Source organism: Lithobates pipiens, unplaced genomic scaffold, assembly GCF_037356315.1.
Source record: "Lithobates pipiens isolate NorthernLeopardFrog02 unplaced genomic scaffold, aLitPip1_a1.2 Scaffold_8, whole genome shotgun sequence".
Lineage (NCBI taxonomy): Eukaryota > Metazoa > Chordata > Amphibia > Anura > Ranidae > Lithobates > Lithobates pipiens.
The window spans coordinates 624,445,697-624,589,875 of record NW_027507903.1 but is presented as its reverse complement, the minus strand read 5'-3'; the positions used below and the strand labels follow the sequence as shown (position 1 = coordinate 624,589,875).

Below are 144,179 nucleotides of genomic sequence, written 5' to 3'. Positions count from 1 at the left end.
ACCCAAATACTTATTTGTGACCTGAAGCTCTAAAGCCATTGCTAAAAAAAGACCATAAATGTCAAACAGCCAATCATTTCCTCAGTCTCTCACACTGCTGGTTCTTTTCAGGTTTAGGATGGAAGTAGAAGACTCAGTAACATTGTCAGATCAATTGAGAGAACTTGAGAGAACTTAGGGCAGTCAGTTTCTGACTTTAGTTCCATTTTAAACACTCAAAAATATAAATTAGCCAACCTTAATCTGCAAAGAACAAGACAGAAATCAGATGAAAGTTGAATAATGCAATAAACAATAATTAGAATAATACGTACGGCAAGTATTTATCCTTAGTTGAAGCTAATGATTATAGAATTGCGTTGCTTTTATATGTTAGTAGATGAAATTGTAGGACGTGCTCAATGATATTGTCATGGGACTCGTTATTGTTGATATGTGTAGAAATTATTTTTAGATTTTATTTTCTTTTAGAAAAAGAATCGTTAATTATGCAATGGGATTCTAAGACATTAAAACATTAGGAAGAATATATATTGATTTATACAATTATATTTTTACAGACAATAGACATGTGCAATTCGTTTTGTTCCAAATAAATTTTTTTATGAATTTTGATCACATTCATGAAAACCTGTTTAATTAATCTAAACAAATGGAATGTAACAAATTAATAATAATAATAAATAACACTAATAAAAATAAAAAACTTTTTTTTTTAAACACAATTTTATTGTAAAGAAAGCACAAAAAAAACAGAAGAACAGACATTTCCAACAACAGGTTAAAGGTGAAACCAGCTAAATTACAGAGTAAACAGAGTGCACATTGCATATAAACATTCTTAGGATCACATATTCGTATAGGTTCATGCCATGATCCAGCTAAGTGCTTGTCAGCTCAGTAATCAGAGAGCAAAAAAAAAAGGAGAGGGGGGTCGGAAAAAGGGAGCGGTCTGGTATGATTCGCAACATAGCACTCCGGAGGTCACTGCCCCTGGGTCTAAGAAGAGGTCGGTTCGAGGGAGGGTATAGGAACAAAAAATATGGAATGTTGATTCATCCCTCATGTGGTCATGGAGCGGGCGGAGAGACCTGTTTAGTTTCTAACTTAGCGGATCGCAACAGGGGATTCCCGGGTGGAATCCCACCTGAGATGAAGAAAGGTAAGTGTTGTTGGACGCCTGTGATGATAAGGTAAAATGGTGTGCGCGTGCATTTAATCTGGAGAGTTATGTTATAAGGATAAGTCTGAGGAATAGGACCGGGGGGGAAAGAGAGAGGGAAAGAAAATAAAAAAAAAGGGGGGGGGGGGCGGGTGACAGGGAGGGACCATGTCAAGGGGTCAAGGGGGTCCCCTTACCTGTGACCCCCCTCGGAGCAGATCGGTTGGTATACAGCTTGAGTTTCTATTCGGCTCCCGGTTTCTGTAGGCACAGAGTCAGTACCCTATGTGTATGCTAGACCTTATAAATCAAAGGTCTGAGATCTATGGATCTGGGGTCTTTACTTGTACGCATCTGTGTAATCCATGGTGGTCTGAAAGTGTTTCCAACAGGCCCATTTCATACTAAATTTCGAGGGGGTATCCCTGGATATATGGATCACTTTTTCCATCTCGCCCGTTTTATTGATTCTGGTAAACCATTCCTTAATGGAGGGAAGTCTGGGCGTCCCCCAGTGCACAGGGATACAAAGTTTCGCTGAATTAAGCATATACATCGCTAGGGAGCCATGGTAGACTCGTCTCGGTAAGGGTGATAGATGGAGAAGACATTGGGACGGGGTGGGCTCTATGTTATAAGTGGTAACGTGGGTAGTAATTCTACATACTTCTCTCCAAAAGCTCTGTAGAGGGACACAGGACCACCAGATGTATATTGGCGTTCCCTTATCTTGCTGGAACCTCCAGCAGGTATCAGTGGTATCAGGAGCGAATTTGTGTAAGAGCGATGGTGTGCGGTACCATCCCGATTGAATCTTATAGCCATTTTCCTGAGTACTAACATTGAGGGAGCCTCTGTGGATGGTATGGAAAATGGAGCTCCATTGTTCGTCGATTATTGACAGGGAGAGATCTTCCTCCCAATGTTTGCATGCGATAGTGGAACCAGGACGCTCTTCGTCAAATAGCAGGTTGTGAGTGAGTGCTATTAGGTGCCTTTGAGGGGTTGACTGGGTACATAGCTTCTCAAAGGGAGGCAGTGGTCTAGAGCATTGGGAGTCTCTATTTAAAGATTTCAGATAGTATGCAATTAAAAGGTAAGTCCAAGGGGGATAGGTGGTCTGGCTAAGTTGTTCGCAAGGACTTGTGCGGGGATGAGTTTTCCTCTTTCATACAGGTGGCAGGCATTTAATCTGTCTTGTGTCCAGGTATCTGTCTTGTGTCCAGGTAGATAAAAATTCGGAAGACATGCCGGGCGGGAAGTCAGGGTTGCATTTGATCGGGGTTAGGGGGCACGGTATCGAGGAGATTTTTGTACGGGAGCAAGTCTGCATTTTAGAGTAGGGTGTAAGAGAGGGTGTAGATTGACGGAGGTGGGGATGTGGGTAGGTGGTATCCAGGGTAAAGAGGCGAGGGGTAAGGTTGAGAAGGATGCTTCTAAAGGAACCCACTCTTTACAGGGGTCACAGGCGTTCCAGTCCACGATCCTAGTTAGGTGAACCGCTCTGTAGTATTTGAGTATGTCTGGGAAGCCCAGGCCTCCCAGGTGCTTTGGACGAGAAAGAGTTTTGAGGGAAATTCTAGGTTTCCGATTCCCCCAGAGGAACCTGGAGCAGATGCCGTTATACGTTTTAAAGAAAGACTGGGGGACCTGTATGGGCACTGTTTGGAGAATATAAAGCAAACAGGGCAAGACATTCATCTTGAGAACAGCGATTCTGCCGAACCAGGAGAGTGTTTGTTTGTTCCATCTCTCGAGGTCAGCCATTAAGTTGTGTAGGATAGGGAGATGGTTTTTGGTATATAAGTCGGCTATTTTCCGTGTGATCTGGGTACCCAGGTAAGTGATAGAGTCGTTCTTCCAGCGAATTGAGAAATTTGTTTCACATTGTGTTTGGAGCGTCTCTGGGAGGGAGATGTTAAGAGCGTAAGATTTAGAAAAGTTTATTTTGAGGTTAGATATGGTCTGAAACTTTTGGAACTCCGAGAGGACGATTGGGATGGTGGTGATGGGTTCAGTAAGGAACATTAGTATGTCATCGGCGAATGCCGCATATTTGAACTCTTTGAGCGGTGTTTGGACACCCTTGATATCACTAGTTAAGGTAAGGGTCTGAAGGAGGGGTTCTAGAGTGAGGACAAATAGGATCGGGGAGAGGGGGCATCCCTGTCTTGTTCCATTCCAGATGGAGAAGGCGTCTGACAGAGTGTTGTTAACTCGCACCCTTGCTGTTGGTGTGCAGTATAGGGACATGATCATGTTGGTCATGTGGGGGCCGAGTCCTAAGTTGGTAAGTACCACTTCCATATAGTCCCACGCCACTCTGTCAAACGCCTTCTCCGCATCCAGGGATAAGAAGAAGGCCTTCTGTTTAGATTGAGTTATCAGGTGATGTATGTTGATGGATTTCAGGGTGTTGTCCCTTGCTTCGCGTCCAGGGACGAAACGTACTTGGTCGGGGGATATGAGGGTCGGGAGGAGTGGAAGGAATCTATTGGCGAGGATTTTGGCGAATATTTTAATGTCCACATTAAGATGGGAAATTGGCCTATAACTACTTGTGATTGTGGGATCCTTATCAGGTTTGGGTATAACAGTAATGTGGGCTTCTAAAATACCGCGGGGGAGGGATTTTTGAGGTGGGAGTGGAATTGAAGGCCTTTAAGAAGGGTGTTTGAAGCGTCTCTGCGAACAATTTGTAGTACGCCGAGGTCAGCCCATCTGGGCCAGGGCTCTTACCAGGTATCAGTTGTTTTATGGCTTGTAACCATTCTGAAGATGAGATTGGGGCTTCCAGGGATTGGAGGGTGTCAGAGGGGATTGTCTTGAGTGGGAGCCTGGCGAGATACGTTCGAATGTCGTGTAACCGTCTTTGGGGATCTGAAGATTGCGGGTTTGCGGAGCCGAGGTTGTAAAGGGAGGTGTAATAACGTTCTATAGCTGCATTGGTCTCAAGGACTGAACTTGCAGGGGAGTGTATATGGTGGATTGTTCGTTTAGCTCTTTTTGATCGCAGTGCTTGTGCTAAAAGATGGCCTGACTTATTTCCGTGCTCGTAGAAGAGCTTCTGGGAAAGGGTGAATCTCCTTTTTGTTTGGTATCCTAGTATATCTTGGATCTGGGTACGGGTGTTCGTTAGTTCAGCATGGGTGTCTAACGCTAGAGTTTTCTTGTGTTGTGTTTCAAGTGAACTGAGTTTCGAGAATAGGTCTGCCAGAGTGGTGGCTCTTTCTTTCTTGAGCGCGGCTGCAAGGGAAATAAACTTGCCTCTTATTACGCATTTATGTGCCTCCCATTGCGTAAGGGGGGAGACATTCGGTGTGTCATTTTCTGTGAAATAGTGGGAAAGACAGTCTCGGATTTCTGTTACTCTGGACTCGTCCGTTAGAATGCTCGCATCTAGTCTCCAGATTTTGCCCCGGTCAAGCTTTTCAGGGAAGGTGAATAGGGCTGTGATGGGGTGGTGATCAGAGATCGTCATAGGTTCAACTGAGGCCTTGGTCAGATTGTGTAGGTTCCGTTGGGAGACCATAAGGTAGTCAATGTGGGAGTATCTATTGTGGGGGGGCGGAGAAGAAGGTGAAGTCCTTGTCCTTGGAATAAAGTGTTCGCCACGTGTCATGGAGCAGTAGCTCTTGGAGGCTTTTCTTAATTTGTTTGAGAGCTCGGAATGTCAGACTGGAGGACCCAGAGGAGGTATCCAGTAAAGGATCCAAGGGGACATTGAAATCGCCACCAAGAATCAGCATCCCTTCCATAAAAGAGTTTAGTGTGTGCACCACCTTCCTGAAGAAGGGTACCTGGGAGGAGTTGGGGCTGTATATATTAGCGAATGTGATCACTCTGTTTTTGTACGTTCCTTTGATGAAGAGGAATCTCCCGTTATCATCTGCTAGGGTATCCGATAATTGGAGGTCAAAGTGTTTGGAAAGAAGTATGGAGACCCCTTTGCATTTAGAAGAAGGACATGTTGCATGAAATTCTACTGGGAAGGCGTGGTTAGACAGTTTGGGGGCAAATTTAGTGCTGAAATGGGTTTCCTGAAGGAGGATCACATCTGCCTTCAGTTTTTGCATTAGTACCAATGTTTGGTGATGTTTCTCTGGGGTGTTTAGGCCTTTGGCATTTAGAGAAACAATCTTCAAGGATAAATTCGTGGAGCTTTGTAACAGCGTTGGCATTTTGACAGGAGTAAGGGTGTCTTAGGGTGTTACCGAGAGGGGGGTCTCAGGAAAGGGGAGCACCTGTCAACCCCTCGGGCTCCCGAGAGAGGCACCAGTCGAGTCAACTCTGACTACCAGCGTACGATGCTTGGGGGTGGCGGACGAGGTTACACAAGATTTGGGAGGTCTCCGTCATGGTGAGACCTGAGGGAGCGTAAGATCGGCAGTTAGATGTGGCAGTGGGTTGAGAGCTCGTAATATAATAGCCACGCCGAGACATATATGGGGGAGGGGGAGGGTGGCAGAGCTAGCAGCATCTGATCAGTAAGGCGTGAGGGCCAGCGCTCAATATTAAGGTTGGGGACTAATAAGGAGGCAGATGGCGATGGTAGATGGAGGCAATATCCTAAGGGAGTCAAGCGCGGAAATAATCGGGGGCCCGTGAGGGTTGCATGAGGGGGATTGGTCATGCTATGGCAGGGAAAGGGGAGAAATAAGCTAGGCATACAGAGCTATGTTTAGGGGAGAGTTCTAGAGAAAAGCGCGTTAATAAAGAATAGTTATATTCTCAAGTAAGTAACTGACAGTTAACAAATTCTAAAAACAGAGGTTCAGAATGGCACAACTAAATGCTTTATTAAGTGAAACAGACACTGGAGGCACACTGGAGGCATACAAAGAAAAAAAAAGAGGAAATGCAATACCAACTACACCTGTGAGACATGTGACATATATGTAAAACACATTAAAGGTTAATGCACTATATGGAGCCGGGAGTGAGGGGGTGGCCAACTCATAGGAGTACAGTGCGTCCCAAATGGGGAGCTCGTTGTAGACTAGTGAGGTAGATCTTTAATGTTCGCTACTCCCAGTTTCCTGCTTGGGAACTCCTCACTATGGGTCTTAAATCTCCCCTCCCACCTATTGAAATCTGGTCTATTCTCCCTTCTTACAGCGTAAGTTGGGACGCCCTTCGTGGTATACATCCAGTGTGTGGTTCCCTCCCTGCACCTTTTCGACTATTACAAAAATCTCCTAGAATTACCCACGTCATTGGGGGAAGCCTTAAAGGCTGTTCAATTACCTTGAAAAGTAAATAATAAGCATTATGCATCAATACGTGCTATAATAGGGTGTCCAGTAAGGATATAAAGTGACGTTATGGCTGCAACTGGCCAATGGGGTTAGAAACTATTCTTACCATATACCTCACTCCCGACTCAGTTGTAGGCCTCGGCTCAGCACGATTCAGTCCGTGGTTTTGCAGACAAATCTAAACATCGGAAATTGGGAAAGAAGAAAAAAAAAAGAGAAAAAAAAAGGGGGGAGAAAAAGAAAAGGGAGGGGGAGAAAAGGGGAGGCAGAAGCAGAAAGTCTGGTGGATATACCGTCTGCCGGGGTAAAAGTTCCATGATCGCAGCCATCTAAGGCAAGCTGTGGGGGGTGCACTGTGGGGGGCAAGCAATTGGTGGAGGTAGTTAAGGCTGTCAAAGGCCCCATGGAACATGTTGGGGCTTCCGATAACAAGAGGCATCTCATCCGTGTCCTTGGCAAAGGTGAAGGTCCATCATTGCATTGATAGGTCGGATGGGGAGTCTTTGAGAGTCGAACTGGGGATCTCCTGATGGGTAAAAGTCTTCAGTGTGTAGTCGCCGATCGCAAGTCATCATTGGCACATACGTGTGCCCACAGGTGTAGGGGTCAAGAGGATTGTGCCAGCAGGTTGGTAGCATAACTATAGCCAGCATTCGTAACAACAGGTGCCATTCATCAAACTGAAGTGAGGGTAGGTTCTTCTTCAACTACGGCGAGGCCTGCGGTGGGCAGGTGAAGCAGTGGGGCTGCCGTTTCTTGGTGGAGTGGCATTTCTCTGTGGGGAGTGTGGGAGAGGAGGCTGTTGTGCGAGCCTACGGCGCCTCCCAATGGCATAGTTACCTGCTTCGTCCACTCCCTCCATGGAGGTTGCTCTGCGGAGAGTAGGCAATCTGAAGTCACTGTACCAATCAGGAAGGTCTTGCGGAAGGTAGGTCAAGCGCGGTGCAGAAGTGGTCAAGGTCCTCTGGGACTCTTAGATTTTCCATGCGACCTTGGTGAGAGACAGATAAGCAGAAGGGGTACTTCCAACGGTATGGAATGGCTCTATTTCGCAGAACTTCCAGCAGTGGTCGGAGTTCCCTCCTACGCTGAAGGGTTATGTTAGATAGATCTTGGAATATCTTGATGGTCACCCCTCTGTGGGTAATCTGATTTCTTTCCCTAGCTTTATGCAGAATTTCTTCCTTTAGAGGAAAGTCAACAAGGCAGCAAACTACATCCCTCGGGGGGTCGGTATCATGGCCTCTGGGGCGCAGAGCTCTGTGAATGTGCTCAAATACTATCGGGGTGTCTGGGGGCCTTTCAAGGAGATCGTTGAAAATGTTGATCACTCTCTGAGACAGGAGGCCAGGGTCTAAAGATTCTGGTATGCCTCTTACTCCCAGGTTCCATCGTCTCCCTCGATTGTCGAGGTCCTCCATGTGTCTGTTGATGTCCCTTGTATAGCATGGGACTCAGTAAGTTGATGTACTTGACAGAGGGAGGCATCATGGCGGGCCTGCACAGCTTCTATCTCATCCACCCGCAGTGTCATGGAATGGATGTCAGCTTGCAGGTCAGATATTGCAGCAGATAGGGTGTGTTTAATGTCTGCAGCAACATTGCGCAGATCGTCCAGGCTAATCGCTGGTTGTTCCCGGGTGTTTGTGTCCGGCCTGGTGCGTAGCAGGCTTCTGCTATGCGACCGCGATTCACTCGAGGCCGCGGCTCGGGAGCTGCCAGTAGGCCGAGATCTGAAGATCTGCGGGATTTGCCTATTCAGGTGGACGTCAGGCTCCGGAGGCGATCGGGGGCCAATATACGCTGACATGGTGTGGCAAACAAGGGCGCAATTCGGGGGTAAAGGGCGTACTGTCACTTGCCTGTGCTAATGTAGCCAGGTCTCATGGACGGGTGTTTAGGGATCAAGTGGCCATCTCGGAACAGCGCCAAGCCACGCCCCTTAAAAAAATTTTTATTATTAATTTGTTCCATTCTAGTTGTTTAGGATAATTATTTTGGATAATTTGTTTGGATACATTTTTATTCATTATGTTCACTAGCAACCAAATTTGAAAGGAAATTACAATACCTATAATTTAATAGTTAGTTATTGTTAGTTAGTTAGGATTTTCGTTCTTCAAATTTTCATTTTTTTTCAGATTTTCAAATTTCCAAATATATGAATTTTAAAATTTATGAAATTACGAATTTTTGAATTTACCAATTTTTGAATTGCAATCATAGCGAATGACCCGAAAAAAAAAATGTATCGAAACCAAACAAATTTTTCAGCAGTGCACATGTCTCATGCCGCGTACACATTATCGGAATTCCAGCCAGAAAAAGACAGATGAGAGCTTTTCATCGGAAAATGCGACCGTGTGTATGCTCCATCGGAGTTTAGCTGTCCGAGATTGATGTTCTCAATTTTCCAGGCGGAAAAACTTTCTATCTGTAATTCCGATCGTGTTTATGCAATTCTGACACAAAAATCACGCATGCTCAGATTCAACTACGAGACAGAAGCTATTGGCTACTGGCTAGTGAACTTCCTTTTTCTAGTCCCGTCACTGAGTTATAAACGAATAAATCGGAATTTGATGTGACCATGCGTAGGCAAGACAGCTTGAGCCAAATTCCGTCGGAAGTCCGTCGGGAAAACCATCAGAGCTTTTTCCAACGAGAATTCCGATCGTGTGTACGCGGCATAACAGACAACATTTTTAAATTGCTACTTTTTGATATTTTTATTTTTAATCACAACAGAGAATGTGTGCTCAATATCACTTACATATTATTATTATTATTATTATTATTATTATAAAGGATTTACAATGCTCAGCATAAATGAGTAGACCCTAACAGATTTGTCAGAAAACCTTTGCTTTCCTTTCAGAATCAACATTTTCTATGGGAAACTATACTATAAAATACTCCCACAAATGGAGGCCATTGATTGCAACCAAGATTTGTTAATTTGCACACACGAAAAAGTTTTTTCTCCTAACATATTCATTCAAGATCATGTTGCAAAAATGAATACACCCCAATGAAAGTCATAGGAGCAAAGCTAAATTTTCCTGTGGATGTGATATAAAAAAAAACAGTTTCTGAGGTTCGCATGGCGAGAGTTCCGACATGGCCACCTGAGCCAGAAGCTCCACTTCACCCCAGACCCACGAGCCGCACAGCCAGCGATATATCCCCTCGGACGTTCACCACTGACCTGCCTGCCTTCAGGAGAGCCTCAGAAACAACCCTGGATGTTTGGTTCCCCCCGTACGATGGGATCTCTGCCACTTTTTAACAAGGCTGGGGAGGCTGGGTGTACCAAGATGGCTGCCACCACCGCTGCAACAGCCACATGTGGCCTACACCAAAAGGACACAGGATCTCAGCCAACACCAACCCAAGGCTCCTTCACTGGCTTCCACAGAGTTCTTATTGGGTCTCACAACGGAGGAATTTACCGTGTCCCTGGCTGGGCCTTCTCTGCCCCTCCTTCATGCTAGCCCTTCCCCAGGCTTGCCAGACCAGGACCACACCACATTGTAAGCTAAACTTTTATTTAAACTCTCTGACCTTCTAGAGAGAGGACCGGCCAATACAGCAGCCCAAATAACAAGTAATATCAAATCTGACTTTGCTAACCTTGGATCCAGGATGGGGGCCATACAAAATAAACTGGATATTACAGTGTTCAGAACTAACCAGAATGCAGTGCATATACAGGTCCTACAGGATCAGTTAGACACGGCCCTCTCCAGGATTGACAACCTTGAGAACAGGTCCAGGAGATATAACTTTAGAATCTGTGGCCTCCTAGAAGCCATTACATATATCCCCCTCACTGTGCGTGACATTATCACCAAGCTGATTAATAACACACTGCCCCACCACCTGGAGCTGGAAAGGACACACAGGGCCCTGGGACCCCCCAGAAAAGATGGCACCCTGAGAGATTACATCATTAAACCTCACTTTTATGCTTTAAAGGAGGAGGTCATGCGACAATCACACACAAAGTCTAAACTACCATACCAGGGACACCAGATGCAAATTTTCTCAGAACTCTCATTTGCACCTCTAACCATCCCTTAGAAGCAGCTTTTGTAGAATGTGTTGTTGGACCGCCTCTAGAGGCAGCCGATGCTCAATGTTGGTCTTCTAATGCTGCGTGCACGCGATCGGACTATCCGCCAGATAATTCGACCGTGTATGCTTTCCGGCTGACTTTTTCTTCCCAAAAGTCCACCGGAAAAGTCAGTTCATATGTGGTTGTGTGTGGGCAAATCCGTTCGTTCGGAAAGTCTGGTGGACCTCCACCGCCGAATAGTCCGATCGTGTGTACGGGGCATAAGAAGATGTGTTTATATGTTTTGTTCCCAATCCCCTTCTTTCTCCCTCTTAACCCTCTCTTCTTCTCAAGCCAATCAACAGGTGAAGAACCATCTCAGACTCCAAACTGAGGCCATTAACCGCAACACCCCCAACTCATTCCTAAAAGGTAGAAGACGGCAAAGGGTAAGTGACGGTAGATACGATAGCTTTTTACCCCTCTGCACGATACAATAGCTTTTTACGCCTCTGTTTTAATGGCTGATACAAACAATATAGTCGCGAATCTCAGGGTGGCTTTGCACAATGTCCAGGGACTAAATTCCCCCAGGAAAAGGAGAATAGCATTTGATCACTACCGATCCCTTAAATTGGTCATAGTGTTGCTTCAAGAGGCAGTAAACCCTGATGGGTTTTACTTCCTCTTTGTTTCCCTGTAAAGGTAAAACATAATGGGCTACTATGCATCACATAGTAGCCCATTATGCATCACTTACCTGACACAGGAGCCAGTTATGTCACCGCTAGGGATGGCCGAACTATTCGCCTGGAGGTCGGTTCGCGGCAAATTTTGTGTGTTCGCGATTCGCCCGATCGGCGGACTATTGCCGCTGTTCGCCCGGCGGACTTATGTGTTTACAGTGTGAAAGAACTTTGACCCATGATGACACATCCATCATGGGGTACAGGACAGCCAATTGAGACATTTCAGCACATGGACAGGACTGGTATAGGTGTACAGTATATAGGGTTGTACACGTATAATATACTTTCTTCCAAATATAGAAAGAATATTATACTTGATTGCTGCCCTATTCTGCAGCAGTCCTTTATCAGTGTAGGGACTGAGGTACAGTCTGCAAATCACTAGCTACTAGGTCTACAAAGGTCCTTGTAAGGACTGGTATAAGTGTACAATATATAGGGTGCTGGTGCAGGGCTGTGCTGCAGATTACTGCCCTATTCTGCAGCAGTCCTTTATCAGGTCCTTGTAAGGACTGGTATAAGTGTAAAATATATAGGGTGCTGGTGCACTGCTGCTGAATGTTGCCCTATTCTGCAGCAGTCCTTTATTAGTGTAGGGACTGAGGTACAGTATGCAAATCCCTAGCTACTAGGTCCACAAAGGTCCTTGTAAGGACTGGTATAGGTGTACAATATATAGGGTGCTGGTGCAGGGCTGTGCTGCAGATTACTGCCCTATTCTGCAGCAGTCTTTATCAGTGTAGGGACTGAGGTACAGTCTGCAAATCACTAGCTACTAGATCCACAAAGGTCCTTGTAAGGACTGGTATAGGTGTACAATATATAGGGGTGTGGTGCACTGCTGCTGACTGCTGCCCTATTCTGCAGCAGTCCTTTATCAGTGTAGGGACTGAGGTACAGTCTGCAAATCACTAGCTACTAGGTCCACAAAGGTCCCTGTAAGGACTGGTATAGGTGTACAATATATAGGGTGCTGGTGCGGGGCTGTGCTGCAGATTACTGCCCTATTCTGCAGCAGTCCTTTATCAGGTCCTTGTAAGGACTGGTATAAGTGTAAAATATATAGGGTTGTGGTGCACTGCTGCTGAATGTTGCCCTATTCTGCAGCAGTCCTTTATCAGTGAAGGGACTGAGGTACAGTCTGCAAATCACTAGCTACTAGGTCCACAAAGGTCCTTGTAAGGACTAGTATAGGTATACAATATATAGGGTGCTGGTGCAGGGCTGTGCTGCAGATTACTGCCCTATTCTGCAGCAGTCCTTTATCAGTGTAGGGACTGAGGTACAGTCTGCAAATCACTAGCTACTAGGTCCACAAAAGTCCTTGTAAGGGCTGGTATAGGTGTACAATATATAGGGTGCTGGTGCAGGGCTGTGCTGCAGATTACTGCCCTATTCTGCAGAAGTCCTTTATCAGTGTAGGGACTGAGGTACAGTCTGCAAATCACTAGCTACTAGGTCCACAAATGTCCTTGTAAGGACTAGTATAGGTGTACAATATATAGGGTGCTGGTGCAGGGCTGTGCTGCAGTTTACTGCCCAATTCTGCAGCAGTCCTTTATCAGCGTAGGGACTGAGGTACAGTCTGCAAATCACTAGCTACTAGATCCACAAGGGTCCTTATAAGGACTGGTATAGGTGTACAATATATAGGGTTGTGGTGCACTGCTGCTGACTGCTGCCCTATTCTGCAGCAGACCTTTATCAGTGAAGGGACTGAGGTACAGTCTGCAAATCACTAGCTACTAGGTCCACAAAGGTCCTTGTAAGGACTAGTATATGTGTACAAGATATAGGGTGCTGGTGCAGGGCTGTGCTGCAGATTACTGCCCAATTCTGAAGCAGTCCTTTATCAGTGTAGGGACTGAGGTACAGTCTGCAAATCACTAGCTACTAGGTCCACAAAGGTCCTTGTAAGGACTGGTATAGGTATACAATATATAGGGTGCTGGTGCAGGGCTGTGCTGCAGATTACTGCCCTATTCTGCAGCAGTCCTTTATCAGTGTAGGGACTGAGGTACAGTCTGCAAATCACTAGCTACTAGGTCCACAAAAGTCCTTGTAAGGGCTGGTATAGGTGTACAATATATAGGGTGCTGGTGCAGGGCTGTGCTGCAGATTACTGCCCTATTCTGCAGCAGTCCTTTATCAGTGTAGGGACTGAGGTACAGTCTGCAAATCACTAGCTACTAGGTCCACAAAGGTCCTTGTAAGGACTGGTATAGGTGTAAAATATATAGAGTTGTGGAGCACTGCTGCTGACTGCTGCTCTATTCTGCATCAGTCCTTTATCAGTGTAAGGACTGAGGTATAGTCTGCAAATCACCAGCTACTAGGTCCACAAAGGTCCCTGTAAGGACTGGTACAGGTGTACAATATATAGGGTGCTGGTGCAGGGCTGTGCTTCAGATCACTGCCCAATTCTGAAGCAGTCCTTTATCAGTGTAGGGACTGAGGTACAGTCTGCAAATCACTAGCTACTAGATCCACAAGGGTCCTTATAAGGACTGGTATAGGTGTACAATATATAGGGTTGTGGTGCACTGCTGCTGACTGCTGCCCTATTCTGCAGCAGACCTTTATCAGTGAAGGGACTGAGGTACAGTCTGCAAATCACTAGCTACTAGGTCCACAAAGGTCCTTGTAAGGACTAGTATATGTGTACAAGATATAGGGTGCTGGTGCAGGGCTGTGCTGCAGATTACTGCCCAATTCTGAAGCAGTCCTTTATCAGTGTAGGGACTGAGGTACAGTCTGCAAATCACTAGCTACTAGGTCCACAAAGGTCCTTGTAAGGACTGGTATAGGTATACAATATATAGGGTGCTGGTGCAGGGCTGTGCTGCAGATTACTGCCCTATTCTGCAGCAGTCCTTTATCAGTGTAGGGACTGAGGTACAGTCTGCAAATCACTAGCTACTAGGTCCACAAAAGTCCTTGTAAGGGCTGGTATAGGTGTACAATATATAGGGTGCTGGTGCAGGGCTGTGCTGCAGATTACTGCCCTATTCTGCAGCAGTCCTTTATCAGTGTAGGGACTGAGGTACAGTCTGCAAATCACTAGCTACTAGGTCCACAAAGGTCCTTGTAAGGACTAGTATAGGTGTACAATATATAGGGTGCTGGTGCAGGGTTGTGCTGCAGTTTACTGCCCAATTCTGCAGCAGTCCTTTATCAGTGTAGGGACTGAGGTACAGTCTGCAAATCACTAGCTACTAGATCCACAAAGGTCCTTGTAAGGACTGGTATAGGTGTAAAATATATAGAGTTGTGGAGCACTGCTGCTGACTGCTGCTCTATTCTGCATCAGTCCTTTATCAGTGTAAGGACTGAGGTATAGTCTGCAAATCACCAGCTACTAGGTCCACAAAGGTCCCTGTAAGGACTGGTACAGGTGTACAATATATAGGGTGCTGGTGCAGGGCTGTGCTTCAGATCACTGCCCAATTCTGAAGCAGTCCTTTATCAGTGTAGGGACTGAGGTACAGTCTGCAAATCACTAGCTACTAGGTCCACAAAGGTCCTTGAAAGGATTGGTATATGTGTACAATATATAGGGTGCTGGTGCAGGACTGTGCTGCAGATTACTGCTCTATTCTGCAGTGGTCCTTTATCAGTGTAGGGACTGAGGTACAGTCTGCAAATCACTAGCTATTAGATCCCCAAAGTCCTTGTAAGGACTGGTATAGGTGTACAATATATAGGGTGCTGGTGCACTGCTGCTGACTGCTGCCCTATTCTGCAGCAGTCCTTTATCAGTGTAGGGACTGAGATACAGTCTGCAAATCACTAGCTACTAGGTCCACAAAGGTCCTTGTAAGGACTGGTATAGGTGTACAATATATAGGGTGCTGGTGCAGGGCTGTGCTGCGGATTACTGCCCTATTCTGCAGAAGTCCTTTATCAGTGTAGGGACTGAGGTACAGTCTGCAAATCACTAGCTACTAGGTCCACAAAGGTCCTTGTAAGGACTGGTACAGGTGTACAATATATAGGGTGCTGGTGCAGGGCTGTGCTGCAGATTACTGCCCAATTCTGCAGCAGTCCTTTATCAGTGTAGGGACTGAGGTACAGTCTGCAAATCACTAGCTACTAGGTCCACAAAGGTCCTTGTAAGGACTAGTATAGGTGTACAATATATAGGGTTGTGGTGCACTGCTGCTGACTGTTGCCCTATTCTGCAGCAGTCCTTTATCAGTGTAGGGACTGAGGTACAGTCTGTAAATCACTAGCTACTAGGTCCACAAAGGTCCTTGTAAGGACTGGTATAGGTGTACTATTTGGTGTGTAGTATATAGGTGTGTAATACACGTATAAAATACTTGTACATATAGAAAGCATAGTATAGTGCATTTCCACCGTGCAGCATTGTGACTGCTCAGCGTTTCTGCAGCGATACTACAAAGAGTGGCAAACGCAATAAAAAAAAGTATTATAACTGGTGTGATAGACCAGTGGCCCCCAAAAACAACAGATTGAAGCAGAGTCTTACATACCTTCTTCCACATACATACTGCACTTCTCTAGAGACTTTTATCACAGGGTCATTTAAAAAATGACAGGCAGAGGAAGAGGCAGGCCCTTCTGCAGGGGTGGTAGGGGTAGGGCAGGAGCAACAGACTTGTTCCAAAGTGGCACATTTCAGAAGGTGCATGCAATTACGTCAAAGGACGCACCAGACTTGGTTGAATGGCTCACTCAGCCTTACTCTTCTGCACCCTCCTCATCCTCTCGATCTGCACCCTCTTCTTCACTCTCTGCTTTGTGCACCCCCAAAGACACTACCACCAACAAATCCACCACCATATACCTTCCGCTTGAGTCACAGGAATTATTTTCCTATCCATATCAAGAAATTTCCGATGTGCAACCACTCTTGGCATTGGATCAGGAAGAAGATGTAGCAACAACTGCCACTCAGCAGTCTGACAACAGTACCCAGATCAGCCCAAGGAGGAGGTTGGTCCCTGCTGTTGCTGCCTACTCCGAGATCTCTAATTATAGCGATGGGGAAGGTGACATCGATGATGACGTGTCTAGTAATGCCACGTGGTTGCCCACAAGAGAGGAAGAGGAGGGAAGTTCAGAGGGAGATATGGACTAGCAGATAGGGAGGAGAAGCAGGAGGAACTTAGATTGCACAGGAGGGACAAAGCAGACTGCAAATGTATCAGGAGCGAGGCATCAACCATGTACGGTCACATCTGGCCCTCCCAGGACGCCGGCACATGGCTCTGCAATGTCAGCTTTTTTTAAACGTGTCCACTGCAGACAATAGTGTTGCCTTCTGCAATCTTTGCAGTCAAAGCATAAGTTGCGTTAAGCCCAACACTCACCTAGGGACGACCGCCTTAAGAAGGCACATGAGCTGCCATCACCAAGCCTTTTGGGAGCAATGGAACACACAAAGCCACAGTCCAGGCTCTCACCGTCCAGCCTCGTCTTCTACTTCTCCTTCTCCTCTCTCCTCACAATTGTCCTCCACTCCACCTTTCATCATGCCAAGCTCACATTTTTCTGGAAAAAGTCAGGTTTCCGTGGGCCAAATGTTCGAGCGTAAAAAACTGCGTAAAAAAATGGTTGACGGCTGGCTTGTCAGAACTGATAGCCCGCCAACTACTGCCATATAAACTGGTGGACTCGGAGGCCTTTCGAAAATTTGTGGCCATTGGAACACCACAATGGAAGGTCCCAGGAAGGAAGTATTTCTCACAGAAAGGCATCCCAGAGCTATATGGCCATGTTCAGCGGCAAGTGAATGTATCTCTGGCTCACAGTGTCGGTGCCAAGATACATCTGATCACAGACACGTGGTCTAGCAAACACGGACAGGGAACGTATATCACTTTTACTGCCATCTGGATGAACCTTCTGACAGCCGTCAAGCATGTAACCCGTGGCACCCGCGTAGATTTGGTTTTACCGCCACGGATTGCATGCAGGCCTGCCTCTTCTTCTCCTCCTCCTCCTCCTACTCCATCCTCCTCCCTCTCCTCCTCGGCTGACTCCTCCTTTTCCGCTGCTAGCATCTCTTCCGCTGCACCACCCAAGCTCCCCAGAACCTATTCAATATGTCAGGTGAGATGTTACCATGCCGTGCTGCGTCTGTTGTGCCTGGAAGCCAAGAGCCACACTGGCCCGGCACTCCTTTCAGCTTTGCATTCACAGGCAGATCAGTAGCTAACACCGCTCAATTTGACAGTTGGTAAAGTGGTGTGTGACAACGGTGCCAATCTGCTTAGCGCGTTGAAACAGGGCAAAATTACGCACATGCCATGCATGGCACACATTTTAAACTTGGTTGTGCAGCGATTCATTGTCAAATACCCTGGGGTCCAGGACATCTTGTGGCAGGTAAGGAAAATCTCGGCTCATTTCAGAAGATCTTACACGGCCATGGCTCGCCTTGCTGACATTCAGCGGTGACACAATCTGCCGGTCAGACGTCTTGTTTGCGATTGCCCGACGCAATGGAACTCAGCCTTCTATATGCTTGATAGGCTACTCCAGCAGAAACGTGCAGTTAACGTCTACCTGTATGAACTCTGCGGCACAACAGGTTCTGGAGAGCTGTTTTTTTTTAACCGCGCCAGTGGCTGCTCATGCGCGATGCATGCAGACTTCTGCGGCCATTTGATGAGATCACCAAACTGGTCAGTCGCAGCCATGGCCCCATCAGTGACATGGTACCTTAAGCCTTCTTTATGGAGCGTGCATAGCGTTTTGTCATTGATCAAGCCATGGAGGAGCAGGAGCGGGAAGATGAGGAAGTCGCAATGCTGGATGAATTCCCAGGGGGGGCTACTCTATCTGAGACAAGTCAACAACAGGAGTCTGAAGAGGAGTCAGAGGAGGATGGTGTCGGGGCGGATGAGGAGGAGCTAGAAGAGCATGCTTTAAACCTTTCTGGGATCCCTGTTGTTGTACATGGATGGGGAGAGGAGAACGAGGAGAACGACATTATCCTGGATGATGAGCAGGAGCCAGGCCACCACACCGCTTCCAGTTTAGTGCAAATGGGGGCCTTCATGCTCCAGTGTTTTAACAGGGACCCCCGTATAAAAAGCATAAGGGTCAAGGACCAGTACTTGGTGGCAACGTACTTAGACCCGCGCTACAAACACAACATGGTGGAAATGTTACCACCCTCACAGAGGGCTGTCAGAATGGAGCACTTATAGGCCTTGCTTCGAGAAATGCTGCATTCTGCTTTTGCTGGCAGAGGAGGAATTCCCACTCCCAGAGAAAGAGTTGCGGGTACCAATCCAACAGCGCCTGCAAGAAGAGGGCGTTTTGAAGATGTGTTGGTGACTTCCGATATGAGATCATTCTTTCGGCCGACCCATTGACAGGTCTCATCTGGATCCAGCATCAGGGAATGCCTAGACCGACAGGTGTCTGACTACATTGGGTTAACGGCCGATGTGGACGTTCTGAGAAGTGATGAACCCCTGGACAACTGGGTGGACAGGCTTGACCTCTGGCCAGAGCTTGTCCAATTTGCAATGAAACTGTTGGCTTGCCCCTCGTCCAGTGTCCTGTCCGAAAGGACGTTCAGTGCAGCAGGGGGATCGTGACCGATAAGCACACTCGCCTAGCTCACGACAGTGTTGAGTACCTCACATTTATAAAAAGGAATGAGGCATGGATCTCGGGGGAATTCAATACATGTGACCAGTAGACCATGTATATGCATAACTCTATAAACGATTTTAATCTAGCACACGGACCTTTTTTCTACCTTTGGCTCACTTTCTTGTACAAAAAAAGCACACCGTACTATATGCCCGTACCCTCCTGTTTGAAGAGGTTGAGTGGTGTCATATTTTTGGGTCCCGCAGCGAGTTGCTGGTATCATTGCTGGTGTCATTGCTCTATCTCGGTGCTGGTGTGGTCTTAGTGCTCTATATCATGGTGCTGGTGTCAGTGATCTTATGGTGCTGGTGCCAGTGCTCTCTATCACGGTGCTGGTGTCAGTGCTCTCTATCACGGTGCTGGTGTCAGTGCTCTCTATCACAGTGCTGGTGTCAGTGCTCTCTATCACAGTGCTGGTGTCAGTGCTCTCTCTCTATCTCGGTGCTGACGCTGGTGTCAGTGCTCTCTATCTCGGTGCTGGTGTCAGTGCTCTCTCTCTATCTTGGTGCTGGTGTCAGTGCTCTCTATCTCGGTGCTGGTGTCAGTGCTCTCAGTCTCTATCACGGTGCTGGTGTCAGTGCTCTCATGGTGCTGGTGTCAGTGCTCTCTATCACAATGCTGGTGTCAGTGCTCCCTATCACGGTGCTGGTGTCAGTGCTCTCACGGTGCTGGTGTCAGTGCTCTCAGTCTCTATCAAGGTGCTGGTGTCAGTGCTCTCTATCATGGTGCTGGTTTCAGTGCTCTCTATCACGGTGCTGGTGTCAGTGCTCTCACGGTGCTGGTGTCAGTGCTTTCAGTCTCTATCACGGTGCTGGTGTCAGTGCTCTCTATCATGGTGCTGGTATCAGTGCTCTCTATCACGGTGCTGGTGTCAGAGCTCTCTAACTCGGTGCTGGTGTCTGTGCTCTCTATCACAGTGCTGCTGTCAGTGCTCTCTATCTCGGTACTGGTGTCAGTTCTCAGTCTCTATCTCGGTGCTGGTGTCAGTGCTCTCTATCACGGTGCTGGTGTGGTGTCAGTGCTCACTATCACGGTGCTAGTGTCAGTGCTCTCTATCATGGTGCTGGTGTCAGTGCCCTCAATCACAGTGCTGGTGTCAGTGCTCTTTATCACAGTGCTGGTGTCAGTGCTCTCTATCTCGGTGCTGGTGTGGTGTCAGTGCTCTCTATCACGGTGCTGGTGTCAGTGCTCTCTATCTCGGGGCTGGTGTCAGTGCTCTCTATCACGGTGCTGGTATCAGTGCTCAGTCTCTATCGCAGTGCTGGTTTCAGACAGGGAGGGAGATAGCAGTGGAGAAGCCAATCAGCAGGCAGTGCCAGCACCATGGCTGAGGATCAGAACTGGACTGGCATCTCCGGGCCACCGCAGTGGAGCCCTGCCTAGGTGGAGGTAAGGGTCGGGCAGAGGGAGGGGCTCAAGCACAGGTTGGCACACTGGGACACTGGCACAGGACTGCGCTGCCCTGACTGTGGCACTGATCATCTCCAGCACCCACTTCATAGACTGCCCTGACCTTGCCTCTCCTCCATGGCCTTCATGAGCTCCTGAGTTGTCAAAATTTCACAGATAAAAAAAAATGCTTGTCATTGTCGATCCTAGATTCACGTAATACTTTTGCTATGTCAGTGTCCATGTTGTGGGACTATGTGTGCACAGCTAGTAAGTATTTTGTGGCTGAAAATATGACCTGGAGGTTTTTAAGGTTCACCTGATATTAAAATCAATGGGGTCCGCAAACTTTTGGCCGCGTTCACGGTTCGCATTCGCGAAACGTCCCGTCGGAAGTTCGTCCATCACTACCAATTAGAATGCCTCCTATACATACCTTTTATGTGGTATGTTTAGGAGATGAAGCTACATGGATTTCAAATCCCCAGACTAGTGAAGTGGCGACCGGATGTGTCACAGCAAGTGATCGCGGGACCAGGGGGGATGGGGAGGGGGTCCAGTGTAAGTTCACACTACAGATTTTCTGTAAAGGTGAACTTACCCTTTAAGCACATATTTTATCATTTACTACAAAGGCAAGCTCAGATAGCGGCTGAAAATTTCATCTAAAGCTTTTTTCAAGTCTCTGTTCCTCAGACTGTAAATAATTGGATTCACTAGAGGGGTGGCTACAGTGTACAGCAATGATAGGGACTTCATGATATTCCATGACTGTCCACTATGAGGTATTAAATAAACACCAACCAGAGTCCCATAATAAATACACACAACAGTCAGGTGGGAACTGCATGTTGAGAAAACTTTCTGCCTGCTCTTCATAGATGGGATTTTAAAAATGGTGATCACAATACAAATATATGACATAATAATAATAAAGAAAGGGATGACAACAAATAGAAAACTCAACAATATCACTTCAAGCTGAACAATGCTTGTGTCAGAGCAGGCGAGTTTTAGGATTGGGTCAAGATCACAGAAAAAATGATCCATAGTATTAGGACCGCAAAAGTATAACTGGGCTATTGTTAAAGTGTGAATCAATGCTATTAAAACACTTGAAACCCAACATGTGATGATCATTATGCAACAAAACTGGAAGTTCATTGCTAAGGTATAATGTAATGGTCTACAGATAGCCACATATCTGTCGTAACACATCACTGTCAGAAGAAGACACTCTGAAGTTTCTGAGATAGCAAAGAAATAATATTGAGTGATGCAATCAGAAAATGACATCATGATCTCCTTCATCAAAACGACATGGAGTGTGTTAGGAAGAATGTCAGTTGATAATAATATATCTGATATGGAGAGCTGGGTTAGGAAGAAGTACATAGGAGAATGGAGGGATTTGCTGTAGGACACCAATGTGATGATCAGGAGGTTTCCACATATCGTCAGACAATAAACGACGAAGAAAAGAAAAAGGATAAAAAATGTTATACCTTGTGGAGTATTAAATCCTAACAGGTGGATCATGGTTAAAGTGGTCACATTTTTCTCGTCCATAATCTGAAGACGAAAAAAAACGAAAACAGTATTTTTTTTAATGGGCAACAATTATTTGATTTAAATTGCAATGAATTTATTAAAGCCAAGTAATCTTACGTACACATTTCTTTTTTTCATTAATAGTAAATACAGTGATGCAATGATATATTAGATACTCAAAGTGTACTAACCCAAAGCAAAATATTAACATTTCATTTAAATAAATGCAAACAAAAAGATAAGGGCCTTTTTTAAGATATCTATGACATAAATTTACTATGTTTTGTTAAAAGAAGAAAAAATAGTACACATGTATCTAGGATTGGATTGATACATTAATATTGAATAGTTCTGAGGAAAAAAAAAGTCAAATAATTTTTTTAACCACTTCAGCCCAGGAAAATTTGGCTACTCAATGACCAGAGCATTTTTTTGCGATTCGGCACTGCGTCGCTTTAACCACTTACAGACCGGACCATTTTGCTGGTCAAAGACCAGACCACTTTTTGCGATTCGGCACTGCGTCACTTTAACTGACAATTGCGCGGTCGTGCGACGTGGCTCCCAAACAAAATTGACATCCTTTTTTTCCCACAAATAGAGCTTTCTTTTGGTGGTATTTGATCACCCCTGCTTTTTTTATTTTTTGCGCTATAAACAAAAATAGAGCGACAATTTTGAAAAAAACGCATTATTTTTTACTTTTTGTTATAATAAATATCCCCCAAAATATATAAAAAAAACTTATTTTTTTCCTTCAGTTTAGGCCGATACGTATTCTTCTACATATTTTTGGTAAAATAAAATCGCAATAAGCAATTATTGATTGGTTTGCGCAAAAGTTATAGTGTTTACAAAATAGGGATAGTTTTATGGCATTTTATTAATAATTTTTTATTATTTTTTTTTTTACTAGTAATGGCGGCGATCAGCGATTTTTATTGTGACTGCGACATTGTGGGGGACACATCGGACATTTTTGACACATTATCATTTATACAGTAATCACTACTATTTAAACGCAGTGATTCCTGTGTAAATGACACTGGCAGTGAAGGGGTTAACCGGTGGGTGGCAGTGTAGGGGTTAAGTGTTCCTAGGGGTGTGTTACTAACTGTGGGGGGGGGGGGTTGGGCTTTCATTTAGTGAACACTGATCTCTGCTCCAATCACATGGAGCAGAGATCAGCGTCACTAGTTGCTAGGCAGAATGGAGAAATGCTGTTTACACGGCATTTCCTCCATTCAGCCTTCCCGTAAGATGATCACGGGTATGCCCGCGGCGATTGAGTCCACGGGACCCGCGACCGGACTTACGGGGGTCCCGACTGGCACAGAAGGGCGACATTGAAGATTGGACGTACCTGTACGCCAATATGCCTGCCCGTGTCATTCTGCCGACATACATCGGCGTGCGCTGGTCGGGAACCGGTTAACTGACAATTGCATGGTCGTGCGACGCTGTAACCAAACAAAACTGACATCCTTTTTTTTTTACCACAAATAGAGCTTTCTTTTGGTGGTAATTGATCACCTCTGCAGTTTTTTTTTTTTGCACTATAAACAAAAGAAGACCGACAATTTTGAAAAAAAACAAAAATATCTTTTACTTTTTGCTATAATAAATATCCCACATTTTTTTTTTATCAAAAAACACATTTTTTCCTCAGTTTAGGATGATATGTATTCTTCTACATTTTTTTGGTAAAATAAAATCACAATAAGCATGTATTTATTGGTTTGCACAAAAGCTATAAATATCTACAAAATAGGGGGTAGATTTATGGCATTTTTATTATTATTATTTTTATTAGTAATGGTGGTGATCAGTGATTTTTGACAGGACTGCAATATTGCGGTGGACAAAATTGGACACTTTTGACACATTTTGGGACCATTGACAATCATACAGCGATCAGTGCTATAAAAATGCACTGATTACTGTATAAATGGCACTGGCAGGGAAGGGGTTAACACTAGGGGGCAATCAAGGGGATAATTGTGTTACCTAGTGTGTGTCCTAACTGCAGGGGGGATGGGACTGTCTAGGTGGAGAGAGAGATCGGTGTTTATACTTAGTATGAACACACGATCTGTCCCTACTCCCTAAAAGAGCTGGGATATGTGTGTGTTTACACACATACATCCGGTTTCTCTCTCTGTCATGAGCGATTTCGGGTGGCCCGCAGTCATTGCGCCCACCAGGCATTCACATCAGCTCTGCGCACACGCTGCGGGCGCACGTGCCCCTAGTGGCCAAGAGGCGAAGTGACGCATGGTAATGTCATTTCGCCCAGCAGTGCCATTCTGCTGCAGTAAAACTGCGGCGGCTGGTCAGCAAGCGGTTAAACTATGAAAGTTTATGGCGCCACATTCAATTATTTAAGCACAAAAAAAAGACAAAATAGAAAACAGACTTTTAAGGTTGCCACTATAATCCCAACAGGAAAGAAAATGGTCTCATGTTATAATAACATTTCAAAATTTATTGAATCACATTTAACCACTTCAGCCCCGGAAGAATTGACCCCCTTCCTGACCAGAGCACTTTTTGCAATTCGGCACTGCGTCGATTTAACTGACAATTGTGTGGCCGTGCGATGTGGCTTCCACACAAAATTTATGTCTATTTTTTCCCACAAACAGAGCTTTTATTTGGTGGCATTTGATCACCCCTGCGGTTTTTATTTTTTGCGCTATAAACCAAAAAAGAGCGACAATTTTGAAAAAAACACATTGTTTTTTACTTTTTGCTATAATAAATATCCCCCAAAAATATAGATTTTTTTTTCCTCAGTTTAGGCAAATACGTATTCTTCTACAAATTTTTAGTAAAAAAATCGCAATAAGTGATTATTGATTTGTATGCGCAAAAGTTATAGCGTTTACAAAATCGGGGATATTTTTATGGCATTTTTATTAATATACACATGTATATATATATATATATATATATATATATATATATATATATATATATATATATATATATATAATTTATTTATTTATTTTTTAAATGGCGGCGATCAGTGATTTTCATCATGACTGCGACATTATGGCAGATACATCAGACATTTTTGACATATTTTTTGGGACCATTGTCATTTATACAGCAATCAGTGCTATACAAATGCACTGATTCCTGTGTAAATTACACTGGCACTGAAGGGGTTAACCACTAGGTGGCAGTGTAGGGGTTAAGCGTGTCCTAGGGGAGTGTTTCTAACTGTGGGGGCATGGTTGTGTTTTGCACATCACCGATCTCTGCTCCAATCACAGGGAGCAGAAATCAGTGTCACTGTTGCTAGGCAGCACAGGGATATGGTTGTTTACTTTAGCATCTCACCATTCTTCCTCTCCGTGAGGTGATCGCAGGGATCCTTTTGAATTTGGACAATATTTGCCTATTTCAGACTGGTCCTTCCTTCGTAATGTCATAAAACAGCTGCAGTCTTCTGGATCCTGAGAGATTCCTGCTGCCTAACCCCTTAGAGATGGTGCCTGCCAGACCTTTAAGGGCTTTAGAATGCTGGGGGGTGGGGCAGGGCTTATGGTTATGACTATCATGATTGGCTGTCATAGTGGTCACAGGATCAGAAAGCTCCCAATTGCAAGCATTGAATGGAAGCTTTAATTTAGGCACTGGTAACTGTGGCGGGAGCTCGCAGGGTGGGCGCTTTCAGCACAGCTCTATCTGCGCCATTGCATGCAAATATGGGGCTGCTTGGCACGAAGGATGATAAAATCAGCAGAGTTTCCACTCATTTCAGATCCACCCCTTAGCTTTAGGGCCACTGCACTCCCAAGTGCACTTGCAGTGCAAATTGGATTTGCCTTTCGTAAATAACCCCCATTGCTGTTACAATGATCAAGCAGAGATTTTTTTTTTTTACATACTCTCCATCCGAGTAGCTCAGTGTGACCATACAGTGACACTGAGCTACTCTGATGAAAAAAGTAAAAATTAAATAGTTAACCACTTGTCGCCCGCCCTATAGGCAATTGACGGCGGCATAGTGGTTTCATAATCCTGACCGGACGTCATATGACGTGATCAGGATTATGAGCCGCTGCGCGCCCCCGGGGGCGCGCATCAAGGCAATCGTTGTTGCGGGGTGTCAGTCTGACACCCGGCAACTACGATCTCGGTAAAGAGTCTCCGACGGAGACTCTTTACCATGTGATCAGCCGTGTCCAATCACGGCTGATCACAGTGTAAATGGGAAGAGCCGGTGATCGGCTTTCCCTCACTCGCGTCTGTCAGACGCGAGTAGAGGAGAGCCGATCGGCTGCTCCTCTGACAGGGGGGGTCTGTGCTGATCGATTATCAGCACAGCCCCCCCGAGGATGCCCACACTGGACCACCAGGGATGCCACCAGACCACCAGGGAAAAGGTAATAAAGGTCATAATCCTCCCTAGACCACCAGGGATGCCAGTCAGCACAATGGGTGCCAATCAGTGCCCATAATGGATGCCAATCAGTGCCCACAATGGGCATCACTGATTGGCATGCATTATTGTTTGGCACTGATTGGCATCCATTACTATACACCGATGCCGCCTATGAGTGCCCACCTGTGCCGCCTATGAGTGCCCACCTGTGCCGCCTATGAGTGCCCACCTGTGCCGCCTATCCATGCCCACCTGTGCCGCCTATCCATGCCCACCTGTGCCCATCCGTGCCGCCCATCCGTGCCGCCCATCCGTTCCGCCCATCCGTGCCGCCCATCCATGCCAGCTATCAGTGCCAATTTGTGCCACCTATCAGTGTCCGTCCGTGTCGCCCATCCGTGTCGCCCATCCGTGTCGCCCATCAGTGCCGCCTATCAGTGCCACTTCATTGGTGCCACATTGGTGCCTATCAGTGCCGCCTTATCAGTGCCCATCAGTGTAGCCCCATCAGTGCCCATCAGTGAAGGAGAAAACGTACTTATTTACAAAGTTTTGAAACTGAAACAAAAAAAAAAACATTTTTTTTTTCAAAATTTTCGGTATTTTTTTATTTGTAGCGCAAAAAATAAAAACCGTAGAGGTGATCAAATACCACCAAAAGAAAGCTCTATTTGTGGGAAAAAAATGATAAAAATTTCATTTGGGTACAGTGTAGCATGACCGCGCAATTGTCATTCAAAATGCGACAGCGCTGAAAGCTCAAAATTGGTCTGGGCAGGAAGGTGTTTAAGTGCCCTGTATTGAAGTGGTTAAAAAAGAAATAAATAAATGTATATATATATATTTTTTTTTTATTGAATGACAATTATTATGATTAGCTTTTTTTTTTAGTTATGTATTTTTTTTAGCATACTGTCACCAGTCAGTATTCATGATCACTGCCACAACAGTATAACATTTTTTAATTATCTCAAAAATTGTGGAAAAAAAAAAAAATTACTTAAAAAAACTTGCCATGCCTCTTACTAAATACATAAGACTGTCTACTTTCTAAAAATTTGTAATTTACTGTCCTGGCATTTTAAGGCCTCGAGAAATGTGATAGGCCATCAGCACATTATAATTGATAAATTTTCAAATATACAGTATAGACAGTACTATAGTTTGTAGACTCTATAACGTTCACGCAAACCAATTAATATACACTTACTGGGATTTTTTCTTTACTAAAGGCATATAGCAGAATACATTTTAGCCTAAATGTATGAAGAAGTTTGATTTTATTGGATATGTTTTAAAAAATATTGGTCTTTTTTTTGTTTATATAGCAAAAAAATTCAAAATACAATGGTGATCAAATATCATCAAACAAAAGCTCTATTTGTATAAAAAAAAATGATATACAATTAATTTGCGCAAATGTAGCATGACATTGCCACTGCCAATTAAAATAGCGCAGTGCTGAATAGCAAAAAATGGCCTAGTCATGAACAGGATGAAACCTTCTGGAGGTCAAGTGATTACAGTCTTTTGTCAATTGGTTAAAATTTTTTTATAGAAAATACATAAAACATTATATATCTTCTGAATAACTTACTTTGAAGCCCTGGGGAATAAAATGGAGGCTGGTGCTGTTTTGTATGCCACACGATATTTACACATCCATTTATCAAACTCATATTTTCTGGAAAAAATGCTGAATTCTAATGCACACAAACAAAGAATAATACCCCCTTTTTGGTAAAATATAAAAGCTGAGGTTGTGTTGAGTAAATAAATGCCAAACATATAAAAACCCAAATTTGTGCATACCTGTGAAATGCCGACAAGCTACACAAACACTAATATTTTTTATATATGATGCTTTCACCTCTTCCTGCGGTTACATTGCCAGCAGGGCATCCATGGCGAACGTCCTTCCGTGCATGAGCTGCGGGGCACGCGTGACTCATCCTGTGATTAGCAAGTCAATGCGACTCGGCTGATCACAGATCTGAGTAAGGGACTGATCGTGGCCCCTTACCACATGATCATCTGTCAGCCAATGACAAGTGGTCATGAGATGTAAACAGAGCCGGTAATCAGCTTTTTTTTTCTCACGCTGAAAGCACGAAGAGAAAAAAAAAGCAGATTATTGTCTGGAGTGAACGGAACATCAGTGCCCACAAGCAGTGCCCACTAGTGCCACCTACCAGTTCCCATCAGTGCTGCCATTCAGTGCATCATCATCAGTGCCCCCTATCAGTGCTGCCTATCAGTGTCCTCTACCGGTGCCTATCAGTGCCCATCAGTGCCACCAATCAGTGCAGCCTCATCAGTTCCCACCAGCGCTGCCTCATCAATGCCCATCAGTGCTGCCTTATAAGTGCATATCAGTGATGTCTATCAGTGCCCATCAGTGCTTGGTCTTTTTTTTTTGTTTGTTTATAAAAAAAAAAAAAAAAACTGTCATGTACCTGGTGATAGAGCCTGATATGCAGAGGACAGCCTCTCTTACACCTCTGACTCGAGGCCCCTGGTAGAACAGACAGGTGGCGCAGGAGTGCAGAGTCGCACAAGTGCCTGGCAGGATCACTGGTGGCAGAGCTGGGCTGGAACTCCTAGCAGAGTCATTGTGGAATTGAGATACAGAGGAAGACCAGGAGCAGAGGGTAAGCTGGAAGCTTGGAACAGACTGACACTGGAACACCACAGGCTGGGAAACAGATGCTGCTACAGGAGGGACGACAGCTTCCAGAGGACTGGAGAGAAGGCAGGTACAGGCAGGCCAAGTCATACACTGGTCAGGAACCGATGCAGAGGCTAGAGCGGAGTCAAGGTACTGGCCGGATCGCCATTTGGTGCCATGAACTGTCTCAAGGTGTGCGCGCACGCTGCGGCACGCGCACACCACGGACAGGCACAGGCGCACCCGTGGAATTCTTCTTACAGGAATTGAAGGCTCAGGACATCTTCTGTAGCTACCATCTTGGTTGCTGGTATGCCCTTCCTGACAAAACCCAAGTGGTGATTAAATAAAACCAAAAGAAAGCTCTATTTGTGTGAAAAAATTATGAAAATTTCATTTGAGTACAGTGTTGTATGACCGCGCAATTGTCACAGCGCTGAAAGCTGAAAATTGACCTGGGCAGGAAGGGGGTATAAGTGCTCAGTAAGCAAGTGGTTAAAATCCTATAAGGTAATCAGTTTAGACATGGATAATGGCCCTATCATGCATGGGGGAGGCACGGATGCTTTTAAAATATGTTTTATCATTTTTATTTATTTCATTCATTTATTCAAATTCTTATTTTTTATTTTTTTTTCATTTAACTCTATTGCTATCACAAGATGGCAAACATCCCTATGTGATAGCATGAGCAGGTGACAGGTTCTTTTTATGGAGACCACCAATGTCTCCCTTGCAATCCAATTCAGCTAATCAAGCACATATCATGCTTGATTAGCTGCATCCTCAGCTACAGCAGCCAGGCAATGACAGCTCTGAAACTAGAAGTGACAAAATAATCTCTCTATGGCCTTAATAATAATAATAATAATAATAATAATAATAATAATAATAATTATTATTATTGTTCTCACTACAACATTGACAATGACACTTCACCTATGTGGTACAATGCATTTAAAGTGTGTACCTAGGGGCTAACAAGCACCCTATGGACATGGGTATGGGCATGTGTATGGGTATGCCATATTTATGCCATACCTATGGGTATGGGCATGTGACAGACCCTCTTTATGAAGACATCAGGGATTGATTAGACCCTCAGTGCCTTATTGAGGGTCTGACACTGTTTCTCCAACTACAGTAGCCAGATAATGACAGCTCTGAAACAAGAAGTGATACAATTCCTTGTCTCTTCAGGGTTCATAAATCACAAAGAATATTGGAGAACAGATATTCCATAATCTCCTCTGTATCTAACTATTCCAGCCATTGCAGCGGGGGCTCTTCAGAGGAATGGGAGAGCCCTGTAGCCACTGAGGGTGGTGGCAAGGAAAAAGGGCCATTCTCACTATCATAAAAATGATTGGGTGGCCGTAGAGCCACTCTAGTCACCTTTACTGAACAGCTGATGGCTGGCTCTAAACAAATGATACAAAACTCATGGCTGCAGCTGCATCAATGAGCTTGTATTGAGCACCTCAAGTCTACAGTGTTTTTACATGTGCTAAGGACACAAAGTTGTTAAAGTGGGTGGGGTGGTGTGGTTTGTAAGGGAAACCTTCCTGGAGAAGAGTTTTAATATGTAACTGGTAGGGATACTCTGATACTGATAGCAGTATCGGTGCCAATACCAAGCAAATGCTCCCGATTCCAAAACCGACACTTTGCTTTATACCTACAGAGTCCCAAAACTTCTCCTCCAGCCCCGTGAGCACCTCCAGCGGCCATAATTTGCTATCATTGGTGGGACCAGGACATAGATTTTGCATTTGGCCAGATATTTACTGTGAGTTCTAACACTTTTAATAAACTGCCCACATGATGGTGCTTTTCCCTTTCTACACAAACACTCACACAAGAGTAGTGGGGGAAATTGTACCTCAAAGTATCGGTACTTGGTATTGGCAAGTTCTTGACTGAAAGTATTGATTCTAGTACTGATACAAAACCGGGATCAGTGCAAACCCTAGGAACCGGTGTTATTTTAAAGCAGAGCTAACACCAGAACATACTTCAATTGCCTGTTTGTCCCCCTTTACTTTCCTCCTTAACTTCAGTAAAAGCTAAATAATGACCACTCAAATACTTATGTGTGACCTGGAGCTCTAAAGCCATGGCTAAAAGACAATAAATGTCAAACAGCCAATAATTTCCTCAGTCTCTCACACTTCTGGTTCTTTCCAGGTTTAGGATGGAAGTAGAAGACTCAGTAACATTGTCAGATCAATGGAGAGAACTTAGTGCAGTCAGTTTCTGAAATTTAGTTCCACTTTAAACACTCAAAAATGTCAATTAGCCAACCTTAATCTGCAAAGAACAAGATAAAAATCAGATGAAAATTGAATAATGCAATAAACAATAATTAGATTAATAAGTATGGCAATAAGTATTTATCCTCAGTTAAAGCTACTGATGATAGAATTGCGTTGCTTTTATATGTTAGTAGATGAAATTGTAGGACGTGCTCAATGATATTGTCATGAGACTCGTTATTGTTGATATGTGTAGAAATTATTTTTAGATCTTATTTTCTTTTAAAAAAAGAATTGTTAATAATTCAATGGGATTCTAAGACATTAAAACATTACGAAGAATATGTATTGATTTACACAATAATATTTTTACAGACAATAGACATGTGTAATTCGTTTTGTTCCAAATAAATTTTTTAATGAATTTCATTTGCATTAATGAAAACCTATTTAATGAATTTTTCCAAATATTCATAAATTCTAATATTCGCAAAGTCGTAAATTCAAAATAAATAATAACTAACTATTAAATTATGGGTATTGGAAATTCCTTTCAAATTTGGCTGTTAGTGAACGTAACAAATACAAATTTATCCAAAGTTACAAATTATATGAAATAAAAAATGCCATATCTAAACAAATGGAATGTAACAAATTAATAATAATAATACATAACACTAATAATGATAAAAACTAATTTATTATTAATTTGTTCCATTCTATTTGTTTAGGATAATTATTTTGATCATTTGTAACTGTGGATAAATTTGTATTCATTATGTTCACTAACAGCCAAATTTGAAAGGAAATTCCAATACCTATAATTTAATAGTTAGTTATTATTAACTCTCTTCTTCTCAAGCCAATCAACAGGTGAAGAACCATCTCAGACTCCAAACTACCGCCATTACCCGCAACACTCCCAACTCACTCCTAAAAGGTAGAAGACGGCAAAGGGTAAGTGACGGTAGATACGATAGCGTATACGATATCTGTTCTAATGGCTGATACAAACAATATAGTCGCAAATCTCAGGGTGGCTTTGCACAATGTCCAGGGACTAAATTCCCCCAGGAAAAGGAGAATAACATTTGACCACTAGCGATCTTGGACATAGTGTTGCTTCAAGAGGAAGTAAACCCTGATGGATTTTACTTCCTCTTTGTTTCCCTGTAAAGGTAAAGCATAATGGGCTACTATGCATCGCATAGTAGCCCATTATGTATCACTTACCTGACACAGGAGCCAGCGATGTCACTGCTGTCCCCTCTTCCATGAAGCATCCATCATTCTTCCAGGTATTGCAACTCCGGCGCTGTAATTGGTCAGAGCCGCAATGACATCACTCCTGCGAGTGCGCATGTTAGCCGCTGCTAGCGGCAGGATCGCCATTAGCAATGGCAAGCTCAGTGCGCCTGCGCGCCGCTGTCTATGGCGCATGCAATACAATCACTTTCCGATTCAATACAACCCCAAATTCCTCCACTCACACTACCCGACATTTTACCTCGCTAACGCAGCTAACAAGACAAAAGGGCTAGCAATACTATTTTCAAAGTATAGCAAATTCTCTCCTACAGAGACCCCGAGGGTAGGTTTATTCTTGTAAAGGGTACAATTAAAAGAATAGTATATTCTATCATCTATAAAGTCAATTTCTTGCGAACCCTCCTTACAACCTTAAACTTCTCTTTGGAGGGGGCTCCAACGTTGCTTTCGACCAGGGACTTGACAAGACAAAACCTCCAAGGACCAGCTAACACGGCCTATGAAGGCGAGCCATAGATTAGCTAAAATCCTCCATTCTCATGGCCTGGTAGACATTTGGAGGGAACTAAACCCTAAGAGAAGAGACTACACACACAACTCCTCCCCCTACCAGTCCTATACCAAGATCAACCACATTCTGATACCCCCAACCTCATACCCTCAACGAACAAGGCAACCATTGTAGACATGGCATGGTCGGACCACTCGATGGTCCTCCTCTTCCTGTGGAACACCCTCACCACGACGCAGGGAACACACTGGGGACTCAACAACTCGCTCCTTAGTGACCCTATAAAAGCCAAGGAAATTGCTGACTCCCTTAAGGAATATTTTTGTCTGACGTAGATATATCTCTCCGGAAATCCTTTGGGCATCCCACAAAGTCACCATCAGAGGCACAATAATCTAGACATGTGCACACTGAAATATTTTGTTTCGGAATTTAGTTTTCGTCTGAAAAATAAATTTATTTACTTACTTCTGAAATTATTTTTTATTTATTTCATTTCGTTAAAAAATGCATTCGGGCAAGAAGTACATAGACTGACTCAACAAATCACTACTTACACTCTGAAATACTCCCCTGAACAACCCTTACTGCACAGAGCGACTCCACCAAACTGCACATACCTAAAATCTTTACCCATGCACATGATTATGGCAGCAAACATGTGAATCCCCTCTAAATGGAAATCATCTGAACCACCTTTTTTAACCAGTTCCCGTCCAGTGCACTCCGATGTACGTCGGCAGAATGGCACGGGCAGGCAAATGGGCGTACCTGTACGTCCCTTTAAATTTGCCGCCCGGCAATCGGGAGCATACCCCCGTGAGTCCAGTCGTGGGATCCGGAGACTCGATCGCCGCGGGCATACCCACGATCATTTCACGGGGCGGCCGAATAAAGAAATGCCGCTGTAAACAGCATTTCTCCATTCTGCCTAGCAACTAGTGATGCTGATCTCTGCTCCATGTGATTGGTGCAGAGATCAGTGTTCACTAAATGAAAGCCCAGCCCCCAACAGTTAGTAACACACCCCTAGGAACACTTAACCCCTAAAATGCCACCCACTGGTTAACCCCTTCAATGCCAGTGTCATTTACACAGGAATCACTGCATTTATATAGCAGTGATTGCGGTATAAATGACAATGGTCCCAAAAATGTGTCAAAAATGTCTGATGTGTCCGCCATAATGTCGCAGTCACAATAAAAATCGCTGATCGCCGCCATTACTAGTAAAAAAGAAATTATTAATAAAAATGCCATAAAACTATCCCCTATTTTGTAAACGCTATAACTTTTGCGCAAACCAATCAATAATCACTTATTGCGATTTTTTTACCAAAGATATGTAGAAGAATACGTATCGGCCTAAACTGAGGGAAAAAAATTTTTAATATATTTTTGGGGGATATTTATTATAACAAAAAGTAAAAAATAATGCATATTTTTCAAAATTGTCGCTCTATTTTTGTTTATAGCCTAAAAAATAAAAACCGCAGAGGTGATCAAATACCACCAAAAGAAAGCTCTATTTCTGGGAAAAAAAGAACGTCAATTTTGTTTGGGAGCCACGTCGCATGACCACGCAATTGTCAGTTAAAGCGACGCAGTGCCGAATCGCAAAAAGTGGTCTGGTCTTTGACCAGCAAAATGGTCCGGTCTGTAAGTGGTTAAGAGATTGGTTTCATCGCATTAACAAAACCGCAGAAATGGAGGATTTAATCCACCAGGCTAGAAACACCCCTATCAAATACACTCAATTATGATCATGTTGGCTACACTTTCGTACCACAAACGATTCCAGTAATATATTCACATAATTTCGCAGTAGGAGCTGTGTTGACATACTGGAGAGTCCATGTATATGGACATACACCTTGAAGTCCATGACCCCAAGTCACTGTGTTTGACCATTGATTATTCATAGGAAAACTTTCCTACCACTCATTCAACCTCAAACCCCGCAACTAATGCTAATTCAGGCGTAAACAACAATGCTATTCTTAACATGTAGGGACTTTTGGCTAACTATCGAATTTCTTGCTAAGTTTTAATTGCATAGACTTAATGTTATCAACATGTTAAACCATACTGTACAATCTTTGTTCTCCTGAAGTACAAGGCATTTAGCGGCTGTGTCCGCAACTGTTTATTCCTATTTTGCATTTCACCTCAATAAAATGTTTACAAAAAAAAAAAATGCATTCTTCTGAAAATCTGAAATAATTAAGATAGAATTTGTCACTGAAGGCTTATGGTGTTTGTTGAATGTTCTAAGAAGATTCAACGGAGCAGCTAAACTGTACGTCGCCGCAATCGTACATTTCTGGTCGAATGTTCCGCCTACAAGCTATATTAGAATTCTATTTATTAATTATTATTACTAGTCAACCAACATTAGAATTCTTCTACAGCCTATGGGCGGAGCATTTGACCATAACTGTCCGCTCGCGGCGACTGGTTCATTGAATCTTCATGTCGAATCTTTTCTCTCTATGTCGAATAATCTTGGACTAATAGAGTTAGATTATGCACATTCAACCTTTTTAACTATTTTCTCTATAATGTTGAATCTTTTCTCTCTATGTAAAATAATCCACACACAAGGGCCCATTGACCTCTAGTTTCCTCCAGAACCTTTCCGATACCCTCCCTATCTTAGGAACACAAAGACTTAAGCCTTTTCATTGGAAGAGATAATGGAGGTTATCAAAGGCCTTAAGAAGGGTTCAGCCTCGGGGCCAGACTGACTCTCAGTACCTTACTATAAGGCCTTTGGGGACATTTTAGCCCCCCATATGGCGAAATTCTTTAATTCCAAAACACTGGGGTCCCCCTTAGATCCTCAACTTATTACTGCCTACAGTGCTCCCCAAACCCCCAAAAAATCAAGAAGAAGTTGAAAACTACAGGCCCATCTCCCTCATAAATAATGACCTGAAGATAATGTCAAAAATCCTTACCAACCGACTCGCCTCCTTCATTAATAGCTATGTCCACAAGGACCAAGTAGGATTTATTCTGGGAAGACATGGGCCAGACCAAATCAGGAGGGTGGTCGACATTGTCTCCTTTTTACAATCCTACTGGGACAAAAGCCCCAAACAAGAGGGAATGCTCCTATCCCTCAACCTACATAAGGCCTTCGACTCAGGAGCTCTATTTCTCTTCTATAGTTTTGGTGCATCCACCTTGAGCCCCTTTAAATTTATGGGAAGAATTTTTGGAAGTTTTTTCTGCAATCCTCATACTGAAGTGGTGGTGTAAAGAGAGCATCGAGAACCCCTTTGGAGTGGGAGACAACTATATATTTACATGCCTTCTGTGACCCTCTGTAGTGGGGGGTCATGAATTTTCGGTAAGCGGCAAATCTAATCATTTGGTGGTGGATCAAGCACTGTTCATCTGTGGAGGACCCTATTCACATTTGATTTATTATATAAGGACTGTTTTGACATTTGCATATAGACTTCTTAGTTTACTCACTGGGTGCCTCTACAGTTTTTTAACATACGGGGGTGTGGCTTTGTCTCATATGTTAGGGGGCAAGCAGCACTTATGGTCTAGGATTGTAGTATTTATATGTACTTATTACTTATGATTGGGTCTCTATTAATTAATGGTTAGAGGCCGGTTAAAGTCCATTATTTATTGTGACTTCATTTATTTACACATATTTTGGTCTATGTGGTATTTAGCACAGCTTATTATTTTTCTTTAGTTTTTTTCTGTAGTTATGTAATACAGTTAAGCCGCAGCTGAATTTGGTCTTTTGAGACCCATCTATATATTTTTTGGTTGGTTCACCTTAGCGCAGTTTTTCTTTTCTTTTTCCCTCATAAATAATGGCCTGAAGATAATGTCAAAAATCTTTGCCAACCGACTCGCCACCTTCATTAATCGCTATGTCCACAAGGACCAAGTAGGATTTATTCTGGGAAGACAGGGGCCAGATCAAATCAGGAGGGTGGATGACATTGTCTCCCTTTTGCAATCCAACTGGGATAAAGGCCCCAAACAAGAGGGAATGTTCCTTTCCCTCGACCTACATAAGGCATTCGACTCAATCGAATGGCCTTACATCTTCACCATTATGGAACAGTGGAGCTTCGGCAGCCGCTTCATTGGGGTCCTCCACTCCCTATACTCCACCCTGAAAGCTATGATCCGCCTACAAGGTCATTATTCAAATCCCCTCAGTATTGCTAGAGACACTAGACAGGGATGTCCTCTTCCCCCTTATTTCTTGCAGCTGCAATTGAAACACTAGCGATAGCAATAAGCTCCAACCCCAACATCCAAGGCATGACTGTGGGATGCAAATTCACAAATGCGGACTGTTCACAGATGTTATGCTGCTCTTACCTCCCCAATCACCTCCCTTCCAAACATATCCAGACTCCTGAAAGAGTTCACAGTGATCGCAGGGCTACAGGTGAACTACACTAAGTCCTACGCACTCAACATTTCCTTCAAGCCAGACACAGTAGCGACACTACAGAGCATCTTTGAATTTAGTGACTCCTTCATAGACTATTTAGGGATTAAACTCACAGCTAAAATAGAACACCTCTACTCAGCTAACTTCCCACCCACAAGCTTGAAGTCGACCTTGGAAACTGGACCAAAGGGGAACTTTCCTGGCTAGGGAGAATTAATTCTATAAAAATGACACTCTTCTCCAGACTACTTTATCTCTTCAGGGCCCTCCCGATAAACATTTGAAATTCTTCCAAAGAAAAGTCAATAAATTAATCTGGGGAGGAACAGGACACAAAATTCCCCTAAAAAAACATATTTCTGACTAGACCACAGGGGTATTGGGGCTACCTCGCTTATTTTAGTATTATCAAGCATAAAAATTAGCACAGCTTTCCACAGTGTATTCCAGACTAGAGAAACCAGACTGGATACAAATACCCTACCTTCACCTTAGACTTTCTGTTATGGGTCCCCTCCAAGGACCGACCCCCAGTTCTCTCCCCAATCCTCTCGCAATCACTAAACCTCTGGGATAAGTTGAGATCTAAACCTATGCTGATCTTGGGGTGCCGACCCTAGCTCATATCTTTAACAACCCAAATTTCATCCCAGGTCAATATATAAAAGCCCTTAAGTGGTGGTTGGACAAGAGTTTTATGGAATCGGGGACTTCACTTCCACTGGACCAATTTCCCTGAATTTTTGTGCACAACAGTTAGAGATTCCGACGTCAGAACACTTCAGTTTTCACCAGATACATGATCTTCTTCACAAAATCTGTCTGGAGAAACCCTCTCCACCCAGATTCACACCCTCCAAACATGGTGTAGGCAGACCACTGAGCAGAGGGGTGGAATCTCCATTATATATCAGTCACTTGCTCATCAATCATGTAAAACCCTATATATGGTCTCTTGGGAGAATGACTTCTCAATACATTGGGACATGGAGAGATGGCGGGCATCCTACTCTAGAACCTTTAAGGGCATTAGGAATATATCACTAATTGAATCTAACCTTAAGGTAATGACCAGATGGTACCTTACCCCTGCCAAACTGGCTAATATGTATCCAACAGCAGACCCTCGGTGCTTCCGAGGATGCCAACTTACAGGATCCATGGCCCACATCTGGTGGGAGTGCCCCAGAATAAGGTCGTTCTGGAGCAGGATTTTTTCACTGATCCAAAAAGTGATAGATCTCCAAATACCAACAACTCATCCTTCTCAATCTCCCCAAGACTTCTAAATCCAACCGCAAATTAATCCACTTAATTTTACTAGGCGCAAAGCTGACAATAACCAAAGCCTGGAAACAATCCAGGGTCTCCCTATCAGCTGCCAAACTTAAAATATCTTGGATTATGTCCCAAGAGAAATTGACTAGCATCTTACTAAACACTACAGCCCAGTTTGAAGCAACCTGGGAACCCTGGGCTCTACATATGGGCATCTCCCTTATACCAGGGGTACAGCCATAATTACTATCTGCCCTCACTGGGCCCTCCAGTCTTTTCCTGTTGATTGGATATTACTTCTATTTCCCCCTACTTCTTCACTCTAACCTTCCTCTACCCCCCTCTCCCCCTCCTCTCCCATCCCTATTATGGCCTTCTACTGTACAACAACCAGAGAGACCCTTCCGACTTAAGCGCCTTTAGTCTTTTTTACTAGAGGGCACATCCTAGTTAAGCTCCTGAAGCCTTAAACTTGGCGTTAGACTCTAGGCTAGACCATTGAAAATGTGATTCTATGAGAGCTTGGGGAGGATCCACCAGGCACAGTACGTTCCCTTTAGGGGTGACGGAGGAGCCTCCCCAGGTCCCTGGATGCTAAATCCTTCTGGCCAGAGGTTGTTACAGTGAAGAGGGATCTGACTCAGAAGCTAGTAACCCTGCCTTTCCAAAACAGTTATTATTTTTGATATGCATTTGGATTATGGATATTCTGTTTATACATATCTTCATATAATGTACAAATAAAATAAAAACAATTTGAAAGGAAAAAAAAACAGTTTCTAGGCAGGAAAGAGCTGTATAGTTGGAGCTGTTGGTGAGCATAATGTTGCGGATCGGAGGGACCTAGAAGACCCCACCCACCCAAGTGCTAGAGTTGAGAGGCTAAAAAATAGAGTTTAGGTATTGGGACTGCCAGACCCCCCGATCCTTAATATACTGTAGCGTTGAAAGACACACTCTAGCTACTTTTTTTCCTCCAAATTAGAAGTCTGGAGAGGGTTTTGATGCACACAAACCAGCGATGAGGGATCCATTGAGGGGCACTGTGAAGGATACAGAGCAATTCAAGGGAACAAACAATATTTATTAAATTGACCCTTCCAATAATTGATAAGGGGAGTTTTCACCATGCCATGCATTTAGCTTGCAGTCATTTAAACAATGCAAGCAATTTGAGTTCCAAATATTTGGGGAGGGGGGGGGTCTGGAGAGATCTGGACACCTAAATATTTAAATTTGGTTACTAAGTTCAGTGATCGGGCACATTCCGGCAACTGAGCTTGTAACTCATCCAAGGGAAGTCAAAATGGGACATTGACAGCGTCGAGACAATATCGCTCTATTTCCAGAGTTGTCTACGGGGACCTGTAGATTTAGAAATAAACAGCAAATTTTTAACACTGCAGACCTAGCAGTAATAAATCCTGATTGGTCTCTATGTATAATTTTGGAGATTACTTTTGCCAAACGCATATCCAAAACTCTAGCCAAAAGCTTAACATCTGAGGTCAGCAATAAAATGGGCCTATATGAATCAGGAAGTCGATCATCCTTGCCAGGTTTAAGTAGAAGGACAATCACTGTTCATTGAGGGCAGCAAGCATCCCTGTTCCATTGCATCATTAAAAAACATCTTCAAACAGGGTATAAGTTGGTAAGCATATCTCTTGTAAACCTCCACAGGCAGCCCATCTGCCCCTGGGAATTTCCCTGAGGGAGAGAGGGCCAATGCCCCCAGCAACTCATCGCTCATGAGAGGGGCGTTCAACATACCCCTATCAGATCTTGTTAATTTAGGTAAGTCACATGTGTTCAAAAAAGCATGGATATCATCAGTAGAAGGTGTTACCTTAGGGAAATACAAGTCCATATAAAAGTCATGGAAAGTTATACCATACACACGGTTGGACTTTCCAGCAGAAAAAGTCAGACGGAATAATTTCATCGGATATTCCGATCATGTGTGGGATTCAGCGGACTTTTTTTTCCTAAAATTTTGAGGGACCTAGAAATAGAACATGTTTTAAATCTTTTCTATCTGGAAAACCGTTCGTCTGTATGCTGTTCTGATGGACTAAAAACAAAACAAGGGCAACTACTGGCTATTGAACTTCCTTTTTCTAGTCCCGTCATATGTGTTGTACGTCACCACGTTATAAACGATCGTACTTTGGTGTGATCGCGTGTAGGCAAGTCCGTTTCAGCGGAACTCGATCGAAACTGGTTGTGTTTACGTGGCATTAAGAGTATATCAGAATATGTGCAAACTGTATCCCCAGAAGTAGTTCAAACAGCTGATACATATGAGAAACCTCTCTAGGACTTTGCCAGCATAGCCAGCATATGGATGTATTTTCACCCTCCTTGAAAAACTTTTGCTGAAGAAGGAATCTCTTATCCTCAGCTTCAGTTAACAGCAATTGCTTAACCATACTCTGTGCCTCCAATCACAGCTTCTCAGAATGTTCCTAGATGGAATCAATATAAGCAGCCTCTGCCTTCCTACCCGCCTGCAACACCAGGTTTTCCCAAGATTTGATCTTAGTTTTTATGGAGGAGATGGTAGTAATAAATTAGCCTCTCAAAAAAGCTTTCAAGATGTCCCATAACATACTAGAATCCACCGTATCCCCATTAATACTTATGAAGCTGGGCAGTGTACTGTTAATGGGGTCAGAGCCAAGGAATAGGGACAATCAAAATTGGTTATTTTTTCAGTAGGTTTTTTTTAGAGATGCCCGAGGTCATAATCTGTACCCAGAGGGGGGAGTAGTCAGAAATACCCCTTGGCTCATATTGAGTTGAAGAGACTAGTGGGACATCTCCTCGTTACAGAGGCCAAGATCTATCCTCAAGAGGACCTGTGGGTTCCTAATTCACCATACATCCCCTGGGCCCATCTCCACCAGAATAAAGAAATGCATACTGAAGATCCATAGTGCTGAGTCATTTCTTCACTTCTGTAAACTGGAATCTTTGCTTTTGGACCTCCTGTAGAAGAGTCTGGGAACAACAAAACTTTGGAGTTGTCAATCACTATGGTCGCCCACCAAGACCTTGTTTTGAATAGAATCTCGTCTCAGACTTTATAATTCAGCATTTTTAATAAAAATGGCCTAGGGGGATCTCCTGGCAGTAAGGGATGAGGAGGCACCCTGTGTGCCCTTTCCACCGAAAACATGTAAGAGAAGGTGTCCTACCCAAATATGGTACACAGCCTATTCTCAATGAAAGTGACAGGATTCTTCCCTTCAAATTTTTCAATGTGTCAGAAACTATTAAATCAGGCTGAGACAGAAGTACAGTTAAATCACACTTGTTTAATAATAAAAGTAAAAAGAATGAACGTAGTCAAAACATAGCCAAAGTTCAGTAACCAGAATGGATAGTCAGCCAAGCCATAAGTCAGGGATCAATGTAGTGGAACAGCAAGCAGGGTCTGGAGACAGTAGGGATATCAGCAAAGCAAGTCTTGCACAGGATCGTAGGAGATTTCTGTGATGTTGACCAAGGCAAAGGCAGAGATCTTCTGGACTGGATGACTTAAGTAGGCAACACTGATGAGCAGGATATCATCAACAGCTGTGTGACTGTGGAGAGATAGGAGCTGGCAATTACAGTAGCCAACAGCTGAGTGTCCAGCTAAGAGAAGGAAGGGCTTATCCCAGCCCTGACACAATGTCCCATATATTGTTTCTGTGTAGGCGGTTCTCCCTGTCGTTCAGACAGGGGCATGTTTTGGATTGTTCATAATGCACCCTGCATTGTAATGGTGGCCACTCATCCTCCAGAGTCCTCAGGCACCCCTCCAGAGCTTCCATACCATCAACCAGTTTTTGCATGGCATGCTGAATAAAGGAAATTTCAGTTTTCACCCCTTTGATCTTTGATGTAAGTTCAGTAATGGAGGATTTACACAAGGTAGCAGCTAAAAGTATGTCCCTCTGGGCGAGTTCTGGCCCATCTGGGTCAGAGGCCTGAACAACCCGTGTGGCAGGAGTAATAGCAGGGTTACTCACTGTGTCCCAATCCAGGAGGGTGACATGAAGCTCTTCCAATGGTTCTGTGTCATGTGCATCCATATGGCTATCACCGCTGTCCCTGTGGGTTTGGGCTGTGTGGGTGGGTCCTTTGCTGCAGGTTTGGTAAAGAACTTGGAGGCTGCCTACTTGTATTTCTCCTTTGCCTATCTTGTGGCAGCATCACCATCTTGGGCAGCTGGGTCCAGGGACAGCCGGGTGCCAGTGCAGCACTTAGACATGTCAGAACAGATAGATAGAGGTGTCTACATGTAGTCTGCTGTTTGAGGAGGCTCGCGGTGCCGTTTGTAGCTCAGTAGAAGGTACAGGAATTGCTCCCTCAGGATATCTTTACAGATGCTCGGCGGAGCTTGCACCCCGTGTGTTTAGCTACATCCGTTGCCAAGTCACGCCCTGCAATAAAATCCTTATTAACAAGAATCCAACTACAGGTGAGTCTAATTATTCATTAAATAGATGTCCAGCAGACAGTTGATTATAAAAGGGCATTATTTAACAAATAAACCCCTTCCTATTTAATGCTGTCAGCAATGGCATCACATGGAAGAGAAATGTCACAAGGCCTGAGAAAGAAAATAATTGCTTTACACAAGAAAAGTGAAGGTTACATAAACATCAGCAAAGCTTTACTTATCAGTCAGAATATTGTAGCAAATGTGACATAAAAATTGAACAAAGATGGAACTGCCACCATCTCACATAGACGTCCAGGTCATCCACTGTAGATAACAAAACAACAGGAGCATCTTCTGATGAGAAGGGTTAAAGAAAAATGGCATGCAAGTTCACTGCAGTTAGCTAAACAATTAGAAAGCCAAACTGGGGTGATTGTTTCCTGTGACACAATATGGTGTACACTGCATAGGAATGGCATGCATAGGTGTCGCCAATGAAGGAAGCCACCCTTAAAGCCAATACACAAAAAAGCCCACCTAGGGTTTGCCAGGGCCCATGCTAAAAAGAAGAGACTACAGAGACTCTGGAGTGGTGACACCAAGATAAATGTTTTTGGAACTGATGTCTTCAAAAGTGTATGGCATCGCAAAGGTGAGCAATACAAAGAAAAATGCATGGTGCCTACAGTGAAATGTGGTGGTGGCAATGTCCTTCTGTGGGGCTGCATGATTGCTGCTGGTGTTGGGGAGCTGCATTTCATTGATGGTATCATGAATTCACAAATATACTGCTCTATATTGAAAGGAAAGATGCATTTTCATCTAAGGCCACTTTTGCATTTTGAAAGAACAGGGTAAACATGATTCAGTGGCCAAGTATGTCTCCTGATCTGAACCCAATCGAACACCTATGGGGAATTCTGAAGAGACAAGTTGAGCATCACTCTTCAGCCAGCATCTATGCTCTAAAAGAGGTTGTTCCTGAACAATGGAAAAAGAATGATGTTGCAATATGTCACCAACTTGTTCATTCCATGCCTAGAAAAGTTGGGGATGTCCTTACAAATAATGGAAGTCATAGCCCTTGTACACACAGTCGGATATTCAGGTGAATAGGTAGGGGTACATTGTGCCCCATACTTATTCACATAGGGTTCACATATTAAAGGGGCTCCCGGATTTCAATAAGCCCCCTGCCCGCAGACCCCGACAGCCAATGGCCAGGGTTGTTGGGAAGAGGCCCTTGTCCTCATCAACATGGGGACAAGGTGCTTTGGGGTGAGGGGGGCCGCGCGGCCCCCTTCCCCAAAGCACCCCCCCATGTTGAGGGCACGCGGCCTGGTACGGCTCAGGAGGGGGGTGCTCGCTCGTCCCCACCCCTTTCCTGACCGACCGGGCTGCGTGCTCGGATAAGGGTCTGATATGGACCTGGGGGGGACCCCAACGCTGTTTTTTTGGCGTAGGGCTTCCCCTTTAAGTCCATACCAGGTGACGCGGCCAGCGACGTGTCAATCTCGCCGCCGAAGGACATTGATTTCCTTCGCTAGTCCCGGCTACCTGGAGCCACACTCAAAATGAACGGACTTTCCTCCGTGCGGGAAAGTCCGTTCATTTCAAAAGTAAGGCGGACTAGCACACACACAGCCGTATTGTCTGCTGGACTGCTAGTCCAGTAGACAGTTTTTGAGTCAAAACTACTTTCTACTTTTCCACCGGATAGTTTGATCGTGTGTACGCGGCATTATTGGCCAAAGCTTTGCCTAATCATGGTGCAGTGGATGGTTGGTTGTTAAGGAGGAGGGCCAGGAAGCTGGCTGCCATGTCCTTAACAATCAATGAGTCATCAGCTGTCAACGGGCTTCCCCACTGACAGCTGAATAAAAAAAAATTGCCAGCGGGAGTGCGCATGCGCGAAGGATCCAAGATGGCCACTAGCGCCTGATCCTCCGCACCACACCGGACCAATGGAGCTCACAGAACGGCCAGACACGAACCAGGGAGGTGACAACTCGTAGCCCCTGACTCCTGAATACCCAGGGATTCCCCCCAATGACCGCCACCGCAACCAGACGTGATCTGGGGACACAATTCGAAGCGGCTTCCCGAGCGGGGTGTACCAAGATGGCCACGGCGGCTGAAGCACACAGGCAGCCTCATGCTCACAGCATGGATCTCAACACGGAACACAGGCAAGTTCTCTCCCCGGCCATCCTGAATTACACCCCTATCCTCCATGGGAACTTCCCCCAGCTGGGAACCCCCTCGCCGGCCTCCACAGAGTCCCTGATAGGACTGACCATGGCAGACCAGGCCCTGTCTCCCACGGAGGCATTCAGGCCCTCCCCCCCGGGACCCCCCACAACAGAACAGTTCCCCCAGGAGCAAAACTTTTCCACAGCGGACCTTTTTGTAATGCTATCTATGCTGTTAGAAAGGGGTCTGGCCTCTACAGCAGCAAAAATTACCGGCGAGATCAAATCAGACCTACAAAACATTGGCCATAGAATAGAGGCAATAGAATCTAAACTGGACATTACAGCCGCAGCTGCTAATCAGAACTCTGATATGATCCATTTGATGCAGGACCAGCTGGACACAGCTTTATCGCGTATTGACGACCTTGAGAACAGGTCGAGACGATACAACTTCAGAATCAGAGGGTTGCCTGAATCAATCACGGACGTGACTGCTGTGACACAAGACCTGATCAAATCGCTATTGCCCAACATTGACCCTCAACGCCTGGAATTGGACAGAGCGCATAGAGCCCTGGGCCCCCCCAGGAAAGATGGCCTCCCCAGAGACATAATTGTCAAACCGCATCATTATGCAGTTAAAGAAGAAGTGATGAAGCAGGCCCGGTCCGCTCCCCAGGTGACATGCCAAGGCCATGCGATTCAAATCTTTGCAGATCTTGCCCCTTCAACCATTCAGCGCAGACGTGCCTTGAAACCACTATTGAGTGCTCTAATCCAGAAGGACATCAAATACAAATGGGCATTCCCCTTTGCGGTAAAGTTCTCATGCAAGAGCCAAAACTACTCCTTTGCCAACTTTCCCTCTGGAGAACAAAACCTTCTTCGCTTGAAAATTATTTCCCAAGACGCCGGAATGGATACGTCTGCTGCTCCAGCGAGGTCTGCGAAAAGACCTCCCCCAGTCAGCCCTTCTATTCCACTTTGGTCCAAACCCAAATCGAGACGCTCTGGAGACACTGGCCACACCTGAAGTTCCTTCGGAACGACCACCGCCTGCAAGATACCTGTTCGGGAATGGTCGCATAACCCGACCCACCCTCTGTTGACTCCCTCTGGATAGCTTCATCGCAGAGTTTTCCCATTTATGGAGCGGTCCTGTATCTCCTATTCTGCCACTGTTTTTTTTTTTTTTTTTTTTTTGATTGTTTAGGAGTTCAAGGTATCTTACTATGCTGACTCTGTCTGTTAGCTAAAGAAGTCTGAACACTTACGAGACTAGTTACTGTCCTGGTGCTAGCAGATCGAGAACTTTTTTTTACCTTTTTTTTATTTTTTGCATGGTTTTGTTTGTTTTTGCTACCAATTCTTGTTGCGGGGTTATTTGCTTAAATCACACTACAGTGGTTAGACTTTACAAGCATAAGTTTCTTCTTTGCCGTTTTATTAACATACTAATCTAATTTTCAGGAGCCCCTTGGTCCGGGGTGGTACACATGTGCATCTGCCTTCCCCCTGTAATTCTTCAGGCTTTCAGGGGCTAGGACCTCCGAGAGTCCTCTCTCGGAGATTATTCGATCATTTTTGGAGATTTCCATCCCCGGAGTTTCTTTCTCCCCTCCGGAGGGCGGCGCTTTTCTTGGGAGTTCTTTTTCTATTCCTTCCCCTCCCCCCCCAGTTGAAATGCTATGCGCTATCTAGACTGCCTATATTAATTTTTGCATACTTTACAGATGTTCATCCGCAAGAGATGCTTTACAGCCCGATTCCCACAGAGTCAGGGAGGTTCCTCACCGGACCCAAAAGAATTCTTCCAATGGTAAGTGAAGGTGAATGTTTACGCGATCTGACCCTCTGAAGCTGGCCTCTCATAATGTACAAGGGCTAAATTCTCCCCTTAAACGTAAGAAACTGTTCAGCCTGTATAAATCCCTTCGATTAGATATTGTATTCTTACAGGAGACGCACTTCCCAATCCGGTACAGCCCGTCCTTTCTGCACACTCACTATCCTAATTTTTTCCTCGTGAACGCCGAAAAGAAGACGAGGGGGGTCGCGGTCCTTCTTGCTAAGGACTGCGGCTTCTCTTTGGCCGCGTACACACGGGCGGACTGTATGGCCTACTTAGTTCATCGAAACACATTTCAGCGGACAGTCCGCTCGTGTGTGGGCTTCAGCGGACTTTTTCAGCGTGCAGTCTGGCGTACTAAGTATTTCGGATTTTTCAAAATTCTGTCCGTCATACTTTGGTTTCAGCGGACAATTCGCTCGTGTGTGGGCTAGTTCGACGGACTAAGAATGGCGCATGCTCAGAAAGGATTTACACGGCGGAAGGTTGCATTGCTGTGTATTGGACTTCCTATTTGTAGTCCCGTCGTACGTGCTGTACACGTCATCGCGCAAGCTTTCGATGGACTGTTTGTGCATCCGTGTGTGGTCAAGTCAGTTTATTCGAAAGTATGACGGACTGTCCGTCGGATTGTATGACGGACTAAGTAGGCCATACAGTCCGCCCGTGTGTACGCGGCCTTTGATTTCGGTCTTCAGGGACAATGAAGGCAGGTTTATTTTAGTAAAAGGCCTGGTGGAAGGACAAATGTACTCACTAGTATACTATGCCCCAAACAAAGGGCAAGACAAGTTCTTCATGAGCCTTTTCCACACCCTCAACCCCATGCTTGAAGGGAAAGTAATTTTGGGAGGGGATTCAAACGTCGCATTTGAACAGGAATTGGATAGAACTAAACCACTGGGACAACAGCTCATTCGCCCGGGCAAAGTCAGCCATAGAATTGCAAAACTGTTGCATTCTCAGGGCTTGACGGATGCATGGAGGGAACTGAATCCGACCGCCAGGGACTACACACATTTCTCAGCCCCCCATAATACTTTTGCAAGAAGAGACCACCTTCTCATACAAAGTCATTTACTTCCATCTGCTGAGCGTTCACAGATTAGAGATACTGTTCTCTCAGACCATGCGTTAGTGATGATGTACTTACGCCTCACAAACCAGTCCCCGAGCTTCAAACCCTGGAGACTCAATGAATCCCTCCTCACGGATCTTAGCAGAATCCCCATTATAGAAACAGCTCTAAAGGAATACTTTAAACTGAACACGACTAAAGATACATCTATGGAGACAGTTTGGGCGGCGTACAAGGCTTTTATTAGGGGAGAATTCATAAGGTTGGCCACACAATTGAAAAAAGAAAGAACCGCCGACATTGATAGACTAGAGAAGGAATATGCAGTTCTGAGAGCAAAACATAAGAGAAACCCTCTGAGAGAAAACATCCCCCAAATAGATAAAATAAAGTTGGAACTTAACCTGGCCCTCACAACCCGGGCAGAAAAAAGTATCAGATGGAGCGGAAGGATAAAATTGGCACTATGCTCGCCTCCAAACTGACCCCCCAGACAAAGATCTCACAATATGCCCCGTATAAGACTCCCAGGGTCAGGCCTATCATCCAATCCAGTGAAAATTCTGGAGGCCTTCCAAACCTTTTACTCGAACCTCTATTCTGCGCCCCCGTCAAACAATAAGGAGGCCATCAACTCCTTTCTAGACAAACTACCCATCCCACGTATTTCCAAAGACCACAGGGACATCCTTGAAGCCCCCTTTCTGGAAGAGGAAGTACTTGACACTATAAAGGGGTTAAAATGCAATTCAGCCCCCGGTCCAGATGGGCTACCCAACCCCTACTACAAAACATTTGCAAACACTTTAGCTCCGCACTTGGCCAAATTTTGTAACTCCAAGACAAAAGGGGATCCGCTTGACCCGCTCCTGAACTCAGCTTTTATCTCCGTGATCCCCAAACCAGACAAGAACCCGGAAATAGTGGACAATTATCGTCCGATCTCTCTTATTAATTGTGACCTTAAGATCCTAACTAAAATGCTAGAACAGACTGGCTTCCTTCATATCCCTATATGTCAATAAAAATCAAGTGGGATTCATACCTGGGAGGCAAGGGCCAGACCAAATCAGAAGGGCCCTTGATATATTTTTTTTTTAAACAATTTTTATTGAAAATAAATAGTAGGCACAAAAGTACAGACGTACAGAGAGATCCCCAACAATTGGAGGAGTAAGATGCCAACAAAATTTCAAATTAAACATGCAATGAGTTCAGTAAGGCTGTGCATGTAAACATTCCTAAACTGAAAAGACCATAAAAGTGTGAGATGTATAGGTACAGACTGCTAGATACAGGTCAACTACCAAGAGTGAGAGAGAGGGGGAGTAGAGACTGAGAGGAGCATAAGAAGGGTTTGGTATGGTCCGCAACAAGGAGTTAAAGAGATATCCGTCCCAGTGAGATAAGGGGGTCCATCTGGGGGACAGGGTCGGAGCCCAAAGCATGAGGGGATGGATCCGTTCCAGAGAGGTCTAGGGGCAAATGATAGGACAAATTAGGTAACAGATTTTCAGGTCGCTTCATGTAGTTTCCTGAAAAAGTGCCTTGGATAAAGGCTGTAGTGACAGGTTGTTGGGGGTCCGTGTCGTTGGGATGTAGTGGTATGTGTGTGTGCCTAGGTTGGAAAGGGCCCTTGATATTATTTCTATCCTACAATCTAATTGGGACGGTGGGCCTAAACAAGAGGGCATGTTCCTATCATTGGACTTAAAAAAAGCCTTCGACTCGGTTTCTTGGATCTACCTCCTGTTGCTCATGGAAAGGTGGGGATTTGGAGATAGATTCCAGAGGCTGATCAAATCCTTCTATTCCACCCCCCAAGGCAGGATTCGGCTTCAGGGCTATTATTCTGAGCCTATACAGATTGCGAGAGGGACCTGACAGGGTTGCCCTCTCTCCTCGCTGATTTTTTCCCTAGCAATCTAAACACTTGCTATCGCTCTGAGGGAAAACCAAAATATAAAAGGTGTAAACTGCGAGTCGCAAATACATAAATGTGGGTTATACGCGGATGATATCCTTTTATTCCTCACATCCCCATCACCTCCCTTCTGAATCTTCTTCACACCCTTGGAGAATTCTCTAAGATCTCTGGGTTGCTAGTAAACTATAACAAATCCCTTGCTATGAACATTTCTCTCCCTCCGCAAACAGTTGCCCAGCTGCGCCAGTCCTTTCCCTTCGAATGGAATGACACAGCCATCAAATATCTTGGGGTATACTTAACGCCTAAAATTGAATCCCTTTACAAAACCAATTATCCCCCTATGTTCTCAAAGCTATCCACAGATCAGAACACTTGGGCCAGTCACAATCTCTCACTGTTAGGGAAGATTAACTCTATCAAAATGACCCTCCTGCACAGACTTCTATACTTATTTCGTTCCCTGCCCATCCCAATCATCAGAAGTCACATAAAGTCATTTCAGAGTAAGCTACTTCAGTTCGTATGGGGCAAGAAGGGGTACAGGATACCCCAATGCATTTTATATCATCATAGGAAGAGGGGAGGACTCGGTCTTCCCAACCTCCAACACTATTTCGTTGCGGCCAGGTTATCACAGATCTCGATAATTTACTCAAAGTTTGAAAAACCGGACTGGGTAGGGATAGAGACAAGCTACTCCATGCCACACTCTAGACTTTCTAATGTGGTCTCCCCCAAAAGAGGGGCCCCCAATATTAGCGCCCACCCAATCACACTCTCTAGCCCTCTAGGACAGGACACGCAATTTGAGCTCCATCTCGTCTCCTGTTACCCCGCTAGCACACCTGTTCAATAACCCGGCTTTCTCTCCGGGACAAAATATATCAGCTTTTAAATGGTGGCTGGACAAGGGGCTGTACCAGATTGGGCATTTCTTCTCTAGGACAGGCCCCTTCCCTCTCAAACACTTCATTAAGAAACTGGATCTACCAATGATGGAGCGATTCAGATTCCATCAAATTTCTCACTTCCTACACTCCATTTGGACCGAAAAACCTCTCCCTCCTAGCTTCACAGATTATGAGATTTGGTGTGGACAGGGCCTGGAGCAGAGGGGAGGTATCTCCAGCATTTACTCTTCACTGACGCAGCCAAAATCTAAGTCTTCGATTATGGAAAAATGGGAGGAAGAATTGCAGTTTAATTGGGACCTGGGGTCCTGGCACGCGGCGGTCTTTTCATCCTACAAAGGGATCCTACACACGTCTCTTGCAGAGGCTAGTTTAAAAGTCATTCTGCGATGGTACTACACTCCAGTCAGGTTGGCCAACATATACCCCTCGGCAGACCCGCTATGCTACAGAGGCTGTCACCTCACGGGCACTCTGATCCACATATGGTGGGAGTGCCCCAGGCTACGCCCCTTTTGGAGAAAAATCTTTAAAATTATTGATGGGGTCGCCGGGTGCCATGTCCCCAGGTCCCCTACCATTGCTCTCCTTAATGAACCTATTCCCAATTCTCCAAATTTGATATTATTTGGGAACCTTGGGCCCTTCATATGGGCATCTCCCTGACTCACACCCCTTTGGGGCGATGAGCACTTGCAGTATGGTTTAGAACAATGGTTATCGAGCAGATAGCACGGTCCTTTTAACTTCTGGTTTTACTCTACTGGGTCCCTCACCCTTCCCTCTCTCTCCCTCTCCACCCCTTCTTCTTTCTTATCTCCTCTTTCCTTTCATGCATGGCCCAGATGGCCGACGGTTGACCTCAAATCAAACATAAGTTGAAGCAGACATAACAGGAGGGATCGGATGGGTGATAATAGGGGCGGGAGGGGTGGTCTCTCGGGAGCGGGGGGTTCCCTGGTTGGGTCCCTCACTCGGCACAGTATGATCCTGCGAGGGGTGTCAAGTGACCCAGGGGCCGCTGGGGTTCTTCCTCTGCCCCGCTGGCAGGGATTTACAGCTGGTACCACGTTATCTCGCCCCTACCTTAGACAGTGCTCTTATAGTATCACGGAAATCCCCTTGTGGGGTTTGATCTGCCTTTTTATGTTTTGTCAAATTCTCTTTTCCTTTTTTTTTGTTACCATGGAGTAGCCTTGACCTGGTATCTCAGCAGAAGCTCCCTTGACTGAGTACTGGCTAGGGTAGTTTTACTGGTTCTCCTGTAGCCATAGGTGGGTAGATTCAGCACAATTTTTCATAAGGTTGTATTGAGTAATTGTTTTAATATGCTTTGTATAAGTGCTGTATCAAGTCATCTGTTGGTCATGTAGGCCTATGTCATGTTCCTTTTGCTTTGTTTTGAAAATAAAATATTTTGAAAGTAAAAAAAAAATTGCCAGCAGTAAAAAAAGCTTATCGTAATCTGGAAGCCCCCAAATCCCAGTCCCCCTATGTGAATGAGTAGGGGTACATCAGGAATCTGCCGCAGAGACCACTTTTATCCGCCCGTTGAAGAAGAGGATACCGGTGTTATGGCAGCTAGCTGTTGACATAACAACGATATCCCTCTTCAAAGTACAAACATATAACGATGGTTAACCACTTGCGGACAGCCACATGCCGATGTAAGTTCTTACTTTTGAGGACGGATATCAGTGTTATGGCAGCAGCTAGCGTGAGTAGCGCCCGCATACGAAAATCTTAAAACCACACATGTGAGGTATCGCCATGATCAGTAGAGTGAGAGCAAGTGAGTGAGAGCCCTAGACCTCCTCTGTAGCGCAAAACATGCAACCTGTAGAATTTTTTTAATGTCGCCTATGGAGATTTTTAAGGGTAAAAGTGTGTTGCCATTCCACGAACGGGTGCAATTGTAAGACCACAGCGCAAATACATTGTGACAGAAAGTATTGCAACGTCAGTAATTTTATTCTCTAGGGTGTTAGAAAAAAAAAAGTATAATGTTTGGAGGTTCTAAGTAATTTTCTAGCAAAAAAAACTGTTTTTAACTTGTAAACAACACATCTAACAAAGAGGACCGTTCCTCAAGTGGTTAAAGTCTACGGGACACGAACATGAAAAATCAAAAGTGCTCATTTTAATGCAAGTTATTTGTGTTTGGGGACCCGGGTACTGCCCAGGGGACATGTATAATTGCAAAAAAATTTTTTTTAAAACAACCATTTTTTTAGGAGCAATGATCTTAATAATGCTTAAAGTGTAACAATAAAAATGAAATATTCCTTTAAATATCATGCCTGGGGAGTCCCCTTAGTCTGTCTGTAAATTGGTGCATCTGTGTAATGTGTAGAACAGTGCTGCAGCAAAAGAAGCATTTTTAAAACAACCATTTTTTCAGGAGCAATGATCTTAATAATGCTTAAAGTGTAACAATAAAAAAAAAAAAATCTTTTAAATATTGTGCCTGGGGGGTCCCCTTAGCCTGTCTGTAAATTGGTGCATCTGTGTAATGTGTAGAACAGTGCTGCAGCAAAATTAAATTTCTAAAGGAAAATATATAATTTAAACTTGCTCTTGTAATGTATTGCCGGCTCCCAGCAATATAGTTAAAAATCTAAGAAAAAATTGGCGTGGGTTCCCCCCAGTCCATACCAGGCCCTTTGGGTCTGGTATAGATTTTAAGGGGTACTCCACACCAAAATAAAAATAAAATTGGCGTGGGTTCCCTACTAAAATCCATACAGACCCTTATCCGAGCATGCAGCCTGGGGGACAGGATAGGGAGAGGGGAGCCCCCCCTCATGAACCATACCAGGCCACATGCCCTCAACATAAGGAGGTTGCTTAGGGGTCCCCCAAAGCACCTTGTCTTCATGTTGATGGGGACAAGGACCTCTTTCCGACAACCTTGGCCATTGGTTGTCTGGGTCTGCAGGTAGGGGGCTTATCAGAATCTGAAAGTCCCCTTTAACAAGGTGGGCCCCAGATCCGCCCCCCCCCCCCATGCGAATGGGTAGGGGTACATTGGACCCCTACCTATTCACCAAAAAAAGTGTGAAAATGTTAAAAATAACAGTAGACAATTTGAGACAAGTCCTTTATTAAAAAATAAATAAATAAACTGTCCCGCAATGTCCATTCATCTTCGATCACAGCATCTGATGACCAAAAGAAGTGTAAAAAAAAATAGAATTTTTGACAATTCCTTTATTAAAAAAAAAGTGTCCCGCAATGTTCATCCATATTCAATTATGTTGCCTGATGGCCCCAAAAAATAGAAAAAGAAGAATAAAAAACTCTGCCTCCATGGGAGGCCTCCAGGCGACTGCTGTCTTTTGGCTTTGACAGCTGTTATACAGGCAAGGGTGGGACCACCGGCTGATGTAACTGGATGACCACACCCCCTCTGATGTCATATGACATAAGAAGGGGACGGATCACTCGGTTACATCACCGGGTGGCCCCGCTCCTGCCTATATAACAGCTGTCACAGCAAAGAGACAGCAGTCACCAGGAGGCCTCTCATCGAGGCAGGGCTTTTTTCTTTCTATTTTTTAGGGCTGTTGGGCAGCATGATTGAAGATGGATGTACATCACAGGACATTTTATTTATTTTTTTGTTTTTTTAATAAAGGAATTGTCAAAAACTGTCTATTGTGGTTTTTACTTTTTGACATTTTTTTGGTGAATAGGTAGGGGTACAATGTACCCAATACCCATTCACATAAGGGGGGTTGGGATTTGGGGGCCTCCTTGTTAAATGGGGCTTCCAGATTACAATAAGTCCCCCGCCTGCAGACCCTGACAACCAATGGCAAGGGTTGTCGGGAAGAGGTTCTTGTTCCATCAACATGGGGGACCCCAAAGCACTCTCCCCATGTTGAGGGCAATTGGTATTGTTCAGGAGGGCACTCGCTCCCCCCCTTTCCTGGCTTGCCAGGCTGCTTGCTCAGATAAGGGTCTGGTATGAATTTTGGGGGATCCCACGGCAATTTCTTTTAAATTTTGGCGTGCAGTTCCCCTTAAAATTTATGCCAGATGCATAGGGCCTGGCATGGATTTTGGGGGGGACCCCACACTGTTTTTTTATTTTTATTTCAGCATGGAGTTCCCCTTAAAATCGATACCAGACCCAAAGGGCCAGGTATGTTATATTTTTGGGGGGGGACCCCACGCCATTTTTTTAATGCACTGTATTATATACTTTACACTGACTGCACTACATATATATATATATATATATATATATATATATATATATATATATATATATATATATATATATATATATATATACACAGTATCTCACAAAAGTGAGTACACCCCTCACGTTTTTGTAAATATTTTATTCTATCTTTTCATGTGACAACACTGAAGAAATTACACTTTGCTACAATGTAAAGTGAGTACGCCCCTTAGTATAGTGAGTACACCCCTAAGTAAAAATGTCCAAATTGGGCCCAAAGTGTCAATATTTTGTGTGGCCACCATTATTTTCCAGCACTCTTCACACAGTCCTCTTCTACTCCTCTGTGATGACAACATCATGGTGGATGTTAGAGATCTTTTGCTCCTCCACCTTCAATTTGAGGATGCCCCATAGATGCTCCATAAGGTTTAAGTCTGAAGACATGCTTGGCCAGTCCATCACCTTTACCCTCAGCTTCTTTAGCAAGGCAGTGGTCATCTTGGAGGTGTGTTAGGGATTGATATTATAGCCATAGACTGAGTATAGCCTCAAATACAAAATATACGTAATACATATAACAGTACCATCATCCCAATTGATAATTGTCAAAAATGGGAATATTAAGAATATTGGGGCAGTTGCTGAGGCTGCTCCCTTGGTATCCACACCCAAAAATGTTTGTTGAGGGGACTATTGCAGTACTAGATAGAAAATTCACAGAAGACTTTATTATAAAAAATTACAAATAATTTAATAAAGGCAAAAAAATGTAATCCATCAAAACTTCCATATTGCTAAAATCATATACACCACAGTTTAACAAACTACCGACGGGTGACCCCGTAAGGTTTCTGTTGAAGAGGGGTATAGAAACGTTTCCTTTACGGGTTTCGCGGAGAACCGCTTCTTCAGGAGGATAGTCTACAGAATAAATAAAAATATTTGCAAATAATCAAATAGCAGTGAATTCATAATGACATAACAGAATATTTACAATAATTTAAATAGTGAGGGGATCAGCTCACCCACAGAAGAGGAAGCAGTAGATCACAGGACCCATCGGTTTCCTCCCACGGCAGATGCGGGGGATTGTAAAGGACTCTTCAAATTTAAACAGATATATATGGTATGAAAGTTATAGTAAAATGAGACACTAACCTATACACACCTAAAGAGCAATATATAGGTGAAAAGAGATGAAAAATAGACTGTGTGCATAAGGGCTACAGAAAGAGCCTATGAAAAAGGGGTGCTTAATTGTGCATCCTAAGGTTTCCTAAGCATACGAAGATTACCAAAGAACCTAACCAAGTTAGGAAAAAGGGAATAAGAAATTAGGAATCTGTGGAAAAAGTGGAACCACCACAAAGAATAGAATAAAAAGGATATAAGTGAAATAAGAGTGAAAATGAAAGCCAAACATACCGTTTGGGATGTATTATCCAGTGCACACCACCCATGTTTATAGAAGGAGATCAAACAAGGCAACACCATAGTAACCAGAGAATACAAATGTAATAGTGTGCAGGGCAAGTATCGCCTACTATATATATAATACACTCACCAAAGAGAGGAACTGGTAAGCATGTATGCACAGGTTGCTGTTGTAGATGGACACCACAGGTGTATTGCAGGTTAGCACATCAGGTGATCCTGATAATTGATATGGTAGTTCATTAGCCAGGAAACAAACATGAACCTGGGCATTGATCCCCATCTGTGGGGGTACACACAGAGCAATCACTGTAAGCACATATAAAAAGGCATACAATAAGATCAGACTAGGAGACCTAGGATACTAGAGGTCCTAGTCATCGGGTACTAAAACAGCAATACACTAACCTGTATAAGCATGTCCAACAGCACAACCCGGCATGTGGAGTCCTGGAAACTGCTCAACAGCGGTCTAACACAGACCACTATCTATGCTCCCCAACCCTTCCCGCGTCAGTGCACGCTGCTAAACGGCGGCGTCTGACATCACGGGGGATCCGCTCACCGATATTATGTTGGAATACTGCCCTGCGGCCCAATCTCTGAAGGAAGGGGATCATACTCTGCTTCAGTATGTCACAATTCATGTTGGCATTCATGGTTCCCTCAATGAACTGTAGCTTCCTAGTCCTGGCAGCACTCATGCAGCCCCAGACGATGACACCCCCAGCAACATGCATGACTGTAGGCAAGACACACTTTGTACTCCTCACCTGGTTGCCGCCACACATGCTTGACACCATCTGAACCAAATACAGTACATTTATTTTAGTCTCATCAGACCACAGGGCATGGTTCCAGTATTCCATGTCCTTAGTCTACATGTCTTCAGCAAAATGTTTGCAGGCTCTCTTGTGCATCATCTTTAGAAGAGGCTTCTTTCTGGGATGACAGCCATGCTGGCAGCACTCATATGTCTATTTCCCAAAGACAACCTCTGGATATGACGCTGAGCATGTGCACTCAACTTCTTTGGTCGACCATGGCAAGTGGAACCTGTCCCACTTTATGGTCTTGGCAATTGTGCTGCAGCTCAGTTTCAGGGTTCTGGCAATCTTCTTATAGACTAGGCCATCTTTATGTAGAGCAACAATTCTTTTTTTTCAGATACCCAGAGTTCTTTGCCATGAGATGCCATGTTCAACTTCCAGTGACCAGTATGAGAGAGTGAGAGCTATAACACCAAATTTAACGCACCTGCTCCCCATTCACACCTGAGACCTTGTAACACAAACAAGTTTCATGACACCAGGGAGGGAAAATTGCTAATTGGGCCCAATTTGGACATTTTCACTTACGGGTGTACTCACTTTTGTTGCCAGCAGTTTAGACATTAATGGCCGTGTGTTGAGTTATTTTGATGTATATATATATATATATATATATATATATATATATACACTGACTACAATATATACAGTATATAGATACTAAACTGCCTGCATGCCGCTAACTAACCTGCCTAATCAACTCAAGTTCTCTCAATCTCTCCACGTTATCACACTACGTACGGCCGCCGTCTAAGCAGCCTTATATAGTGTGGGGCATGAACTTAGCCCCATGAGCCATGATTGGCCAAAGGTACCCTGCCCTTGGCCAATCATGGCTCTCACAGCAGATCATGCAGTGATTGGCCAAAGCATGCAGGTCAGGTGCATGCTTTGCAATCAGCAGCCGTCAATGCACTGCGATCTCCTAGTGCATTATGGGGCAATCCGTGGTGCTCAAATTTGCCACGAACGCCCCATATGTTTGGTTAGTTTATAAACAAATGAACACCCGATGTTCAAGTCTAACATAAGTTAGATTCAAACTTTGGGACCATCCCTAATTCCAACACTGAGGCATGAGTTAGCCCTTGTACACACGATCGGAGATTCCGACAACCAAATCCGTCGGATTTTGTCCGACGGATTTTGTCCGAAACTGTTGTATGCACACAGTCGGACGAAGTTGTCGGAAAATCCGATCGTTCAGAACGTGATGATGTTATTTCATTACGACTAGACTACGTTCAAGCTAGTAGCCAATAGCTTTGATGTAGGAATTTGATCTGAGCATGCGTGGGACTTTGTCCGATCGGAATTCTCTACACATGATCGGAGTATGTCCGATCGGAGCATTTTGTCGGAAAATATTTCCGGCAAGTTGGAAAATTTGGTCCGACGGATATTCCGACGGAAACAGTCCGATGCAGACCACACACAATCTGAATATCCGACAAAACGCTCCGATCGGACACATTCCGTCGGAATCTCAGATCGTGTGTACAAGGGCGAAAGGGGGATTGTCCTGCCTGATCTTTAAAGAAACGACTACTCTCTAGGCTCAAAAACAACTGCTCAAGGCCTGGGTAGGCCCGGAACAGTTCTTTGTCAGTTTTTTTTTATTTAACCACTTCAGCCCTGGAAGATTTTACCCCGTTCCTGACCAGAGCACTTTTTGCGATTCAACACTGCGTCGCTTTAACTGACAATTGCGCGGTCAAGCGATGTTGCACCCAAACAAAATTGGCACCCCTTTTTTCCCACAAATAGAGCTTTCTTTTGGTGGTATTTGATCGCCTCTCCAGTTTTTATTTTTTGCGCTATGAACAAAAAAAGAGCAACCATTTTGAAAAAAATGCAATATTTTTTACTTTTTGCTATAATATCTCCCAAAAATATAAAAAAAACATTTTTTTTTCCTCAGTTTAGGCCGATACGTATTCTTCTACACATTCTCATCCAACTTCATTGTGTGGCCATTTGTCTTCTTTAGGGACCTTGAGTTAAATGATTTCCTCCCAAGGCTAGAGTCATGATTCAAATATTTGTATATTGTGATCATATCCCCTCTTAATAATCTCTTCCCCAGTGAGAATAAGTTTAATGTTTTTTAACCACTTGCCGACCAGTGCACGATGATGTACGTCGACAGAATGGCACGGGCAGGCAAATGGGCGTACATGTACGTCCCTTTAAATTTGCCGCCCGCGCTGGTCGGGACCCCCGTGAGTCCGGTCGAGGGGCCCGCGGACTCGATCACCACGGGCATACCCGCGATCATCTCACGGAGTGGCTAAATGAAGAAATGCCGTTGTAAACAGCATTTCTCCATTCTGCCTAGCAACTAGTGACGCTGATCTCTGCTCCATGTGATTGGAGCAGAGATCAGTGTTCACTAAATGAAAGCCCAACCCCCCCACAGTTAGTAACACACCTCTAGGAACACTTAACCCCTACACTGCCACCCACTGGTTAACCCCTTCACTGCCAGTGTCATTTACACAGTAATCACTGCATTTATATAGCAGTGATTACTGTATAAATGACAATGGTCCCAAAAATGTGTCAAAAATGTCCGATGGGTCCCCCACAATGTCGCAGTCACAATAAAAATCGCTGATCGCCGCCATTACTAGTAAAAAAAAAAATAATAAAAAATTATTAATAAAAATGCTATAAAACTATCCCTATTTTGTAAACGCTATAACTTTTGCGCAAACCAATCAATAATCGCTTATTGTGATTTTTTTTTACCAAAAATATGTAGAAGAATACGTATCAGCCTAAACTGAGGGAAAAAAATGTTTTTTTATATATTTTTGGGGGATATTTATTATAACAAAAAGTAAAAAATAATGCGTTTTTTTCAAAATTGTCGCTCTATTTTTGTTTATAGCGCAAAAAATAAAAACCGCAGGGGTGATCAAATACCACCAAAAGAAAGCTCTATTTGTGGGAAAAAAAGGACGTCAATTTTGTTGGGGAGCCACGTCGCACGACCGCGCAATTGTCAGTTAAAGCGACGCAGTGCCGAATCGCAAAAAGTGGTCTGGTCTTTGACCAGCAAATTGGTCCGGTCTGAAAGTGGTTAACCACTTGCCGTCTGCCAATATGACAAATGACGGCTGCAAAGTGGTCTGACGCGAGTAGAGGAGAGCCCATCGGCTGCTCCTCTGACAGGGGGGGTCTGTACTGATTGATTATCAGCACAGCCTCCCCAAGGATGCCCACACTGGACCACCAGGGATGCCACCAGACCACCAGGGATGCCCAGCACCAAGTATGCCACCCTAGACCACCAGGGATGCCAGTCAGTGCCCACATTGGATGCCAATCAGTGCCCACAATGGGCATCACTGATTGGCATGCATTATTGTTTGGCACTGATTGGCATCCATCAGTACAAAACAATGCAATACAATGTCGCTTATCAGTGCCCATCCATGCCAACTATCAGTGCCCATCCATGCCAACTATCAGTGCCCATCCATGCCCATATGTGCCGCCTATCCATGCCCATCTGTGCCGCCTATCCATGCCCATTCATGCTGCCTATCCATGCCAATCCGTGCCAGCTATCAGTGCCAATTTATGCCACCTATCAGTGTCCATCCGTGTCACCCAGCAGTGCCACCTATCAGTGCCCATCAGTGCCGCCTATCAGTGCCACATATCAGTGCCTATCAATGCCACCTCATCAGTGCCACTTCATTGATGCCAGCTCATCAGTGCCCATCAGTGCAGTCCCATAAGTGCCCATCAGTGAAGGAGAAAACTTACTTATTTACAAAGTTTTTAAACTGAAACAAAAAAAGCATATTTTGTTTAAACATTTTGGTCTTTTTTTATTTGTTTAGCAAACAATAAAAACCGTCGAGGTAATAAAATACCACCAAAAGAAAGCTCTATTTGTGGGAAAAAAATGATATAAATTTCATTTGGGTACAGTGTAGCATGGCCGCGCAATTGTCATTCAAAGTGCGACAGCGCTGAAAGCTCAAAATTGGTCTGGGCAGGAAGGTGTTTAAGTGACCGGTATTGAAGTGGTTAATAATTCCTGATAAATCAGCCCCCGTATTAGTTTGTAACCCTTTTTTGAGCTATCTCCAATTCCAATTCAAGTGCATCCTTCCTGAGGACTGATGACTAGAACTTGTTGGCCAACACAGTTTTTACTCTTCTTCTTTCTTCTTGCAAAATAAAATTCATTGAAAGCTTGGGGAGACTTGGAGCACTTTACTTGGAGATTGAGTGCTTTCTAGCCTCATGACATAGTATCAAAAATCTACAGTTCTGGGCATGGGGAACCCGTGCCACCTGCTGAGGAAATACAGAGCAGACCGAGGAATTGCATGCGAACAAACCAATACTAGATAACTTAGATAACTTGAAATAGAGGTAATAGAGACAAGGGTAGAATGAGAGGCCTAAGAGGATTTGGTCTGATCTAGTCTACACCAGAGCCGATGCTGGTGGTGATAGAGTTGTTTTGCTGATGCTCCCAGGATTTGTCCTTGCCTCAACAGAGACTGACTCAAGACAAATAAACTTTGGATTACCCTTGAAGATTTTGGGAACAACCATACAGACACAGAATATTCCAACAGCTAGTACCAGACAAAAGTCTGACAGGACAGTTAACAGACATTTAGGACGTTTGCAAACGATTAACTGGAAGTAGAATGGTAGGTTGCCAGATCAGAAGAAATCCAACAACTTTCACCAGGACAGATGTACTTTATGTTAGATGAGACCTCACGGACAGAAGCAACCCAACAGCTTGCACTGGCACAGATGACTGGTAGAAAAAGGACAAGTCAAAAACAAGATAAAATGCTTAGCCCACAGCAAACAGCGCGACAGAAGATAGTTATAGATCAAATAAGCTTGTTCCAGGAGGAGGAAAATAGACACATTGCATTAAATAGAAAGAGGAGGAGTGGAAACAACAGAAAGGCAGAAAATGTGGGAATGGGAAATAACTGAGCAGAGGCATTGGGGTTGATTTACCATCGGCAAATAGGTATTCACTTTGCCAGGAAATGTTCTCCTTGCTATGGAAATTTCCTTAGCTTAGGAAAGGATGTGAAGCTCTGCTTATATCGATCATCCAAATGTAAAAGCAGAATTACCATTTTTATTATTTTCCTTGCACACAATTGAAAATTGTTTCAAATTGAATTTTCACCACATTCACTAAGCTAAGGGAAAAGTCACTTGTAAAGTGAACAACCTATTTTTCTTTATTAAATCAACCCCATTAAGTAATGATCAGTAGACATGCAAGAGGTATAAAACAGAAAACAGATAGTAAAAAGAAAGCCAGAAGAGAGGTGTAAACAGAATAGAGCAGAAGCAGCACAAAACTTTCAAACAATCTATATTTTAATCTAGTCTACAGCCAGTGCCTAATACTCATACGGTCTGCAAAGTAAACTGATGTGATTTTGACCGGACTTGGATAAGTTTGGTCTGATAGGAAAATGATTTGTATGTATTGGTACTCTGTGACAATTTAAGATACCATTTAGCCAACCAATGTCAAAGGGAAAAAAATCAATCAATCAATCATGATATTGGTCTCACGGGTCCGGCACCCATCTACATCACTACCTGACCCAACTTGGGTGCCCCTTTTCTAATATATCATTATCCTGGTGATACATTTGTTGACAAGTTAGGACTATATTTGTATAGCACTGCTCTTATTACCATGACCAGTGTGGCACTGATTGGGCTTGTGCAATTCGTTTCGTAACGAATCGAAATTCGGCCGAATTTTGCATCTTTCGGACATTCGGATGCATCCGAATGTCCGAATAAAAAAATAACAAATTACAACGAATACGAAAGAAATATAACGAATGAATTCGAATGAATTCGACATGATTCGAAATTATTTCAACCGCATTCGAAATTATGTCAACATGATTCGACATTATTTCAACTGCATTCGAAATGATTTCAACATGATTCGACATTATTTCAACCGCATTCGAAAATATTTTGTGACCCGACTTTAGGGCCATGTATCTCGGGTCACTTGGTGCTAGACACTTCAAATTTGGATATGTTGTACTGCTAGTATTATTGTGTTTGCATACCAAATTTTCTAGGGTTTCTAGCTATAAGTGACCCCGAGATATGTGGCCCCAAATTCGGGTCGCAAAATGGCATTCTCTGCTCTATTAACTAATAACATTTTGCAACCCGATTTTGGGGCCAGATATCTCGGGGTCACTTATAGCTAGAAACCTCAAATTTGGTATGCAAACACAATAATACTAGCAATATAACATATCCAAATTTGGAGTTTCTAGCACCAAGTGATCCCGAGATACATGGCCCTAAAGTCAGGTCACAAAATATTTTCGAATGTGGTTGAAATAATGTCGAATCATGTTGAAATCATTTCGAATCCGGTAGAAATATTTTCGAATTTCGTTGAAATATTTTCGAATGTGGCCGATTTTTCGAATTCGGCAGAAAACTAAACGAAATCCGAAAACGAATTTAAGGAAGTTAACGAATATAACTAAACGAAATTAATGAATTAACGAATTAAAACGAAACGAAACTAAACGAATTTTTTCCTTTTGCACATGTCTAGCACTGATTCACCCGCATTTTTTTGTTCTGTACAAAAGAGTCATGGTTGCACTTTCTGTATTTGTTGTATACCTGCCGTGCATGTTCTTGAGCTTTGAAGTTTTCGATAAAATCTTTTATGGAAAAAAATAATAATTTAATTGGGAACAGAAAGCAGCCATTGGTTTTCTACTGTCCTCAGATCTGCATTTCTCCACATTTAAGGAAGGCCAATGTGAAAATGAAGGAGCAATGTAAATAATTTCTTTCTGGTCACCATAATTGTCTACATGTAGGCTGCATAAAAATTATGTGTATAAATAATTTTTGTAACAACCCTTTTATTAAAGATGTTGAACAAAGTCTCAAATAGATTTAAGAGTCTGAAACATTAGAGTACAGTGAAAGTATGGTATCAGTATCAAGTCTTCATAAACAGGGCATAGATAAGAAAAACCTTTTTACACAAACTATTTAGACTAAGAAGAGTTAAATAAATGATTTCATCAAATTTACAGGGAATGATATACATTATATATAAAGCAAGGTCCATAAAGACATGGATGAGCGAGTTTGGGGTGGAGGAACTTGATTGGCCTGTACAGAGTCCTGATCTCAACCCGATAGAACAACTCTTTGGGGTGAATTAGAGGGTACACTGCAAGCCAGGCCTTCTCAGCCACATCAGTGCCTGATCTCACAAATGCGCTTCTGGAAGAATGGTCAAACATTCCTCCTAAACATTGTGGACAGCTTTCCCAGAAGAGTTGAAGCTGTTATAGCTGCAAAGGGTGGGTCAACTCAATATTGAACCCTACGGACTAAGACTGGGATACCATTAAAGTTCATGTGCGTGTAAAGGTAGGAATCCCAATACTTTTGATAATATAGTATAGATTAGTATAGATTAGGAGAATTACAATGATCAATCTATGATTGCAAATATTTTTAAAAACAACAATGTGGTCAGGTCTAATGAATTTCATCTTTGGTATCAAGATCTGACATCCAACTTCAATTTAAACTTACATTTTTTTTTTATTATTATTATTATTCATTGAAATGCAAGTGCAGGCAGTGGTTGAAAATTTTAGCTACAGCTTTTTTTAACTCTTTATTCCTCAGGCTGTATATAATTGGATTCATCAGTGGGGTGATCACAGTGTACAGTAATGACAAGAATTTAGTGATATCCACTGACTGTCCTCTACGGGGTACCAAATAAACACAAACTAGAGTACCATAATAAATACAAACCACAGTCAGGTGGGAGCTGCATGTTGAGAAAACTTTTTGTTTGCCGGCAATAGATGGGATATTAAAAATGGTGATTATAATATATACATATGATATAATAATTATAAAGAATGGGATGACAACAAGAACAAAATTCATTATTGTCACTTCAAGTAGAACATTAGCAGTATCAGAACAGGAGAGTTGTAGGATTGGATCAAGGTCACAGAAAAAGTGATCGACAATATCGGGACCACAAAAATGTAATTGTGATACTGTTAAAGTGGGAATCAGCACAACTAAAAGACTTAACACCCAACATGTGATAATCATCAACCAGCAGAGCTGGAGGTTCATTGATAAAGTATAATGTAATGGTCTACAGATGGCCACATATCTGTCATAACACATCACTGTCAAAAGAAGACACTCTGACATTTCTGAAACACAAAAGAAATAAAACTGGGATATGCAATCAGAAAATGATATTACGATTCCTTTTATCAAAACAGCATGGAGCATGTTAGGAAGAATGTCAGTTGCCAGTAAGATATCCGATACAGAGAGCTGGGTGAGGAAGAAGTACATGGGAGAATGGAGGGATTTGCTGTAGGACACCAATGTGATGATCAGGAGGTTTCCACATATTGTCACACAATAAATCAAAAGGAAAATAAAAAAGATCAGAAATGTTATACTGTGTGGAGTCTGAAGTCCTAATAGGTGGATCATGGTAATACGGGACACATTTTTCTCCACCATAACCTGAAGAGAGAACACAAAAAGGAAACAGCGTTGTTCAGAGGCAACATTTTGTCTTAATCATGTAATCCCTGGTAATCCTAACCTAACTAGTCATGATGCCATTTCTTACATTGTAATGCCCCAGCCTTTGAGTCTATGCCTTATAATGTTAAAATTAACAGCTCAGCTGTAATATCAATTCCAAATTTTAGACCCCAGCAGTAGCTCTACTCAAGACCCATAATATAACACTGAGCTAGCTGCTTATGTTTGAGCCTAATTACTGGATATGAAGGTTAAACATCAATCAGCTATAACATTATAATGACCCACCTAATATTGAGTAGGTCTTCCTTTTGCCATCAAAACAGCCCTGACCCAACATGGAAGACACTAGACCACAGAAGGTATACTGTGGTATTTGACACCAAGCCAAACACTGAAAGATCCTTTAAGTCCTGTAAGTTGTGAGTTGGGGCCTTAACCACTTGACCACTGGGCACTTAAACACCCTTAATAATCAGACCAATTTTCAGCTTTCGGTGCTCTCACATTTTGAATGACAATTACTCAGTCATGCAACACTGGACCTATATGAAATTTTTTTCCCTTTTTTCACACAAATGGAGCTTTCTTTTGGTGGTATTTAATCACCGCTGGGTTTTTTATTTTTTGTGCTATAAAAGATAAAATACAGAAAATTCTGTAAAAAAATGAATTTTTCTTTGATTCTGTTATAAAATTTAGCAGATTACTAATTTTTTCTTCATAAATTCTGGCCAAAATTTATACTACTACATATCTTTGGTAAAAATAAGTACAAATTGGTGGATATTATTTGGTCTTTGTGAAAGTTATAGAGTCCACAAGCTATGGTGCCAATATCTGAAAATTGATCACACCTGAAGTACTGACGGCCTATTTCAATTCTTGAGACCCTAACATGCCAGAAAAGTACAAATACCCCCCAAATGACCCCTTTTTGGAAAGAAGACATTCCAAGGTATTTAGTAAGAGGCATGATGAGTTTTTTGAAGCTGTCATTTTTTCCCACAATTCTTTGCAAAATCAAGAATTTTTTTACTTTTTTTTTTCCACAAAATTGTTATATTATCAGTTTATTTCTCACACACAGCATATGCATACCACAAATTACACCCCAAAACACATTCTGCTATTACTCCCGAGTATGGCGATACCACATGTGTGAGACTTTTACACAGTGTGACCACATACAGAGGCCCAACATGCAGGGAGCGCCATCAGGCGTTCTGGAGCACTCAGGACAATTCCGACATTTCTCTCCTACATGTAAAAATCATCATTTATTTGCTAGAAAATTACATAGAATCCCAAAACATTATATATGTTTTTTTAGCAAACACCCTGGAGAATACAATGGTGGTCATTGCAACTTTTTATCTCACACTGTATTTGCGCAGCAATTTTTTTAATGTTTTTTTTTTTAAAAAAACAGTTTTGTGCTTAAAAAAAAAAAAAAAAAAAAACACGGTAAAGTTAGCCCAATTTTTACATAATGTGAAAGATGAAGTTACGCTGAGTAAATAGATACCTAACATGTCACTCTTCAAAATTGCACACGCTCGTGAAATCGCCAAACGTCGCTACTTAAAAATCCCCAAAGGCGACGATTTAATTTTCTTTTACTGGTTATATGTTTTGAGTTACAGAGGAGGTCTAGGGCTAGAATTATTGCTCTCGCTCTAACGTTCACATCAATACCTCACATGTGTGGTTTGAACACCGTTTTCATATGTGGACGGGACTTACGTATGCGTTCGCTTCTGCATGCGAGCACATGGGGACAGGGGTACTTTAAAAAAAAAAAAAAATTATTGTTCATTTTACTTTATTTATTTTATTTTGAAATTTTTTTCCCCAAAAATAAATGTTTTGATCACTTTTATTCCTATTACAAGGAATGTAAACATCCCTTGTAATAGGAATATGGCATGACAGGTCCTCTTTACAGTGAGATATGGGGTCAATAAGACCCCACATCTCACCTCTAAGCTGGGAAGCCTGAAAAAAAAAAAGATTCTGGCTTTGATGGTATTGGCGAGTTGATAGAAGCACCGGAGGGCGGCGGGAGAGGGGGGGATGTCTATGGCTGGGTATTGCAGGGTATCACCGACTATGGCTGGGTATGGCTGGGTATCTCAGAGTATGGCTGGGTATCTCAGAGTATGGCGTTGCAGAGTATTGCATTGCAGAGCATTGCAGGGTATTGGCGGGTGTTGTAGAGCTTTGTAGAGTGTTGCAGGGTATTGGCGGGTGTTGCAGAGCATTGCAGAGTGTTGCAGGATATTGGCGGGTTTTGCAGAGCATTTCAGAGTGTTGCAGGGTATTGGCGGGTGTTCCAGAGCATTGCAGAGTGTTACAGGGCATTGGCGGGTGTTGCAGGGTATGGCAGAGTGTTGCAGGGCATTGCAGAGTGTTGCAGGGCATTGCAGAGTGTTGCAGGGTATTGGTGGGTGTTGCAGAGCATTGCAGAGTGTTGCAGGGTATTGGTGGGTGTTGCAGAGCATTTCAGAGTGTTGCAGGGTATTGCAGAGTGTTGCAGGGTATTGCAGAGCATTGCAGAGTATTGCAGAGTAATGGCAGGGTATTGCAGAGTGTTTCAGGGTATTGCAGAGTATTGAAGGGTATTGCAGAGCATTGCAGAGTAATGGCAGGGTATTGCAGAGTATTAGCTGGCATTGCAGAGTATTGCAGGGTATTGCAGAGTATTGGCAGGGAATTGAGGGGTTAATTTTCGGTGAGCAGCGATGTGGGCACTGCAGATGCAGCCCACAGCGCTGCTGACACCGATCTCTTCCCCCTCCGCTGTACCGATCGGTACAGAGAGGGAGGAGGGAGGAACCGGCGTCATAACATGACGCCGGTTTGTTTACAAGTGATCACTCGGTCATTTGACGGAGCGATCACATGGTAAACGGTCACGATGAGCGGCCGTTTACCGTGATGCGCCGGGTCCTGTGGACCTGGCGGTCACGGATGCTCTCGAGTGCGCGCCCCAGGGGGCGGGCGCGAGAGCGGAATTCTGGGAGGTCGTCATATGACGTCCTCCCAGAGTTAAACAACCGCCCTGTAGCCGTCATTCGGCTATGGGCCGGTTGTTAAGTGGTTAATGTATTAGACTTGTTTTTACAGCACATCCCATATATACTAACTATTTTATTCCTCAAACCATTCCTGAACTATTTTTGCAGTTTGGCAGGGTAGGTTATCCTGCTGAAAGGAGTCGTATCCATCAGGGAATACCAATCCCATGAAAGGGTGTACTTGGTCAGCAATAATGTTTAGGTAGCTGGTGCATGTCAAAGTAACGTCCACATGACTGGCAGGACCCAAGTTTTCCAAGTAGAACATTGCCCAAAGCATCACATCACAAGCGATGCACACAAACCCAGCTGTTCACATGATGTAAAAGGAAATGTGATTCATCAGACCAGGCCACCTTCTTTCATTGCTCCATGGTCCAGTTCTGATGCTCATTGCAGGAGTTTATGGTTGTGGACACAGGTCAGCATGGGCATCATGATCAGTCTACGACTATGCAACCCCATTCACAACCAACTGCGATGCCCATTTTTTCTGCTTTCAATACATCAACCTCATGGACACCATTTTTGCTTGCTGCCCAATATATCCCAAAGACTTTCAGATGTCATTGTCATGGTATAATCAATCTTATTCACTTTACCTGTCAGTGATCTTGATGTTTTGGCTGATCTGTGTATATCAATCAAGCAATGAAATACAATAAAATCAGTAAAGTATGCTTAATTTATTCAAGAGAAAAGGTAGACATTTTTTGCACAGGTTAACAAAAAAGACGCAATCCATTTTTCAATGGACTTTTTTTAGACCTAAAGCTAAAAACGGAATTAAGGTCCACCTGCCCCACTCCCCACTCCATGCTTCCTTTCTCCGGTCAAAGCTAAGAAGACCAACCAAATACTTACCTCTGATCTGGAGTTGCTGATTCCCTGATACAGCATGCCAAAAACCATGACCCAGGGACCAGAAATGTAAAAGGCAAATACACTGACTGGTCCTTTAAGTTTTCATGAAAAAAGACAGATCAGGCAGAGTCTGACCTCAAGGCATTTTGTGATATTAGGTCTTCTTTAACCAAACTATTATCAATCAAAAAATATTTATATAAAATTTATTCTCATGCACTTACAGTATTGTATAATTTGTTGATAATGATTTAATGCTACAAATAAAAATTCAAAGGAATTCAGTGCATCTCAAAGTGTTTGCCCTTCAGTGTTGAACTGACTAATTACATAGAATAGTGTTCCTTTATATAGAAGTAAATTAAATTACATAAAATCCCTGGGAACTGGAAGCATTTAATGATAATTTCACAGGGCTCATTATTTTTTATGTTAGGATTATATATTTAGATTTTTTTTTTCTCAAAATCATTTTGTTAACTGTTTATTGGAAATAAGTAAAATGATTTGAGAACTGTAGGAAGAATATACACTGATTTAAAGCAAGATTGTGGCCAGGCTATGGACATTCAAGTAATTGCATTACATTAACCACTTCAATACTGGGCACTTTCACCTTCTTCCTACCCAGACCAATTTTCAGCTTTCAGTGCCCCAACACTTTGAATGACAATTACTCAATAATGCAACACTGTACCCAAACAAATTTTTTATATATTTTTTTCACACAAATAGCTCTTTCTTTTGGTGGTATTTAATCACCACTTTTTTTTTTATTTATTTATTTTTGCGATATCAGTGAAAAAAGAGCGAATATTTTGGGAAAAAATACTTTTTTTTAAGTTTCTATTATAAACTTTTGAAAATAACTAATAGATTTATGCCAAAATGTATACTGCTACATATCGTTGATAAAAATAACCAAAATAAGTGTATATTATTTAGTCTGCGTGAAAGTTATTGAGTCCACAAGCTATGGTGTCAATCATTAAAATTGATCACACCTGATCACACCTGATGTAGTGAAAGCCTTTCTCAATTCTTGAGACACTAATAAGCCAGGACAGTACAAATACCCCACAAATGACACCTTTTTGGATGGTAGACACTCTGAGGTATTTAGTAAGAGGCATGGTGAGTTTTTGAAGTTGTAATTTTTTCCCACAATTCTTGGGAAAACTAAGAAATTATTTATTTATTTATTTTACGCAAAGTTGTCATAATAACAAGTTATTTCTCACACACAGGATATGCATATTTGCAATTACACCCCAAAAAACATTCTGCTACTCCTCCTGAGTATGGTTATAACACATGTGTGAGACTTTTACACAGCCTAGCCACATACAGAGACCCAATATGCAGGGAGCACCGTTAGACATTCTAAGAGCATAAATTACACATCCAATTTCCTGACTACCTATCACACGTTTGAAGGCCCTGGAGCACCATGGTAGTGAAATTACCCAAACAATGACCCCATTTAGGAAAGCAAACACCCCAATGTATAATCAGAGGCATAATGAGTCTTTTGAACATGTCATTTTTTTCCACAAGTTTTTGTAAAGAAAATGAAAATGCATTTATTTTTACACAAAGTTGTCAATTTATAACATTTTTCTAGCATGTACATAGCAAAAATTACACCCTAAAACATATTCTGCTACTCCTCCTGAGTATGATGATACCACATGTGTGAGACTTTTACACAGCCTGGCCACATACAGAGGCCCAACATGCAGGGAGCACCTTCAAGTGTTCTAGGAGCATAAATTACACATCTAATTTTCTGATAACCTATCACACTTTTGAAGGCCCTGGAGCACCATGACAGTGGAATTACCCACAAAATGACCCCCTTTTGGAAAGCAAACACCCCAACACCTGGACTGAAGGTAGGTACTCGGGTACTCTGATGGGCTGCAAATAGGTACTCGGGTATTTTGATATACTGCAGATAGGCACTCAGGTACTCTGATGGGCTGCAGATAGGTACTTGGGTATTCTGATGGGCTGGAGACAGGCACTTGTTAGGGCTGGGCTCAGACCTTCCTTCTCAGAGCAGGCTGCTCAGCTGTCGGTTAATTGCCAGCTCTAATCTTTCCACAGTGACTCACCTGGTGATGATATCCTGCTCATCAGTCCTGCTGGCTATTTAAGCTGTTCAGTCCAGATCCTCTCTGCCTTCGCCTTGGTCAACACATCCAGAGACTCTCTCCTGTGTACCTGTTGAAGACTCACTTGGCTGACATCCCTACTGGTTCCTGATCCTGCTTGCTGTTCCACTACATTGATTCTCCAGTTTCCTGATTTCCTGACCTGTCCTGAAGTACACTGATCTTTGGCTCTCTGATGTCCTGGCTTGTCTGGCTATCTGTTCCGTTTACCTAACTCTTGCTATGATTTGATTACGTTGCTCTGTTTACCTTTTTCTATTATTATTAAACAAGTGTGATTTTAACTACACTTCTGTCTCGGCTCTGATTCATGGTTTCTGACAGTACTCAGGTAGTCTAATTGGCTGGAGACGGGTACTCGGGTACTCTGATGGGCTGCAGATAGGTACTTGGATACTCTGGGCTGGAGACAGGTACCCAGGTACTCTGATGGGATGGTGACAGGTACTCAGGTACTCTGATGGGCTGGAGACAGGTACTCAGGTACTCTGATGGACCAGAGACAGGTACTCAGGTACTCCAATTGGCTGGAGACAGGTACCCGGGTACTTTTATGGGCTGCAGATAGGTACTTGGGCACTCTGGTGGGCTGAAGATAGGTACACAGGTGCTCTGGGCTGGAGACAGGTACTCTGGCACTCTGATGGGCTCCAGAGAGGTACCCGGGTACTCTGGGCTGGAGACGGGTGCTTGGGTCCTCTGGGCTGGAGGCAGGTACTCTGATATTCTTCAGATAGGTACTCAGGTACTCTGGGCTGGAAACAGGTACTCGGGTAATCTGATGGGCTGGAGACAGGTACTTTGATGGGCTGGTGACAGGTACTCAGATGGGCTGGTTCTCTTTATTTATGGGGAATCAGTGTGTTTTACTTTGCACTGTAGGCGGTAACTAGTTGTTGCCGCAATCTCCTCCTCACATAGGATTTGTGTGTGAAGAGGAGATCCCGGTAACAGCTAGTTACCGCGGGTTTGTTGACATTTGTGACCAGCTGTGATTGGACACAGCCGGTCATGTGGTAAATATCCATTTTCATTGGCTCTTTACCCTGATCAGGGATGGGCTGTGTTGCAAGGGACATTCCTCATCCCGGATGCTACTCTCCCCTGGGGGGGGGGGGGGGCGCGAGAGCAGCGAGAATGGGTGGACTACATATGACACCTGCCCCAAGGGAGGGAATGTTCCTGCCAGCGTCATTTTACAATATGACAGTAGGAAAGTGCTTAAAAAGCAGCAATTGAGATTTAAAACAACACAGGTGACCTCTGTAACTGCAGGCACTGCAAAGCAATTAACCCTTAAATTAACCTCACCACCCCACCCGTCACCTGACCCTGCCCCCTCTGACGCTAGTGAGGGAAGCCAGGGCTTCCCCCATGACGTATGGGTGTCCCCGCCCCCCTCTGATGTAACGGAAACCTGCATTACACTTGAATTTGGCACTAGCGGCCCATAACCTTCAGAATTTGGGGAACGGCCGAACAAACGATGTTCGAGTCGAACATGGGTTCGACTCGAACTTGAAGCTCATCCCTAGAGTATCCTACAAAAAAATGCTGTGGGCAGCTAAAGTGTTCAGTTCTGGCTTGATGAAAAGGTGGCAACCTTACCCAGGAGGGCAGGAAGGGGGACCACAGCGGCACTGCAATAAAAGGCCCCATGATGGGAGTAAAGGGCCCAAGGATCAATGGGAATGGCCCCGGGGTTGGCAGGAAGGGGGGACCAGGGAGGCCCTTCCTGGATTCTTGCATTGGGGCCTTGAAGATTTCTTATTTTCAGTTATAAAAGCCTACACTCTTTTGGGAAGGCTTTCCCCAAGATTTTGGAGGATGCTTGTGGGATTTTCTGTCTATTAGCTCAAAAGAGCATTTCTGAGATTAGGTATGGATGTTGGACAAAAACACCTGGCTCACAGTTAGCTTTCAGATTTATCCCAAAGGTGTTCAGTGGAGTTGAGGTCAGGGCTCTGTGCAGGCCACATGCATTTCTTTATACCAAGCACAGTTAAACATGTCTTTATGGAGCTGGCTTTAAGCACAGGAGCACATTCATGGTGGAATAGGTGGAATACTAAAGAACCTTCCCCAAACTACAATTACAAGGTTGGAAGTCTAAAATGTCTTCTAATGATGTAGCATTAAGAGTATACTTCACTGGAAACACATGCACTCATTAATTTGGCTAGGCATCTGTACTGCATAATTTGGGCCGCACATAGGGCCGGACTGGGAATAAAAAAAACAGCCCTAAAAAAAAAAAAAAAGTCATACCAGCCCTATAGCATTTTTATACCAGCCCAACAACATAACATCATTATTTTCTTGTTCATTTTTTCATGGCCGAGACACATCAAAATAGCATGTTTTTTTCATTTAGACTTTAACTCAACACATCACTCCAGGAGAGCGCCCCCCTCCCAACAGAAATGGCTGATTGAGTTATACTATCCATAGGAAGGCTAAAGTTAAGAAAAATAACTCATGTTGAAGCCGAGTAAACATGAATCTGATACAAAACAAGCTGACAATGGTCAAAATGTGTGTTCAAACCGAAGTTACAAAACTATTAATTAAAAGAAAGCTTTGGTAAATAACCACATTGTTTCAAAGGATGAAATTGCATTACTAGTCAAACCCCGATGTTGACTCAGGCTTTCCCTCAGACAATGACTGAGATGTGAAGTTAACGTTACACCAAATGACACACAGACACAAATCCCTGAACAGTCAATAATCCATATGTGCCTAAATTGTCTGACAGGAGAAATGGTTTGAACATGTAAAACAAATATACATGTTATATGATAAATATATGTGATCATAAGTAACTCAAATGCTAGATTGGATTCTAGGTCACAGATACGACCATAATGTTAATATCCACTGACCCCATGAATATACCTATCTAACCTGTGTTGTCCCAAGATAAATAGGTTTTCATAGAATATGCAGGAGTCATGCATTTATCTATATAAATGCATGCCGATATACATCCTCACTTTGAAGAGGAATATTGTTGTTATGGCAGCAGCTAGCTGCCATAACCCCCCCCCTATCCTCTTCTTCAGTGGGCGGTCCAGTTTGCGATAATAGTGTTCTCTGCGGCGAATTCACAGCGAGATAACTTTTATCGGTGGCGAGAGTGGGGCACCCCCTCCCACCGTGCTCCAGTACCCTCCGCCACTTACCGGAGCCATCGGTAGCGGCAGAGGCGATCGTAAGCTTGTCCTACCTGGGTATGGAGAAATACCATTGCAGGGCTGAAGCGATGTCAAAATTTCACTTCCGCCCAAAGATCTTAAAGGGCCATTTTATAAATTTCCTTTTCCAATTGACATTTTTTTATTTTTTTTTATTGCATTTTAGTGTAAATATGAGATCTGAGGTCTATTTGACCCCAGATCTCATATTTAAGAGGTTGTGTCATGATTTTTTCTATTACAAGGGATGTTTACATTCCTTGTAATAGGAATAAAAGTAACACTATTTTTGTTTTAAAAGAACAGTGTAAAAATAAAAAATAAAAGGTAAAATAAATAATAAAAAAAAATGTAAACGCGCCCCGTCCTGCCGAGCTCGCATGCAGAAGTGAACGCATACATGAGTAGCGCCTGAATATGAAAATGACGTTCAAACCACACACATGAGGCATTGCTGCGATCGGTAAGAGTAAGTACAATAATTCTAATCCTAGATCTCCTCTGTAACTCAAAACATGCGACCTGTAGAATTTTTTAAATGTCGCCTATAGAGATTTTTAAGGGTAAAAGTTTGTTGCGATTCTACAAGTGGGCACAATTTTGAAGCATGACATGTTGGGTATCAATTTACTCGGCGTAACATTGTCTTTCACAATATAAAAAAATTGGGCTAACATTAATGTTGTCTTATTTTTTAATTAAAAAAGGTGTATTTTTTCCAAAAAAAGTGCTCTTTTAAGTCCACTGCACAAATATGGTGTGACAGGAAGTATTGCAATGACCACCATTTTATTCTCTAGGGTGTTAGAAAAAAATGTATAATGTTTGGGATTTCTAAGTATTTTTCTAGCAATTTTTTTTTTTTTAACTTGTAACAACAAATCTCAGAAAGAGGCTGGGTCCTTAAGTGATTTAACCACTTGTCGACCATCCACTGTATTTGGAAAGCTGCAGAACGGCTCCCCTGCACAAATCACCATAGCTGTATGGCGCTTTAAGGAGAATAGGGGGTGCGCATGCCACTGGAGGGGTGGCACTTAAGAGCAGATACGCCCGCACATCAGCCGCAGTGTCCGTCAGGCAACCCATGAAAAAAACACGTAAACACACAAATCCCTTTTCTGTCAGGGGTGAGGAGACCAATCTGTTGTTCCTAATGCTTACAACAATTGGTCTCCTCCTCCAGTCAGTCCCATCCCCCCACAGTTAGAACACACATTGAGGGAACACGCTTAACCCCTTGATCGCCCCCTAGTTTTAACCCCTTCCCTGCCAGTGACAGTTATACAGTAATCAGTTGCTATTTTTAGCTCTGATCTCTGTAAAAATGTCAATGGTCCCAAAAAAGTGTCAAAAGTGTCTGATCTGTCTGCCGCAATGTCGCAGTCCCGATAAAAATTGCTGATCACCGCCATTACTAGTAAAAAAAAAATAATAATACAAATGCCATAAATATATCACCAATTTTATAGATGCTATAACTTTTGCGCAAACCAATCTATATACTCTTATTGTGATTTTTCTTTACCAAAAATATGTAGAAGAATTTTCTTTTTAATTTTGGGATATTTATTATAGCAAAAATGTTAAAAAAATATTGTGTGTTTTTTCAAAATTGTCTCTCTTCTTTTGCTTATAGCGCAAATAATAAAAACCGCAGACGTGATCAAATACCACCAAAAGCAAGCTCTATTTGCAGGGGGAAAAAGGACTTATGCCCTGTACACACGGTTGGACATTTTTCTGACGGATTTTGGTCCAAACTTGTCTTGCATACACACAGTCACACAAAGTTGTCAGAAAATCTGATCGTTCAGAATGTGGTGACGTAAACCATGTAAACCATATACGACGGGACTATAAAGAGATCAGTAGCCAATAACTTACGTCTCGTAATTTATTCTGAGCATGCATGCCACTTTGTGCGTCAGAATTGTCTACACTCGATTGGAATTTAAACAATCGGATTTTGTTGTTGGAAAATTTTAGATCCTGCTCTCAAACTTTGTGTGTTGGAAATTCCAACGGATGGAGTGGATAAAAGTGGATAAGAAATCAGTGCCACCTATCAGTGCCCATCAGTGCCGCCTATCAGTGCCACATATCAGTGCCCATCAATGCCACCTCATCAGTGCCACTTCATTGGTGTCAGCTCATCAGTGCCCATCAGTGCAGCCCCACAAGTGCCCATCAGTGAAGGAGAAAACTTACTTATTTACAAAGTTTTGAAACTGAAACAAAAAAAGCATATTTTTTTTTTTATTTTTTTTTTATTTGTTTAGCAAACAATAAAAACTGTCGAGGTAATAAAATACCACCAAAAGAAAGCTCTATTTGTGGGAAAAAAATTCTAAAAATTTCATGTGGGTACAGTGTAGCATGACCACGCAATTGTCATTCAAAGTGCGATAGCGCTGAAAGCTCAAAATTGGTCTGGGCAGGAAGGTGTTTAAGTGCCCGGTATTGAAGTGGTTAATAATTCCTGATAAATAAGGACCTCCAGCCCCCTTATTAGTTTGTAACCCTTTTTTTGAACTATCTCCAATTCCAATTCAAGCGCATCCTTCCTGAGGACTGATGACTAGAACTTGTTGGCCAATACAGTTTTTACTCTTCTTCTTTCTTCTTGCAAAATAAAATCCATTGAAAGCTTGGGGAGACTTTGAGCACTTTACTTGGAGATTGAGTGCTTTCTAGCCTCATGACATAGTGCCAAAAATCTACAGTTCTGGGCATGGGGAACCCGTGCCACCTGCTGGGGAAATACAGAGCAGACCGAGGAATTGCATGCGAACAACCCAATACTAGATAACTTAGATAACTTGAAATAGAGGTAATAGAGACAAGGGTAGAAATGAGAGGGCAAAAGCCCCGTACACACGAGAGGACTTATGTCCGACAGACTTCCGAAGGAGTTCTGCCGGAGCTCTGCCGGAGTTCCGACAGAGTTCTGACGGACTTTTCGACTGAGCGGACTTGGCCACACACAATCACGCCAAACTCTGACGGATTCGAACGTGATGACGTACGACTGGACTCGAATAAGGAAGTTCATAGCCAGTAACCAATAGCTGCCCTAGCGTCGGTTTTAGTCCGTCGGAATAGCATACACACGAGCGAATTTTTCAGAGGGACCGGGTCCGGCGGAGTTCCGTCTGAAAAATTTGAAGCATGTTCCATTTTCTAAAGTCCATCAGGCTTTTGCGAATCAAAAGTCCGTTGCAGCCCACACACGATCGAATAGTCTGACGGAATCATTCCGTCGGACTTTGGATGTTGAAAAGTCCACTCGTGTGTACGCGCCATAAGAGGATTTGGTCTGATCTAGTCTACACCAGAGCCGATGCTGGTGGTGATAGAGTTGTGCTGCTGACGCTCCCAGGATTTGTCCTTGCCTCAGCAGAGACTGACTCAAGACAAATAAACTTTGGATTACACTGGAATATTTTGGGAACAACCATACAGGCACAGAATATTCCAACAGCTAGTACCAGACAAAAGTACAACAGGACAGTTAACAGACATTTAGGACATTTGCAAACGATTAACTGGAAGTAGAATGGTAGGTTGCCAGATCAGAAGAAATCCAACAACTTTCACCAGGACAGATGTACTGTATGTCAGGTGAGACCTCACGGACAGAAGCAACCCAACAGCTTGCACTGGCACAGATGACTGGTAGAAAAATGACAAATCAACAACTTTCACCAGGACAGATGTACTGTATGTCAGGTGAGACCTCACGGACAGAAGCAACCCAACAGCTTGCACTGGCACAGATGACTGGTATAAAAATGACAAGTCAAAAACAAGATAAAATGCTTAGCCCACAGCAAACAAAGCACCAGAAGATAGTTATAGATCAAATAAGTTTGGTCCAGGAGGAGGAAAATAGACACATTGCATTAAATAGAAAGAGGAGGAGTGGAAACAACAGAAAGGTAGAAAATGTGGGAATGGGAAATAACTGAGCAGAGGCATTGGGGTTGATTTACTAAAGGCAAATAGGTATTCACTTTGCCAGGAAATGTTCTCCTTGCTATGGAAATTTCCTTAGCTTAGGAAAGGATGTGAAGCTCTGCTTATATCCATCATCCAAATGTACAAGCAGAATTAGCATTTTTATTATTTTCCTTGCACACAATTGAAAATTGTTTCAAATTGAATTTTCACCACATTCACTAAGCTAAGGGAAAAGTCACTTGTAAAGTGAACAACCTATTTTTCTTTATTAAATCAACCCCATTAAGTAATGATCAGTAGACATGCAAGAGATATAAAACAGAAAACAGATAGTAAAAAGAAAGCCAGAAGAGAGGTGTAAACAGAATAGAGCAGAGGCAGTGCAAAGCATTCAAACAATCTATATTTGAATCTAGCCTACAGCCAGTGCCTAATACTCGTACGGTCTGCAAAGTAAACTGATGTGATTTTTACCGGACTTGGCTAAGTTTGGTCTGATAGGAAAATGATTTGTATGTATTGGTACTCTGTGACAATTTAAGATACCATTTAGCCAACCAATGTCAAAGGGAAAAAAAAATTAATCACTCATGATATTGGTCTCATGGGTCCGACACCCTTCTATATCACTACCTGACCCAACTTGGATGCCCCTTTTGTAATATATCATTATCCTGTTTATACATTTGTTGACAAGTTAGGACTATATTTGTATAGCACTGCTCTTATTACCATGACCAGTGTGGCACTGATTCACCCGCATTTTTTTGTTCTGTACAAAAGAGTCAAGGTTGCACTTTCTGTATTTGTTGTATACCTGCCGTGCATGTTCTTGAGATTTGAAGTTTTCAATAAAATCTTTTATGGAAAAAAATAAATAATTTCATTGAGAACAGAAAGCAGCCATTGGTTTTCTACTGTCCTAAAATCTGCATTTCTCCACATTTAAGGAAGGCCAATGTGAAAATGAAGGAGCAATGTAAATAATTTCTTTCTGGTCACCATAATTGTCTACATGTAGGCTGCATAAAAATGATGTGCATAAATAATTTTTGTAACAACCCTTTTATTAAAGATGTTGAACAAAGTCTCAAATAGATTTAAGAGTCTGAAACATTAGAGTACAGTGGAAGTATGGTATCAGTATCAAGTCTTCATAAACAGTAGACATGTGCATTCGTTTTCGTCCGAATGCATTTTCGTCCGAATTTCAGCTATTTTCGTTTTCGTTTTGACAAACGATAACGAAAGCAGAAAATCCAAAAAACGAAAGATCCGACATAAATAAATTCTTTATTTTCGTTTTCATTGTTACAACAGTTCGATATAGAATAGGAGATTCAACATGACTCTGACAACAATCTGTGTCTATAGAACCTGTGTTCGAATGTGCCTAACCTTACCTCTATTAGTCCAAGATTATATAGAGAAAATATTCGACAGAGAAAAAAGATTTGACAGAGAGAAAAGATTCTGCAAGATACTGTCCTAAAAAGTGTTTGGGGACCCGGGTCCTGCCCCAGGGGACATGGATCAATGCAAAAAAAAGTTTTAAAAACGGCCGTTTTTTCGGGAGCAGTGATTTTAATAATGATTAAAGTGAAACAATAAAAGTGTAATATTCCTTTAAATTTCGTAGGGGGGGGTTGTCTATAGTATGCCTGTGAAGGGGCGCATGTTTCCCGTGCTTAGAATTGTCCCTGCACAAAGTGTCATTTATGCAGGAAAAAAAGTCCTTTAAAATCACTCGCAGCTATAATGAATTGTCGGCTCCGTAATACAGAGAACACTCATTGAAAGTCATTGATAAAAAAAATAAATAAATAAATAAATAAAAAAAGCGTGGGGGTCTCCCAAATTCAATTACCAGGCCCTTCAGGTCTGGTATGGATATTAAGGGGAACCCTGCCTCAAATTTAAGAAAAAATTTGACGTGGGGTTCCCCCTAAATATCCATAACCAGACCCTTCAGGTCTGGTATGGATATTAAGGGGAACCCCGCGTCAAATTTAAAAAAAAATTGACGTGGGGTTCCCCCTAAAAATCCATACCAGACCCTTTATCCGAGCACGCAACCTGGCAGGCCACAGGAAAAGAGGGGGGGACGAGAGAGCGCCCCCCCCTCCCTCCTGAACCGTACCAGGCCACATGCCCTCAACATTGGGAGGATGCTTTGGGGGTCTGTGACCCCTCAAAGCACCTTGTCCCCATGTTGATGAAGACAAGGGCCTCATCCCCACAACCCTGGCCGGTGGTTGTGGAGGTCTGCGGGCGGGGGGCTTATCAGAATCTGGAAGCCCCCTTTAACAAGGGGACCCCCAGATCCCGGCCCCCCCCCTGTTTGAAATGGTAAGGGGGTACAAAAGTACCCCTACCATTTCACAAAGAAAGTGTAAAAAATGGTTAAATAAAACAAACACACTTTTGAAAAATTCCTTTATTAACCACTTGCCGACCGCTGCACGCCGATGTACGTCGGCAGAATGGCACGGGCAGGCATAAGGGCTTACATGTACGTCCTTGCCTGCCCGCCGGTCGGGGGCCCGATCGGGCCCCCGCCCGGTGCCTGCGGCGGTCGGTATTCGTTCGGGAGCGATCCCGGATGAGGGGACGGCCATTCATTCATGGCCACCCCCTCTCGATCGCTCCCGGCGAATGAAAATGTCCGGTGACATCACTTCCTCTCCTGTAATGTAAACACAGGAGAGGAAGTGATGTATTCTCTCCTCCGTGTCGGTAGTTTTCGTTCCGGCACCGAGGAGAGAGGTTCGGTGAGTTGCACCAACACACCCCACATACAGTAGAACATGCCAGGCACACTCACACCCCCCCTTTACCCCCGATCACCCCCCAATTACCCCTGCCCCCCCAGTCACAGTGACACCAATTGCTTTTTTTTTTATTTTTTTTGCATTGGTGTCATTTGTGACTGTAGTAACTGTTAGGGCAGTTAGGGTTAGCCCCCTTTAGTTCTAATGTGCCCCCCTAACCCCCCCAATAAAGGTTTAACCCCGTGATCACCCCCCATCGCCAGTGTCACTAAGGCTGGGTTCACATTGCAGCGGTTTATGAGAACGAATGTGATTCGCACCGCACTGCAGTGCAAATCACATCCGATCTCTGTGCGATTCGAGTTCAGCCATACAGATAGTATGGCTGAATTCGTGTCGCACCCGCCGCACCCGCCGCACCCGCCGCAAATTCGCACGGGACCCTTTTTTTGGCCCGCAGCAGAATCGGATCGCATGGGTGTTCACACCATGCGATCCGAGTTTGCAGATCGCACTGCGATATGCGAACTGATCTGGGGGTGTCATTAACATTTCACTGACACTCCCAGCAGTTCGCATAGGGCAGTGTGAACTGCCGCCGGGAGGCATGCGATGCGGGAACCCGCCGCGCATTCATGGCGTTCCCGCATCGCTCCAGTGTGAACCCAGCCTAATAAGCGATAGTTTTTCTGATCGCTGTATTAGTGTCACAGGTGACGCTTGTTAGGCAGGTAGGTATTTAGGTTCGCCGCAGCTTTTTATAGCGCCAGGGACCCCCATATACTACCGTATAAAGCCCCCTGATTGCCCCCTAGTTAACCCTTTCACCAGTGATCACCATATAACTGTTACAGGTGACGCTGGTTGGTTAGTTATTTTTTTATAGTTTCAGGGCACCCGCCATTTATTACCTAATAAAGGTTTAACCCCCTGATCACCCGGCGGGTGTCATTTGTGACTGTAATAACTGTTAGGGCAGTTAGGGTTAGCCCCCTTTAGTTCTAAGGTACCCCCCTAACCCCCCCAATAAAGGTTTAACCCTGTGATCACCCCCCGTCGCCAGTGTCACTAAGGCTGGGTTCACATTGCAGCGGTTTATGAGAACGGATGTGATTCGCACCGCACTGCAGTGCAAATCACATCCGATCTCTGTGCGATTCGAGTTCAGCCATACAGATAGTATGGCTGAATTCGTGTCGCACCCGCCGCACCCGCCGCAAACTCGCACGGGACCCTTTTTTTGGTCCGCAGCAGAATCGGATCGCATGGGTGTTCACACCATGCGATCCGAGTTTGCAGATCGCACTGCGATATGCGAACTGATCTGGGGGTGTCATTAACATTTCACTGACACTCCCAGCAGTTCGCATAGGGCAGTGTGAACTGCCGCCGGGAGGCATGTGATGCGGGAACCCGCCGCGCATTCGTGGCGTTCCCGCATCGCTCCAGTGTGAACCCAGCCTAATAACCGATCGTTTTTCTGATCACTGTATTAGTGTCACAGGTGACGCTAGTTAGGCAGGTAGGTATTTAGGTTGGCCGCAGCTTTTTATAGCGCCAGGGACCCCCATATACTACCGCATAAAGCCCCCTGATTGCCCCCTAGTTAACCCTTTCACCAGTGATCACCATATAACTGTTACAGGTGACGCTGGTTGGTTAGTTATTTTTTTTATAGTTTCAGGGCACCCGCCATTTATTACCTAGTCTCACTAGTGTACCCCTAAATTTAGGGGTGTCTACTTTCCAAAATGGGGTCATTTGGGGGGGGTTTGTGCCATCTTGGCATTTTATGGCCTTCAAAACTGTAACGCCCTTAGAAAGCCTGAAGGCGGTGCTTGGTTTTCGGGGCCCCGTACGCGGCTAGGCTCCCAAAAAGTCCCACATATGTGGTATCCCCGTACTCAGGAGAAGCAGCAGAATTTATTTTGGGGTGTCATTTCACATATGCCCATGGCATGTGTGAGCAATATATCATTTAGTGACAACTTTGTGAAAAAAAAAAAAAAAAAAAGTTTGTAATTTTCCCGCAACTTGTGGCAAAATATAAAATATTCCATGGACTCAACATGCCTCTCAGCAAATAGCTTGGGGTGTCTACTTTCTAAAATGGGGTCATTTGTGGGGGTTTTGTGCCATCTTGGCATTTTATGGCCTTCAAAACTGTAATAGGTAGTGAGGAGTGAAGTCAAATATTTACGCCCTTAGAAAACCTGAAGGCGGTTCTTGGCTTTCGGGGCCCCGTACGCGGCTAGGCTCCCAAAAAGTCCCACATATGTGGTATCCCTGTACTCAGGAGAAGCAGCAGAATTTATTTTGGGGTGTCATTTCACATATGCCCATAGCATGTGTGAGCAATATATCATTTAGTGACAACTTTGTGAAAAAAAAATAAAAAAAAATTAAAGTTTGTAATTTTCCCGCAACTTGTGGCAAAATATAAAATATTCCATGGACTCAAAATGCCTCTCAGCAAATAGCTTGGGGTGTCTACTTTCTAAAATGGGGTCATTTGTGGGGGTTTTGTGCCATCTTGGCATTTTATGGCCTTCAAAACTGTAATAGGTAGTGAGGAGTGAAGTCAAATATTTACGCCCTTAGAAAACCTGAAGGCGGTTCTTGGCTTTCGGGGCCCCGTACGCGCCTAGGCTCCCAAAAAGTCCCACATATGTGGTATCCCCGTACTCAGGAGAAGCAGCAGAATTTATTTTGGGGTGTCATTTCACATATGCCCATAGCATGTGTGAGCAATATATCATTTAGTGACAACTTTGTGTAAAAAAAAAAAAAAAAAAATTTTTTTTGTCATTATTCAATCGCTTGAGGCAAAAAAATAAAATATTCAATGGGCTCAACATGCCACTTATCAATTTCCTTAGGGTGTCTACTTTCCAAAATGGGGTCATTTGGGGGGGTTTTGTACTGCCCTGCCATTTTAGCACCTCAAGAAATGAGATAGGCAGTCGTAAACTAAAAGCTGCGTAAATTCCAGAAAACGTACCTTAGTTTGTAGATGTGACAACTTTTGCGCAAACCAATAAATATACAATTATTGACTTTTTTTTTACCAAAGACATGTGGCTGAATACATTTTGGCCTAAATGTATGACTAAAATTGAGTTTATTGGATTTTTCTAATAACAAAAAGTAGAAAATATCATTTTTTTTTTAAAATTTGCGGTCTTTTTACGTTTATATCGCAAAAAATAAAAATCGCAGAGGCAATCAAATACCATCAAAAGAAAGCTCTATTTGTGGGAAGAAAAGGACGCAAATTTTGTTTGGGTACAACATTGCATGACCGCGCAATTACCAGTTAAAGCAGCGCAGTGCCAAATTGTAAAAAGACCTCTGGTCATTTACCAGCAAAATGGTCCGGTCTGAAGGTGGTTAAAAATAAAAAAATAAAAAAAAGATTCCAGCGGCGGTAATCCACTCTTGCTATCCAGCGACGGACGGTCATCTCTCCAGCGATGGCTCATCTCATCCAGCGCAGCGAATCCATCCTTCTGTCTCCGTGTAGCAGACACTGCAGGCATTCCGGCGGCTGACGTTTCTTATATACGGAGGGCGGGGCCACCCGTCACCTGACCCCGCCCCCCTCTGACGCAAGGGGAAACCCGGGGTTCCCTGTGACGTATGGGTGACCCCGCACCCCTCTGATGTAACACAGGCAGGTTTCCGTTACATCAGAGGGGGGCGGGGTCACCTATACGTCACGGGGAACCCCGGGTTTCCCCTTGCGTCAGAGGGGGGCGGGGTCAGGTGACGGGTGGCCCCGCCCTCCGTATATAAGAAACGTCAGCCGCCGGAATCCTTGCAGTGTCTCCTCCACGGAGACAGAAGAAGGATGGATCGCTGCGCTGGATGAGATGAGACATCGCTGGAGAGATGATCGTCCGTCGCTGGATAGCAAGAGTGGATTACCGCCGCTGGAATCTTTTTTTTATTTTTTTATTTTTAATAAAGGAATTTTTCAAAAGTGTGTTTGTTTTATTTAACCATTTTTTACACTTTCTTTGTGAAATGGTAGGGGTACTTTTGTACCCCCTTACCATTTCAAACAGGGGGGGGGGATCTGGGGGTCCCATTGTTAAAGGGGGCTTCCAGATTCTGATAAGCCCCCCGCCCGCAGACCTCCACAACCACCGGCCAGGGTTGTGGGGATGAGGCCCTTGTCCTCATCAACATGGGGACAAGGTGCTTTGAGGGGTCACAGACCCCCAAAGCATCCTCCCAATGTTGAGGGCATGTGGCCTGGTACGGTTCAGGAGGGAGGGGGGCCCGCTCTCTCGCCCCCCCCCCTCTTTTCCTGCGGCCTGCCAGGTTGCGTGCTCGGATAAAGGGTCTGGTATGGATTTTTAGGGGGAACCCCACGTCAATTTTTTTTTAAATTTGACGTGGGGTTCCCCTTAATATCCATACCAGACCTGAAGGGTCTGGTTATGGATATTTAGGGGGAACCCCACGTCAATTTTTTTCTTAAATTTGAGGCAGGGTTCCCCTTAATATCCATACCAGACCTGAAGGGCCTGGTAATTGAATTTGGGGGACCCCCACGCTTTTTTTTATTTATTTATTTATTTATTTTTTTATCAATGACTTTCAATGAGTGTTCTCTGTATTACGGGAGCCGACAATTCATAATAGCTGCGAGTGATTTTAAAGGACTTTTTTTCCTGCATAAATGACACTTTGTGCAGGGACAGTTCTAAGCACGGGAAACATGCGCCCCTTCACAGGCATACTATAGACAACCCCCCCCCCTACGAAATTTAAAGGAATATTACACTTTTATTGTTTCACTTTAATCATTATTAAAATCACTGCTCCCGAAAAAACGGCCGTTTTTAAAACTTTTTTTTGCATTGATCCATGTCCCCTGGGGCAGGACCCAGGTCCCCAAACACTTTTTAGGACAGTAACTTGCAAATTAGCCTTTAAAATGAGCACTTTAGATTTTGAACGTTGGAGTCCCATAGACTTTAATAGGGTTCTAAAGTATGCTATATACTAGTTCCGTCGAATCTTCTTTATACATTCGACAGACACCATAAGCCTTCAAAGACAGATTCGACCGTGATTCATGTGGATTTTCGGATGAATGCAATTTTTGAACGAAAAACGAAATAAATAAAAACGAATTTCGGGAGTAACTAAATAAATTAAGTTTTCAGACGAAAACGAAATTCCGAAACAAAATATTTTACTCTGCACATGTCTAATAAACAGGGCATAGATAAGAAAAACATTTTTACACAAACTATTTAGACTAAGAAGAGTTAAATAAATGATTTCATCAAATTTACAGGGAATGATATACATTATATATAAAGCAAGGTCCATAAAGACATGGATGAGCGAGTTTGGGGTGGAGGAACTTGATTGGCCTGTACAGAGTCCTGATCTCAACCCAATAGAACACGTTTTTGGGATGAATTAGAGCGTACCATGCGAGCCAGGCCTTCTCAGCCTGATTTCACAAATGCGCTTCTGGAAGAATGGTCAAACATTCCTCCTAAACATTGTGGACAGCTTTCCCAGAAGAGTTGAAGCTGTTATAGCTGCAAAAGGTGGGTCAACTCAATATTGAACCCTACAGACTAAGCCTGGGATGCTATTAAAGTTCATGTGCGTGTAAAGGTAGGAATCCCAATACTTTTGATAATATAGTATAGATTAGGAGAATTACAATGATCAATCTATGATTGCAAATATTTTTAAAAACAACAATGTGGAGTCAGGTCTAATGAATTTCATCTTTGGTATCAAGATCTGACATCCAACTTCAATTTAAACTTACAAATGTTTTTATTTTTTTTATTATTATTATTATTATTCATTGAAATGCAAGTGCAGGCAGTGGTTGAAAATTTTAGCTACAGCTTTTTTTAAGTCTTTATTCCTCAGGCTGTATATAATCGGATTCATCAGTGGGGTGATCACAGTGTACAGTAATGACAAGAATTTAGTGATATCCACTGACTGTCCTCTACGGGGTACCAAATAAACACAAACTAGTGTACCATAATATATACAAACCACAGTCAGGTGGGAGCTGCATGTTGAGAAAACTTTTTGTTTGCCGGTAATAGATGGGATATTAAAAATGGTGATTATAATATATACATATGATATAATAATTATAAAGAATGGGATGACAACAATAACAAAATTCATTAATGTCACTTCAAGTAGAACATTAGCAATATCAGAACAGGAGAGTTGTAGGATTGGATCAAGATCACAGAAAAAATGATTGACAATATCGGGACCACAAAAATACAATTGTGATATTGTTAAAGAGGGAATCAGCACAACTAAAAGACTTAACACCCAACATGTGATAATCATCAACCAGCAGAGCTGGAGGTTCATTGCTAAGGTATAATGTAATGGTCTACAGATGGCCACATATCTGTCATAACACATCACTGTCAGAAGAAGACACTCTGAAGATTCTGAAACACAAAAGAAATAAAACTGGGAGATGCAATCAGAAAATGATATTACGATTCCTTTTATCAAAACAGCATGGAGCATGTTAGGAAGAATGTCAGTTGCCAGTAAGATATCCGATACAGAGAGCTGGGAGAGGAAGAAGTACATGGGAGAATGGAGGGATTTGCTGTAGGACACCAATATGATGATCAGGAGGTTTCCACATATTGTCAGACAATAAATCAAAAAGAAAAGAAAAAAGATCAGAAATGTTATACTGTGTGGAGTCTGAAGTCCTAATAGGTGGATCATGGTAATACGGGACACATTTTTCTCCACCATAACCTGAAGAGAGAACACAAAAAGGAAACAGCGTTGTTCAGAGGAAACATTTTGTCTTAATCATGTAATCCCTGGTAATCCTAACCTAACTAGTCACAATGCCATTTCTTACATTGTAAAGCCCCAGCCAGCACACCTTTGAGTCTATGCCTTATAATGTTAAAATAAACAGCTCAGCTGTAATGTAAATTCCAAATTTTAGACCCCAGCAGTAGCTCTACTCAAGACCCTTAATATAACACTGAGCTATCTGCTTATGTTTGAGCCTAATTACTGGATATGAAGGTTAAACATCAATCAGCTATAACATTATAATGACCCACCTAATATTGAGTAGGTCTTCCTTTTGCCATCAAAACAGCCCTGACCCAACATGGATGCCACTAGACCACAGAAGGTATACTGTGGTATTTGACACCAAGCCAAACACTGAAAGATCCTTTAAGTCCTGTAAGTTGTGAGTTGGGGCCTTAATGCATTAGACTTGTTTTTACAGCACATCCCATAGATAATAATTATTTTATTCCTCAAACCATTCCTGAACCATTTTTGCAGTTTGGCAGGGTAGGTTATCCTGCTGAAAGGGGCCGTATCCATCAGGGAATACCAATCCCATGAAAGGGTGTACTTGGTCATTAATAATGTTTAGGTAGCTGGTGCTTGTCAAAGTAACATCCACATGATTGGCAGGACCCACGTTTTCCAAGTAGAACATTGCCCAAAGCATCACATCACATCACAAGCAATGCACACAAACCCAGTTGTTCACATGATGTCAAAGAAAATGTGATTCATCAGACCAGGCCACCTTCTTTCATTGCTCCATGATCCAGTTCTGAGGCTCATTGCAGGAGTTTATGGTTGTGGACACGGGTCAGCATGGGCATCATGATCAGTCTACGACTATGCAACCCCATACACAACCAACTGTGATGCCCATTTTTTCTGCTTTCAATACATCAACCTCATGGACACCATTTTTGCTTGTTGCCCAATATATCCCAAAGACTTTCAGATGTCATTGTCATGGGATAATCAATCTTATTCACTTTACCTGTCAGTGATCTTGATGTTTTGGCTGATCTGTGTATATCAATCAAGCAATGAAATACAATAAAATCAATAAAGTATGCTTAATTTATTCAAGAGAAAAGGTAGACATTTCTTGCACAGGTTAACAAAAAAGATGCAGTCCATTTTTCAATGGACTTTTTTTAGACCTAAAGTTGAAAACAGAATTAAGGTCCACCTGCCCCACTCCCCACTCCATGCTTCCTTTCTCCGGTCAAAGCTAAGAAGACCAACCAAATACTTACCTCTGATCTGGAGTTGCTGATTCCCTGATACAGCATGCCAAAAACCATGACCCAGGGACCAGAAATGTAAAAGGCAAATACACTGACTAGTCCTTTAAGTTTTCATGAAAAAAGACAGATCAGGCAGAGTCTGACCTCAAGGCATTTTGTGATATTAGGTCTTCTTTAACCAAACTTTTATCAATCAAAAAATATTTATATCAAATTTATTCTCATGCACTTACAGTATTGTATAATTTGTTGATAATTATTTAATGCTACAAATAAAAATTCAAAGGAATTCAGTGCATCTCAAAGTGTTTGCCCTTCAGTGTTGAACTGACTAATTACATAGAATAGTGTTCCTTTATATAGAAGTAAATGAAATTACATAAAATCCCTGGGAACTGGAAGCATTTAATGATAATTTCACAGGGCTCATTATTTTTTATGTTAGGATTATATATTTAGATTTTTTTTTTCTCAAAATCATTTTGTTAACTGTTTATTGGAAATAAGTAAACTGATTTGAGAACTGTAGGAAGAATATACACTGATTTAAAGCAAGCTTGTGGCCAGGCTATGGACATTCAAGTAATTGCATTACATTAACCACTTCAATACTGGGCACTTTCACCTTCTTCCTACCCAGACCAATTTTTAGCTTTCAGTGCCCCAACACTTTGAATGACAATTACTCAATAATGCAACACTGTACCCAAACAAATTTTTTATATATTTTTTTTCACACAAATAGCTCTTTCTTTTGGTGGTATTTAATCACCACTGTTTTTTTTATTTTATTATTTTGCGATATCAGTGAAAAAAGAGCGAATATTTTGGGAAAAAGTACTTTTTTTAAATTTCTATTATAAACTTTTGAAAACAACTAATAGATTTATGCCAAAATGTATACTGCTACATATCGTTGATAAAAATAACCAAAATACGTGTATATTATTTAGTCTGCATGAAAGTTATTGAGTCCACAAGCTATGGTGTCAATCATTAAAATTGATCACACCTGATCACACCTGATGTAGTGAAAGCCTTTCTCAATTCTTGAGACACTAATAAGCCAGGACAGTACAAATACCCCACAAATGACACCTTTTTGGATGGTAGACACTCTGAGGTATTTAGTAAGAGGCATGGTGAGTTTTTGAAGTTGTAATTTTTTCCCACAATTCTTGGGAAAACTAATGCCCCGTACACACGAGCGGACTTAAGTCCGAAGGAGTTTCCGCCGGAGTTCCGCCGGAGTTCCGACAGAGTTCCGCCGGAGTTCCGTGGAAACGGACTTGCCTACACACGATCCCACTAAAGTCCGCCCGTCTGGTACGCGGTGACGTACACCAGGTCCGACGAGACTATAAAACGGAAGTTCAATACCAAGTGCGCCACCCTTTGGGCTCCTTCTGCTAATTTCGTGTTTATCTCGTGTTAGTAGAAGTTTGGTGAGAGACGATTCGCGTTTTTCAGACTCGTATTTTTCAGAACGTTTTTCACTGCTTTTCAGTTTGTGCTTGTGAGGTTTGTATCTGTTTTTTAGTGCGTGTAGTCAGTTAGTCTCTGTATTTTGCAGTGTGATCTAACTGCGCTCGCTGACTTTCAGCTCGCTCTTCACAGGCCTTGCTGTTCTTCAGTGACGTCTGTTAAGTTCGTTCTGATAATCCGACCATTTTGAAGCCATGTTGCGTGTACGTACTCGTCGTCGAGTTCGTGCTTTGCTTGCGCTTGGTGTTGTAGTTCATTCTGCAACCCAAGAACAGTCCGTGGACGGGGTGTTGAGGAGTTCATGGACGAAGAATTGGCTGCTCCAGCGTGACCAGTTCTCGCACATGCCTTTGCTTCGTGAGATCCAGGAGAATAATCCTGATGATTTCAGGAATTATCTCCGGATGACGGACCCCGTTTTTCACCGTCTGCTGGCTTTGCTGACCCCTTATATCAGCAGGCAGGATACCTGCATGCGGCAAGCCATCACTCCGGAGCAGAGGCTCGTCGCCACGTTGCGCTACTTGGCGACAGGGAGAAGCCTTCAGGACCTCAAGTTCTCGACAGGCATCTCCCCCCAGGCTCTGGGGATCATTATCCCAGAGACCTGTTCTGCCATCATACAGGTCCTGCAGGAGGACTATATTAAGGTAAGATATATCATTTAACATCACATTTTATTGTCTTCAATGTTTGCTAATGCCTTGTATTTCTTTCCTCAATCTCTAATTACCATGATTGCAATATGCTGTGAATGTCCCCTTTGTCCTCATGCATGCTGCAATCTTTTAATGCTCCTTTTTTGTCTTTCCTGCATATTTGCCTTCATTAAACCTCACCAACATGCTATGGTAGGCCCATATCCACCTAGTCTAGTCACTTAAAATGTCTTTTGTCAGCTCCATTCTAATGCTTTATCCTAAAACAAAACATTTAAAGATTATTCCAAATGGTCTGTGTCCCCTTAACTGAATCCCCCCCCCCCTTAATAGTATCCCAAATGGTCTGTGTGTCCTTTAACTGGATCCCCCCCCACACTTAATATAATTCCAACGAGTCTGTGTGTCCTTAAATTAATGTTGAGTTATATATTGTATTTTTAACCCACTTCAACCCTGGAATGATTTTCCCCCCTTCCTGACCTTCATCACTTTTTTGGGTGATTTGGCAGTGCGTTGTTTGAATTGACAATTGTGCGTCCTTGTAACATGGCTCCTCCTAGTAAATTATCTTCATTTTATTAGCACAAATAGATTTTGTATTTGGTTGTCTTTGATCACCTCTGCTTTTTTATTTTTGGTGATTAACCACCAACAAACCCAAAATGCATTTTTCAAAATATGCATTATTTTTCACTTTTCGCTCTAATAAGAAATATAGGCACAAAAATATATCACCATGATTTTTTTGGACATCATTTGATGCCGATACGTATTCTTTTTGTAAACAAATGTGTTAAAATGAATCACAATTAAGCGTTTATTGATTGTTTTGTGCAAAAGTTCTATCGTTTCGTAAATATGGTCTATTTTGCTGGCATTTGTAAAATCTTGCCATTTTTGAAAATAGTTATGGCGTTGCTAACCGTTTTTTTTTTTTTTTTTTCTGGTGACTGCCACATTATGGCGGACACATTGGCCAATTTCCATACATTTTTGTGACCATTGTCATTAATACAGTGATCAATAGTGTAAAAAATTGTATGGATTACTGTAAAAATGTCACATGCAGTGAAGGTGTTATTAAGCACAAGGGAGCCGAGGAATGGTTTAAAGTGTGTTCTGGGTGAGTGTTTATTAACTGTCTGGGGGATGGGCTAGCAGTGACATGACCCTGATCACTGCTCCCAATGACAGGGAGCAGACGATCGGTGTCCTGTGACTAGGCAGAAGCGGGAAAGAAAGTTTGTGTTGTAATGTACAATGTTTAATGTGCAAAAGTACTTATTTTTGTTTTTTCTGCTTTGCCTCCCCAGTTTCCTTCATCGCCACAGGAATGGCAGACTGTGGCATCCCATTTTGCCACCCGTTGGGACTTTCCTAACTGCGGTGGTGCGATAGATGGGAAGCACGTCCACATTGTGCCACCTCCCCATTCGGGGTCATACTATTATAACTACAAGGGGTTTCACAGTATTGTGTTAATGGCGGTGGTGTCGGCACAGTATGAATTTCTGTATGTGGACGTGGGGAAGAATGGCCGGATGTCGGATGGAGGAGTCTTCGCCCAGACGGAGTTCTACCGCCGTATACAGACAGGTGGACTGGGATTGCCACCTGATTCTGAGAATGTGGACGAACTCCCCTTCGTGTTCATCGCTGATGAGGCTTTTGCTCTGGACAACCACATCATGAGGCCATTCCCCCAAAGAGCCCTCACCCCGGAGAGGAGGGTTTTCAACTACCGGCTGGCCAGAGCGAGAAGAGTTGTGGAAAATGTGTTTGGAATAATGGCCAGCCGGTTCCGTGTTTTTCTGACTGCTATTAACCTAGCCGAATACAAACTGAACCATGTCGTACTTACGTGCTGCATTTTGCACAATTTTTTACATAAAAACTCCACAAATTATTTATCGGCAATAATGCCTGAGGCTGGACTTGGTCCGGAATCGCTGACAGGCCTGGATACTGGCCGTACTGGCTTGGCCCCCCAAAGTGCCCGTGAAGTTCGGCAAAGATATGTCACTTATTTTAACGGTAGGGGGGCCATTGCAATGCCACAGATTATTTAATTTTTAAAAAGAGTAAAATAATAAAAGAACCTCAAATCTGAAATGTGTTTTCTTGCTTGCTTTTGGTTTGTGCTGTCTCCTATGTTATCCTAGTGCACTTGTAGTGCCAAGTGTATTTTCATTAATTCAATAAGGCCCATTGTCACTGGATACACAAAATCACTTTTCCCAAACTGGTATTGAGCATTGAAAGAATACGCCACACATTCTTGATTCTTCAAAATTTTAATTTGGCCACATTCACATGTGCCATTGAATATTTATTGATATAATTTTTTTTTGGTTAATTTAACTTTCTTTGCCAAACATTTTTTAGTTTCCTTTTTTTTATAATTTGTAAAAAATTTTTTTTTTTGGTGTTTTTTCTTTTTCTTAAAAAAATATGAAAAATGTAACAACAATCAGCCACAATCTTAAAAATTTTGGAAGTAACAATCTTTGAACTAAAACAAGGGAAATGAAGAACATGATCGATATTATGGAGAAACGGATTATATTCTCCCCAAAATATCGATCATGTTCTTCATTTCCAGCTGCATATTGTCAATCTGAGTCTTCATGAGATCCAGGCTAGTTCGCATGTCATCTAGTTCCCCATTCCAGCCCATTATCTGGCCAATCAGCCTATGTGCGCTGTCACTGGAAAATGGGGCCCTTTCCACAACCAGAACATCACCTACAATAGATGGTAAAAATTGGGTCAAAAATTATGCAGTCATACATGGATTTCAACAAGCTGGGGTGTCAGACACTCACCTGGTGGGGTGCCCATCTCCCCTACTTCCTCCACCTCTCCTTCCTCAACCTCTCCTTCCTCGACATCCTCGGGGGGGGCACTGGTGCTTGGAAATGTGTCGCTTTCCACAACCAGAACATCACCTAAAATAGATGTAAAAACATGTGTTTTGAAATATGCAGGTATACATCGATTACGTGAAGCTGTGGTGTCAGACACTCACCTGGTGGGGTGCCCATCTCCTCTCCTTCCTCCACCTCTCCTTTCTCCACATGCACATCCACGGGGGGGATGGGGCTAACCTCACATTCATGCTGGCAAGGGTGGCGGTCCCTGGGATCCTGCTTTGTGAGTCTTTTCTCCCCTATGAGAAATTAACAAACAAAAAGGTATACTTTAGCACACAGATATTTAAGGCCAGAACTAGGAAGATGAAACCTTGATTAGAAGTGTTGTACAATTGTCGGTTTATGAAGAGATGCAAAATGTGAAGACATGATAAATCAATTGACTTTGCCAAAAACTACAATAATTTGCTTTTTGTGCCAAGTTTCACACATGCCCAACCCCCCCCCCCCCAAAGTATACCAGGGAACCCCGTGTGGTTTACCCTAATAAATGTTCTCTGGTGTCCCACACTTTTGCTCATGAGTGCAGATGTGTTTTTACCCAGCTGCTGCCAAGTGTCCTCTCCTTCAATTCCACTGAATGTTCTTTTCTAGTCATTGTATTTTGAAACACAGCTAAACCACAATGTCCTAATCTTTTTTTGTGTCCTAAAAATTACACAGCCAAAAAATGCTGTTTAAAGCCTGTATCATAAACGAGGTTTGCCACGAACAATTTACGAGGGTTTGTTAAGAACGATACGATTCTTTTACTGTATCCAACATGAAAGCAGCAATTTTTTACATTGTACAAAGGTAAAGCATATGGATCTGTATGCAATAATCATAAAATAGGAACACACGACAAGTACTTACTTTTATTCAGAACTTTCTTGATCCTTTTGTATTGATCCGGCTCCCTCAATTTAAGGTCGGACCACCGTTTCCTCAATTGGTCTTTTGACCGTCGTACCCCAAAACGATTGTGCAGGGTCTTAACTACTTTGGCCATGATTCTGGCCTTGCGCAAGTTCGGATGGGTGTATGGTCCATGCTTGCCATCATAATCCTTACTTCGCAAGATTGCCACCATCTCCACCATCTCTTCAAATGCCATATTTGAGGCCTTAAATCTCCTCTTTCCGGATCGGGACGTTTGTGGCGCCGGGGATTCGTGACTACTGGAGTCGTTAATATCAAGCACCTGTTGTGTTTCCGCCATGTTTCTCCTACTGCGCACCGTAGAGAAAAGGGGGCGGGAAATATTCTTGGAAAAGAACGTCATGGGCGGGCAACGCAGGCGTAGTTCTACGCGTACGCACTGGATCTTACGCCAAAATGCACATGTCGTACGTACGTTAAGTGCGCAGAAAGGGCGGGAAAACAAGAACTTGACTAAAAGAACGTCATGGGCGGGCAACGCAGGCGTAGTTCTACGCGTACGCACTGTATACAACGACAAAATGCACATGTCGTACGTACGTTAAGTGCACAGAAAGGGCGGGAAAACAAGAACTTGACTAAAAGAACGTCATGGGCGGGCAAAGCAGGCGTAGTTCTACGCGTACGCACTGTATACCACGCCAAAATGCACATGTCGTACGTACGTTAAGTGCGCAGAAAGGGCGGGAAAAACAAGAACTTGACTAAAAGAACGTCATGGGCGGGCAACGCAGGCGTAGTTCTACGCGTACGCACTGTATACCACGCCAAAATGCACATGTCGTACGTACGTTAAGGGCGCTGAAAGGGCGGGAAAACAAGAACTTGACTAAAAGAACGTCATGGGCGGGCAACGCAGGCGTAGTTCTACGCGTACGCACTGTATACAACGACAAAATGCACATGTCGTATGTACGTTAAGTGCGCAGAAAGGGCGGGAAAACAAGAACTTGACTAAAAGAACGTCATGGGCGGGCAACGCAGGCGTAGTTCTACGCGTACGCACTGTATACCACGCCAAAATGCACATGTCTTACGTACGTTAAGTGCGCAGAAAGGGCGGGAAAAACAAGAACTTGACTAAAAGAACGTCATGGGCGGGCAAAGCAGGCGTAGTTCTACGCGTACGCACTGTATACCATGCCAAAATGCACATGTCGTACGTACGTTAAGTGCGCAGAAAGGGCGGGAAAAACAAGAACTTGACTAAAAGAACATCATGGGCGGGCAAAGCAGGCGTAGTTCTACGCGTACGCACTGTATATAACGGCAAAAATCACATGTCGTATGGTCGTTTGCGAAAATAGGAACGGAAGTTGGGAGCAAGCAAAACGAAGGTAAGTTTAAACAATTTCCCCAAATAAGTGGCAGATCCTGGAGTCTATATTGGGCTAAGATTAGGAGAGTCTGAGCTAACATTATTGTTTTTGGCTTGTGTATTGTTTTTCAGAAAAATGAATCAGAAATTCAAGGATCCGGAATTTTTAAGTCTATTTATAGACAAATATAAAGAGATGACAAATCTGTGGCAAGCCAAGCACAAGGATTATTTTAATAAACCAGTAAGGAGGGCAACACTGGAGAAATTTGTGACATTTGTGCAGACTTGGATCCCAGAGGCAGACGTGGACTTTGTGGAAAAGAAAATTCAATTATTGTGAAATATGTACCGAAAGGAGAATAGGAAAATCGAGAAATCCACAACATCAGGAGCAGCACCAGGTGCTGTGTATGTACCCAGGCTGTGGTACTTTAACAAGCTACGGTTTATTGGCGACCAGTGTAAAGCCAGGGAGTCGCTTTCAACTCTTCCCTCCACCCTTCCCTGCAGCATTCCCTCTACCTCAGCAGAGGCTGATGAGCAAGCGGAGCCTTCCATCCTGGAAGAAGCGGATGCACCCAGCTGGAGCCAGGTATTTTGTTACAAAAAATAGTGATATTCATAATATTAATGATGTTAACTAGATGTTAGAATTTTAACGCTATTATTGATGTTAAAAAAAACTAAAAATTTGGACATATCAATTTACAGTAGTGGCCACAAATGTTTGTCACCAGCAGAAACAAGAAATAGTGGTGTCATAATGATACTCTTTTATATGTATTAACAGAATTTTGAAGTCAGGAGCTGAAAAATGTTTATGATTGATGAACAAAAAACTAAAACAATATCCCTTTTTTATACACAGGATGAGCTCAGCCAGGAGGAAGGTGGGGAAAGTGGCAGGCAGGAGGAGGCTGGGCCCACTGTCAGCCAGGAGGAGGCCGTGCCCTCTGTCAGCCAGGAGGTGGCCGGGCCTAGTAGAAGCCTGACAACATCACAGGTGCCTCCCCTCCGTCTTCCAGCAAAAAGGGCCAAAAAAATGTCACTATCACAGGAGGAATCCCTGCGCCTAATTCGAGAGGCTACTAATGTCTTAAAGAGCCCCCCTGAGGCTGAAGAGGCCTATGGCTGCTACATCGCCAGCCGTCTGCAGCAATTAGAGATGGGCCAACGTCTCCAGTGTGAAAGGCTAATTTTCTTGGCGTTACAGAAGGGGCTGACTGGCGAATTAACTGCCAACAGCAATATTGTGGAGCAAGTTCCTCCTGTTCCTCCTCCTCCTCCTCCTCCTCCTCCTGCCACAAATACACCACCGGAGACACAGCCTCCCAGGAAGGCTACAGGGAAGTCTGCAGGGAAGGGTGCAGTGAAGGGTGGAGCGAAGAGAAGAAGGTGCTGACCTGGCTTCACTCTGGTCTGACCAAAAGACGCAGCCTGTTGTACCACAGCCTGGGGACATATATACCATCTGATGCTGCTCTTGATGTCTGGGATTCTGGGACCATATTCTATTTCGGAATATTTGAATTTTCTTTTCCACAGAGTTTAATGTTTGCCCTGGGGCCAAAAGGCTACACAAATGTCACAAGTTTCTCCAGTGTTGCCTTCATTTTTTTTGTTTGTTGAACCAGAATAAATGGATATTTTTGTTTGAAAATATAATTGCCTATGTGTTTTTTGGTCAAATACATTTCTAAAAGACAATGTGAAATTAACAAGGGACACTAACCTCCTTGAGGTTACAAACAAAATAAAAATGTTATTGTGGTAACTTGTCACCAGAATAAAAATAAAAAGGTTATTGTGGTAATGAAAAACACCAAAAAAAAAAAGGTTTTTGGTGTTAACTTGACAGAATAATTAAATATGGAGATCCCAAGAAAAAAAATGGTAAAGAATTCTACCAAAAATATGGAGGAAAAAAATTACTCAACACCATTTTTTTTTTTTTTTTTGGAGTAATTTTTTACTCCATATTTTTTGGGGAATTCTTTACCATTTTTTTGCTTGTGATCTCCATATTTAATTATTCTGTCAAGTTAACAACTTTTTTTTTTTTTTTTTTTTTTTTTACTTGACAGAATAATTAAATATGGAGATCCCAAGAAAAAAATGGTAAAGAATTCTACCAAAAATATGGAGGAAAAAAATTACTCCAAAAAAAATAAAAAAATTAAAATAAAAAAATATTAATGAGATGGGGCTTTAAAATAAAAACAAGATCATTCATGAGATGAGGAGAAATAAGACAGAAATGTGTTTTGTGAGAACTCTGTGAGTGAATATGAGCAGCAAAGCAACTTCGTTCTTCTAGCATTATAAATAAAGACTTCGTTCTTCTAGCATTATAAAGAAGATGCGCTACATTTAAACGAGCACAGAATTTGCAGCATGACGAATGTGCTACTTCCAATACGAACTGGAGTTTTACAAGACCGAGCACTTCCGTCTCGTACTTGCTTCAGAGCATGCGTCGTTTTAGGTCTGTCGGAACAGCATACAGACGAGCGGACTTCTACATCGGACCTGGGTCCGACGGAGTTTCGTCGGAAAAATTTGAAGCATGTTCCATATTCTAAAGTCCGTCAGACTTTGGTGAATCAAAAGTCCGTTGCAGCCCACACACGATCGGATAGTCTGACGGACTCGGTCCTTCGGACTTTGGATGTTGAAAAGTCCGCTCGTGTGTACGCGGCATAAGAAATTATTTATTTATTTATTTTACGCAAAATTGTCATAATAACAAGTTATTTCTCACACACAGGATATGCATATTTGCAATTACACCCCAAAAAACATTCTGCTACTCCTCCTGAGTATGGTTATAACACATGTGTGAGACTTTTACACAGCCTAGCCACATACAGAGACCCAATATGCAGGGAGCACCGTTAGACATTCTAGGAGCATAAATTACACATCCAATTTCCTGACTACCTATCACACGTTTGAAGGCCCTGGAGCACCATGGTAGTGAAATTACCCAAACAATGACCCCATTTAGGAAAGCAAACACCCCAATGTATAATCAGAGGCATAATGAGTCTTTTGAACATGTCATTTTTTTCCCACAAGTTTTTGTAAAGAAAATGAAAATGCATTTATTTTTACACAAAGTTGTCAATTTATAACATTTTTCTAGCATGTACATAGCAAAAATTACACCCTAAAACATATTCTGCTACTCCTCCTGAGTATGATGATACCACATGTTTGAGACTTTTACACAGCCTGGCCACATACAGAGGCCCAGCATGCAGGGAGAACCTTCAAGTGTTCTAGGAGCATAAATTACACATCTAATTTTCTGATAACCTATCACACTTTTGAAGGCCCTGGAGCACCATGGTAGTGAAATTACCCAAACAATGACCCCATTTAGGAAAGCAAACACCCCATTCTATAATCAGAGGCATAATGAGTCTTTTGAACATGTCATTTCTTTTCCACAAGTTTTTGTAAAGAAAATGAAAATGCATTTATTTTTACACAAAGTTGTCAATTTATAACATTTTTCTAGCATGTACATAGCAAAAATTACACCCTAAAACATATTCTGCTACTCCTCCTGAGTATGATGATACCACATGTGTGAGACTTTTACACAGCCTGGCCACATACAGAGGCCCAACATGCAGGGAGCACCTTCAAGTGTTCTAGGAGCATAAATTACACATCTAATTTTCTGATAACCTATCACACTTTTGAAGGCCCTGGAGCACCATGACAGTGGAATTACCCACAAAATGACCCCCTTTTGGAAAGCAAACACCCCAACACCTGGACTGAAGGTAGGTACTCGGGTACTCTGATGGGCTGCAGATAGGTACTCGGGTATTTTGATATACTGCAGATAGGCACTCAGGTACTCTGATGGGCTGCAGATAGGTACTTGGGTATTCTGATGGGCTGGAGACAGGCACTTGTTAGGGCTGGGCTCAGACCTTCCTTCTCAGAGCAGGCTGCTCAGCTGTCGGTTAATTGCCAGCTCTAATCTTTCCACAGTGACTCACCTGGTGATGATATCCTGCTCATCAGTCCTGCTGGCTATTTAAGCTGTTCAGTCCAGATCCTCTCTGCCTTCGCCTTGGTCAACACATCCAGAGACTCTCTCCTGTGTACCTGTTGAAGACTCACTTGGCTGACATCCCTACTGGTTCCTGATCCTGCTTGCTGTTCCACTACATTGATTCTCCAGTTTCCTGATTTCCTGACCTGTCCTGAAGTACACTGATCTTTGGCTCTCTGATGTCCTGGCTTGTCTGGCTATCTGTTCCGTTTACCTAACTCTTGCTATGATTTGATTACGTTGCTCTGTTTACCTTTTTCTATTATTATTAAACAAGTGTGATTTTAACTACACTTCTGTCTCGGCTCTGATTCATGGTTTCTGACAGTACTCAGGTAGTCTAATTGGCTGGAGACGGGTACTCGGGTACTCTGATGGGCTGCAGATAGGTACTTGGATACTCTGGGCTGGAGACAGGTACCCAGGTACTCTGATGGGATGGTGACAGGTACTCGGGTACTCTGATGGGCTGGAGACAGGTACTCAGGTACTCTGATGGACCAGAGACAGGTACTCAGGTACTCCAATTGGCTGGAGACAGGTACCCGGGTACTTTTATGGGCTGCAGATAGGTACTTGGACACTCTGGTGGGCTGAAGATAGGTACACAGGTGCTCTGGGCTGGAGACAGGTACTCTGGCACTCTGATGGGCTCCAGAGAGGTACCCGGGTACTCTGGGCTGGAGACGGGTGCTTGGGTCCTCTGGGCTGGAGGCAGGTACTCAGGTACTCTGATATTCTTCAGATAGGTACTCGGGTACTCTGGGCTGGAAACAGGTACTCGGGTAATCTGATGGGCTGGAGACAGGTACTTTGATGGGCTGGTGACAGGTACTCAGATGGGCTGGTTCTCTTTATTTATGGGGAATCAGTGTGTTTTACTTTGCACTGTAGGCGGTAACTAGTTGTTGCCGCAATCTCCTCCTCACATAGGATTTGTGTGTTAAGAGGAGATCCCGGTAACAGCTAGTTACCGCGGGTTTGTTGACATTTGTGACCAGCTGTGATTGGACACAGCCGGTCATGTGGTAAATATCCATTTTCATTGGCTCTTTACCCTGATCAGGGATGGGCTGTGTTGCAAGGGATATTCCTCATCCCCGATGCTACTCTCCCCTGGGGGGGGGGGGGGGGGGGCGCGAGAGCAGCGAGAATGGGTGGACTACATATGACACCTGCCCCAAGGGAGGGAATGTTCCTGCCAGCGTCATTTTACAATATGACAGTAGGAAAGTGCTTAAAAAGCAGCAAGATGAGATTGAGATTTAAAACAACACAGGTGACCTCTGTAACTGCAGGCACTGCAAAGCAATTAACCCTTAAATTAACCTCACCACCCACACCCGTCACCTGACCCTGCCCCCTCTGACGCTAGTGAGGGAAGCCAGGGCTTCCCCCATGACGTATGGCTGTCCCCGCCCCCCTCTGATGTAACGGAAACCTGCATTACACTTGAATTTGGCACTAGCGGCCCATAACCTTCGGAATTTGGGGAACGGCCGAACAAACGATGTTCGACTCGAACTTGAAGCTCATCCCTAGAGTATCCTACAAAAAAATGCTGTGGGCAGCTAAAGTGTTCAGTTCTGGCTTGATGAAAAGGTGGCAACCTTACCCAGGAGGAAGGGGGACAACAGCGGCACTGCAATAAAAGGCCCCATGATGGGAGTAAAGGGCCCAAGGATCAATGGGAATGGCCCCGGGATTGGCAGGAAGGGGGGACCAGGGAGGCCCTTCCTGGATTCTTGCATTGGGTCCTTGAAGATTTCTTATTTTCAGTTATAAAAGCCTACACTCTTTTGGGAAGGCTTTCCCCAAGATTTTGGAGGATGCTTGTGGGATTTTCTGTCTATTAGCCCAAAAGAGCATTTCTGAGATTAGGTATGGATGTTGGACAAAAACACCTGGCTCACAGTTAGCTTTCAGATTTATCCCAAAGGTGTTCAGTGGAGTTGAGGTCAGGGCTCTGTGCAGGCCACATGCATTTCTTTATACCAAGCACAGTTAACCATGTCTTTATGGAGCTGGCTTTAAGCACAGGAGCACATTCATGGTGGAATAGGTGGAATACTAAAGAACCTTCCCCAAACTACAATTACAAGGTTGGAAGTCTAAAATGTCTTCTAATGATGTAGCATTAAGAGTATACTTCACTGGAAACACATGCACTCATTAATTTGGCTAGGCATCTGTACTGCATAATTTGGGCCGCACATAGGGCCGGACTGGGAATAAAAAAAACAGCCCTAAAAAAAAAAAAAAGTCATACCAGCCCTATAGCATTTTTATACCAGCCCAACAACATAACATCATTATTTTCTTGTTTATTTTGTCATGGCCGAGACACATCAAAATAGCATGTTTTTTTCATTTAGACTTTAACTCAACACATCACTCCAGGAGAGCGCCCCCCTCCCAACAGAAATGGCTGATTGAGTTATACTATCCATAGGAAGGCTAAAGTTAAGAAAAATAACTCATGTTGAAGCCGAGTAAACATGAATCTGATACAAAACAAGCTGACAATGGTCAAAATGTGTGTTCAAACTGAAGTTACAAAACTATTAATTAAAAGAAAGCTTTGGTAAATAACCACATTGTTTCAAAGGATGAAATTGCATTACTAGTCAAACCCCGATGTTGACTCAGGCTTTCCCTCAGACAATGACTGAGATGTGAAGTTAACGTTACACCAAATGACACACAGACACAAATCCCTGAACAGTCAATAATCCATATGTGCCTAAATTGTCTGACAGGAGAAATGGTTTGAACATGTAAAACAAATATACATGTTATATGATAAATATATGTGATCATAAGTAACTCAAATGCTAGATTGGATTCTAGGTCACAGATACGACCATAATGTTAATATCCACTGACCCCATGAATATACCTATCTAACCTGTGTTGTCCCAAGATAAATAGGTTTTCATAGAATATGCAGGAGTCATGCATTTATCTATATAAATGCATGCCGATATACATCCTCACTTTGAAGAGGAATATTGTTGTTATGGCAGCAGCTAGCTGCCATAACCCCCCCTATCCTCTTCTTCAGTGGGCGGTCCAGTTTGCGATAATAGTGTTCTCTGCGGCGAATTCACAGCGAGATAACTTTTATCAGTGGCGAGAGTGGGGCACCCCCTCCCACCGTGCTCCAGTACCCTCCGCCACTTACCGGAGCCATCGGTAGCGGCAGAGGCGATCGTAAGCTTGTCCTACCTGGGTATGGAGAAATACCATTGCAGGGCTGAAGCAATGCCAAAATTTCACTTCCGCCCAAAGCTCTTAAAGGGCCATTTTATAAATTTCCTTTTCCAATTGACAATTTTTTATTTTTTTTATTGCATTTTAGTGTAAATATGAGATCTGAGGTCTATTTGACCCCAGATCTCATATTTAAGAGGTTGTGTCATGATTTTTTCTATTACAAGGGATGTTTACATTCCTTGTAATAGGAATAAAAGTAACACTATTTTTGTTTTAAAAGAACAGTGTAAAAATAAAAAATAAAAGGTAAAATAAATAATAAAAAAAAATGTAAACGCGCCCCGTCCTGCCGAGCTCGCATGCAGAAGTGAACGCATACATAAGTAGCGCCTGAATATGAAAACGACGTTCAAACCACACACATGAGGCATTGCTGCGATCGGTAAGAGTAAGTACAATAATTCTAATCCTAGATCTCCTCTGTAACTCAAAACATGCGACCTGTAGAATTTTTTAAATGTCGCCTATAGAGATTTTTAAGGGTAAAAGTTTGTTGCGATTCTACAAGTGGGCACAATTTTGAAGCATGACATGTTGGGTATCAATTTACTCGGCGTAACATTGTCTTTCACAATATAAAAAAATTGGGCTAACATTAATGTTGTCTTATTTTTTGATTAAAAAAGGTGTATTTTTTCCAAAAAAAGTGCTCTTTTAAGTCCACTGCACAAATATGGTGTGACAGGAAGAATTGCAATGACCACCATTTTACTCTCTAGGGTGTTAGAAAAAAATGTATAATGTTTGGGATTTCTAAGTATTTTTCTAGCAATTTTTTTTTTTTTAACTTGTAACAACAAATCTCAGAAAGAGGCTGGGTCCTTAAGTGATTTAACCACTTGTCGACCATCCACTGTATTTGGAAAGCTGCAGAACGGCTCCCCTTCACAAATCACCATAGCTGTATGGCGCTTTAAGGAGAATAGGGGGTGCGCATGCCACTGGAGGGGTGGCACTTAAGAGCAGATACGCCCGCACATCAGCCGCAGTGTCCGTCAGGCAACCCACGAAAAAAACACGTAAACACACAAATCCCTTTTCTGTCAGGGGTGAGGAGACCAATCTGTTGTTCCTAACGCTTACAACAATTGGTCTCCTCCTCCAGTCAGTCCCATCCCCCCACAGTTAGAACACACATTGAGGGAACACGCTTAACCCCTTGATCGCCCCCTAGTTTTAACCCCTTCCCTGCCAGTGACAGTTATACAGTAATCAGTTGCTATTTTTAGCTCTGATCTCTGTAAAAATGTCAATGGTCCCAAAAAAGTGTCAAAAGTGTCTGATCTGTCTGCCGCAATGTCGCAGTCCCGATAAAAATTGCTGATCACCGCCATTACTAGTAAAAAAAAAATAATAATACAAATGCCATAAATATATCACCAATTTTATAGATGCTATAACTTTTGCGCAAACCAATCTATATACTCTTATTGTGATTTTTCTTTACCAAAAATATGTAGAAGAATTTTCTTTTTAATTTTGGGATATTTATTATAGCAAAAATGTTAAAAAAAATATTGTGTGTTTTTTCAAAATTGTCTCTCTTCTTTTGCTTATAGCGCAAATAATAAAAACCGCAGACGTGATCAAATACCACCAAAAGCAAGCTCTATTTGCAGGGGGAAAAGGGACTTATGCCCTGTACACACGGTTGGACATTTTTCTGACGGATTTTGGTCCAAACTTGTCTTGCATACACACAGTCACACAAAGTTGTCAGAAAATCTGATCGTTCAGAATGTGGTGACATAAACCATGTAAACCATATACGACGGGACTATAAAGAGATCAGTAGCCAATAACTTACGTCTCGTAATTTATTCTGCGCATGCATGGCACTTTGTGCGTCGGAATTGTCTACGCTCGATTGGAATTTAAACAATCGGATTTTGTTGTTGGAAAATTTTAGATCCTGCTCTCAAACTTTGTGTGTTGGAAATTCCAATGGATGGAGTGGATAAAAGTGGATAAGAAAGATTAAATAGTTGATGTAATCAGATTTACAGGGAATTAAGTAGATTAGGAGAATTACAATGATCAACCTATGACTGCAGAACTTTTTAAAACAACGATGTGGAGTCAGGTCTAATGGATTTCATCTTTGATATCAAGATTTAACATCCACCTTCAATTTATACTTACTAAATTATTATTACATTATTATTTACTGAAATGCGAGTGCAGACAGTGATTTTAGCTACAGCTTCTTTTAAGTCTTTATTCCTCAGGCTGTATATAATTGGATTCATCAGTGGGGTGATCACAGTGTAGATCAATGACAATAATTTAGTGATATCCCATGACTGTCCTCTACGGGGTACCAAATAAACACAAACCATGGAACCATAAAAAATACAAACCACAGTCAGATGGGAGCTGCATGTTGAGAAAACTTTCTGTTTGCCGGTAATAGATGGGATACTAAAAATGGTAATTATAATATAAACATATGATACAATAATTATAAATAATGGGATGATAACAATAACAACATTCATTAATGTAACTTCAAGTAGAACATTAGCATTATCAAAGCAGGAGAGTTGTAGGATTGGATCAAGATCACAGAAAAAGCGATTGACAATATCGAGACCACAAAAATCCAATTGTGCCAATCAATCCTACTAAAAGACTTAACACCTAACATGTGATAATCATCAACCAACAGAGCTAGAAGTTCATTGATAAAGTATAATGTAATGGTTTCATGACACATCACTGTCAGAAGAAGACACTGACATTTGCTGAAACACAAAATAAATAAAACTGGGAGATGCAATCAGAAAATGATATTAGGGTCCCCTTCATTAGAACAGCATGGAGCATGTTAGGAATAATGTTAGTTGCCAGTAAGATATCCGATACAGAGAGCTGGGAGAGGAAGAAGTACATGGGAGAATGGAGGGATTTTCTGTAGGACACTAATGTGATGATCAGGAGGTTTCCACATATTGTCAAACAATAAATCAAAAGGAAAAGAAAAAAAGATCAGAAATGTTATACTGTGTGGAGTCTGAAGTCCTAATAGGTGGATCATGGTAATACGGGACAAATTTTTCTCCACCATAACCTGAAGAGAGAACACAAAAAGGAAACAGCTTTGTTCGGAGGGAACATTTTGTTTTAATCAGGTAATCCTAGATAATCCTAACCTAGCTAGTCATGATGCCATTTCATACAATGTAAAGCTACAGCCAGCACACCTTTGAGTCTATTATTATTATTATATTATTATACAGGATTTATATAGCGCCAACAGTTTACGCAGCACTTTACAATATAAAAGGAGACAATACAGTTACAATACAATAAAATACAAGAGGATTAAGAGGGCCCTGCTCAGAAGAGTTTACAATCTAATAGGGTGGGGCAGGTGGTAGAAAAGGTTATAACTGTGGGGAATGAGCTGATGGAAGTGGTAGAAGATTAGTTGGAGATGTGATAGGTTTTCCTGAAGACATGAGCCTTCAGGGAACGCCTGAAGATAGCAAGAGTAGAGGATAGCCATACCAGTGGGGAGTAGAGAGTTCCAGAGGATGAGAGAGGCTCTGGGGAAATCCTGGAGACAAGCATGGGAGATGGAGATGAGAGAGCTTGAGAGTAGGAGGTCTTGAGAAGAGCGGAGAGGACGATTTGGGTCATATTGGGAGACAAGATTGGTGTTGTAGCTCGGGGCAGAGTTGTGAATGGCTTTGCAGGTTGTGGTTAGCATTTTGAAATTAATTTGCTGGGTGATTGGGAGCCAGTGTAGGGATTGGAGGAGATGGTTGGCAGACACTGAGCAGTTGGTAAGGTGGATAAGTCTGGCAGCAGTATTCCTGATAGACTGAAGAGGGGATACCCTATGGAGAGGCAGGCCAATGAGAAGGGAGTTGCACTAGTCAAGGCGAGAGATAACAAGGGATTGAATGAGGAGCTTAGCGGTTTCATCTGTTAAAAAGGAGCGAATTTTAGAGATGTTACGGAGGTGAATTCTACAAACTTTTGACAACGATAGGACTTGGGGCTGAAATGACAAGTCAGAGTCTAGGATTACACCTAGTACCCTGGCGTGATGGGAGGGACTGGTAGTTGTATTGTTGATTTTGATGGAAAAGTCATGGAGGGGGGCACGGGCAGAGGGGGGAATATTAATAGCTCATTTTTAGAGAGATTTTGTTTAAGGAAGTGGTGCGACATCCATGGTGATATGTCAGTTAGTAATGTAGTAATGCAAGAGCAGATTGAAGGAGTGAGGTGAGGAGTAGACAGATAGATTTGGGTGTCATTGGTGTATAAGTGGTATTGGAAGCCGTGAGAAGTTATCAGTGACCAAGGGTGGAGGTGTAAATAGATAAGAGAAGGGGTCCAAGAACAGAGCTTTGGGGGACCCCCACAGAAAGGGGCAATGGAGAGGAGACAGAGTTGTAGGTGACACTGAAGGAGCGCTGTGATAGATAGGTAGAGAACCAGGATCTCAGAGGCCAAGGGAATGTAGTTTATTGAGCAGGAGCGGGTGGTCAACAGTATCAAAGGCTGCAGAGAGATCAAGTAGTAGAAGTATGGAGTATTGGCTGTTGGTTTTAGCAGTTAGTAAATCGTTAGTGAGTTTTAGGAAGCCAGTTTCTGTGGAGTGCTTCAAGAGAAAGCCAGACTGTAATGGGTCAAGAAGGTTATTTTCACTGAGGTAGGAGCTAAGACGGTTGTAGACTAAGCGTTCTAGAAGTAAACAAATTAATTAGGAAGGTCTGCGCTTAGGACGTATGTGATGGTTGCAACTTAAGGGATATTTAGCTTAACCGCTTTCATTCTTTAAGAAATTTGGTTTCTATTTTGTGTCTCTCTAACATCCACTTCACGAATAGATATGCTCAAGTTTTTCTAATCTAGTTTCGTTTCTCATGTTACTGTTATCTTCATTGGTGGTTTTGTTTCTTGGAAAGCACATGCATTTTGAGAAATCACTGGTTTCACTTTTGTTTTAGGCTGTACTTGTATATGATTGGATAATCTGTATGACTCGTTCAAAGGGCGGTACTTTCTGAAAACCCCCTTTAAATATTCACACCAAAGAATAAAGATTAGATTTGCTCGGAGAGACTTTATTGTTTTGTGTCATTATCTCAATGGGCTAATCTCACAGGCCTGTGGGGATTGCAAATCACACTTTAACAGACATCGAAGGGTTAAAAAAAACACCTCTAGACAATCTACATTCCCTTCAGCAACCCCCCCCCCCCCCCAAAAAAAAAACCTGTAAGAGGGCTCTAGGATATAGAAAGGAAGAAGATGTGAAGGGCGAGTGGCACTACATATATGTGAAATAGTGCTCTACCAAATCACTCTATAGTTACTGAGTGTTAAAAGACACAGTGTTATTGTGGAATAAATTATAACAAAACAGTTACCATAAAGGTGATAGTGTAATAGTTATCACACCTCACCTACTCCAGTAGGTGAGTACTATAACCCTCTAGGTGTGGACACCAATCCTACACAGGAGAGGTTATCACCAAAAATATAATGGCTTACAAATGAGTGTATAAAACATCCAGACATGAATATAGTGCTCCTCTGCTTTTAACAGTGTGTATAGTGTCCAAACTCAAAATACAGGATATGAGTGAACCCAAAGACCAAATCCAAACGAAAATGCAAAGAATTGCACCAAAAAACAAAAAAGTAATAAAAAATTGCTCCACAGTCGCACCAGAATGTAATTATCTCACCATATTCAAAAACATATAAGTATATACTTATAGTGTCCCACTCATAAAATGAAGGTGTATATAAATCCAAAAAGCAAAAAAAAAAAAAACAAATGCAAAAAATTGCACCAAAAAAACTGAAAAATTGCAAAAATTGCAGAAAAAATGTCAAATTACACCAAGATGCAGTTTATTGCACCGAGTACAGAAAACACATAGGTGCATTCATCCCAATGAAGGTGACTGTTCATGTTTAGAGGAGTGGCAGGTGGCTTTAGTGATCATATAATCTTGACAGGTGACTTGCGTGCTCCCCCTCAAGAGTCCCCACTCACCAGATCCCCTTACCCCTACAGGGGTAATGTGCATGTAGCTCCTTAGGTTGGCAGGTAATCACTGATGTCAGCCTTTGCAGTTCCTCAAGCAGCCTTGGGATATCGGGGTTGAGATAGATGTGATTTTCATAATCAAAGAGAAATTGGCTCTCATAGTGAAGTATATGCAAAACTTCAGTTTATTAAAAGATTTATTATTTATACACATACATTGTTTATATGGTTTTATATTATCTTATCTTCTTAATATTGGTCCCTTGCATTTATCTGATATATGATTTTTTTTTTTTTTTATGTTCATAGTCATACATATCTAAAAAAAAAAAAAAAAAAAATCTATATATATTCCTAGCCCATTATCTATATATTTATTTTGGGTACATCTACATACATACAGTCATGGCCAAAAAATATTGGCACCCCCTGCATTTCTGTGAGATAATGCACCACTTCTCCTTTAAAATTGTTGCATTTACAAATGTTTAGGCATTCCCATGTTTATTTCTTTCGTTTGTATTGGTATGACACAAAAAAGTGGAGAAAGAAAAAGCCAAATCTGACACATTCCATGCAAAACTCCAAATATGGACTGGACAAAATTATTAGCACCCTAAATTTAATATTTGGTAGCACACCACGGTAGCATGTCTTCCAGCTGACATCAGTTTCAGTCCGGAGCCATCTTGCTTTCAGTGTTGGTTGTCGTAATGGTGGCTGCTTCCTTGAAGATAAGGACTTCAAAGGAGACTCCCCATGCTAAGCCATGGAATATCACAATATATGCCTGCTTGTTTCTACACATATGTGAGTTGTCAATTTTTGCACTATTATTAACCACTTATGGACTGCCCGCCGCAGTTTTACATTGGCTATTTGAAAGAGTATATCGTTGTTATGGCAGAAGCTAGCTGCCATAACCCTGGTATCCTCATCTTCAGCGGGCAGCCCGCTACAAGATAAAAGTGTTCTCTACGACGGATTTGACACGAGATTACTTTTATCAATGGCGGGAGAGGGCCCCCCTCCCGCTGCGATCCAGTGCCCTCCGCTGCTTACAGGAGCCGTCAGCAGTGGCGGAGGCGATCGCGTCCTGTCTCCTGTCAAGTATGGAGATGAGTGATGGGAAGATGGCCCCCACCCATCTCTATACAATTGCTGGGCGGAAGTGACGTCAAAACGTCACTTCCGCCCACAGCTCTTAAAGGGCCATTTTACAGATTTTTTTGTATTACAGTTTTTTTTATTGTTTTTATTACATTTTAGTCTAAATATGAGATGTGAGGACTTTTTGACTCCAGATCTCATATTTAATAGGTCCTGTCATGCTTTTTCCTATTACAAAGGATGTTGACATTCCTTGTAATAGGAATAAAAGTGAAATTTTTTTTTAAACAGTGTAAAAAAAAAAAAAGGTAAAATAACTAATAATCATTTATTTTTTAACGCACCCTGTCCCACCGAGTTCGTGCACAGAAGCGAACGCATACGTGAGTAGCACCCACATATGAAAACAGTGTTCAAACCACACATGTGAGGTATTGCCGTGATCAGTAGAGTGAGAGAAATAATTCTAGCCCTAGACATCCTCTGTACCTTAAAAGATGCAACCTTTACAATTTTATAAACGTCGCCTATGGAGATTTTTAAGAGTAAAAGTTTGTCGCCATTCCACGAGCGGGCGCAATTTTGAAGTGTGACATGTTGGGTCTTAATTTACTCAGCTTAACATTATCTTTCACAATATAAAACAAATTGGGCTAATTTTACTGTTATTTTATTCAAAAAAGTGAATTTTTTCCAAAAGAGTGCATGTGTAAGACCGCTGCGCAAATACGGTGTGAAAAAAAGAATTACAACAACCGCCATTTTATTCTCTAAGGTGTTAGAAAAAAAACAATATATAATGTTTGGGGGTTATAAGTAATTTTCTAGCAAAAATAACTGTTTTAAACATGTAAACACTAAAATCTCATAACGAGGCTGATCCTTAAGTGGTTAAACCAAGGTGAATTTAATACTGCACTGGTATACTCTGGTCTCTATCTCGGGGTTGCGATGTGCCTAGCTCGCTTCCCCCTGCCCATCTTTTCATTGAAGGGGCGGGACTTGACCGGTGCTATGGCAACATGCTCTGCACGCAGCGTCATTTGACGCTGTGCTGTTGGAGTTAGTGTTATTCTTATCTTACACCTCTGCGTCGGGTGGGCGGGCATCCACCACGATCGTTATTTTGCGGAGGGAGAGTTCCCTCACCTTTGTCCGCTGTACTGGGGTTTTTTTTTGTGAACACACCCTGGATCCAGGGTATTTCAGTGGCATTTTTTTGCCGGTTCAGTCCCTGCATTATCGCTGGCTGGGAATGTCCAACTTGCATAATACACCACAATACCTTAGGTAATTATATTTTTCAAATTTTGGTTATTCACAATTTTTTCGTCACCACGCATACACTCTCACTGCATCAACACTTTTATTTCTTCCAATTGATTTCATTTAAAAATTATTACTTGGTTTTTAATCACATATAGCTTTATAATATATAAATTTATCATTAATATATGAAATTTTTTTGTTGTTACAATTCTGTATCACTAGCTTACACATATCGATTAATATTTTTTTTCTTTCATTTAACCACTACATATATTTATTATCATTAGAATTGGATGTCCACGGCGGCAAGTTTGCCCATTCCCAAGCGATGGTGCATTGTGGTTTTCCGGTGACTATATCGGCTGGTTTCCCCTGGTCCGGGGTTTACCCATTTGGGGGATGTTCTCTGCCTCAACCCCGGTTGAGACCAAATGTAATCCAGACCACCATTAAGTTTCACCTTAGGAGCTTTGACCATATTTGGTGTTTAGTGAGTATTATGGAAATTATATATTTCTTTATAATTATCCTCTACTTACGTAGAGGATTCTTTAAGCTAACAAATTTACCTTATTGGTAAATTGATTGGTATAAAACCATGAAACGCGTAGAGTTAACATCTAATGGATGCCCTAATCTTCTCATAAAATTATCAAATTTATTGTCTTGTTGCACCTTTATGTATATATGGCTGTATTAATTATACTATATGCCTTCTGTATGATCTATTATTTTTATTGATTGTACAGTAACATTATGTCCAATGATTAATTATATTAAATATTTTATATCAATATTACTATGTAAATCTTGTAACGGCGGTATTATTATATGTATTATTAATTTATTGATATAGTTATGTCACTTGGATTATAAAATATGGAATATGTTACAATATGACCTTAATATTTAGGCATTAGAAATAGCTGATCAGTCATTGACTAGCCTCATTTAAAGTCCCATTCCAATCTCTACCTTTTTTACTTAATTTAGGGATGGAGGCTTGCCAATGCTACATCATGGTTGGGACAAGTCACGATTTCCTTTAAATATGTCCAAGAGTGTTTGTTTTCCTAATACTGCATTTAATCTGCCACCTGTGTGTTTTACCTTTTTTGGAAAGTAAACAGTCCAAAGTATTTAGTAAGAGGTATGTTGAGTTTTTTTGAAGTTGTAATTGTTTGTCACAATTTTTTGGAAAATTAAGAAATTAAATATTTTTTTTCTATTTTTTTTTTCATACTGTCATCAGTGCTGACTAGTGACAATATGTAAAAATGTAAAAAAGTATAACATTTTTTTTTTAAATAATATCATCAGAGTCATTTTGTGTCACCATAGTGACACTGTACTACTCTGGGAGGGTGAGCCAGGGATGTTTTGCTTGTTACAGTAATCACTGTAACATGAATAATTGAAACTGTCATGAATGACTTTCATGCATGGCTCTTTGTTTACTATTGTGACACTGGGATTATCCCACAATTATCACATGGTACAGGGTGCTGTAATTGGCTCAAGTACCATGTGATCACTGGTGACCATTCTCAGGTTCTACACAGTAGTAAACAATGATGTCATGAATATATTCCATTCGTTACTATTTGAACCAATATTCAGAGTACATAACATTGCAGTACATTGGAAGTATGGTACCAGTGTCTAGTCTTCCTAAACAGAGCATCAATAAGAGTAAAATTTTTTATATAAGGTATAAGGAAAAGGAAAGGTTCACAAGTAACTTTAAGCACTTTAACCACATCAATCATTCGCCAGGATAGACCACAATTTCCTATAAACCACCATTATACCATCGGCTTACAAATCCTCCATCATTCCCCGTACAGTGAATCAGGAAATTATTCACAGCACTTAACTTTTTTTCACATTTTGTTATGTTACAGCCTTATTCCAAAGTGGATTCAATTCATTGTTTTCCTCAAAATTCTACAAATAATACCCCATAACAATGTGAAAGAAGTTTGTTTAAAACCTTTGCAAATTTATTTTTAAAAAAAATTCCGAAAAAAAAAAATCCCATGTAGATAAATTCAAAGCCTTTGCAAAATACTTTGTTGAAGAACCTTTGGCACCAATTACAGCCTCAAGTCTTGGAGTACAATGCTACAAGCTTGACACACCTATTTTTGGACAGTTTCACCTATTTTTCTTTGCAGGACCTCTCAAGCTCCATCAGGTTGGATTGGGGAGCATTGGTGCACAGTCACTTTCAGATCTCTCCAGAGATGTTCAATTGGGTTCAAGTATGGGCTCTGGTTGGGCCATTCAAGGATATTTACAGAGTTATTCCATAGCCACTTCTTTGTTATCTTAGCTGTGTGCTTAGGGTCGTTGTCTTGTTGGAAGGTGAACCTTCACCCCAGACTGAGGTCCAGAGTGCTGGAGCAGGTTTTCATCAAGCATGTCTTTCTCTCGATCCTGGCTGGTTTCCCAGTTCCAGCCACTGAAAAACATCCCCACAGCATGATGCTGCTACTCCCATGCTTCACTGTAGGGAAGGAATTGCCAAGGTGATAAGCATTGCCTGGTTTCCTTCAGACATGACACTTGGCATTTAAGCCAAAGAGTTCAATCTTTGTTTCATCAGAATCCAGAATCCCCAGATCTGTGCCTCAATACTATGCTGTCTCGGAGGTCTGCAGACAACTCCTTGGACTTGTAGAAACATCTGGTCATAAATTTGCAGTAATACTTTCATGCCCTGTTTGTCTGCTTACCTCTGGTTGTGTATCAGCCTTAGGGCCCACACTCTCACACCTGTCTGCTTAAGTAATGTTCCCTCAAGCATGGCTCCACCCCAGCCTCTAACTGGGAACACTATATTAATCTGTGCACTGCAAGCCAGCCTGGCTGTTCAATATTGTGTGTTTGGCTTCCTGTGTGCTTCTTGGCGTGTGCTATACATCTTATTCTGTTTACCGACCTTGGCTTGTTCTTGACTATCCTTGTCTGCTTCATATACAGACCTTTGGCACATTCTTTGACTATCCCTGTCTGCTTGATGCCCGACCTTTTGGCTTATCTCCTGACAATCCCTTGTCACCGGTCTGCTGCTTCCTCTCTATCCTCCAGTAGTCTACCGTGAGCGTGAGCTGGGAGACCCTGGCGACTGAAAACTGGAGCCAGTTGCATTGAAGTCCATCCCCACCATCAGGGGCCCTGATGAACACCTGCTGGCTCTTAGATTCCATGCCCTGGGAGATCTCATGTTCTAGCTCCCAGTGTGATCTGTGTCAGTGCCCTAGAGGACCTGCTTTCCTGAACAAACCAGAGCCCCATCCGCAGCAGTCAGCCGTAGGGTCCACTACTTTATCAGTGCACTCCTGACCCCAATGGCATTCATCTGTCACCTAGCCCCAGGTGATCTGACACATCTCAAGGTTGAACAGTGGAAACTGGATGCTCCTGAGCTCAATTTTGAGTGTCATGGCAAAGGATGTGAATACTTATGTATTATGTACAAGTGATTTTTTTTTTTTTTCTATTTTTAATAAAGTTAGAAAGATTTCAAACATACTTCTATTATGTTGTCATTATGGGGTATTGTTTGTAGAATTTTGAGGAAAATAATGAATTTAATCCATTTTGGAATACAGCTGTAACATAACAAGATGTCAAAAAAGTGAAGCGCTGTGAATCTCCCAAAACGAGACGAGGTGGATCTTTACTTTAGACACCCTTCAGCCAAAAGGCCTGAACATTGACATAGATTTAAACTGCTTCCTCACCAACTTACTTAATTTTATCTACTTTTGTCAAAGTTTTTACTATAAAGTTTCCCTTATCAACTATGGTCTTTATCATATGTTTTTAAAGCATTTCTGTACGCATGTGATACATCTGACATATATTTCTCAGCATTTTTTGCTATTTGCAGCTTTATGCGATTTGCTGCGTTTTTTGCAATTTTTGTCTTTTTTGCACTTTCGCGACTTTATGCGACTTGCTGTGAGTTTCAACTTTTTTGCATTTTTGAATAATGAAGGCATGTATAAATGCACTTTACATACTTTTTTAGCAATTTTTAGCATTTATTTTGAGGTGACTTGCTGCAATTTTTTTGCATTTTTTTTGCATTTTTTTTGCTTTTTTATCGCAATAATACCCTCTTTACTCTTATGTCAACCTTCGGTTGTCACTATACATCTTCTAACATCATTTTTTACCTCGTGTCCAGCAGAATACCATAGTGCAATTATATTTCTTTCCCATTTTTTTATTTAATTGGTAATATTGTGATTATGATTAGGGATGAGCTGAACACCCCCCTGTTTGGTTTGCATCCAGAACATGCGAACAGGCAAAAAAATAGTTTGAACACGTGAACACCGTTAAAGTCTATGGGACTCGAACATGAAAAATCAAAAGTAATTTTAAAGACTAATATACAAGTTATTGTCATAAAAAGTGTTTGGGGACCCGAGTCCTGCCCCAGGGGACATGTATCAATGCAAAAAAAAGTTTTAAAAACTGCCGTTTTTTCGGGAGCAGTGATTTTAATAATGCTTAAAGTGAAACAATAAAAGTGTAATTTTCCTTTAAATTTCATAACTGGGGAGTGTATATAGTATGCCTATAAAGAGGCGTATGTTTCCCGTGTTTAGAAAAGTCCCTACACAAAATGTCATTTCTAAAGGAAAAAAAGGTAATTTAAAAGTACTTGCGGCTATGATGAATTGTTGGGTCCTGGCAATACAGATGAAAGTCATTGAAAAAAACGGCATGGGGATTCCTCCCAGTCCATTACCAGACCCAAAGGGTCTGGTATGAATATTAAGGGGAACCCCAAAACTAAATAAAAAAAAATTCCATGGGGTCCCCCCAAATTCCATTTCCAGGCCCTTCAGGTCTGGTATGGATATTAAGGGGAACCCCGCACCATTTTTGTTTTTTAAATGGCATAGGGGTCCCCCTCAAAGTCCATACCAGACCCTTCAGGTCTGGTATGGATTTTAAGGGGAAACCCGTGCCAAATTTAAAAAAAAAATGGTGTGGGGTTCCCTCCAAAAATCCATATCAGACCCTTATCCGAGCACGCAACCTGGCAGGCCACAGAAAAAGAAGTGGGATGAGAGAGCGGCCACCCTTCTGAACCGTACCAGGCCACATACCCTCAACATTGGGAGGGTGCTTTGAGGTAGCACCACAAAGCACCTTGTCCCCATGTTGATGGGGAGAAGGGCCTCATCCCCACAACCCTTGCCCGGTGGTTGTGGGGGTCTGCGGGCAGGGGGCTTATCAGAATCTGGAAGCACCTTTTAACAAAGGGGACTCCCAGATCTCGCCCCCCCTGTGTGAAATGGTAATTGGGTACATTGTACTCCTACCATTTCACCCAAAAAAGTGACAAAAAAGGTCAAAAAACACACACACACAGCTTGTCACATGTCCTTTAATAAAAACAAAACAAAAAAAATTCCAGCGATGTAATCCTTCTACGATCCTTGAACTACACAGCCTCCTTCGTAGGAGCCACCCAGCAGAATGAAACATGACTTGGATGACAGTTCTTAAATAACCGAGGACGGGGCCACCCATGCCATGTCGATGGGTGCCCCTTCCCCCCTCTGATGCAACGGGGAATACCGGGGTTACCCAGTGACATGTACGGGTGACCCCGCCCCTCTGATGTGTCACGAGAAACCCGGTTGCGTCAGAGGGGGCGGGGTCACCCATACATGCCACTGGGTAACCCCGGGATTCCCCCTTGCATCAGTTGGGGGCGGGGTCACCTGTCCACACGTCACGGGTGGCCCCGTCCTTGGTTATTTAAGAACCGTCACCGAGTCATTCTGCCAGCCTCCTATGGAGGAGGCTCTATCGTTCATGGATCATAGAAGGATTACATTGCTGGAATTTTTTTTGTTTTGTTTTTATTAAAGGACTTGTGCCAAGCTGTGTGTGTTTTTTTACCTTTTTTGTCACCCCCAAAGGGTCTGGTAATGGACTGGGAGGAATCCCCATGCCATGTTTTTCAATGACTTTCATTTGTATTGCCAAGACCCGACAATTCATTATAGCCATGAGTACTTTTAAATAACTTTTTTTTCCTTTAGAAATTACATTTTGTGCAGGGACTAAAGGAAACATGTGTCACTTTACAGGCATGCTATAGACACCCCCCAGGTAAGAAATGTAAAGGAATATTACACTTTTATTGTTTCATTTTAAGCATTATTAAAATTACTGCTCCTAGAAAAACAGACATTTTTTTGCATTGATACATGTCCCCGGGGCAGGACCCGGGTCTCCAAACACTTTTTATGACAATAACTTGCATATCAGCCTTTAAAATTAGCACTTTTGATTTCTCTCACAGACTCTGAGGCTGCGTACACACGGGCGGACTGTTCGCCCAACCTTGTCCGCTGAACAGTGTTTGGGCGGACAGTCCGCCCGTGTGTGGGCTTTCAGCGGACAGTTTCAGCGGACAGTTGGACGGACAAAGTCTTTCGGAAATTCCGAAAAACTGTCCGCTGAAACTGTGTTTGAGCGAACAGTCCGCCCGTGTGTAGGCTACTTTCGAAATGAGCAAACTGTTCCCGCTCGGAAAGTCCGCCCATTTCGAGCGCGTGTACAGGTAGGCGGGGCCCGCGAAGGAGACGTCGCGGGCTCCGCCGCCTGGAATGGGCTTAAAGGGGAACCCCAACGCTGAAAAAAATCGGCGTGGGGGTTCCCCCCAAAGTCCACACCAGACCCTTGTCCGAGCACGCTACCCGGCCGGCCAGGAAAGGGGGGCGAGCGAGCGCGCCCCCCCTCCTGAGCCGTACCAGGCCGCGTGCCCTCAACATGGGGGGTGCTTTGGGGAAGGGGGGCCGCGCGGCCCCCCCACCCCAAAGCACCTTGTTCCCCATGTTGATGAGGACAAGGGCCTCTTCCCGACAACCCTGGCCGTTGGTTGTCGGGGTCTGCGGGCGGGGGGCTTATCGGAATCCGGGAGCCCCCTTTAAGAAGGGGGCCCCCGGATACCGGCCCCCCACCCTATGTGAATGAGTATGGGGTACAATGTACCCCTACCCATTCACCTGTGAAATAAAGTACAAAAAAAAACACAACACAGGGAAAAAATATTTTATTGCACAGCTCCGGGGGTCTTCCGTCTTCGGGGGTCTTCTCGCCGGACTCCTCCGCTATCTGTGTGTAGCTCTTTTGCTAGCGGAGGAGTCCGGCTTTCTTCCTCCCCGCCGCCGGCCTCTTCTCCCGACTTCGGGGGTCTTGTCCCCCTCTTCGGTTCTTCTGCCGGGCCACCGCGCCTTCTTGTAGCTCTTTTGCAGGCGGTGGCCCGGTCTTCTGTCGCCGCCGCCTTCCGTTCTTCTGTCGCCGCCTTCGGTTCTTCTGCCGGGCCACCGCGCCTTCTTGTAGCTCTTTTACAGGCGGTGGCCCGGTCTTCTGTCGCCGCCGCCTTCCGTTCTTCTTCTTCTTCTTGTTCTTCTTCTTCTTCTCCAGGAGATGTTGACACGTCGCTCTCTCCAGCCGGAATGCCAGAGCCGCGCTGTGCGGTCACTTATATAGTGACAATGGGGCGGTGTCACATGGTATATGTCACATGGGTTGGTCACATGGTGACCCCGCCCCCTTACGATGTCATAGTCCCCATGTGACATCAACCCATGTGACCAACCCATGTGACATATACCATGTGACACCGCCCCATTGTCACTATATAAGTGGCCGCACAGCGCGGCTCTGGCATTCCGGCCGGAGAGCTCGTCGAGTCAACATCTCCAGGAGAAGAAGAAGAAGAACAAGAAGAAGAACAAGAACGGAAGGCGGCGGCGGCGGCGGCAGCGGCGGCGGCGGCGACGACAGCGGCGACAGAAGACCGGGCCACCGCCTGTAAAAGAGCTACAAGAAGGCGCGGTGGCCCGGCAGAAGAACCGAAGAGGGGGACAAGACCCCCGAAGTCGGGAGAAGAGGCCGGCGGCGGGGAGGAAGAAAGCCGGACTCCTCCGCTAGCAAAAGAGCTACACACAGATAGCGGAGGAGTCCGGCGAGAAGACCCCCGGAGCTGTGCAATAAAATATTTTTTCCCTGTGTTGTGTTTTTTTTTGTACTTTATTTCACAGGTGAATGGGTAGGGGTACATTGTACCCCATACTCATTCACATAGGGTGGGGGGCCGGTATCCGGGGGCCCCCTTCTTAAAGGGGGCTCCCGGATTCCGATAAGCCCCCCGCCCGCAGACCCCGACAACCAACGGCCAGGGTTGTCGGGAAGAGGCCCTTGTCCTCATCAACATGGGGACAAGGTGCTTTGGGGTGGGGGGGCCGCGCGGCCCCCCCTTCCCCAAAGCACCCCCCCATGTTGAGGGCACGCGGCCTGGTACGGCCGGGTAGCGTGCTCGGACAAGGGTCTGGTGTGGACTTTGGGGGGAACCCCCACGCCGATTTTTTTCGGCGTTGGGGTTCCCCTTTAAGCCCATTCCAGGCGGCGGAGCCCGCGACGTCTCCTTCGCGGGCCCTGCCTACCTGTACACGCGCTCGAAATGGGCGGATTTGCCTCCTCCTTACGTGGGCGAGTCCGTTCATTTCAAAAGTTGAGCGAACTGTTTGGCAAACAGTTCGCTGAAACAGTCCGTTCGTGCGTGGGCAAGTCCGCTCATGCAAATTTTGAGCGGACTGTTTGCCGAAACTGTTTGACGAACAAGGTTGGGCAAACAGTCCGCGCGTGTGTACGTGGCCTTAAAAGGTGTTCAGCGGCTTTCCAATTAGCCGCGAACCCCCCGAATTGTTCGCTATTCGGCAAACGGGCGAACAGCCAATGTTCGAGTCGAACTCATGTTCGACTCGAACAGACAGTTCATCCTTAATTATGATATGTATTTTGGTATTATGCGGTGTGTCCGTTACAACTTAGAGTTAGATAGTCCTTTTAAAATTACCTCTTGTAATGTTGCGGAGTAGTGTTGTCTATTGGTATTTTAAACCACACTACTAGCAATAGCATCTGCCAATGCCGAATCCTGGACTAACCAAAAATGGGCCCGGTCACATGGCCATCAATTTAGGACACACCTCATACCATATAAAAACTAGATGGTGTAGCAAGGTGGCACCGCTCCAGATGACGTCCCATTGACGAAACGCGTATGGTTAGACTATACAGTGTCATTGCATCCCTTCAGGATTCAAGTCGTGGAGCGCAGATCACTCCGGTTTCCTGTTTTTAAACACTGTTTTCGCTTTTAATGATTTTTATTAAATGTTAGTACCCATCAGTATTATTAATACATTTTTGGATATTTGTACAGTATCACACTATGGAGTCTCTTTTCTCTCTACATGTGGGCAACATCTAAGAGGTTAACAGTGAGAAGACCACTTACATTTCAGACAAGGAAGCACTTGGAGAACATAGGGCAGGAAGTTTCCTCCCACTCCACGGGCTATACAGTGGCTCATACTGTGAAGGTGAAATACCTCATTGTGGGGTAAATAATAGCAGTGAGTGTGTTTCTTATGGGACACTGTTTTCCAAGAAGCACAGAACAATTTGAAGGAGCACATTGTCACTTTATTGGACTTTTTTATACACAGTAGGATTTTTGTGAATATACAAATATTTATTTTTGTCACTTTTTGCACTAAATGCACCCTTGACACACACCCCTCAAATATTTAGAGGTTTTAGGTCACCTCTTAATAAGAGCAGCGCCTACCTTTCCCCTCCTTTTCACAGGGGTACAATGTACCCAATACACAGTCACATAAGTAGGGCTTGGATCTGGGGGCCCTCTTGTTAAAGGGGGCTTCTTGATTCGGATAAACCCCCCACCCACAGACTCCCACAACCACTGGCCAGGGTTGTGGGGAGAAGGCCCGTGTCCCCATCAACATGGGGACAAGGTGCTTTAGCGAGAGGGGGCCCCCATGATAAGGACATGCATCCTGGTATGGTTCAGGAGGGGGGTGCTTGCTCGTCCCCTCCCTTTCCTGACCTGCCAGGCTGCATGCTTGGGTTAAGGGTCTGGTATGGATTTTTGGGGGTGACAGCATGCCATTTTTTTTAAAATGTTGGCATGTCCCCTCCAAATCCCTACCATCCCGAATGGCCTGGTAGGGTTTTTTTTGGGGGGGGGCACTCTTCTTTTCAGTGCATTTTTTTTAGCCGGCAAATGTTTTTGTTTTACTTTCAGCTGTCAGTGGGAAACACACACTAAAACTAAAATACATTGATGTGAACGTGTTCCATGTTAAAAAAATGTATGCGTTTCTGCAAAAAAGCAAAAGCATCAAAAAATGCATTAGTGTGAATCGAGCCTTATAGATTTCATCTTTGATATCAAGATCTGAAATCCAATTTCAATTTAAACTCACTAAATTATTATTTTATAACTATTTACTGGCATGCAATTGCATACCGTGGTTGATGATTTTAGCTACAGCTTTTTGTAAGTCCTTATTCCTCAGGCTGTATATAATTGGATTCATCAGTGGGGTGACCACAGTGTACAGTATGGACAAGAATTTAGTGATGCCCCCTGAGTGTCCTCTACTTGGTACCAAATAAACACCCACTATGGTACCATAATAAATGCAAACAATAGTCAGGTGGGAGCTGCATGTTGAAAAAACTTTTTGCCTGCCGGTAATGGATGGAATTTTAAAAATGGTGATTATAATATAAACATATGATATAATAATAATAAAGAAAGGGGTGACAGCAAGAACAAAATTCATTATTGTCACTTCAAGTAGAACATTAGCAATATCAGAACAGGAAAGTTGTATGACTGGATCAAGATCACAGAAAAAGTGATCAACAATATTGGGACCACAAAAATCCAATTGTGATACTGTTAAAGTGGTAATCAATCCTACTAAAAGACTTAACACCCAACATGTGATAATCATCAACCAGCAGAGCTGGAAGTTCATTAATAAAGTATAATGTAATGGTTTACAGATGGCCACATATCTGTCATAACACATCACTGTCAGAAGAAGACACTCAAGACCTTCAGAAACAACAAAAAAAAACAACTGGGAGATGCAATCAGAAAATGATATTATGATCCCTTTCATCAAAACAGTATGAAGTGTGTTAGGAAGAATGTCGGTTACCAGTAAGATATCTGATAGAGACAGCTGGGTGAGGAAGAAGTACATGGGAGAATGGAGGGATTTGCTGTAGGACACCAATGTGATGATCAGGAGGTTTCCACTTATTGTCAAACAATAAATTAAAAGGAAAAGAAAAAAGATTAGAAATGTTATACTGTGTGGAGTCTGAAGTCCTAATAGGTGGATCGTGGTAATACGGGACACATTTTTCTCCTCCATACCCTGAAGAGAAAACACAAAAAAAGAAACAGCTTTGTTTAGAGGAAAAAAATAATAATAATTAGGTAATCCTAACTAATTTGTGCTTGAATATTTAGAAAAGGTATATAAAATGTTAAACGTGCCATAAGCCATACACCACATGATCAAAGGCTTGTAGGGATTTGACCATCTCAACTACATAAGCTTGTTGGACATCCCAGTGGCAGAACTACCAGGGTCACAAAGGTTGCACTTGCTACTGGGACCTGGATTTCCACCAGTGTTGGGGGCCCCACCCGCCCCAAGAGCCCAGACTGTGTCTTCCCAGCCGTTGCAGGGCTCTGAGCTGCGAATGTCTCTTTTACAACCCAGAGCCAGCGATTCAGATGTAAGGGGGGGCTCTGCAGACTCTCAAGTAAGGGAGACTGTGCAAACTCTGATGTAAAGGGCGCTCTGTGGACTCTGATGTAATTGTTACTCTGCAGACTCTGATGTAAGGGGCTCTCTGTGTACTCTTATTTAAGGGGGCTCTGCAGATTCTGATGTAAGTGGGGTTTAGCATATTCTGATGTAAGGGGCGCTTTGTGGATGCTGGTGTAAGGGGAGCTCAACAGACTGATGTAAGAGACACTATGCAGGATCTCATTTAAGGGGGGCTCTGCAGACACTGATTTAAGGGGGGCTCAGAGAACTCTAATGTAAGGGGTGCTCTGGGACCTCTGATTAAAGTGGAAGTAAACCTATCGATTTAAACAGTTAAAAAAAAAGGCATGCCGGGAATGCTAACTGCACATTGGCTGTGCTCTCAGCCAAACTATCAAACCATCCAATGGCTGGTGTCATAACGAATCACATGTGCAGCACCATAGCAGTTGAAGATTAAACAGAGGCAAAGATGGCAGCTTACTTGGCTGAAAATGATAGGGGAGTTTACTTCCACTTTAAAGGGGAATGCTTTGAGCTGATGTAAGGGAGAACTCTCTGATCTACAAAGTATGGGGGGGGGGGGGCTCTGAGAACCTTGCTTAACCAGTACCAGCCATTTTCTGGCACTTTTTTTTACATGTAAAAATAAGTTTTGTTTTGCTAGAAAATTAGTTAGAACCCCCAAACATTATATATATTTTTTTAAAGCAGAGGCCTTAGAGAATAAATTTGTGGGTTTTCAATTTATGTCATACGGTATCTGTGCAGTGGGTTTTCAAATGCAGTTTTTGGTAAAAAAATAAAAAAAATACACTTTTTTAAATTTGAATGCAAAAAAACACAATACATTTTTTAGTAAAATATAAAAATTGAGGTCACGTCTAGTAAATAAATACCAAACATGTCACGCTTTAAAATTGTGCATGTCCGCACAACAGCAGTGAATTTTACTATCCATAGGTGAAGCTTTAAAAGCCTTTTCAGGTTACAACTTTAGATGTACAGAGCAGGTCTAGTGCTAGAATTACTGTCCATGATCTCACATTTGCGGTGATACCTCACATGTGTGGGGGTGATCACGGTTTGTGTGCATTCAGGACCAACATACACATTCGCTATTTGCACACTAGCACGGGGGGGGGGGCACTTTAAGATATTTTTTTTTAAATGATTTGTTTATATCATTTTTTTATTTTTACACATTTGCTTTATTTCTTTTTTTATCACCTTTATTGCTGTCACAAGGTATGTAAACATCTCTTGTGACAGCAATAGGCACGTGACAGGTGTTGTTATCTATAAGACCCCAAATCCATCCATTGCACTTGAAAGTATTCAAAGCACCAAGATCTGTGTTTTTGAAACTGTTCAATTTTCGGAAACTGGCGCCTTCAAGACCCCAGTAATCTGGAAGTGATGTCATGAAGTTGCTTCCGGGTTACTACATCCAAGACCTGATCAAAGGTCCAGCTTTCTTTGAGTCTCCGGCCAGCCGGCAGATGTGCTGGCTGGTCGCTCTTGTCTCCAGGTATGACGGGAGAGCCCGGCAAATGGCTGAAGGTGGGGGGGGGCATCACCTCCCACTGCTTGTAACAACAATTGAACAGAAACTTGCGTCAGAGGGGGCTGGGTCAGGTGACGGGTGGCCCCTCCCTCCTCATAAGAAATGTCAGGCCGCCAGTGGAGACAGAGGAAGGATGGATGGATACGCTGCGCTGGATGGAGAGATCACCCGTCGCTGGATCAGATCAGCCATCGCTGGACCCCGGAGAGATGATCACCTGTCGCTGGATAGCAAGAGTGGATTACCACCACTGGAATCCTTTTTTTTTTTCTTTTAATAAAGGACTTTTTCCAAAGTGTGTTTGTCTTTTTTAACATTCTTTTACACTTTCTTTGTGAAATGGGAGGGGTACTTTTGTACCCCCTTACCATTTCAAACAGGGGGGGAGGGATCTGGCTCCCAGATTCTGATAAGCACCCAAGCCCACAGACCCCCACAACCACCGTCCAGGGTTCTGGGAATGAGGCCCTTGTCCTCATCAACATAGGGACATGGTGCTTTGGGGGGACCCCAAAAGATCCTCCCAATGTTGAGGGCATGTGGCCTGGTACTGTTCAGGAGGGGGGGGCGCTCTCTCATCCCCCCTTCTTTTCCAGCGGCCTGCCAGATTGCGTGCTCGGATAAAGGGTCTGGTATGGATATTTAGGGGGAACCCCGTCATTTTAAAAAAAATTGACACGGGCTTCCCCTTAATATCCATACCAGACCTGAAGGGCTTGGTAATTGAATTTGGGGGAACCCGCGCTTTTTTTTTATCAATGACTTTCAATGAGTGTTCTCTGTATTATGGGAGTCGATAATTCATTATAGCCGCGAGTGATTTTAAATGACTTTTTTTCCTGCAGAAATTACACTTTGTGCAGGGACAGTTCTAAGCATGGGAAACATGTGCCCCTTTACAGGCATACTATAGACACCCCCCAGGTATGAAATTTAAAGGAATATTACACTTTTATTGTTCACTTTAAGCATTATTAAAATCACTGCTCCTGAAAAAACGTCCGTTTTTAAAACTTTTTTTGCATTGATAAATGTCCACCGGGGCAGGATCCGGGTCCCCAGACACTTTTTAGGACAATAACTTGCATATTAGTCTTTAAAATTAGCACTTTAGATTTCTCCCATAGACTTGTACAGGGTGTTCCGCGGCTTTTCAAATTTGCCACGGACACCCCAAATTGTTCACTTTCTTGCCGAACAGGCGAACAGGCAATGTTCGAGTCGAATATGAGTTCGACTCGAAGCTCATCCCTACACTTGAAGTTAAATGACGTACAGGTACGTGATTTGGTATGTTGGTTAAAAGGGAGTGCTGGGAGCTCTGATGTAAGTGATGGCTTTGGTTACCAGAGACCCCCCTTACAGTTCCCTTTTACACCAGAGTCTGGAGCACTTCTTACATGAAAGTTCCCTCCTTACATATGAGTTCTCTGTGTTTGCTCTTAACCACTTCCGGACCGCCACATGCCCATATACGTCCTATCTTTGAAGAGGAATACCATTGTTATGGCAGCAGCTAGCTGCCATAACGCCGATATCCTCTTGTTCAGTCGGCCGTCCAGTTTCCGATAATAGTGGTCTCTGCAGTGGATTCACCGCAAGATTACTTTTATTGGCGGTGGGAGAGGGCCCCCCTCCCGCCATGCTCCGGTCCCCTCCGCTGCTCACCAGAGCCTTCGGCAATGGCGATCGGATCCTTTCTCCTTTGTGGTATAGAGGTGAGTGAGGGGAAGATGGCCCACACCCATCTCCATACAATTGCAAGGCAGAAGTGATGTCAAGATGTCACTTCTGCCCTTTTGCTCTTAAAGGGCCATTTTTTTATTTATTTTAGGTCTTTTTGACCCCAGATCTCATATTTAAGAGGTCCTGTCATGATTTTTTTTTCTATTACAAGGAATGTTTACATTCCTTGTAATAGGAATAAAAGTGAAATATTTTTTTTTTTTTTAAAAGAATGGTGTCAACATAAAAAATAAAAGGTAAAACAAATAATAATAAAAAAATGTTTTAAACACACCCCATCCCGCCGAGCTCACGTGCAGAAGCGAAGGCATACGTGAGTAGTGCCCACATATGAAAACAGAGTTCAAACTACATATGTCTACGATCGGTAGAGCAAGATAAATAATTCTAGCCCTAGACCTCCTCTGTAACTCAAAACATTCAACCTGTAGAATTTTTTAAATGTCGCCTATAGAGATTTTTTTTGTCGCCATTTTACGAGCGGACGCAATTTTGAAGCGGGAAATGTTGGGTATAAATTGACTCAGTGTAACATTATCTTTCACAATATAAATAAAAATTGCGCTAACTTTATTGTTGTCTTATTTTTTAATTAAAAAAAGTGCGCTTGTAAGAGCACTGCGCAAATACAGTGTGACAGAAAGTATTGCAACCGCCATTTTATTCTCTAGGGTGTTAGCCCTTGCACACACGGTCGGACATTCCGACAACGATTTTGTCCGAAACTTGTGTTGCATACACACGGTCGGACAAAGTTGTCGGAAAATCCGATCATACGTAACGTGATGACATTATTTCGTTACGATGGGACTATGTTCAGGCTAGTAGCCAATAGCTTTGGTCTAGGAATTTGATCTGAGCATGCGTGGCACTTTTTCTGATCGGAATTCTCTACACACAATTGGACAAAGTCCGATCAGATCATGTTGTCGGAAAGTTTTATAGCCCAGCTCTAAAATTTTGTCCGTCGGATATTCCGACAGAAACAGTCCGATGGAGCCCACACACAGATGGATTATCCGACAACACGGTCCGATCGGACATTTTCAGTCGTAATGTCCAACTGTGTGTACAAGGGCTTAGAAATTGTTTTTACAATGTTTGGGGGTTATAAGTAATTTTCTAGCAAAAAACTGTTTTTAACTTATAAACAACACATCTCAGAAAGAAGTTTGGTCCTTAAGTGATTAAATTAGAGTCCCCAGAGATCTCTCTGACATCTGTGTCTGCAGAGTATCCCTTTACAGTGTAAGGGAACTCTTCAAGTTCAGATGTAAGGGTAACTCTGCAGATTCAGATGTAAAGGGGAACTCTGCGGATTCAGATGTAAAGGGAAACTCTGCGGATTCAGATGTAAAGGGAAACTCTGCAGTCCCAGATGTAAAGAGTAAACTGCAGATTCAGATGTAAAGGGAAACTTTTCAGATGTACTGTACTTTAATCACAAAATATATGTATATTGTATACTACAAAAAAATTGATTGTCATACGCCACTAAAGATTTCAGGTTTGGCTTGATGAAAAGGTGGCAACCTTACCCAAGACAGCAAGAAGGACCATAATAAAGGGCCCTGTGATGGGAGTAAAGGGCCCCAGGATCAATTGGAAGGGGCCTGGGCTTTTACGGGAAGAGGGGGGTCAAGAGTGCCCTTCGTGGATTGCACTGGGGCCCATATAGGTTCTAGTTATTAATCTGGGACATCCTATTTCAAAATCACCAGAATTAATATAACATTGTCCCCCATAATTCCTTATTTGCAGTTAAGAAAGCCTACACTCTTCTGGGAAGGCTTTCCCCAAGATTTTGGAAGATGTCTGTGGGATTATATGTCTATTAGGCCATAAGATCATTTGTGAGGTCAAGTACTGATATTGGATAAAAAGACCTCACTCATAGTTGGCATTCAAAATCATTCCAAAGGTATTCAGTAGGGTTGAGGTCAGGGCTCTGTGCAGGCCACATGCATTAAAAATGAATAAAGTGATTTTGCGCTGATCACTTTATTCATTTTTATTATTGTTTTGTGCACTGTGTACACTTTAGATTTAGCAGCGATTTCATTCACCGTCACTTAGCTACTTTGTTAATATTCATTTAGTAGCGCGAGGGGCCGCATCTCATCATTTTTTAGACCACATGCATTCCTTTTCACCGAACACATCTAACCAAGTCTTTATGGAGCTGGTTTTGAACACAGGAGCACAGATATGATGGGACACAAATGGACCTTCCCCAAACTGTTATCACAAGGTTGGAAGTGCACATCTAAGATGTCTTTGCTGTAGCATTAAGAGTATTCTTCACTGGAAACACACGCAATCATAAATTTGGCTGGGCTTTTGTAACAGTGTAGGTGAACAGAACAGTGGCTTGGTGATCAGCACATCTGCGCACCAGGACATTATCTGTATGGATATAAAGAAAAAAGAATGTTGGAACTTTATATGAGGCAATGACTATTAGCCCTTGTACACATGGTCGGACATTCCGACGGAAAGTGTCCGATCGGACTGTGTTGTCAGATAATCCGGCCATGTGTGGGCTCCATCAGACTGTTTCCATCGTAGTATCCGACCGACAAAGTTTTAGAGCAGGGCTGTGAAATTTTCCGACAACATGATCCGACTTTGTCCGATCGTTTGTAGAGAATTCCGATTGTACAAAGTGCCATGCATGCTCAGATCAAATTCCTAGACCAAAGCTATTGGCTACTAGCCTGAACGTAGTCCCGTCGTAATGAAATAATGTCATCACGTTCTGAATGATCGGATTTTCCGACAACTTTGTCCGACTGTGTGTATGCAACACCAGTTTTGGACAAAATCCGTTGGACAAAATCCGACCATGTGTACAAGGGCTTAAAGAACAAATATCTCCATCCCTTTTATAGAAGCCATATCGGCATATACCCTACACCAGGGGTGTCCAAACTTTTTTCACAGAGGGCCAGATTTGATGAAGTGAACATGTGTGAGGGCCGACCATTTTGCATGACATTCTTTGAACCATTAAAATTTGGTCTGAGTGTGTCGGTCCGAGCACTAATGCACTGCCCAACAAGAATTCTCTTGCTTTTGTCGCTCTTGTTCATGACAAACAGAGGAATGCTCTGCTCTTTAGGGGTACTGTTAATTCTTAATGGTACCCCACACATTGAAAAACGTGGTCGGGTGGCTTTTGGTGCAGTGCAATTTAAAAAATAAATTAAAAAAAAGCTTGGAGACTTCTTTCCCTGCATTTTTGTTTGTAGGGAAGCACATTGAAATGAATGGGCTGCCTTACACGCAGCCACACAGATGTGAACCAAGGGCTTGTTCACATGTCAGGTTGGAGGGGCAGTAAAACCACATGGTTAAGCTGTTTTTACCACCCCCAACTTTAGCTGCAGAGGGAGCAGCTGGGGGTGTACACATGCTGTGGCTGCAGCTGGAGGTATACCCAGGGTGAATGGGCCTGCACTGCAACTACCCCGCAACTGTGTGGATTGCACAGTTTCGGTATAGTGATGCTGCATTTACGGGCCTAAAACAGGTGGTGAGGAGGCAACATAATGCCTCATCAACTTCAAATGCCTCTGAAAAGCGATCTGTGTATGAATTGCTTTTCAGAGGAGCAGCAGTCCTGGCTGCTATCACACACACAAGCCCCACAAAAACATTTCTGATGGTAAAATAATGATGCAGTTCTGATGGTACACACAGACACATGCAGAAACATACACATATGCACACACACATACAGACAAATGCACACACACACAGACACATGCATACACATACATACAGACACATGCATACAATACATAGATACATATAGACATACATACAGACACATGCACACACATACAGACAAATGCATACACATACATACAGACATACATACAGACACATGCATACACATACATACAGACATACATACAGACACATGCATATACATACATACAGACATACATACAGACACATGCACACACATACATACACAAGCATTCACATACATACAGACATACAGACACATGCACACACATACATACAGACGCATGCACCTTACATACATACAGACACATGCATACACATACAGCCACATGCATACACATACATACAGACACATGCACACACATACATACAGACACATGCATAGACGTACATACAGACACATGCATACCCATACATACAGACATACATGCACACACATACAGACACATACACACACACACACATGCACACACACACACACACACACACACACACACACACACACAGATACATGAATAAAGCCATTTCAGCCGGGTACTGCACTATAGGTGGAAGCAGAGAGCACAGCACACTCCCCTGCATTTAATTTCACTTTTGAAGCTGACGGAGCTTCTCACAGTGTCGAGATCAGGCTCATCTGACAGCCCTCATCCCGTGGCACACCAGGCAGGCCATTCAAAACTGAGTTTGGCCCACGGGCCGGACTTTGGACATGCTTGCCCTACACCATTCACAACTCTAGCCATTGATTGGGGACTCTTTTTCACTAGATGTTCATTGAGTGGTAGTCCTTGCCATGATGTTGCCACAGTGCCATTACCTCAGCTACCAGTGATGATGTCCCCACAATGCCTCCAGCCATTAATAATAATATCTATGCTTTTAACAGAGATTCTACCCATAGGTAAGAGTGCTGGAATCATATTTTCTGCTCCTCCTCTCTCCCCGTTATATTAATTACTACATTTATTTTAAATTTATACTATATTACAAATATATCCAGTATAGACTTGCTCCTAATGAGTGGAAGTTGAAACGCATCAAGATTTTTACAGATGTTATGTCACAGCAGTTATGCTTTACAATGCGATTTCTAGCTTTCAGAATCATGAATCAATTATATACTACCATGGCTTCAACTTACCATGTTATTCATGTTATATATATCTGGGTATAACACCATTTTTACTATGGAATATTCAGGTTTATTGATGTATGTTATGAAATTATTTTTACCATTATGTGATTTACCAAACATGTTTATTTTAATTCTGTATGTTACTTATTGTGATTAATTTGTATTGCCTAGTATGCCCATTTCTATCAATGAATATGCTATCTTTAATTAATTGATTCATTATATTGTACGGGTGTGTTTCATATAAAGTCCCATTTTTCCTTATCTGTATGGAGTTTGTATGTTCTTCATGTGCTTGTGTGGATCTTCTACCCACTACTGGTGAGTTAATTGTCTCCTATCTAAATTGGCCCCAATATGTGTATGTCTGGGCATAAGATAGATTGTAAACTTCCTAAAAGGCAGAGATTGATATGAAGTGTGGCGTAAATTGTCTGTGCTATATAAATGCCTGCAGTACATAAATAAGGTAAGGTGCCCACAAACATTTGGTCATATATTGTATGTAGCTATCGGTTATTTTATACATTGCTGAGAAGAAGCATATGTGTATTGGTTGAAATATACATATGAAGTGTTTTGTGCTTGGTCTCATGACATGAAATCTTGAAAGGATTCCAGATTCCTTGGCACTGCTGGTTCAACAAATAGACCTTGAAGAACCCTCCAATTGCCTAGTACTGCTCATCTTAAATTACTGGTTCAATATGTAATTTAGATCTCTTGGCTTGGTACCAATTAAATAAAACACAATAAAAAAAAAAAAATAGAAAAATGGATGAAAGGGTACCGAAAATAGCAGTCTCAGGTTCCACTTGTCCTGTTCAATAGCCAAGATGCCATTTCTTATATCATTCCTTTTTCCGGCACACCTTTGAGCCTAGGCCTTATAATGTTAAAATCAACAGCTCAGCAGTAATGTCAATTCCAAGTTTGAGACCCCAGCAGTAGCTCTACTCAAGAACCTTAATATAACATTGTGTTAGCTGCTGGATTTTTTTTTTCTCCTCTGTAGTAGACAAGCCTGTTGCTCTTTGAATTATGCTATTAGTTGCAGTTTGAGCTTAATAATTGGATATTAAATTTATACACAAATCAACTATAACATTATGAAGACCCACCAAATATTGAGTAGGTCTCCCTTTTTCCACCTAAGCAGCCCTAACCCATTGCAGCATGGTTGCGCCTAGACCACTGAAGGTATACTGTGGTATCTGACACCAAGCCAACAGTGGCAGATCCCTTAAGTTTTGTAAGTTGTGAGTTGGGGCCTTAATGTTCTTCCAGTACATCCCACAGATACTCGTTGTTGTGTTCCTCATATCATTCCTGAACCATTTTTGCAGTGTGGCAATGTGGAAAGAGGCCACTGCTATCAGGGATTACCTTTTCCATGAAAGGTGTATTTTGTCAGGAACAATGTTTAGGTAGATGGTGCATGTCAACGTAACATCCACATGACTGGCAGAACTCAAGATTTTCAATAAGAACATTACCCAAAGCATCACATCAGCTATGCACACAAACACAGCCGTTCACATAATGTAAAAGAAAGTGTGATTTATCAGACCAGGCCACCTTCTTTTATTGCTCTGGGATCCAGTTATGACGCTCATGTGCCCATTGTAGGAGCTTATGGCTGTGGACATGAGTCAGCATGGGCATCCTGACTAGTCTGCTATTACACAATACACTGTGATTGCCATTGTTTCTGGTTTATCTACATCAACCTCAAGGACAACAAATGTATTTGCTGTCTAATACTGTATATGCCATAGGCTTTCAGATGCTATTGTTATGAGATAATCAATGTTATTCACTTTACATGTCAGTGATCTTAATGTTATGGCTGATAGGTGTATCAATCTAACAAAAAAAAATAAATAAAAAAAAAAAACTAGTAAACTATGCTTAATTAATTTAGGAAAAAAGTAGACATTTCTTGCACAAGTTAACAAAAACGATGCAGTTCATTTTTCAATGAACTTTTTTAGACCTAAAATTGAAAACTGAATTAAGGTCCATCTGCCCGTCTACCCACCCCATGCTTCCTGCCTCAGGTCAAAGCTAAGAAGACAAAGCACATACTTACCTCTGATCTGGAGTTGCTGATTCCCTCATAGAGCATGCCACAAACCATGACCCAGGGACCAGAAATATGAAAGGCAAATACACAGACTGGTCTTTTTCGTTTTTTCATGAAGGAAGACAGACCAGGCACAGTCTGACCTCAAGGCAGATTGTGACGTTTGGTTGGCTTTAACAATCCTTTTATCAATGTAATAAATATTTATATCAAATGTATTCTCAAGTACTTACAGCATTGTATAATCCGTTGATAATGATTTAATGCAAAAAATAAAAACTCAAAGTGATTCAGTGCACCACAAAGTGGTTGCCCTCCAGTGATTAATTGACTAATCATACACAAAGATGCTCCTTTATATAGAAGTCAATGAAATTGCATATAATCCCTTGGAACTGGAAGTGCTTCATGATAATTTCCAAGGACTCATTATTTCTAATGTTGGGATAATATATTTAGATTTTTATTTAATTATTTATTTATTTATTCCTCAAAACTATTTTGTTAACTGTGTATTCAAAATAGGTAAAATGATTGGAGAATTGTAAGAAGAATATACATTGATTTAAAGCAAGTTTGTGACTAGGCTATGGCCATTTAATTAATTAGATTACATTAAAAACCAGCAACTGAGAATTAAAACAACACAAGTGACCAAGGCACTGCAAAGCAACTTACCCTTAAATTAACCTCAGAAGCAGCGAAGTTGTCCAAGGCAACTTGTCTCACTCAGCATCCCTCTTGCTGTGCGCCGGCTCTGTGTTAACATTAGAGTTTAGATGGTTGGAAGGCTGCCAAGCCAATAGGAGGCCTTAACAGGAAATATGAACTTAGATTAGGATTTCAGTGCTTATGATTGAAGCTTTGATGATGAATTGCTCCACAGTGACTGTAGCTACAAAGATCACTGATGGCTTGTTTCAAAGCACATTTTGTGATTTTTTTTTTTTTTTTTTTAATAAATTTTTATTGGAAAAGATAAAGAAAATACAAAAAAGAAATACATACGATTAGGCACAATTATTAAATGCAAGATACATAACCAGGTCACACCCTGGGGTACCAGAGAACCATAAGGCATACATAAAAAAAAGAAAAAACATAAAACAAACAAAAAGAAAGACCCAAGACAGTTAAATTGCAAAAGAACTAAACAATAATGACCAAACTGGATGGATCAGACACCTTCTAAGATCTTAAATAATGCAGGTAATGCTAATAAAGCCAGTGCCCCAGGGGCCAAATACCTAATCACAAGTTATAAAGCAAAATGTTGATAGAAAAAATATAAGGGAATGAGATGACAGGGGGGGACTAAGGTAGGGGGGGGGGGTGTAAGGGGGGGGGGTTCAATGTTAAAGTCCGGAGTAAATGTCCTGGCAAGGGGTATAACTGAGGAAATGTTGAGATGTGACGTGAATGGGGGGGGGGGGGGGTGAGGATGGCAGCTTCGGGATAAGAGACTCGCATTGAAATCAGGAGGGGAGCGGGTCCTTGTAGACAAAAGAGAGTTGTTCCACTTCGCATTGGTCCTGTACTGACAAATTGGTGGTCATAAACAAATTCCATTTAGCAAGGAAGTCAGCTTTTTGTTTGCCGTGTGAGAAATCTGTGACGAGCCTCTCTGTGCGTAGGAGAGAAAGAAGGTCTGTTCGAAGTTGGGAGGCTGGGGGGCCAGAAGGCAGGAGCCAGAAGCGTAGTATGAGGCGGCGGGCCAGCAGTAGGCACAACAAGGTCCAGTCTACCGTGGCTCGGGTGGGGGGAGTTCCTGAGACGGATCTGTTGCCTGCTGAGATGGACCAAGGTAACAGGATGGGATCCCAATAGCCAAAGATCAGGAGAAGAGGGTCTTTTGGTAATTTCAGCAGAGTTACATCAAAAATAAATGCTAGTACCTGGTCCCAAAAGGAGGAGATGACAGGACAAGACCAAAAGCGATGAGCGAGGGGAGGCTTCGGAAGATGACACTGTGGGCAGACTGCCCCATCTGGTTTCGATGTGGAGGATAAAAAGGGAATGTAAGCCCTATGGGCAATCTTGAGCTGGGATTCCCTCCAGGTTTCGTTGGGCGTCAGTTTGTGGACTTTATTGAGACCGAGCAAAATTTTGTGAACAAGATCTGAGTCCGGGAAAGCAGATGACCAGTTTGCAATAGAGGAGGTTGATGCGGGTGGCCGTGATCGTTGCAAGAGCGGCTTGTAGATATCTGAAATTTTGAAGGATTCGTTGCGTATCAGCTGATCCAGAAAGCTTGGTTGAAAACGACGGGATGCTTCCTTACAAGTCTGCGTGATGTAGCTGAGACATTGTTGGTAATGGAAGAAATGGGAGGAAGGAATCAGGAATGTGTCCATCACTTTCTGAAAAGGGAGCGGTTTACCATTGTAGGGATCGCAGAGAGACGAGAACAAGGACAGACCCCGTTCCGACCATTCTGAGAAGGCTTTACAGTGTAGTCCTGGAGTGAAGCAGGGGTTTCCTTGGATAGGTAGATGCAAAGAAAGGAAAGGCGCAAGACCGGCCAGTTTTCTAGATTCTCTCCATGCTATAGCTGTATCTCTGAAGACTAGATTATGCTGGTAAGGGAGGGGTACGGATTTCCAGCGGCAATGTAACAAGGCTGATAATGAGAAAGGGCGAGCCATAGCGGATTCCAATTCAAAATTAGAGTATCTGGACGAGTGTGTAATCCAGTCCAGGCTAGTTCTAAGTAAACAGGCTAAGTTATACAACCTAATGTTAGGCAGACTTATACCCCCATCGCCCCTGGGAAGGTGCAACTTCTTAAAAGCAATGCGTGGTCTTTTGCCGTGCCATAAAAATTTAGAAATAGCGGATTCCAAAGAGGTAACATCCTTGTGTTTGAGCAGAAGAGGAAGGGTTTGCAAGGGATACAAAAGTCTGGCAAAACTGACCATTTTTACTAAATGGCACCTACCCAAGAGCGAGAGAGGCAGATCCATCCAGTTAAGCAACTCTTGAGATAACTTAGTAAATAAGGGAGGATAATTAAGCTGATACAAGGAGGAAGGCATTTTACCAATCTTAATACCCAGGTAGGTGATGTAGGAGGGAGCAACCGAGAATAAGGAGCCGCTTGCCCATGGTGGGGTGGAAAGAGAGCCAATGGGTAAAATTTCACTCTTAGAATAATTAATGCGCAACCCGGAACATAATCTAAATCCGTCGAAGGTATTTTTAATGGTGAATATATCAAGGGAGGGGTTGGAGGTGAAAATAAGGATGTCATCAGCGAATAGAGATGTGCGGAGTTCCACTCCTCCAATCTCTATGCCCTGTAGTGGAGCTGAAAAAGATAGATATCTAGAAAGGGGTTCCAAGGCTAAATTAAAAAGTAGAGGGGAGAGGGGGCAACCCTGCCTGGTGCCTTTGTGTAAGGGGAAATCAGGGGAAAGGAGACCTGCTGCTACCAAACGGGCGGTTGGAGAGGAGTACATTGAGGTTATAAGGTGGCTGAAGGGACCTGAGAAACCTAATTTGGACAGGGTCATAAATAGCCATTCAAAGCTAACGTTGTCGAATGCTTTCTCAGCGTCTAGGGTAATGATAGCATATGAACCAGTAGGATTCTGTTTGGCCGATTCAAGAGCAAGCAGAACTTTTCGTATATTTAGAGTGGCTGTCCGACCTTTGACAAAGCCCGACTGGGCTGGGTGAATTAAATGGGGGAGAATATCAGCTAGCCTGGAAGCGACAATTTTTGAGAGAATTTTCACATCCAGATTTAGGAGGGAGATGGGTCTGTAGGAGCCGGGTTGTAACGGATCCTTACCTTTCTTGGAGAGGAGCTTAATGACCGCTTGGTTCCCGGAAGGAAGGTAAGGACCCCCTGCCCAGATAGAGGAATAAACCGAAAGGAGGGTGGGCGCTACGATGTGAATGAGGTTTTTGTAAAATTCACTGGTATAGCCATCAGGGCCTGGAGCCTTGTTGGAGTGTAAGTGGCGAATGGTGGATTCAATTTCAGAGAGAGTAATAGGGGCGTTCAGGGTCTCTAATTGTTGTGCAGATAAAGTGGGGAGCATCACTTTGTCAAGGAAGGCCTGAGCTTTTTCTCGGACTATAGGATCTGGAGCATAGAGATCAGTATAGTATTTTAACATGGTCTCGTTTATGGCCTGGGGGGAGGAATGTGTCTGTCCCGTGTGGTCGCGAAGGGAGGTGATGTGAGTGGGGCGATGAGCCCCTTTACAGAGTCGGGAGAGGAGTTTCCCTGCCTTATTGCCGAACTTGTGAAGGGTAGCATCCAAGTGAGCTTTTTTCGATCGTTCAACAGCGTCGGCCCAAGTATCAAAAGCTGCCTTGGCTGAAACCCACTCGTCATGATGAGTGGCTGAGTTAGAGGACGAGAGCTGCCTTTGGGCAGTATGTAGTCTAGCACTGGCCAATTTGTAGCGTTTAAGAGCATTACGTTTGAAGGATGTGGCGTAGCAAATTATCCGGCCTCTAAGGTACGCTTTCCCCGCATCCCAAAAAAGGTTCGGATCCGCCGTATGTGAGGCGTTCTCGGAAGAGTATTCCAGCCAAGCCTTATCCAAAAACTTCAAAAAATCTGCATTATCGGCTAAAAAAGCTGGAAAACGCCAAAGGTTGGGATGCGGGGGAAGATCCAGTCTGTCTAGAGAGACAACTACAGGGGCATGATCAGAAACCGCTATATCGTGAATTTCAGTCTCAGAAACCAAGGGAATGAGGTCGTCCGTCCCAAAAAAATGGTCAAGTCGGGCAAGGGATTTATGGGGGTTGGAGTAGAACGTGAATTCTTTGTCGGTAGGGTGACTGAGGCGCCAAAGGTCTGTCATGTGTAAGGAGTCCATAGTGGAGGCAAAGATGGAGGGAGTCATCAAGGTGTCATCTTGCGGACGTTGTTTTGGGGAGGATCTATCGATCGAGGAATGCATAACGTCATTAAAGTCACCCCCTACTAAATGGGGCAGGCGGGTGAATTTAAGTAGCCACACCGAAAGTTCAGAGTAAAAATGTTTAGTGGGATTATTAGGGGCGTAAACATTGGAAATGAACAATTCTTTAGTGCCTATCCGCACCTCTGCAGTGAAAAAGCGTCCTAAGTTATCCGAAAAAGTGGAAAGAACAGTGCAGGGGAGGTTTTTGTGAATTAAAAGCAAAACCCCAGCCTTCCGACCCACTGATTCGGCTCCGTGGACTGACCCCACCCAGATCTTCTGCAAACGTGGAAAATCTGATGCGAGTAGGTGAGTCTCCTGTAAAAGGGCAATGTCTGCTTTGAGCCTCTTAAGGTGACGAAGTATCTTCATTCTCTTTTGGGGAGAACGGAGACCCTTAACATTCCAGGAGACTACTCTAAGTGGAGCTCAATCAGTGGGTGTGGGCAGCAGGATTTAGCATACAGGAGCCTGAGATTATGAAAACTGCCTAGTCCGGGAATACCGGTGATACAAGACAGGAAGTAAGGACCAGGGATTCTGGACTGGTAGAGGGGAGAACCCATTAAGTCACAGGGAATGAACCAGGGGAGGGGGAGAGAAAAGGGGGTTGGGGATTTAAACAAAAATAAGAAAAGGGTAATAACCAAACATATAAACCAAAGCGTGTACTTCTCTTTTTTCCGCATGAGTTCACTGTGTATAGGGGGGAGGAACACTCCCCGGCAAAGCCCCACTAAAGTCAGGGGAGAAAACGCGGGCAGTGCCAAAGTTTTTGCTTAGAGCCCGCCGGACTAGGATAAATGTCCCAGCGTAGAGAAAATAAATGGCATAGGGACGCGTTGATACACAGTGGAGGCATGCAAGAACCTAGAACCGGGTGGAGGAACAAAAGGAACAAAGCCGGCACAATACAGAAATCTTAAACCATAAATTCAAATAACATATCAACAGTAAGATTTGAGTAGATGCGTAATGAGAAATAAAGAAAACCTGGTTGGTCGTCCATATACGTGGGTGTGTTGTTGAAGAAGAGAAGTTCACTTGCGGAAAGAAGCGCGTTGCGACTAACGTCAGGATCCTTCTGGGCCGGCATAGTGTCAGCTCCCGATGTGCAATGAGGCAAAGTTCAAAGGCAGGAATGAAGGGAAGGTGGACAACACACCCCGAGCACGAGGAGCAAAAGGCTGACACTGGGCATACCGATGCCAGCAAACCGGGAAGAAGGAGGGGAACAAAAAATAAAACGTCAATCTGAGGTAAAAATGAAAAGAGGATTTTCAGCGGGGAATGTTGCGATGCCGAAGTTGCTCCGGATCCGAAGCTCGGAAGCGTTTAGGGGAATCCTTTCTTGGGCTTCTCTGGTCCAAGGCACGGAGAGATGAGGTAGATTTGGAGGGAGTAGCCGGAGAGGGATCCGAGCGAAGTGAGCGTAGAAAAACTTCCGCTTCAGAAGGGTCTTGGAATGAGAGCTGCTCTCCCTTGGGGGATTTGAGACGAAGCACAGCAGGGTATGCCAAGGAGAACTTAATTTGTAATTTAAACAGTTCAGAGCAGATGGGTTGGAAAGCTTTCCGCTTTTTTGAAACTTCGATAGAGTAGTCTGCGAAAATTAAAATCTTGACCCCATCGATTTGCACAGAGGGGGATTGCCGGAATGCTTGAAGAACTGCGGCTTTGTCAGCGTAATTCAAATATTTGGCTATGACAGGCCGAGGAGACTTGCGATCTGGGTTGAAGGATCCTATGCGGTGGGCCCTTTCCACCATGAAGGGGCCTGCAAGGCCTAGGGCTTCCGGGACGCGCTTCGCACAGAAGTCGCCCAGGTTGGCATTGGGGAGCGACTCAGGGACGCCAACGAAACACAGATTGGAGCGTTTGGATCTGTTCTCTAAGTCGTCCAGCTTTTGGAAGACATATTGAAGCGCTTTTTCTTGAGACCTCTCAGTGGCTTGAGAGTGATACTGATCATCCTCCACCTCTGATATCCTATGTTCAAGATCATCAAGTCTGGTAGCATGCTGTGCGATTTGGGCCTTGAGTTGTTGCATCCCAGCTTGCACAGCTTTTTCCACAGAAGCTGTAATCATAGGGGATAGCAAGGCCGCCACAGCCTGAGCAATGCGGCTAGTATGTCCATCATCTCCTGAGGGTGTGTGGTGAGAGTCGCTGGCCAGGCTGTGGGGAGGCTGAGCGGCATGCCCACGGTGATGTGGTGGGCCTGTGGAGGCTGGGGGTGATGTGGTGTTGGCCCCGCTTACCTCCATGTCTGTGTCCGGCCGGTCAGGAGCTGGTGCCTGAGGAGGTGTAGCGGCCTGCGCCGGAGCCTGGTAGGCCGAAGCCGGGGGCTCGATTTGCGGGCGGTCCGCGGGCGCCGCTGCGGCCGCGTACGAACGGGGACCCGTCTTTTCGACGAAGCGGTCCATGAAGCGTGGATCGCGGGGGGGGTCACCCGGAGCCTGGATGGGCACTGGGGCCGCTTTGGCAGAGTTTAGAAGCCGGTTTGAGGGGCTCTGGAGCGGGAGCTAGGCGGGTGCGCTGCTAGCTCATGCGGCGCCGGAAACCGGAAGTTCCACATTTTGTGATTAATAAGATGTAGACATTTGAACAATCATAGCTTGGCTACAGCTTCACTTTGAACTAATCTAAAAAAAAAAAAAAAAAAAAAAAAAATGTTGCAAACAACATATCAATACCTTTCCAAAAATTTTTTTCAAAGTAATTTCTACTATGATACATAATACATATAGAAACATACATATCATACATATCATTTATTAACCAGGTAAAAATATAAACGTAACCTTTTCTGTCTTCTTTCTCCCGGTCTCTCCTTATCTATGTCAAGGCCAAGAACCAAGATCATGCTTCTGTAATGGCGCACTTCCACGATCTGAAAAAATAATATATAGAAGTTAGGCATTTTCTTTTTCATCATCAGCCCAGTTGGTTGACGAAGCCTATATCAGAAGCCTTTGAAAAGCCTTTGAAAATGTATTTGTTATGTTTTTGTTTTGTCTTTGTATTCAATCAACCTTTTTGCATCGTCCAAGATTCTCACAGATACTGTTCTGCTTCCTTGAAAACAAATTCCAAAATATTTTCTTTATCTATTGTTATTTCGTCTTCTGTTGTTCTGTCCAAGAGTGGTAATAAAACAATATAATAAATGTGAAAGTGGTCAGCCTTCGCACCGCTAAGTGGTAATGAGTGACTAGAGTGGAACAAAATCCAAAATCAAAATTAATGAAACACAGATGCTGTGAAAAAGAGCCTGAGTGATATAAAGTGCAAATGCTAACTAAAAAATGCAGCAGGACAAAATAGTGAACACAAACTATCAAATAATGGATATCCATTTTTTATATTTTTACCTGTGCTGTTTTATGAACTATATATTTTTTTCACGGCATTATATGTATGCACATATTTATATTAGTTTGAATTTGTGTATTTATTTGAGTGGCAAGATTTGCGTAGGACCCACCCCTCTATATCCAATATAATAAATGTGTTCTTCTTAAGTACATCTCCTTCCTTAATTTTCTTCTTCTTGGTTGGAATCCTTGCTGACGATATAACCCAGCACCAGTGGCGGCTGGTGCTAAACTTTTTGGGGGATGGCAAACAAACAACCCCCATGTCTGCCTCCATGGTCCTCTGCACTCACCCCTCCACGCCTCCACGAATATTAATTCGCTAGTGTCACAAGTGGGTGGATTTGGGGTGCAGTGCGATGCGCCTGAGCCCAACCTTTTTCAAGTCAATTAGCACCTCAGGCTCTAATCAAGTGCTCACATCAAGCTATGAGTCCAGTGCCCTGCATGTATCCCCACATGCAAACTAGGGGGGCGGTGCCCCTACGCCCCTAATGGACCTGCCACTCATGCCCAGCACTGTTGTAAAGTTAAAAGAGTATAAAGCTTGTCGTTTTCATAGTCACCAAAACAAAACATCAAAGAAAGCATACACT

The 144,179-nt window shown here is 43.0% G+C and overlaps 5 protein-coding genes and 1 pseudogene across 6 annotated transcripts in view; all 6 read right to left on the bottom strand.

Moving 5' to 3' along the window:
- The window catches only part of LOC143963937 (olfactory receptor 1M1-like), a 10,228-nt gene extending 9,898 nt beyond the window's left edge, over window positions 1-330 (bottom strand). The window contains exon 1 of the mRNA XM_077473667.1: window positions 315-330. The gene's annotated coding sequence lies outside the window, so the exon portion shown is untranslated. The remainder of the gene's footprint in view (window positions 1-314) is intronic.
- Window positions 331-18,253: 17,923 nt separating this feature from the next.
- On the bottom strand, window positions 18,254-31,265 carry LOC143961480 (olfactory receptor 1496-like). Of its 2 annotated transcripts, XM_077470776.1 has the most exons (3): window positions 31,167-31,265; window positions 27,792-27,897; window positions 18,254-21,822 (listed from the first exon to the last, which is right to left on the bottom strand). In XM_077470776.1, the coding sequence occupies exon 3, from the start codon at window positions 21,817-21,819 to the stop codon at window positions 20,878-20,880; it is 942 nt and encodes a 313-aa protein (XP_077326902.1). In that variant the 5' UTR covers window positions 21,820-21,822; window positions 27,792-27,897; window positions 31,167-31,265; the 3' UTR covers window positions 18,254-20,877. The 2 variants fall into 2 exon arrangements, with proteins under 2 accessions (XP_077326902.1, XP_077326903.1); XM_077470777.1 differs by lacking the exon at window positions 27,792-27,897 and having other exon boundaries at window positions 31,167-31,262.
- Window positions 31,266-64,980: 33,715 nt separating this feature from the next.
- On the bottom strand, window positions 64,981-70,333 carry LOC143963936 (olfactory receptor 11L1-like). The gene is made up of 2 exons (XM_077473666.1): window positions 70,245-70,333; window positions 64,981-66,052 (listed from the first exon to the last, which is right to left on the bottom strand). Exon 2 carries the CDS (start codon window positions 66,047-66,049, stop codon window positions 65,102-65,104), a length of 948 nt encoding a protein of 315 aa, XP_077329792.1. The 5' UTR covers window positions 66,050-66,052; window positions 70,245-70,333; the 3' UTR covers window positions 64,981-65,101.
- A 16,879-nt stretch (window positions 70,334-87,212) lies between these two features.
- On the bottom strand, window positions 87,213-88,929 carry LOC143963935 (olfactory receptor 11L1-like). The gene has a single exon (XM_077473665.1). The coding sequence runs from the start codon at window positions 88,909-88,911 to the stop codon at window positions 87,964-87,966; it is 948 nt and encodes a 315-aa protein (XP_077329791.1). The 5' UTR covers window positions 88,912-88,929; the 3' UTR covers window positions 87,213-87,963.
- An 18,119-nt stretch (window positions 88,930-107,048) lies between these two features.
- On the bottom strand, window positions 107,049-116,281 carry LOC143962379 (olfactory receptor 11L1-like; annotated as a pseudogene).
- Window positions 116,282-122,746: 6,465 nt separating this feature from the next.
- LOC143963933 (olfactory receptor 11L1-like) lies at window positions 122,747-135,683 on the bottom strand. The gene is made up of 2 exons (XM_077473664.1): window positions 135,515-135,683; window positions 122,747-124,589 (listed from the first exon to the last, which is right to left on the bottom strand). Exon 2 carries the CDS (start codon window positions 124,584-124,586, stop codon window positions 123,639-123,641), a length of 948 nt encoding a protein of 315 aa, XP_077329790.1. The 5' UTR covers window positions 124,587-124,589; window positions 135,515-135,683; the 3' UTR covers window positions 122,747-123,638.
- Window positions 135,684-144,179: the final 8,496 nt, after the last annotated feature.

What these genes read in the sequence shown, in the direction of transcription:
- LOC143963933 (XM_077473664.1), bottom strand. Translation starts at nt 124,586, where the DNA reads ATGGAGGAGAAAAATGTGTCCCGTATTACCACGATCCACCTATTAGGA.
- LOC143963936 (XM_077473666.1), bottom strand. Translation starts at nt 66,049, where the DNA reads ATGGTGGAGAAAAATGTGTCCCGTATTACCATGATCCACCTATTAGGA.
- LOC143963935 (XM_077473665.1), bottom strand. Translation starts at nt 88,911, where the DNA reads ATGGTGGAGAAAAATGTGTCCCGTATTACCATGATCCACCTATTAGGA.
- LOC143961480 (XM_077470776.1), bottom strand. Translation starts at nt 21,819, where the DNA reads ATGGACGAGAAAAATGTGACCACTTTAACCATGATCCACCTGTTAGGA.